General features: G+C 40.9%; 2 long non-coding RNA genes across 7 annotated transcripts; one reads left to right on the top strand and one right to left on the bottom strand.

The window, feature by feature from the left end:
- The first annotated feature begins 40,405 nt into the window (after positions 1-40,405).
- On the top strand, positions 40,406-61,893 carry LOC140843399 (uncharacterized). Its single transcript, XR_012121124.1, has 3 exons — positions 40,406-41,271; positions 42,542-42,619; positions 61,759-61,893. It is a non-coding gene; the product is annotated as an uncharacterized lncRNA (long non-coding RNA).
- On the bottom strand, positions 52,221-81,761 carry LOC140843398 (uncharacterized). Of its 6 annotated transcripts, none has more exons than XR_012121122.1 (7): positions 79,903-81,761; positions 69,641-69,780; positions 61,741-61,996; positions 59,957-60,031; positions 58,963-59,163; positions 54,355-54,417; positions 52,221-53,868 (listed from the first exon to the last, which is right to left on the bottom strand). It is a non-coding gene; the product is annotated as an uncharacterized lncRNA (long non-coding RNA). The 6 variants fall into 6 exon arrangements; XR_012121123.1 differs by lacking the exon at positions 52,221-53,868 and adding an exon at positions 77,810-77,875 and having other exon boundaries at positions 53,885-54,417; XR_012121119.1 differs by lacking the exon at positions 52,221-53,868 and having other exon boundaries at positions 53,897-54,417; positions 79,903-80,136; positions 80,391-81,758.
- Between the last annotated feature and the right edge of the window lie 62,418 nt (positions 81,762-144,179).

The following is a 144,179-nucleotide window of genomic DNA, read 5'->3' as shown; positions in this document are numbered from 1 at the left end:
GAGAACACAGAACAGCGGAGCAACTGAAGGCTATGAAGAGGGTGAAGTACTTTCAGGAAAACATTTGTATACAAAAACTAAAAACTTTGAACTTGAGCCTGTGTGTAACTTAGCGGCAGTATGTCACTTTCAGGCCCCCTTCTGCTCCCAGGCAGAATCATCCGAACTGTCCTGCTACTCAGGAGGCCTCAGTCCTTTGCACTCTCCTCACCTGCTGCCCCTGTGCATAAAGAGAGGTTTCCTGGGCCATCTGATTTTCTTGCTCCATCTGACTAGGTTTACCCCAAAAGAGTGATTTTGGTGGCATGCTGTGAACGCATCTGTGGTGCGTGATTCATGCATTATGAGGCTGTGGTGCGTATGTCCTTTGTTTTTGTTTGTACCCTCATAGATCATAGCTTTAAAGAGGAATAATAGAAAAATAACTCTAAAATATAAATAAGAATAAAGAACTTCATAGATGTGAGAAGTGACTAGTGGTTATCGGGTGGTTGCGGATAAAGGGGCACAATAATTCTCAATCATGATATAAGTTGATCACTGGGACTGTTGAACCAATGTGATGTACATTGAAAACATCATAAGGTCGTATATTAACAACACTTCAATGAAAAACAATTTAATGAAGAATAAATAACTGAATCAGAAAATACCTTTAAGAGTAGGAAGCAATTATGGGAGGTAGGGGAAGGGAGCACGACTGTGCAGGCAGCAAGGGCCTGAGAGCTTCAGATTTGGCCCAAAGCTTTGTGGTTGTCAAAGTGAGAAGAAGGAATAACCATTTACAGAATTTCATCTAAGAGAGAGAAAGGTACCTACTCATCAAAAATAGCTAAACTTTTCTTGGTAGTAAATTCTAGAATACATCTTCCCTTTGTGATTTCTTAAAAGAAGTACTAAGTAAGCTATCTTTTTAAAACAAAAATCCTATTAAAACTGTGACAAAATTTTCAGGGGCTTCCATTGGAATAATGTCCAGGATCCTTAATCAGCCAACAACTTCACACAACCCAGCCTAAAATCAGTAACAATAAAGATTATCACTTCTCGAACACCTACTATGTGGTAGGCATGGTGCTAAGCCCTGTATATATGTTATGCCATTTCATCATCAAAAACCTTGTATGATAGGGACTATTAATATTTCCACTTTATAATCGAGGAAACCAAGGAACAGAGAGGTTAAACAGTTTGCTGAAGGCATAGAGTAAATAAATAAATAAGGCTTTAAGAGTTGAAGCCTTAGTCTGACTTCAGACTAAGAGCTTTTAACAACTTCACTGTACTAACTGGTTATGTGCCTTCTTAAAGTTCTTTAAAATTAACAAGCCTTCTTCTCTTTCAGTGACTTTGCAAATGAGTGTTTCTTCTGCCTGAGGGATTCTCTGTCCTCCCCTCATCCTCTTAAACATGCCACTAAATTGAATTGAATCTTGATAGATATAATTAATTTAATACTGTGTCCATTATGGTGGATACAACTAATCTTGATAGAACTTCTTATGTCACTATAGTCCTATATATCCCTAATTTTCCCTCCTTGATGGAAGTAGGAGACATTTGAGCCCTGTCTCCAGTATTTTGGGAACTGGGCATTGAACTGCTTACCAAATCTAATCTGATGCCCACAAAGCCCACAACTAGGCTGATTTCCCTGCTGAAGATGACCATCTAAATTTCTGATACCAAATCTGCTCATGTTGCGCTGGAGCCCTAGAAAGCCCCTTGCTCTCTACATATTCAGATCTTGCCTTTTTTAAAGGCGTAGCTGAAATTCCATCTCTTGCATGAAGTCCTTCTCAATTAATTCTATCCACAATGATTTCCTCATATGAAAGCATTACAGTTCTCTTGCCTGCACAGCTCATTTTACCATCTAGCTATATACTGCCTTTCATTGTTATTTAAAATCTCTGTGTCTTCTAATCTCAACTAGATTGTAAGCTTCTGCTGAAAACTTAGCACAATACACAGCATTTTATAAACGCCTGTTGAATGAATGGTGTGATAGTCTCCTTTGGCCTTTTACAGCTTATTTACCCAGTGAAGCAGGTAGAACACTGCCAGGTTAAGTAGTCTGAGGTCCTTCTTTGTTCAATGTTTGAAAGAAGTGTTTTGTTGGGTTAGTCTTTATGAGGTAAACATGAATGAGGAAATACTAACTGAAGCAAGGGAAAATTTGGCTTCCTCTAGTGTACTGCACAGTTTTTGATCACTTACTGGTAGTTACCACCCTACAGTTACATTCTTTCTTCCCACTCCTGCATCTCCCCAAAGTAACTTTTCCAGAGTAGAATGATAAATGAGAACATATAAATTTGATCTCAGAAGTTTTTGTTTTCCAGTTCTTATATAGAAATTGGTGCTCATCTCTGAAGGATATTATTTTCTTAATCTGGCAGCAGAGAATAGACAGTGAAAATGTCGAATGAATTTGCCAAAAAGAGCCTTCAGTCATTTACAAATATAAGGTTTTGACTCTTTATCATTTTCCTTTGAAATCATAGGTGTGATTAATGAAAGTTATTCAAGATTCCTACATTCTTTAGAACTATTTCTCACATTTATCCATGTGGTCACATGCAGGAAATGGCATAAAAATTGTAGGGTAGCCACCTCATAAGACAGTTCAGGCACTGCTCAAACGATTAAACCAGCAGTCAGCAGATTCCGGCCTGGTAATTAAATTACCCAGTGCTTCTGTTTTCAGATTTCTGCTTCTTTATATGTTCTGTCTCTCCTGGCCAAGCATGTGCCCGAGGTTTACTGATTCATTTCCTGTCTTTCTGTTTCAGTGGTAAAATACTAGGATGCAGGCTGTGGTTATTAAAAAGGGGCTTTGTTTCAGCCAAAATACCTTTAGGTACTTGGTTACTCAGAGAAACTATGGGACAATTTCTGTGGCCTTGGTTAACATCTTAATAGCAAGGAGGTAATGTTAGAAAATCTGTTAATTTTCCTTTTATTATGAGTTTAAATAAAATTTGAAGACTTTGCTTACTTTATAACACCAGAGTGACTCATATTTAAGTTTTATTTCTTTAGGTTTTTAAGTAGTTACTCAGGGTCCTAGTTGCAGCACTCTTAAGTCTGTCCTCACCTGTCCAGTTTCTTCCATCCTTAGTTTGGACCATCATAATTTTTCATCTCTACTTCAGCAGCCTTATGTCTCTGCCTCCAGGGACGTCCCTCTTCTAGTCGACCTTCCATTACTATCAAAATGATCTTTGTGAAATACAGATATGATTCTTTTCAGTTTCTACTTAAAATGTATCTGTGGATTGGACTAAAGATGGCGGCATGAGAGGAGAGACAGAGGCTTCCTCCTAAAACTGGATACAATTAGAAAATACACTTGGCAAAACTAATCCTGAGACAGCAACAGGAAACAGGACGGTGCCAGACTGCACACACCTGGAGAAAAGAGCAGGCCTTACCGAATGGGGCACCAGTACTGCTCCCCTGTGATCCCCTACATTGCTTCATGGGCTGAGCAGCTCCAGAGACTACAGCTTCTGGACACTAGAGGGCACCATATACAAACATGAAACACCAAAGGAACCTCATCAAGAGTAAAATTATTAATACAACTCCTGAAAAAGATTTAAATTATATGGACCTCATGACTCTTCCTGAAAGGGAGTTCAATATAAAAATCATCAACATTCTAACAGAGGTACAGAAAGACATCTAAGAACTCAGGAATGAATTCAGGTCGGAGATCCAGTCATTGAAGAGCACGATGGAGGGTATTAAAAGGAGGTTGGATACGGTGGAGACAACAATAAATGAAATAGAAACTAGAGAAGAGGAATGCAAAGAAGCTGAGGCACAGAGAGAAGAAAGGATCTCTAAGAATGAAAGAATATTGAGAGAACTGTCTGACCAATCCAAGGACAACAATGTTCACATTATAGGGATACCAGAAGAAGAGAGAGAGAAAGGGATAGAAAGTGTCTTTGAGGAGGTAGTTGCTGAAAAATTCCCCAAGCTAGGGAAGGACATAGACTCTCAGCCCACGGAGATCCATAGATCTCCCAACACAAGGGACCCAAGGAAGACAAAACCAAGACACATAGTAATTAAAATGGGAAAGATCAAGGGTAAGGACATACTGCTAAAAGCAGCCAGAGAGAGAAATAGGATCACATACAAAGGAAAGCCCATCAGGCTAACTTCAGATTTCTCAGCAGAAACCTTACAGGCCAGAAGGGAGTGGCATGTTGCATTTAATGCCATGAAGCAGAAGGGCCTGGAACCAAGATTACTTTATCCCGCAGGATTATCATTTAAATTTGAAGGAGGGATGAAACAATTTCCAGATAAGCAAAAGCCGAGATAATTTAGCCCCCACAAACCATCTCTACAGTCAATTTTGGAGGGACTGCTATAGATGGAAGTGTTTCTAAGGTTGAATAGCTGTCACCAGAGGAAATAAAACCACAGTAAAGAAAGCAGAACAGCTAATTATGAAGGAAATGCAAAATTAAATTAACGATCCTCAAAGTCAATCAAGGGATAGACAAAAAGTACAGAATTTGATACCTAATATATAAAGAATGAAGGAGGAAGAAAAAGGAGGAGAAACAGAAAAAAAACGTTAGATTGTGTTTGTAACAGCATACTAGGTGAGTTAAGTTAGACTCTTAGATAGTAAGGAAAGTAACCTGGAAACTTTGGTAACCACGAATCTAAAGCCTGAAATGGCAGTAAGTACATACCTATCGATAATCACCCTAAATGTAAATGGACTGCACCAATCAAAAGACAAGACCCATCAATATGCTGCTTACAAGGGACTCACCTTAAACCCAAAGACATGCACAGACTAAAAGTCAAGGGATGGAAAAAGATATTTCATGCAAACAATAGGGAGAGAAAAGCAGGTGTTGCAGTACTAATGTCAGACAAAATAGACTTCAAAACAAAGAAAGTAACAAGAGATAAAGAAGGACATTACATAGTGATGAAGAGCTCAGTACAACAAGAGGATATAACCATTATAAATATATATGCACCCAACACAGGAGCACCAGCATATGTGAAACAAATACTAACAGAACTAAAGGAGGAAATAGAATGCAGTGCATTAATTTTAGGACACTTCAATACACCATTTACTCCAAAGGACAGATCCACCAGACAGAAAATAAGGAAGTACACAGAGGCACTGAACAACACCATAGAACAGATGGACCTTATAGACATCTACAGAACTCTACACTCAAAAACAACAGGATGCACATTCTTCTCAAGTGCACATGGAACATCCTCCAGAATAGACCACATACTAGGCCAGAAAAAGAGCCTCGGTAAATTCAAAAAGATTGAAATTCTACCAACCAACTTCTCAAACCACAAAGGTATAAAACTAGAAATAAATTGTACAATGAAAGCAAAAAAGGCTCACAAACACATGGAGGCCTAACAACATGTTCCTAAATAGTCAGTGCATCAACGACCAAATTAAAATGGAGATACAGCAATATATATAAATGAGTGACAACAACAACAACACAAAGCCCCAACCTCTGTGGGATGCAGTGAAAGCAGTCCTAAGAGGAAAGTATATAGCAATCCAGGCATATTTAAAGAAGGAGGAACAAACCCAAATGAATAGTCTACGGTCACAATTATCAAAAATGGAAAAAGAAGAACAAATGAGGCCTGAAGTCAGCAGAAGGAGGGACATAATAAAGATCAGAGAAGAAATAAACAAAATTGAGAAGAATAACACAAAGAAAAAATCAATGAAACCAAGAGCTGGTTCTTTGAGAAAATAAACAAAATAGATAAGCCTCTAGCCAGACTTATTAAGAGGAAAAGAGAGTCAACACAAATCAACAGAATCAGAAAGGAGAAAGGAAACATCACGACGGTCCCCACAGAAATACAAAGAATTCTTAGAGAATACTATGAAAACCTATATGCCAACAAGCTGGGAAACCTAGGGGAAATGGACAACTTCCTAGAAAAATACAGCCTTCGAAGACTAACCCAGAAAGAAACAGAAAATCTAAACAGACCAATTACGAACAAAGAAATTGAAGCAGTAATCAAAAAACTACCCAAGAAAAAAACACCCGGGCCAGATGGATTTACCTCGGAATTTTATCAGACATACAGAGAAGACATAATACCCATTCTCCTTAAAGTTTTCCAAAAAATAGAAGAGGAGGGAATACTCCCAAACTCATTCTATGAAGCCAACATCACCCTAATACCAAAACCAGGCAAAGACCCCACCAAAAAAGAAAACTACAGACCAATATCCCTGATGAACGTAGATGCAAAAATACTCAGCAAAATATTAGCAAACTGAATTCAACAAAAAAATCAAAAAGCTCATACACCATGACCAAGTGGGATTCATCCCAGGGATGCAAGGATGGTACAACATTCGAAAGTCCATCAACATTATCCACCACATCAACAAAAAGAAAGACAAAAACCACATGATCATGTCCATAGATGATGACAAAGCATTCAACAATATTCAACATCCATTCATGATAAAAACCCTCAGCAAAATGGGAATAGAGGGCAAGTACCTCAACATAATAAAGGCCATTTATGATAAACCCACAGACAACATCATACTGAACAGCGAGAAGCTGAAAGCTTTTCCTCTGCGATCCAGAACAAGACAGGGATGCCCAATCTCCCCACCATTATTCAACATAGTACTGGAGGTCCTACCCACAGCAATCAGTCAAAAAAATGAAATACAAGGAATCCAGATTGGTAAAGAAGTTAAACTGTCACTATTTGCAGATGACATGATATTGTACCTACAGACTCCACTCCAAAACTACTGGAACTGATATTGGAATACAGTAAAGTTGCAGGATACAAAATTAACACACAGAAATCTGTGGCTTTCCTGCACACTAACAATGAGTCAATAGAAAGAGAAATCAGGAAAACAATTCCATTCACAATTGCATCAAAAAGAATAAAATACCTAGGAATAAACCTAACCGAAGAAGTGAAAGACCTGTACCCTGAAAACTATAAGACACTCTTAAGAGAAATTAAAGAGGACACTAACAAATGGAAACTCATCCCATGCTCTTGGCTAGGAAGAATTAATATCGTCAAAATGGCCATCCTGCCCAAAGCAATATACAGATTTGATGCAATCCCTATCAAATTACCAACAACATTCTTCAATGAACTGGAACAAATAGTTCAAAAATTCATATGGAAACACCAAAGACCCCAAATAGCCAAAGCAACCCTGAGAAATAAGAATAAAGTGGCGGGGATCTCTCTCCCCAACTTCAAGCTCTACTACAAAGCCATAGTAATCCAGACAGTTTGGTACTGGCACAAGAACAGAGCCACAGACAAGTGGAACAGATTTAGAGACTACAGACATTAACCCAAACATACATGGTCAATTGATATTCGATAAAGGATCCATGGACATGCAATGGGGAAAGGATAGTCTCTTCAACAGATGGTGCTGGCAAAACTGGACAGCTACATGTAAGAGAATGAAACTGGATCACCGTCTAACCCCATACACAAAACTGAATTCAAAATGGATCAAAGACCTGAGTGTAAGTCATGAAACCATAAAACTCTTAGAAAAAAACATAGGCAAAAATCTCTTGGACATAAACATGAGTGACTTCTTCATGAATATATCTCCCCGGGCAAGGAAAAACAAAAGCAAAAATGAACAAGTGGGACTATATCAAGCTGAAAAAGCTTCTGTACAGCAAAGGACACCATCAGTAGAACAAAAAGGTACCCTACAGTATGGGAGAATCTATTCGTAAATGACAGATCCGATAAAGGCTTGACATCCAAAATATATAAAGAGCTCACACACCTCAACAAACAAAAAGCAAATAATCCAATTAAAAAATGGTCAGAGGAGATGAACAGACAATTCTCCAAAGAAGAAATTCAGATGGCCAACAGACACATGAAAAGATGCTCCACATCGCTAGTTATCAGAGAAATGCAAATTAAAACCACAATGAGATATCACCTCACACTAGTAAGGATGGCTACCATCCAAAAGACAAACAACAACAAATGTTGGCGAGGCTGTGGAGAAAGGGGAACCCTCCTAAACTGCTGGTGGGAATGTAAATTAGTTCAACCATTGCAGAAAGCAATATGGAGGTTCCTCAAAATGCTCAAAATAGACTTACCATTTGACCCAGGAATTCCACTTCTTGTAATTTACCCTAAGGATGTAACACTCCAGTTTGAAAAAGACAGATGCACCCCTATGTTTATCACAGCATTATTTACAGTAGCCAAGAAATGGAAGCCACCTAAGTGTCCATCAGTAGATGAATGAATAAAGAAGATGTGTTACATATACGCAATGGAATATTATTCAGCCATAAGAAGAAAACAAATCCTACCATTTGCAACAACATGGATGGAGCTAGAGGGTATTATGCTCAGTGAAATAAGCCAAGTGGAGAAAGACAAATACCAAACGATTTCACTCATCTGTGGAGTATAAGAACAAAAGAAAAACTGAAGGAACAAAACAGCAGCAGAATCACAGAACCCAAGAATGGACTAACAGGTACCAAAGGTAAAGAGACTGGGGAGAATGGGAGGGTAGGGAGGGATAAAGGTGGGGAAGAAGAAAGGGGGTATTATGATTAGCGTGTATAATGTGGGGGTGGGGGAAAGGGGAGGGCTTTGCAACACAGAGAAGACAAGTAGTGATTCTACAACATCTTACTATGCCGATGTACAGTGACTGTAATCGGGTTTGTGGGGGGGACTTGGGGTAGGGGAGAGCCTAGTAAACATAATGTTCTTCATGTAATTGTAGATCAATGATAACAAAATAACAAAATAAAAAATAAAATAAAGTAGCCACACAATTAGTTGGAAGTGAAAAGTGTTTTTGCTAGTATAGTATTAATAAAATAAAACACTGTTCAAGGACACTCACAGCACAGTAAACTAGCAACCACTACTGCTTAAAGTAGTTTAACAGTCTAAATGCTTATATTCATTTCCATTATGCTAATTTTATAAAATTAGCTACTCTAATTCAGAAACCACAAACCAATACTACAGAGCCTTTATGAAATATTAGGAAGCTGGATTCTACCACCACCTGCCTTCCCTTTTGTTTGCAGAATTTACATAGAGATCGAATAGGGGACTACTGCTTCAGTTGATTACATAATTATATTTCTTAAACAATGTTATTTGATAGACTAGACCAAACTGAAGATTTATTTTGTCTACTAATTTATTTTTCCTAAAAGACAGTCATGGATCTTCCAAGTTCTGTAGAAAATATACCATTTTTTAGTTATACAGAACAAGAAGAACCAATTAAAAACAAAAAGTTCCAATTGTTCATTGCGCAGATGTTTAAACAAAGTCCTAAAATTTGTCTCACATTTAAGTTTTTGGGGAAAAAAATCCTGTAAGTTTTAAAATACACAACTTATATTGCTGTTAAGGCATACTATACTGAGGAAACTTTCATAAGTGTGACTATAATAGTATTTTCCTGATACTGTTCCTTATAACATGGTAATTTTTTCTCATGTAATTACTGTAGTATGTTCCGCAAGAGAACCTAAAAATGTTAAGTAAAATTTTATGAAGTTCCCACATTTTATTTATAGTACTTGAGGTAATTGTATTTGTTAAAGACACAAACATTTATCCATGAATAAATGCAGATGACAAATACTGCTTTAAAAAACCTCACTAACAAATAGTTAAGAAAGAATTGTATCTGTTCAGTTACTAAATCATTACTAATGAAAATTACCACAAATGTTCACAGAACAACTGTACAAAACTTGAGATCAGCAGGAATTTTTCACTAATTACCTTGCTATTTACCTCATCCCTCTAAGTATCTCTAAAGACACCAAACAACCACACTCAGTGACCCACCTTAAATTCACACTACTTCTTTTGATATGTTAAGGTCATCTTTTTTAGGAGAGAAGGTTTCTGTGGAGTAAAAGGTTGGCTCTTATGGCTCACACACCTCAACAAACAAAAAGCAAATAATCCAATTAAAAAATGGGCAGAGGAGATGAACAGACAATTCTCTAAAGAAGAAACTCAGATGGCCTAAAGACACATGAAAAGATGCTCCACATCTCTTGTCATCAGAGAAATGAAAATTAAAACCACAATGAGGTATCACCTCACACCAGTAAGGATCGCCATCATTGAAAAGACAAACAACAAATGTTGGCGAGGTTGTGGAGAAAGGGGAACCCTCCTACACTGCTACTGGGAATGTAAATTAGTTCAACCATTGTGGAAAGCAGTATGGAGGTTCCTCAAAATGCTCAAAATAGAAATACCATTTGACCCAGGAATTCCACTTCTAGGAATTTACCCTAAGGATGCAGCACTCCAGTTTGAAAAAGACAGATGCACCCCTATGTTTATCGCTGCACTATTTACAATAGCCAAGATATGGAAGCAACCTAAATGTCCATCAGTAGATGAATGGATAAAGAAGATGTGGTACACATACACAATGGAATATTACTCAGCCATATGAAAAAAACAGATCCTACTATTTGCAACAACGTGGATGGAGCTAGAGAGTATTATGCTCAGTGAAATAAGCCAGGCAGAGAAAGACAAGTAACAAATGATTTCACTCATATGTGGAGTATAAGAACAAAGGAAAACTGAAGGAACAAAACAGTAGAATCACAGAACCCAGGAATAGACTAATAGTTACCAAAGGGAAAGGGACTGAGGAGGATGGGTGGGAAGGGAGGGATAAGGGTGGGGAAAAAGAAAGGGGGAATTACAATTAGCATGTATAGTGTCTGGGGGGGGCACAGGGAGGGCTGTGCCACACAGAGAAGACAAATAGGATTTTACAGCATCTTACTACGCAGATGGACAGTGACTGTGAAGGGGTATGTGGGGGGGGGGGACTTGGTGAATGGCGGAGCCTAGGAAACATAATGTTCTTCATGTAATTGTAGATTAATGATACCAAAAAAATTGGCCCCTAACTTCAATAATTTTGCACGCATATACTATACACACAATCCAGGTTCTGAGTGGTCTTTGACCATCTCAACCGTGCCTTCAACTGTGTAAATGCACTGATCTCACTCTAATAGCCAAACCATATTACTCCACATTGCCCCCTAAGCTCTACAAGATATATCAGTTTAAAAGGGACACCCTTTGAACTGTCAACCTCGAGAAATGTCAGTCACTATCAGCTCCACTCGGCAGTTCTTAAGTAGATACTGTATTACCAAAATTTGACCTAATAAGTAAGAGCTGACTTAATTAAATATTGCAACTTAAACTGATTAAGAGCTGATGAGAAAAAATATTGTAAATTGGTAGGTTTGGAATTCAATCACCCAACAACATAGTTCAAAAGTTCTGTAGAAGCTTTCTGTAAGATGCAATTTGTTCCATTTTTAGGTAGTCATTAAGCAGGGGCTCAAATACAAAATACATATTAAAAATGCCCTCTTTTCGTGTAATTTAAGGGGAAACAGCATGACATTGGGCCATGGTTCACTAGAGGAACGGAATTAATTTCTTCATTTTTAAAAACGCTGGATCAGATGAAGTAATCTTACCAGAGTCACATTATTTATCATTACAAACTTATTCTAAATTGCTGACACTAGTTAATTTGTGAGAATAAAGTTTCTGGCCTTGGTCCTATGCTAAAAAGAAAAAGTCATATTTGGGCTTCTTCAGGATTAGTAGGGGAGGGCGAACCAGTGAGGATGAGAGAACACACACCCCTTCTCTTTGGAAGTGGACCTCCTCACATGAAGCAAAACTTCTAAGAGCAGCTACAAAAATCACTCAAATTTTCAAATGACCCTCACCTTACACAGCCACTCTTGACAAAAAAAAGCCCTACGTTATTCCGTATTCAAATTCTAGTATACTCACACTAATAAGGGGGAAACTGAACAGGATGAAAACTGGGGGGGTGGGGATGGGGGACTGAAAAGGGATTAAAGTCCAGAATAACTACGAGACAGTCTGGAGTATGTCAATACCACAAGGGTTTTGTCCTAAAGAATGGTTTTTGTTTCCACTGTATTTCTAATCTGCAGGTATTTTAATCTGCACGTCTTAAAACAGAGACCCTGAGGAGAGCAGCTTGAGGCATTGAAAGAAAGGAGGCAGGCAGGTTAGGTAAGAAGAGAGCCTTGTGCAGTGCGTTAGAATGTGCAAGGCAGGGGGATGCTGGCTTCACCTTGGGGAAGCATTCGAGGGCTTCACGCGCGCACAGGCAGAATTGCTCGGCTTAAGCAGCTCGTATGCATGGCCACAATGCACACCTAGGAAAGGCACAACCTAGGATAGGAACGACCACCCACCAACTGTGCAGATGTGGCCAAGACCCTTTCAACCAGTTCTATTGTCTGGGGTACTCGATGGAAATGCCTCAGGCGCGAGATCAAGCGAGGCTGCCACGAGATCAGAGACACTACCGGGTACAAGGAAGGAGAGAAACGGACAATGGCCGTCCGGGCTCCCTGCCCGGGGACCCTTCCTCGCGGGGCCGCGCCATGCCCCCGTGTGGGAGGCCGAATGCAGGCGGTCCTCTCCTCGCGGCTGGCGACGTCTCTGGCTGCGCAGCCCAGGGGAACCGAGACTTCCCCTCTGCCCCTCCCCCAGCGACAGCAGAGAAGACACGGAACTTGGGGCTGCGAAGTGGAGGCCACAGACCATGTCACAGCCCGGGTGGGAGGCCCGAGGAGAAATTCGGTGGAGCCGCCAGGGCGCCAAAGCCTGGGCCGGTCGGGCTGCCAATCGGACGACACTTGGGTCCGGACCCGGGCCCGACCCCACTGGCGCACACGGGCCCCCGGCGCCTCCTGGGTCCTCAGTCCCAGGCCCTCTCGCATCCGCCAGTACCCGGCCTGTCGGGCCGCCCCGGACCCCTGCAACCGCCCCCCCCTCGGGTAACAGCTCCTCTCCCGAGCCGAGCCTCGGACGCTCCCGCGAGCCCGGGCCGCACCTCCGTCTTGGTGATCCGGTGCCGCCCCAGCTTCACCACGGCGAAATTGCCCTTGCCCAGCGTGCCCTCGATGTCGTAGAACCCCCACCCAGACCGGCCCGCGCTGCAAGTGCTTCGGGACATCCGCCATGATCATGCTGGGCCCTCTGCTAGACACGGCGGGCTGGAGCGCGCGCGGGCGGCGGGCGGGCGAGCGGCTCTGGTGGCGGCCGCTCAGCTCGCGCCGCCGCCGACGCGCACCGACGTCAGGGGCCCGGGCGGGGGGCGGGGCTGGCGCGGGCCTCCGCTGGTCACCATGGCGACCGGAGCTGCGCCGCGTCGGTGGCTGGAGGGGGGAACGGGCGGGGCCCGGACGCGCGTTCTTTCCGGGCTCAGGCGCCCTGGGCTCTTGCCGCCGTCTCGCGGCCCGCCAGAGTCCCTCGGCTCCCAGCCGAAGCGCAGGGGCAAGTCCTGGTGGCGGAGCGGAGGGGTGCAGCGGCCAGGACGGCCCTGCAGCCTCCATTCTCCCAGGCATCCATTGACCGCCCTGGCACCTTCCCGCCAAAACCTCCGGCCGGTGGCTACGTGCGCCTGTGTTGGCACCCGCAGGGACAGTGCCTCGCTCACAGGCTCCCCTGTATCTGTTTTTCGTGTTTGTGCATCAATCCCTCCACATTTTGATGTCTCTGAGGAATCAACCTGACAGCAGCACGGTCTCTTAGAGACTCACAGAGCTCAGCGTTGAAGATGGAGGTCACTTAATCTAGGGATTTGGAGCGTCAGATGGGCTTCGCAACCTCGAGCCCCTTAAATTGTACGAAAATTTTTGCTTATTTGAGCTTGTCTCTGGTGAGATGGGACTATAGCTTTTATAAGATTCCCAAATGTTTTGGAGACCCTGAAAAGGTTAAGAAATATGCATCTAATCCAATTTCTGTTTGGATGAGGAGTCAGTTCCCCAATGAAGGGAATTGCTGAGGTCACACAGGTTATGCTAGTTAGGATTGCAAATCAGACACCAGTCTTCCTTATGGTGACCCAAAGAAACAGGTACAATGTTATTTCGAATTTTGAATAACATTGCATGCCTGCAGATCTTGGCTTCTAAATGCCAGTCTCCACTTCTCTAGGGATAAAGTGGCTGATTCCAGGGCAGAGAGAAGGAAAGCATAAAATGCCCTTGAAAAACCTTGTGTCAGAAAGCAATATTCTCAAAAAAGATGAGGACATGTCAAAAGGAAATAGGAGCCCACTTGAAGGTACCTGCACTTACCAAATCTGGGACAATTCGAGCATCATTAATGCATAATGACAGAAATGGATTATAACGCAATGAATTTAAAAACAAGAATTCACAAGGGCATACTTATTCTGAAAAAAGTTAAGTAAATAAATATAAAGAGGGAAGAAATGACAGTTCTGGACAGTGGAATACCAATTGATACACCAGAGGAAATTATGACATCACCATTTTGCAACGTACTTGTATATTAGATAATAACATTTAATGTGAAGCCTATTGAATTTTGTAATTGTGTTGTGGTTATGAGAGAAAGTATCCTTCTGAAGGGTACACACTGAAGTGTGTAAGTGTGGATAAAAGGTATTGATATATGCAACTTATTCTCAAATGGTTTAGCAAAGATAGATGAGGCAAATATGGAAAAATGTTAAATCAATACATCAAGGTAAAGGGTATATAGTAGTTTACTGTGCTGATCTTGCAACCTTTCTGTAGTTTTAATTTTTTAAATGGAAACTAATATGTGCATATGCATATATTTTATTTTGACATTTATTTTATGTCATACTCTGTATGGTCAACTGGCTCTGGGGTCCTGCACTTGCTCACTGTGCTTCTGCCCCTCACTCTCCTCAAGCAATACCTTACCTCCTTTGAGTTATGTAACCTGCAACAGTGAGAAGGGGAGTGGGGGAGGCTATAAGACTGATGAGATTTCTGGATTGATGGGAATAATATATAAGCATGCATCTAACTCTACCAGGAGCCCTCATATGTACCTCATTTAAAATATAATTCCCATATACATTTTTCCAGTTAGATTAATGTATTTTAATTGCTCTGCAGGTAGGTTCCTTTGGGAATCTGATGAAAAAGTACCTACTCAAGAATGAGAAAATGCAAATAGAGACCCACTAAAGTTAACAACATCTTTTTTTTTTTAGATAATTATTTTTTATTGAAGGGTAGTTGACACACAGTATTACATTAGTTTCAGGAGTACAACACAGTGATAGAACATTTGTATACATGATAATTCTAGGTACCAGCTATCACCATACCAAGTTGTTACAATATTTTGACTGTATTCCTTATCCTATACATTACATCCCGGTTACTTATTTATTTTACAATTGGAGGTGTGTACTTTTCTTTTTTTTTTTTCTTTTTGAGGGCATCTCTCCTATTTTTTTGGATCAAATGGTTGTTAACAACAATAAAATTCTGTATAGGGGACTCAATGCTCATTGTATAATCATTAATCCACCCCAAGCCTAATTTTCGTCAGTCTCCAATCTTCTGAAGCATAATGAACAAGTTCTTACATGGAGAACAAATTCTTACATAGTGAATAAGTTACATGGTGAATAGTACAAGGGCAGTCATCACAGAAACTTTCGGTTTTGATCATGCATTATGAACTATAAACAGTTCATATGTGAATATTCGTTTGATTTTTATACTTGATTTATATGTGGATACCACATTTCTCTCTTTATTATTATTATTTTTAATAAAATGCTGAAGTGGTAGGTAGATCCAAGATAAAGATAGAGAACATAGTTTAGTGTTGTAAGAGAACAAATTTAGATGATCAGGTGTGTGCCTGTAGACTATGTGTTAATCCAAGCTAGACAAGGGCAATAAAACATCCACAGATGCAGCAGATTTCCCTCAGAACAGGGGGGGGCGGGGGAGGTTCTAAGCCTCACCTCTGTTGATCCCCAATTTCTCACCTGATGGCCCCCCTGTGACTGTGCCTGTCTTAGGTTGTTCCTCCCTTGAGGAATCTTACCCGTCTCTGGCTAACCAGTCATCTTCCGGGGCCATACAGGGAAATGTAAAGTGGATAAGTGAGAGAGAAGCCTTATTGTTTGAAAAGGTTAATTTTTTACTTCTTTGCATATTTATGCCCTGTGGCTTCTATGCCCAGCATTTGTCTTGAGATATCTTTACCACTTGGAAGAATTATGATACACGGTAAATTCGATATGAGGCACGAATTCTATTTATGGGTTGTAATTAGGAAGGAAGAAGAAAAGCTATAGAAGTAGCAGGCGGAAGAAAACATGGGAAGATTGATTATTTCTTTGACATATCTTCTTGTATAGTAACTTCAGCATGTATAGGTTTTAAACTACTAATTAAATTGCACACACACATTAACATAATAGGAATACAGTTACATAACCAAAGCATACTTATAATTACCAGCCATCTCCAGTGAAACCAAGAAAACCAGTTAGGCACCTTAGGCATTTGTGAAAACTTATCTATGATATGGTGGATATTGTCCAACTGAACTTGAACAGTCTGAGAGAAATCAGACAAATTAGAACACCCCATTCCTGGGGACTGTTCACATCCCATATGTTCTTTTAACAGTAAATAGTCTGTAGTTGTAAGATTTTGGAGCACTACAATTTGCACTTCTCCTAATTCTTGGTTGAGTTCCAACAGTGTAGATCCAGTCAAATTTGTTGTTTTACTGTGTGCACAGGCCAGCTTAGATATCTCCTTCTTCATTCCCATGGCAAGTCCAGGAACCAGTGGGATGAGTGCATCTACTCCTGTAGCAGCACGTGGATCTTTGTTGGGGTTTTTTGATGATCATCTTCTGGCATGAGTCTTCCAGAGAGTGGTGATGTTGGAAGTTCTTTTTCATATCGTATCTTAGTTCATTTTCGGGGTAGCCAAATTAGGCTTTGATCCTCTGTATAAGCAGAAACAAACCCTTTGCCTACACTTTTATATGCCCTTTATACTATTGTGTAGAACTCATGGGAGGTGACCACACAGGAACTGCTTTTTTTTTCCTTGTTATCTTAATCTACACTTACATGATGAATATTATGTTTACTAGGCTCTCCCCTATATCAGATCCCCCTATAAACCCCTTTACAGTCACTGTCCATCAGCATAGCAAAGTGTTGTAGAGTCACTACTTGTCTTCTCTGCGTTGTACAGCCCTGCCCTTTCTCCCACCCCCCATGCATGCTAATCTTAATACCCCCCTTCTTCTTCAACCCCCTTATCCCTCCCTACCCACCCATCCTCCCCAGTCCCTTTCCCTTTGGTACCTGTTAGTCCATTCATGAGCTCTGTGATTCTGCTGCTGTTTGGTTCCTTCAGTTTCTCCATTGTTCTTATACTCCACAGATGAGTGAAATCATTTGGTATTTCTCTTTCTCCGCTTGGCTTATTTCGCTGAGCACAATACCCTCCAGCTCCATCCCTGTTGCTGCAAATGGTAGGATTTGCCCTTTTCTTATGGCTGAGTAGTATTCCATTGTGTATATGTACCACATCTTCTTTATCCATTCATCTATGGATGGACATTTAGGTTGCTTCCAATTCTTGGCTATTGTAAATAGTGCTGCGATAATCATAGGGGTGCATCTGTCGTTCTCAAACTTGATTGCTGCACTCTTAGGGTAAATTCCTAGGAGTGGAATTCCTGGGTCAAATGGTAGGTCTGTTTTGAGCATTTTGATGTACCTCCATACTGCTTTCCACAATGGTTGAACTTATTTACATTCCCACCAGCAGTGTAGGAGGGTTCCCCTTTCTCCACAGCCTCGCCAACATTTGTTGTTGTTTGTCTCTTGGATGGCAGCCATCCTTACTGGTGTGAGGTGATACCTCATTGTGGTTTTAATTTGCATTTCTCTGATAATTAGCGATGTGGAGCATCTTTTCATGTGTCTGTTGGCCATCTGTATTTCTTTTTTAGAGAACTGTCTGTTCAGTTCGTCTGCCCATTTTTTAATTTTGTTATTTGTTTTTTGTTTGTTGAGGCGTGTGAGCTCTTTATATATATTCTGGACGTCAAGCCTTTATCGGATCTGTCATTTTCAAATATATTCTCCCATACTGTAGGGTTCCTTTCTGTTCTATTGATGGTGTCTTTTGCTGTACAGAAGCTTTTCAGCTTAATATACTCCCACTTGTTCATTTTTGCTGTTGTTTTCCTTGCCCGGGGAGATATGTTCAAGAAGAGGTCACTCATGTTTATGTCTAAGAGGTTTTTGCCTATGTTTTTTTCCAAGAGCTTAATGGTTTCATGACTTACATTCAGGCCTTTGATCCATTTTGAGTTTACTTTTGTATATGGGGTTAGGCAATGATCCAGTTTCATTCTCCTACATGTAGCTGTCCAGTTTTGCCAGCACCATCAGTTGAAGAGACTGTCATTTCGCCATTGTATGTCGATGGCTCCTTTATCAAATATTAATTGACCATATATGTCTGGGTTAATGTCTGGATTCTCTAGTCTGTTCCATTGGTCTGTGGCTATGTTCTTGTGTCAGTACCAAATTGTGTTGATTACTATGGCTTTAGAGTAGAGCTTGAAGTTGGGGAGTGAGATCCCCCCTACTTTATTCTTCTTTCTCAGGATTGCTTTGGCTATTCGGGGTCTTTGGTGTTTCCACATGAATTTTTGAACTATTTGTTCCAGTTCATTGAAGAATGTTGCTGGTAGTTTCATAGGGATTGCATCAAGTCTGTATATTGCTTTGGACAGGATGGCCATTTTGACGATATTAATTCTTCCTAGCCACGAGCATGGGATGAGTTTCCATCTGTTAGTGTCCCCTTTAATTTCTCTTAAGAGTGACTTGTAGTTTTCAGAGTATTAAGTCTTTCACTTCTTTGGTTAGGTTTATTCCTAGGTATTTTATTTTTTTTGATGCAATTGTGAATGGAGTTGTCTTCCTGATTTCTCTTTCTATTAGTTTATTGTTAGTGTATAGGAAAGCCACAGATTTCTGTGTGTTGATTTTTGTATCCTGCAACTTTGCTGTATTCCGATATCAGTTCTAGTAGTTTTGGGGTGGAGTCTTTAGGGTTTTTTATGTATAGTATCATGTCATCTGCAAATAGTGACAGTTTAACTTCTTCTTTACCAATCTAGATTCCTTTTATTTCTTTGTTTGGTCTAATTGCCATGGCTAGGACCTCCAGTACTATGTTAAATAACAGTGGGGAGAGTGGGCATCCCTGTCTAGTTCCCGATCTCAGAGGAAAAGCTCTCAGCTTCTCGCTGTTCAGTATGATGTTGGCTGTGGGTTTATCATAGATGGCCTTTATTATGTTGAGGTACTTGCACTCTATTCCCATTTTGCTGAGAGTTTTTATCATGAATGGATGTTGAACTTTGTCAAATGCTTTTTCAGCATCTATGGAGATGATCATGTGATTTTTGTCTTTCTTTTTGTTGATGCGGTGGATGATGTTGATGGACTTTTGAATGTTGTACCATCCTTGCATCCCTGGGATGAATCCCACTTGGTCATGGTGTACGATCCTTTTGATGTATTTTTGAATTCTGTTTGCTAATATTTTGTTGAGTATTTTTGCATCTACGTTCATCAGGGATATTGGTCTGTAGTTTTCTTTTTTGGTGGGGTCTTTGGCTGGTTTTGGTATTAGGGTGATGTTGGCTTCATAGAATGAGTTTGGGAGTATTCCCTCCTCTTCCATTTTTTTGGAAAACTTTAAGGAGAATGGGTATTATGTCTTCCCTGTATGTCTGATAAAATTCTGAGGTGAATCCATCTGGCCCGGGGGGTTTGTTCTTTGGTAGTTTTTTGATTACCGCTTCAATTTTGTTGCTGGTAATTGGTCTGTTTAGATTTTCTGTTTCTTTCTGGGTCAGTCTTGGAAGGTTGTATTTTTCTAGGAAGTTGTCCATTTCTCCTAGGTTTCCAAGCTTGTTAGCATATAGGTTTTCATAGTACTCACTAATAATTCTTTGTACTTCTGTGGGGTCTGTCGTGATTTGTTCTTTCTCGTTTCTGATACTGTTGATTTGTGTTGACTCTCTTTTCCTCTTAATAAGTCTGGCTAGAGGCTTATCTATTTTGTTTATTTTCTCGAAGAACCAGCTCTTGGTTTCATTGATTTTTGCTATTGTTTTATTCTTCTCAATTTTATTTATTTCTTCTCTGATCTTTATTATGTCCCTCCTTCTGCTGACCTTAGGCCTCATTTGTTCTTCTTTTTCCAATTTCGATAATTGTGATGTTAGACCTTTTTTTTCGGATTGTTCTTCCTTTTTTAAATATGCCTGGATTGCTATATACTTTCCTCTTAAGACTGCTTTTGCTGTGTCCCACAGTAGTTGGGGCTTAGTGTTGTTGTTGTCGTTTGTTTCCATATATTGCTGGATCTCCATTTTGATTTGGTCATTGATCCATTGATTATTTAGGAGCGTGTTCTTAAGCCTCCATGTGTTTGTGAGCCTTCTTGCTTTCTTTGTACAGTTTATTTCTAGTTTTATGCCTTTGTAGTCTGAAAAGTTGTTTGGTAGGATTTCAATCTTTAGGAATTTACTGATGCTCTTTTTGTGGCCTAGTATGTGGTCTATTCTGGAGAATGTTCCATGTGCACTTGAGAAGAATGTGTATCCTATTGCTTTTGGATGTAGAGTTCTGTAGATGTCTATTAGATCCATCTGTTCTAGTGTGTTGTTCAGTGCCTGTGTGTCCTTACTTATTTTCTGTATGGTGAATCTGTCCTTTGGAGTGAGTGGTGTGGTGAAGTCTCCTATAATGAATGCATTGCATTCTATTTCCTCCTTTAGTTCTGTTAGTATTTGTTGCAGGTATGTTGGTGCTCCTGTATTGGGTGCATATATATTTATAATGGTGATATCCTCTTATTGGACTGAGCCCTTTATCATTATATAATGTCCATCTTTGTCTTTTGTTACTTTCTTTATTTTGAAGTCTGTTTTTTCTGATACCAGAATTGCAACACCTGCTTTCTTCTCTCTGTTGTTTGCATGAAATACCTTTTTCCATCCCTTAACTTTAAGTCTATGCATGTCTTTGGGTTTGAGGTGAGTCTCTTGTAAGCAGCATATGGATGGATCTTGCATTTTTACCCATTCTATTACTCTGTGTCTTTTGCTAGGTGCATTCATTCCATTTACATTTAGGGTGATTATTGAGAGGTATGAACTTATTGCCATTGCAGGCTTTAAGTTTGTGGTTACCGAAGGTTCTGGGTTAGCTTCTTTACTATCTTACTGTCTAACCTAACTCACTTGTTGAGCTATTATAAACGCAGTCTGATGATTCTTTATTTCTCTCCCTTCTTATTCCTCCTCCTCCCTTCTTCATATGTTGAGTGTTCTGTTCTGTGCTCTTTTCAGGAGTGCTCCCATCTAGAGCAGTCCCTGTAGGATTCTCTGTAGCGGTGGTTTGTGGGAGGCAAATTCCCTCGACTTTTGCTTGTCTTGGAATTGTTTAACCCCTCCTTCATATGTAAATGATATTCATGCTGGATACAGTAGTCTTGGTTCGAGGCCCTTCTGTTTCATTGCATTAAGTGTTTCATGCCATTATCTTCTGGTCTGTAGGGTTTCTGTTGAGAAGTCTGATGATACCCTAATGGGTTTTCCTCTGTAGGTAACCTTTTATTTCTCTCTGGCTGCCTTTAATACTTTGTCCTTGTCTTTGATCTTTGCCATTTTAATTATTATGTGTCTTGGTGTTGCCCTCCCTGGATCCCTTGTAATGGGAGTTCTGTGTACCTCTGTGGTCTGAGAGGCCATTTCTTCCCCTAGTTTGGGGAAGTTTTCGGCAATCATTTCTTCAAAGACACTTTCTATCCCTTTTTTCTTTCTCTTCTTCTTCTCGTACCCCTATAATGCGAATATTGTTCCTTTTCGGTTGGTCACTCAGCTCTCTTAGAATTCTTTCATTCCTGGAGAGCCTTTTATCTCTCTCTGCATCAGCTTCTCTGCGTTCCTGTTCTCTGTTTTCTAGTCCATTAAACGTCTCTTGCATCTCATCCATTCTGTTTTGAAGTCCTTCCAGAGCTAGTTTTATTTCTGTATTCTCCTTCCTTAGTTCTTGCATATTTCTCTGCAAGTCCATCAGCATGGTTATGACTTTTGTTTTGAATTATTTTTAAGGAAGACTGGCTAAATCTATCTCCCCAGTTTCCTTCTCAGGGGAAGATGTAGCAGATGCTGAAGCTGTCTGGGTTAGTCTTGTTTGGATCATATTTTTTTGCCTTTTCATGTTGACAGGTGCTATTGACGGTCAGCTGGGAGGGCCAAACTTTTCACTTGCTACTGGCCTTTCTTTACTGGGACAACTGTGACCCCTATTGGCTTGTGTTGGGTAATTGCGTGTAGACTGGGTCTTTGTGTCTTGCCCAGCCGATATGGAGAAAACGACCCTTTCTGACGGGGTGGGGCCTCACTTAGGCTGCTTCCCTGCTTTCGCACCGCCTGGAGGGGTAATGGAATGGGGGGAGTTGTTTGGCTGTTTACCTCCGTGAGGGTTCTCAGAGCTGTTGACCACGGGGTTAGTGTGCCCGGTTTTCCCTGTAATTTCCAGCCACTAGACTGTGACCTTTGTTGTTTCCATCCAGCTGTTATGTCCCTGTCCCTTTAAGACTTTCAAAAAGCACTTGCTTTTCTTTGTCACAGGGGCATCAGCTTCAGAACCCGCTCAGAGACCTTGCTGCCCTATTTCCCTAGTTTCCAGCCCTCCATGCATGCACTGTGTCTGCGCTCTGGTGCAGGTGGCTGGGGCTGGGTGTTATCAGTCCTGGGCTCCCTCTCTCTCCTGCCGGGAGCTGGGGGGAGGTGTGCTCGGGTCCTGCTGGGCCGGGGCTTGTATCTTACCCCTTTCACCAAGCGCTGGGCTCTCGCATGAGTGGATGTAGTTTGGCTGTTGTCCTGTGTCTTCTGGTCTCTCTTTTAGGATTAGATGTATTTATTCTTTTTTCAAAAATATGTATGTTTTTGGGAGGAGATTCCCACTGTCCTACTCATGCCGCCATGTTGGGTCCGCCCCTCTAACAACATCTTTTAAACTACACTTTTTGTTGTAGTTGAAATTAACACTCATTTCTATCAGCTTATTTTAATCAGATCACTGGCCAACTACCTCCTTGCACAGTTTGGGAATAAGGCTTGATTTGGGACGGGAAAGAAGAGAAAGAGATGGCTGGGGTACCAAAAGGTTTTTGGCAGGTCAGAATTCCGTGTGAGTTCCGCTGAGTCTACAGGTTAGAGAAAGAAAGGCCAAGGATGGGGGAGAAGTAGGAGGGGCTGTGCCAAAAGCAAACCTTACCTACTTGGAAATGCAGCACGTGTGCCCCTGAAAATTACTGGTCGGTGGTAAATGTAACCCTGAAGAAATACCTGTCGACTAAAATTATTGCGAGCTTGGAAATGGTGAATGGGCTCGGGTTCCCCTTTCCAAGAGATCCGCTTCTCCTTCTCCAGTTCCAATCCTGTATGTGTCTTACGTGCTCTTGCTTCAGTAAAATGATAGCTATATACATTTTAGCAATTATTTATAGTATTAAACTCTGGCTTTCCTCTCCTTTTCCTCTCTGTTTTTTCTTCTCTCTCCTTTTCCTTTCTTCCTAGGCACACACACACACATGCACACACACACACATACACACCACTACTATCACCACTGGCAAGCCCCTCAGGAAAAAGAATAAAAGATAAGAGGGAGAAAGAGAAGATAAGAGAGGCTTCATACAATTCCCATCTTTTCCATCTCCAGTTTTAGGTTCAGTGAGGTAGAGCAATTCAGTCACCTTCCTATTTGCTTGACTTTTAAAATGTAACATGCCCACCTGATGCTGAGTCCTCTGTATTTGCCATTGAATGTGTTTAAAATGTTAAGATAACACTTCATAAGGCCAAAGGACATAGATGAACAAAGAATGAGAAAGACGATGAGAGTCTGATGAATTAGTTATATAACATTCTTAATTTAGACTAAAATGGACTTAGAATGAAAATGCAGAATGAGGGGAGTTAGCAAAGAGGTGATAAAAGAGTAATTTGAAATGTGAGGGAAAAAACTTCATGATCACATGTACATATTTTGCTGAAGCAGATAGCCCATGAACTTGAAAAGCAAGATATATACCATGTTCCCTTGATCATGAGGAACTTCTGCATTTTTACCCTTTTATCACTTAAGGACTGAATGAAAGTCAATATGCCTGTAACCTCAGGCCTGAATTTAGATTGAGTTCAAATTAAAGACTGGTGAAATCATGATTAAATAACTGCTTAGAAAATATAGATTATAAAGCTAGAATGAATCCCTTGCTTTTCATGTTACAAACAGCAGGAAGCACATGAGAAAATGCAAATCACTGCCCTATGCCAATTTCAAGAGCTGCTTATTATTATAAAAGACATGCATTTCTGAAATATACTTCAGTCTGTCAGGTTTTTGAACACGTGGGCACCACTATGTTGAAGGTACTATTATGGAAATAAACTGGATGATCAATGTTATTTAAAGAAAACTTTATTTGGCTCTTTTGATGGATGGGTTACCATGGTCCAGTTTTAATTTTTTAAGTTTAGTTTTAGCTGTGATGGATCTTCTCCAAATGAAGAATGTGTGATTCTCTCTGAACTTTGAAAATCATCTCAAAATTTTTGTGGCATCTCAGATGAGAGACTTTCTTAGGATCTTAAATGAAAGGGATCTTAGAGAGCATCATATGAGCCTATCTTCCCATGTCAGTAAAGGAATCTATAGAAAGTTGACAGATGGCATCAAGCCCTGGTTTACTGCTTCCTGCCTCAGTACATGTCTCACATGTAATCTATGTGAGACAGTTCATATCTGTTCATATCATAGAAAAACTTCCTCATATTGGCTTCCTGGCTGCTACTTTCTGACTTCTGTCCACAGTTTTAGTTCTTTTCCCTGGCACAAGATATTGCAAACAGACACTCATCTGTTATTATATTCTTTCTCCAGTTCTCCAGGCAAAACATTCCAAAGTTCACTGTCTGGCTGATTATGCTTCTAGCCCTCAACCCTCTCTTCTGCTTCTATGGACTCTGATTTGTCAATGTCTCTCTTAAAATATTGTTCCCACTAGTGAATGAAGTAGCTTAGGTGTAGTCTAAGCAGTGTAGAACACTGGCCAGTAACCAGTTTCTCCTTTATCTAGGCGGTCTATTTTACAAATTCACACCAAAATTATGCTAGTTTCCTTTTCAGCAGCCATAATCCACAGGTAAGATTATGCCAACTAAATTCTTGGTCTTTTAAAGTACAATTATTGTTACCATTTTCTTGGGAAATTGATTTTAAAAAAATAGAAATTCTGATGGTTAAAAATGCCATCTTGTTGATTTTGCTCATAGTTCCAGATAACCCATTTTCCCATCTATCATATTACCCGATGTTAGTTATCTGAGCCATCCTCAGATTTCAGCACGCCTTCTATATCTTTATTGCATTAATTATTCTCTGTATCAACACCCCTATTACAATTGTGTGGCTCATAGTGGGCTCAGGATTGGTATATAGTACACTGGTAAATAGGGCAAAGGCTGGGCCAGCATGTTAGAGTTTGTCACTAGACATCTTCCAGTTTGGATTGCAATAATTCACTGGTCATGAGTCATTGGATTTGGTTTTTCATGCAACCGTGGGTTCCAGGGAGATTCTATGTGCTACTGTGATGAGATTTTAAATAGGATCCTCAACATTCTAATACAGCCTGTCAAAGTGTAAACTGCTGAACTCTGTTTCTTTTCTTTTAGCTCATTCCTTTCCATTATTGGAATCTTATACTAATTCTCCCTAACGCTAATAGGGCACAGATTTCTTTGAGAGTAAGAATCATGTCTTAGTCATTTTTGATATTCCTAAACTTTTTAGCAGAATTCAGCAAATGCAGTTTAGTTTGACTTATATTGCATTTATGTGCTAGGTTCCCTGGTAGACACTGGGAATGCAAAGATGCATAAGGCACTGTCTCTGCCCTTGAGAATTTTGAGTCTAGAGTGGGAACGCTAAAATCTGACTGATTAGGTGTGAATTCTGGCTCTACTACTTACTAGCTGGTGACCTTGGGAAAATTGCTTGACCTTTCTCCGATTTAGTTTCTCATCTGTTACGTAGTGCTAATCATAGCACCTACTTCAGAGAATTAATGTGAGGAGAGTACAAACATAAACTAATACTTATAATTTAAAGTTGTAATGGCTAAGTATATAGTTGCTGAATCACAGTGTTGTACACCTGACACCATTTGGTATGTATTTCAATATTTCAATAAAAAATAGGCAAAAAGAAATTATGTGAGGGATGTAAGACTAACAAAATGGCAACATACTTTCTGAATTTGAAAAGAAGCCAATAGGAAAAGTAAAGAAATGAGCATGAAAGCATCTGTTATGACGGGGAAGAGGCACGGAAAGAAGAGAAGGCGACCGGAAACATGACCACGTCATCTTTGAAAGTGAGATGCAAAATTAAACCAAGTGCCCTCGTATTTTCTACTTGCAACCAGAGAAAATCTATTTTCCATAAATACATCTGATTTAGGAAATGGAGATAATGGTTTGGCTCTTCAATATTAAGGTAATTTCAGTTCTGAAACTCGTTCATTCTGCATGAATTTAAGCAGTATGCAATAAAATTGGTAATAATCCTCCCCAAATCAGCATCATCTAACCCAGATTTAGGAATTAGGTTATTCTAATCATATGACACATTAGGACTTACCCTTTATTCACTTATCTTGTTTTGAGGAGTCTTATTTTGAGACTCCCAGAGTTAATGAAACCTTCAATAGTTAGGCTTTAGAGGTATTATTTCATAGTCCCCAGTACAGTGATCATCTTTTCTTTACAGTCTTAGCTTTGGTCACTAGCTGACATAGTGTGTCTCAGGTTTCTCCACTCTGAGGTTGTTTTTTCCCATGTCCATTCTGTTTCTTTTTTTAGGAAGAAAACAGTATGTGGAGCCTGGGCTAGGAGCGGGGAGTTAGATCCAACGCCATGATGGACGCTGAGGGTCTACATCATTTGGAAATCTTCTGCATAGGACATTTCTGTTCAACCCCATTCATAAACAATATGTATAGTATTTTATTTTTACTGGTGTGGGTGCCAGGCAGTTGTGCCAGGCTTTTGGTGATGCTGCAGCACCGCGGCGTTTGGTCCTCAGGTCATGCCTGCCTAGCAGCGGTGAGCTCCTTCCACCGGCTCCTGTTCCCTCTGACATATTCCATCTTTGTGGGTCTTCGTTCTTGGTGTTACTTCCTTACTTTGTGATCCTTGAATAGTGTCCTGAGTCCTTTATTTATTGTCTCATTTTTAGTATCAGCCATTTCTTCAAAGATCCCTGGTTCCCTTCATTTGAGAATGGTATTAAAAATCTACATGTGCTCAGAGGAGAATGCAGGGAAATACATGCAACTCCTCCAACCTATGTATACATTCCTAAGCATAAAGATTTCTATGTGGAACTTTATGTATGCATATTAAGCTAAAGATGAGTTTATTCTGATGTCTCCATTATCATATGGATATTGTCACATACTCCTTGCTCATCTGTAACTGCACTGCAATATGGAGAAACCTGGCTCTCATCAGTTGCCATTTATTAAATTCAGTGATTGCCCCATTCCAGTTTACAGGTATAGTGGTTCCAGCATTCTTAGCTAATACCCCCATGAAGACAAATCAAAAACAGTGGAAACCAACAGATGTCTGAAATAAAAGGGTTTATTGAGACTTGACAGATGTTAGCCAGAAAAGGGATTCATTTCTGAGACAGGAAGTTTCTGGTTCACCAGCAGCCAGACCAGTGAGCAGAAACAACTTGTCTGCCAGACTCAAGAAACAGGGATCATTCATAAGGGGTCTGAGGGAAAGAAAGTTCTTTAAGTTTATACTGGTGTTAGATAAAGATGGTGGGCAAACGTGAAGTGAGAAAGTCCAGGGATATGTGGATAGTCCGTAAGGAAGGACCCTGGATTGGTTGTCGATGATGGTCAGACATTGTTCATGCTCAAGAGGAATGCTGTGCTTCTAGGACCTTCTAGCTAACAGCTGAAATGATTTCACCCAGTCACATGGACTTTCTGGCTAGCTATGGCCCTGGCTATTGGATGAGCACCTTCCCTTGTCTCTTCACCCGGTCCGGCAGCCCTTATAGCACCTAATTTTAGAACATCAGAATTTTTCCTTATCATGAGAAGGAATTTTCTAAACTGGAGTCCACTGTTTATTTACATTCATTAGTCTACATTGCCAAAGTTATTTAGGTGAGCATGTTTTGCCCCAACACTGACTGATTTTTTTTTCATATATATTTTTTATTAAGGTAACATTGATATGCAATCTTATGAAGGTTTCACATGAAAAACACGTGGTTACTAGATTCAAATATATTATCAAGTCCCCCCCCCCACATACCCCATTACAGTCACTGTCCATCGGTGTAGTAAGATGCCACAGAGTCACTACTTGTCTTCTCTGTGCTACACTGTCTTCCCCGTGACACCCCCCACACATCATGTGTACCAATCATAATACTTCTCAACCTCCTTCTCCCTCCCTCCCCACCCACCCTCCTCCCACCCTCCCCATTAGTCACCGCTCATCCTTTCTTGGAGTCTGTGAGTCTGCTGCTGTTTTGTTCCATCAGTTTTGCTTTGTTGTTATACTCCACAAATGAGTGATCATTTGGTTCTCTGCCTGACTTATTTCACTGAGCATAATGCCCTCGAGTAGTTCCATCCATGTTGTTGCAAATGGTAGGATTTTTTTCCTTCTTAGGGCTGAATAGTATTCCATTGTGTATATGTACCACATCTTCTTTATCCATTCATCTACTGATGGACACTTAGGTTGCTTCCATATCTTGGCTATTGTACAAAGGGCTATGATAAACATAGGGGTGCATATGTCTTTTTGAATCTGAGATCTTGTTTTCTTTGGGTAAATTCCTAGGAGTGGAATTCCCAGGTCAACTGGTATTTGGTTTCATTCTCTTAAATGTAGCTGTCCAGTTTTGCCAACAGCAGTTGTTGCACAGACTCCTTTAATGTATATTAATTGACCATAAATGCTTGGGTTTATATCTAGGCTGTCTATTCTCTCCCATTGATATATGGGTCTGTTGTTGTGCCAGTACCAAGTTGTCTTGATTACTGTTGCTTTTTAGTAGAGCTTAAAGTCAGGGAATGTAATCCCCCCAGCTTTATTATTCCTTCTCAGGATTACTTTGGCTATTCGGGGGGTCTTTTGTTGTTCCATGTGAATTTTAGAATTATTTGCTCTAATTTGTTGAAGAATGCCATTGGAATTTTGATAGGGATTTCATTCAATCTGTAGATTGCTTTAGGCAGGATGGCTGTTTTGACAATATTAATTCTTCCTATCTATGAGCACAGGATGGGTTTCCATTTATTGGTATCTTCTTTAATTTCTTTCATGAGTGTCTTGTAGTTTTCAGAGTATAGTTCTTTCACTTCCTTGGTTAGGTTTATTCCTAGGTATTTTATTCTTTTTGATGCAATTGTGAATGGAATTGTTTTCCTGATTTCTCTTTCTGTTAGTTCATTATTAGTATATAGGAATGCAACAGATTTATTTGTATAAATTTTGTATCCTGCAACTTTTCTGAATGCAGATGTTACTTCTAGTAGTTTTCGAGTGGATTATTAGGGCTTTTTATGTACAATATCATATCGTCTGCAAACAGGGACCGTTTAACTTCTTCTTTGCCAATCTGGATGCTTTTCATTTCTTTGTGTTATCTGAGTTCTGTGGCTAGGACCTCTAGAACTATGTTGCATAAAAGTGGGGAGAGTGGGCATCCTTGTCTTGTTCCCTATCTTAAAGGAAATGCTTTCAGCTTCTCCCTGTTAAGTATGATGTTGGCTGTGGGTTTGTCCTTTAATGTAGTTATATTCTTTGTCACATTTTGTTTTTCATCCTGTGATACTTTCATTGTCTACATAATAAAATTTGAATTGGTTTTTATTTCCTCTTACAATGTAAAAACCTTTGGGTTTGGAGAAATTATTAGTAGCACGTGTCATCCACTGAAGTGTCCCATGGAATTCTCCAAGCCCCACCTCATGATCTATTCACCATCTGTGTAATTTTGCCTTGTCCATAATGTTCTGGAAATGGGGTCCCACAGTGTAAAGGAAATGCGGTCCTACAGTTTAAAATTCCTTTACTTTTCAATATTCACATCAGATTCATCCACGTATCTCAATGGGCTGATGCTGATTTCTAGTGCTGGATAATATTCAATTACATGAGTGGGGAGGAAAGATAATTTTCCCTCTATCCTCCTGTTTATGTGGCTGAGACCTTTCTGGTAATAAAAGATAGATTAACATGAGAAAACAAACAGAAAGTTAATAATATGTGTCTCTCTCATTGCAGGGAAAATGGAGTTCCCACGGCCAGGCTGCTTGCCTGACCCTCACCTACTCGCCCACTTGGCATGCCCTGTGCTGTCTCCTGACTCCTCAAAATGTGTGTGCATTGTGATCTCATGACTGCCTACTGAGCTTGTGCAGGCTTGCATACTGGTTGGCAGGTCACTGATGTCTGTGCTGCTATATAAGGATCTTTGCCTGGTGCTCTGTTGCAGAGTGTGGATCAGAGACTTGCTGCATGCAGATACAGGAGGTGTAATCTCAGCACTGAACTGGCCGCCAGGAGAATAAAGCTTGGTTTGAACCGTGTAGCCGTGTCCTGTTTTGGGCTCGTGGAATCCACTGCGAACTTGCCAGGAGCTGAGCTCCTACGCTTCACCCATATATGTTAGACTCATAGTAAAACTTAGTAAGTCCCACAAAAGACACAAACCATCACTGTAAATGACATCTTCATGTAAGAACAAAAGAAAAGATGTTGGCTGTGGGGGAGGCCAGTTATGGGAGGTTTTCAGGCAAAGCACCATAAAAAGGCATCTGGTTTTTATTCACATTTATGTCTTTGCCTGTGCCAAGATTTCTAGATTCAGTCATTCACCTTTTCCTGATTCAGAGGGGAAGACACCCTTACAAATGGAGATTTCCCTTGCACACGTTAATCTCATACAAAAGGCCAACTTCTAGTGGGTTTTCAGAGTTTCTCTTGTGTTTGCAGTTTCCGAATAATAACCAGTGTAGAATAATCACTCTAACAAAGAGGTGTATCCTGGGGTGACAAAACAGGTGCCCCTTCAAGTCCTTAACCATACAGAAGTTGTGGGGATATTTGGCTCTCTTTCAGTCTGAATTTCCAAAATTTAATAGATTCAGCCTGACCGCGGCGAGGTGGCCCCGCCTGCCCTGGGCCGAGAGCACATCCAGCCTGTAGGTGTGCAGAGAGCCCTTGGGCGGCCGCTCACCCACCTGCCCCCTGAGAGCACGTCTTGGGCCTCCGCCTGGCTCCCCGCGGTCGGACAGGAGCACGGCTTTCTGTGTCCAGGGAGGCGCGGTGACCCACGGAAAGGTGAGTGGAAACCGGGAGAAGCCTCCTGGGCACCGGTTGCAGGGGGCTCAGCCTTGGGATGTCCCGGGAGGAAGGGCTTGCTGTGGAGACCGGGGTTTAGTGATTTCTGTGTGAGGTGTGAGTGGGGCCTGGTTTTCCCAGCTGTCTTCACTGGAAAGACTGTGCTTTCCCCACCATGTGTCCTTGATTCCTTGGTCCTAGACCAGTAGCCGTCTGCTCTGCGACAGCCCCGCTGCTCCACGGCTCCAGAACCCAGGTTCTAGCCGGGACTGAAGCCTCCACTCCGAGCTCCTTGGGGGTGGTCTGTTGTGCAGGGTCCCGTGTGGTTTCACACATGTGTGGAGATAAAACTGCAGACATAACTCATGCAGAAATCTGAGTTCTGTGAGATTGGGTAATACAGAGATGGACGCAGAACTCAGAATAACAACTATGCTTATATAAAGGATACACAGGGATTTTGAAAACCCTCACAGCCATCTACGTAGATGACACTGCTAAACTTTTTGTATTCAAATGCCAAAGTTAGCTGGCTTAAAAGTTGACTTACTTTTTACTAAATTTTCTAGAGCTGTGGAACTATTTGTGTTTTGATTTGTTTGGGATTTAGGTTGGTGTCTCTATTTTCCTTCCACATAGTGTTTCTGCATTCATGTATTCTTAAATCGAAGACCACATAATTTACTTATTATAAAGTCTTATGTGTAAAACCAAGACATGTATCCAGCAATAAAACATTCTGTGAATGTAGGTCACGATATCAGGGCTTTTTTTCTCCCCCAAAGTGGAATATACACTTCTATAGAGGAAAGTTAAAATATGTTAATTTTTTAAAATAAAGATTTAAATTATTTTGATATAGTCCAAATAGTAAATCAAAGTACATAATTGTATTTTAAATAATTAAATTAAAATGGCAACTTATTAAATATATTGTTTCCTCTTAAACTGCTCAATGGCTAAAGGGCAATGAATCAGCTTGCAGCTGCACAGCTTTAAAAGAAACTACAAATTACCGATTTTAAGTGTTGCCAGCTACAATAATATTTATTAACTGATATTTGTGTTTGTTCTTCTCATATAATTATTTTATTATGTTCTGTATCTCCAAAAAGTTTTCCCACATCTGTAGAAAATGTTTAGCTGGTACCGCAGGATGCTTACTACATGAAACCACTACTTCTAAGACCAGGAGCTATAGCTGATGTATCTAATACATAGAAACAAACACAGGGAACCAGACAGAGGAGGAGCCAGAGGAATATGTTCCAAGAAAAAGAACAAGGCAAAACATCACAAAAAGTGCTAAATGAAATGGAGATAGGCAATCTATCTGATAAAGAACACAAAACAATGGTCATAATGGTGCTCACTGAACTGGGGAAAAGAACAGATAATCTCAAGGAGGATTTCAACAAAGGGACAGAAAATATAAAAATGAACCAGTCAGAGCTGAAGAATACAACAGGAAATGAAAACACAATACAGGGCATAAGAAGGCTGGAGGATGCAGAGGAAAGAATCAGTGAGCTGGAAGACAGGGTGGTGGAGAGTGACCAAGCTGAGGAACAGAGAGAAAAAAAATTTCTAAAATGAGAATACATGAAAAATCTCTGTGAAACAGTCGGATATCACCTCACACCAGTTAGGATGGCCAACATAGAAAAGACTAAGAACAAAAATTGCTGGCAAGGAGGTGGACAAATGGGAACCCTCCTACACTGCTGGTGGGAATGTAAACTAGTTCAACCATTGTGGAAATCAATAAGCAGGTTCCTCAAAAAACTAAAAATAGAAATACCATTTGACCCAGGAATTCCACTCCTAGGAATAACCCAAAGAAAACAACTTCTCAGATTCAAAAAGACATATGCACGCCTATGTTTAATCTCAGCACTATTTACAACAGCCAAGATATGGAAACAACCTAAGTGTCCATCAGTAGGTGAATGGATACAGAAGATGTATATATACACAATGGAATACTATTCAACTATAAGAAAGAAACAAATCCTACCATTTGCAACAACCTGGATGGAACTAGAGGGTATTATGCTCAGTGAAATAAGTCAGGCAGAGAAAGACAAATACCACATGATTTCCCTCATTTGTGGAGTATAACAATGAAGCAAAACTGAAGGAACAAAATAGCAGCAGACTCACAGACTCCAAGAAGTGGAGGGGTAGGGGAGGGTGAGTGGGGACAGAGGGAGAACAGGATTGTGGGGTATCATGATTGGTGCACATGGTGTGTGTGGGGTCATGGGGAAGACAGTGTCACTAAGGGAAGACAAATAGGGACTCTGTGGCATCTTAGTACACTGATGGACAGTGACTGCAATGGGGTATGGGGCAGACTCGATAATAAGGGTGAATGTAGTAACCACATTGTTTTTCTTGTTAAACCTTCATAAGAGTGTATATCAATGACACCTTAGTAAAAAAAAAAAAAAAGACAGCATCTCTGTGACACCTCCAAACCAAACAATATTCTCATAATAGGGGTGGGTTCTGGAAGCACAGAGAACCCTTAACAAGATGAACCCAGGGAGGTCCACACCAAGACACATAGTAATTAAAATGGCAGAGATCAGCGATAAAGAGAGAATCTTAAGAGCAGCAAGAGAAAAGCAGACAGTTACCAGTATCTACAAGGGAAACTCCATAAGGCTATCAGATTTCTCAGCAGAAAGTTTACAGGCCATAAGGAAGGGGCATGGAATATTCAAATTACTGAGAGGAAAAAAAAACCCTACAACCGAGAATATTCTCCCAAGCAATGTTAGCATTCAGAATTGAAGGAGAGAGGAAAAAGTTTTCCATAGATATCAAGGCTAAAAGATTAATCACCAGTAGACTGACCTTACAGGATATGTTAAAGGGACTTCTTTAGATGGAATTGTTTTTAAATTGAGATGTTTTTCCTCAGTGAAATGTAGCTACACATCACTCACAAAGTGACTGTGAAGTACCAAAGGCAAAAGTAGTAAAATCAGTAATACACAAATTATTAAGTGATATGCAAATTTAAAAGATGTAGATTATGACATTGTATACATAAAACATGTAGGGTAATAATAATTAAGATGAGGGAGTTTGGTGTAGATTTAGGGCATTAGGGTTTGGTTTAACTGGCATTAAGCACAAGCAGTGCATTTCCCCTGCCCCTCTATGTCTATTGAGGCCTCCAGGATGGAAAGGACTTGCCCATGGTCATACATGAGACAGGGTTAGGCTGGACTGGTGGTTTTCTCTCCTTCCCCCATCTCAGTCCTGGGCTCTGAAAGGAGAATAATGAAACATTCACTCTGGTGCTTTCAAGTCCACCTCCCTGACATGTTTTGGTGGTCCCAGTGATCACATTTCCTCCTGCCCCACCTGGGCTGGGTGTTGATGGCCATACTCCTGGGCAGCCTGAGTGTTTGTCACACAGGGCCCTTGGTAGGCATGTGTGGATTTATACAGGGATGGGTGCAGTGACCTGCCAGCTCCCAAATGTTGCCTTCTTTAGGGCTGGCAGGGCCCTCTTGGGACTGGATGGATCCCTTTTCCTTTTCGGTGGGCAGCCACAGACAATCACATGTAGACAGGACAGTCCTTGGCTTCTGTCCACCAGGCAGGCAGCCATGATCCTCCTACTAAGGCCAGTGTGGGCCCTGTCAAGCCCCCTTGGCCAGTTACTGATCTGACCCTGCTGCTGGGCAAGTGAACGGCTACCTGGGCAGTATAGACAGCCCTTTGGGATGTTTCAGTTCCTACCACCAGTGTGGCTGACACAGGTGTCTCCTGCCTCACAGCCTTAGTCTGCCATGAGAGGTAGTAAGTTTCTGAGCATTGAATGTGGTCCTGACCACAACAGCCATACAGCAGAGTTACATACATACAGCCCTGCATTCCTTCAGCCTTCCAGCTGTAACAAGCCTTTGACATTCATACTCATTGAAAATCAGAGACCTGAGAGCAACTGTCTCCCAGAGGGCAGGGAGATGCCTGTTACATTTACCACCAGCATTAATACTGCTTTTTCTGTCAGTGGATTAGCTTCTTGTGGCCATGGCAGGGCCCCAGGTGCAGCAGATGGGCAGATGCCACCCCCGACCCTACGTGAGCTCCCTCCTTCCTTGGGCTTTGGACTCACTGCTGTGCACCGGGCCAGCAGTGATGTGGAGTGTGCTGCTTTCCCTGCCCGGCACCTGTTCTCATGTCCAAATCTGCGCCTCAGCTTTCCTTTCAGTCACCTGCCTCCATTCCAATCAGCTCCAGAAGGCAGACCCTATGTTCCACCCACCTTGAAGATGGGTGTGTGATCCCAGCCCAGCCAACCCCGCGTTCCATCCTCTGGGTGTTCTGATGGGGTCAAGGATGCAAATGCAACTGGAGCCAGGCCAAGGGCATTGAACGACATGACTTTTCATGGAACCTGAGGGAAGGAGAAACACTGCCTTAGAATGGTCGGTGAGTGGGTGTCCACCTGGAGCTGCTGGAGGCCCCAGATGCAGCGAGAGAGGGTGCCCATGAGTGGGGCCACCCCACAGGCACTCAGGTCGGAGGGATGGAGACCGACCATGCCCTACTGGGAGTGCCCCTGTATCTGGCAGGCTCAGGCACCATCTTAAAATTGCCTCTTGCAGTCACTAACTTATTTCTATCATTTATAAAGTAATTAGTTTATTTTACTTCTCTAAGTGTGTCTGATCCCCTGCAACCAGAAAAGTCCCAGCTGACACATCATTATCAATAATTCCTGAGACTCCCTCTGCCTGGGGTCTTCCCTCGGTGGGTCATGGCTGGGGGGCGGGGGTTGAGGAGTACATGGGGTCAGATCTGAGGGGCTGCAAACAGCTCTGTCCCTGTTCCTTCTCTGTTCTGGGGTAGAGAATCCCCAGCACAGTGAGAGGAGAAGTTAGGGAAGAGGTCCCTGCATGTTGTGCTTGTATTTTCCTTGTTTTAGGGCTCATTCTGTTAGTGTGTTTTTTTTACTAGGAAATCACCCAGTTCCTCTAGGCTTCCAGTTTGATGCAGCTTATTTCTAAACATGCTCTCAAGGCATCTTATTGCTGCTCACATTATCTGTGGCCACTGGTTTAGGTTGTGTTCATCGGGTCTCCCCACTGGGAAGGTACTTTCCCCCATGTCCATCCTGTGTGTCTTCTTGAGGAGGAAGACCTCCTCTGAAGAGGGGAGTTGGCCACACCTCCACGATGGATGTCTGAGTGTCAACATCAATTATTCAGAATTCTTCTGCAGTATATCTCAGTTCAACCCCATGCATAAAAATCACTTAATAACTTACTTTTACCAGTGTGAATGTCTGGATCACTGTTTTAGGCTTTTGGTGACAGTCCAGCACTAGCATCTGGTTGCTCCGGTCATGGTTGCTGTGGCTCTGGAGAACTACGTCCGTCGGCTCCTGTTCCCCTTTGACATATTCAGTCTTTTTCAGCCTTTATTTGGAGGGGGGTACTTCCCTATTTTGTGATACTTCATTATTGTCCTGGCTTCTTTATTTACTGTTTCAGTCCTGGTGTTAGCCATTTATTCAGACAGCCCTGCCACCTTAGGGAATGGTATTAAAAATTTACATGTTGCAGCTAAATGTGCTCAGTGGACCATGGAAGAAAATATATGCACCAGTTCCAATCTATGCATACATACCTAATTATAAAGATTTCTATGTGGAACTGTCTTTAGCTAAGGATGAGTTTATATAGATGTCTCCAGCCTCATCCAGTATCACATGGATATTGTCACCTTCTCTCCTTTTGTTTATCTGTAACTTCCCACTCCAACAGGAGAAGCCCGGCTTCTAAAGTCACAGGAGCAAAATGAAGTCACTTATGCTAAGTCTCCATGTCAGGGAACCAAGACTTAATGCCTAACCTAACTGCAGTTTTGCCAGGCCCCCAGTCCCTCCTCAATTGCAAAGTATAACCTTTAACCAGCCATATTGGAGTTTCCTGGTCAGCACTAGGAGGAAATCTGCTGACAGACCCCTTCTATTCCCTGTAGGAGGGTGACCTTGCCTAAAACAATGCATTCTTTGCTTTTGTGTTTCCCCTCCCTGCCTTTATAAACTTGTCCTTTCCTGCAGCTCAGTGGATTGCCCCTCTACATGCTAGATAGGGTTCCTCCCGGTTTATGACTCTTTTAAATAAAACTAATTTGAAATTTAAATTTACATTTGGTTTTTGTATTTTAAACATATGTAAGATTCATCTGTGTCTGGATGGGTTGGTGATTCATTTCTTTCTATGGCTGAATAGTACTGCATTGTATGTGTAGGGGAGGAAAAATAATTTTTCCTTTACTTTTCCAGGTTCTTGGCTGAGACCCTCCATAATAAAAGAGAGATTAATAGTGAGACAGGGATGGCAGGTGTAGTCAGAGTAGGGTGATGGCCTGTGGGGGGTGGGGAAGCAGGGTGGAATATTTACAGTAAGATCAATGTAACAATGGGCAAAGAAGTTCCTATTGAAAGTCTGTGTTAAGCATTATACAAAGTCAAGGTCACACTAATTCTCTAGGGTAAAGATATAGACATCTTCAGTGAGATCAGTTAAAGGTCAAAATGCCAGGAGCAACTTGGCCTGGAATGTTTGAGTGTTCTACAAGGGTATCATCACAACCCATGACTCTGCTGTCAGCCCTAGCAATCAGAGTATGACCCAGCCCACCTTGAGGACAGGGCAGGTGATGCAAGTCCACACCCCTAAGTTTTTTTATGTTCTCGCAAAATCCTCAGCTGCCTATAAAACCAACTTGACAATGCACCACTACAGGCTCTCTTGTCCCCTCCTGGCATGAGCCAGGAGTTCTATTCCCTCACTTTATTTCTAAATAAAAGCCTATACCTTACTCTCCAAACCTTGAGTGTTTGTGAAGCTCATTCTTCAGCTTCGTGAACAAGAACCCCAGCATCAAAGGTAGGAAAAAAGTCTAGAATTTTGATAACATGAATACTGGCTGTATACACGGGGGATTCCCAGGAAAACTAGTGAACTCCAGGAAATGGCCCAGGCCATCACCTTAAATAGGATCTTCAGGTAAAAACAAAAGGAAGTTTTCCAGGCAGAGAGCCAGTTGAGGGAAGTTATCAGGCAAAGCACAGTAAATAAGGGCTTAAGTCCAGGCCTCAGGCCTCCTCTGTTGGCATGAATTTCTAGGGATTTATTCATCCTTGTATTCTTGGTACAGAGAGGGAGACACTGTACAAATGGAGATGTCCTTTATTAATGTAGACTTCTCTCACAAAAGGGCAACTTGTAGTCACTTTTTAGTGATTCCTCTGTGTCTGCTGTTTTTTAAAATTAATCAGCCCCAAATAATCCTATGCCCAAGAGGCATATTTTAGGGTGGCATATTCTGGTCCCTTTCACATGAATGTACCACAATTTACCTATTCATTCTGAATTTATTATCTACTTATTTCAAGTGTTTAGCCATTATGAATAGAGCTACTGTGTATAATTGCATGGTGGTTTTCTCAAAGCAGTTGTCTAAATACTGGAGGCATGATTCTTGGATCCTAACGTGAGACTTGTGTTGAAAGAAACTGGCAAACTCTCTTCCGAGGGACTGTCCATGCAGTGGAGGAGGCTCCCAGTGCTCCTCGCCCCACAGAGGTCGGTGTTGTCATGTTTCTGGAGCTTGGCAGTTCTCCTAGGTGTGCAGTGCTGTGTCTCCTGATTTCCCAAATCCTTTATCAAATATATACTTTGCAGATATTTTCTCCCAGTTTGTGTCTTGTCTCTGGGTTCTCTGAACAAGGTCTTTCATATTAGAAAATTTTAATTTTATAAAGCCAAGAAATTATTTTTCTTCTGTGAACATGCTTTTGGTGTAGGATCTTAACAGTTATCAGCAAATACAAGATTGTGTAGGTTTTCATTTTTTATCTAGAACTTATAATTTTGCATTTAAAATTTGCCTATGTACAATTCTGAGTGAGCTTTGGTGTAAGCTGTAAAACTTGTGTCTGTAAGATAAATTCTAGCTGAAATAAGCAGGCAAAGAGAGACAACAAAGGGCCAGGTAATTTATACGAATGCCCCCGGGTGAGGTTCTGCGGTCTGGCTATCACACACCGGGGAAGTCACATGAAAATAGACAGGCAGCGAGTTTTTAAAGAAGGTAGGGGGTGGCAGAGCTTAAATTTACAGCGGCGCAAGGATTGGCTAGCCTAAGGCACATGTTTCAGGTTGGGTGGGGGCAGCAGCTGGGGATTTTGGCACGTCATCAGTGTCTGACGTGCTCACCCCTCACTCCAGTGCCTTCAACCTTACATTTCAGCCTTTGGTCACAATAGGCAATGACTTGATCTGGCTACTTCTGGCTGACAAGGGGTGTTGTGGGGAGGTTTCGTAGCATGTAGTTACATTGCTCTGACTGCAAATATCTTGCCTTACCTTTTCTAGAGGCTTCTACGCTACACTCCCTAAGCTCATGATCCCTGTCTCATTTTCTCTTCTATAGATAGAGGCTTTAGCTGCTGCCAGGGAAAAGGGAAGATGACACCTCTGGCTGCTTCATGCTGAGAAGGGGCACAGTAAAGGGTGCAGCTAGGTTTTTATTACTGGTCAGTTGAGAGGGCTTCGGAAGGTTGGCACTTCTATTCTGGAAGGACAAACTTGATGAGATTAAGAATTCATGGCTGAATATGAGAACTAGAAATATGAAGAGTCTAATTGAGAATCATAGCCAGGTATTATGGGGAAACTAAAATTCTGGATTGAGTTTACATCTCAATGACTAGTATTAGAATGTAGTATAGAAAAGATTGGATTATTGAAACAATACTTTTTTCTAAAATCACCCTCATTTTTATTAGAAGCAACCAGGTCAAGAAAATAGTTAACACTTGGCTTAATTATTTGCATAAGTGCAGAAAGAAGAGCAATTGATTACATGGGCTCTTTTAAATGTGCTTTGCTGGAACTTTTTGTAAGGAATTTCAGATTGAACTTTTAAAGCCTCTGGAGGCCAGAAAGCCAAGCTAGACTTGCCATCACGTTGTGCCTGCAGTCCCAGGTTTTTGCACCAAATGTTAAGATAAATTCTACCCGAAATAAGCAGGCAAAGAGAGGCAACAAAGGGCCAGGTAATTTATTTAAATGCCCCCAGGCGAGGTTCCGCGGTCTGGCTGTCACAGTCTGGAGAAGTCATGTGAAAGTAGACAGGCAGAGAGTTTTTAAAGATGGTAGGGGAAGGCAGAGCTTAAATTTACAGCAGCGGGAAGATTGGCTAGCCTAAGACACATTTTTCAGGTTGGGAGGGAGCAGCAGCCGAGAATTTTGGCAAGTCATCAGTGTCTGACGTGCTCACCCCTCCCCCCAGTGCCTTCAATTTGATTCCTTATGGTGTCCAACGAATTGCTCCTTGACTGTTCAGAGAACACGGGGAATTCCAGCCCATTGCAGTTTGATTTTCCTGTCTGCGGGAGGACACCGCCTATTCCGAGCTGTGAGCGCTCGTCCTGCACAGCCCACTAAGGCCCGCAGGGGGCGCCTCTGCTCACCGCGCGGACCCTTGGGGCGCATGCGCATCCAGTCCCCGAGCGTTGCCTCAGCATCCGGCTGCCAGGTGACGGATTTGCTCAGAACCTGCCGCCGCTCTGGGACCCCGCCCGCAGCGTCTGCAGTGACAGCTCGGTTTCCTTGGGAGCCACAGGAAGGAAAGATGAGGAGAGGCTCCCCGTGCGCCGCCTGCTGAGCGCTCCTCTTAAGGGACCGGGCGAGCAAGGGCCTGCGGCCGCGAACGGGGTGTTGGCGGAGTTTGGAGACGTGGCGGGCGCGCGTGAGTTCAGGCTGCGAGCGCGGCAGGCGGTGCTCGGAGAGTTCGGGGCGTGGCTGAGTCCGCGCCAGGGCGGGTGTGCACCGCCCACCGCGTCCTCGGGAGCCCGTGTCTCCGCGCTGTACGCCCCGGGCTCCGTGCGGCAGGTGGATTGGCCGCAGTTGCGGGACGCCCTCCGGGCTCCAGGCATCCTTCCTGAACGAGGCTCTGAAACTGGAAGCGGGGAGGAGGGGACTTGGTTGCTGAAGCGGCCTGGGAAGTGAGGCGCAGGCCTTGCTCTGTGCCGAGTGCACCGGGCGGGTTCCTGGGAAGGGTCCGCGGGGTGGGGGCCGCCTGGGAGGCCCCTGGGGTGCAGCGTGGCGCTGACCCAGCCCAGCTCCCTGAGGGTGGCGCCCACCCGCGGCCGGGGCCCAGGGCCTCGTGAGCCGCCTCCTCGGGCAAGTTTGGGGGGGGGGCGGAGGGTTCCCGGTGTCTGTTTCCACGCCTGCGTCTGCTTGGGTGCTGTGACGGGTCACGTTTGCTGCAGCCCCGCAGTGTAGTGGGAGGTCCCAGTGCGATGTCCCGGCTCTGCTTTCCCAGGACGTCTGTGGGGATAGGGGTCCCGTGCGGTTCTGTCCAACCTCTAGGGTGTTTGCTTCTGTGAGATGTGGACGAAATTTTGGTGGGGGTTGCACCTAGTCTGCACGTTGCTGTGGACGGATGGACTTGTAATAACCTAACCCTTCCCGTCCACGTCCTCAGTATCCACTGTTTTGGAGCTGAGGCCTCCCACCTCCTTGGTTACATTTGTTCTTAGGTACTTGTAACTCTGGGGGAAAATTCCGGGGCAAAATACCTTTGAACCGAAATCAGTCAAAGTGAGAAATAAAGTGGGAGAAACCTGTTTCTTGCTTACTAGCCAGTGTCTCGCACAACGCAGCTGCAGAAGGGAGGTCCCACCCAACTTCTCCAGTCCAGATATGCTCTTGCTCACCCTTGTAATTACCTGTTGATAGAGATGGACTACTTCTCTCCACCCTTTGGAAACAGCTATTGATACAGAGATGCACCAAGGCCAGGCGAGAGATTCTAGAAATACTGCAGTTTTACCCACAGCACTTTATTCTCTATGATGCAATTGTAAAGAGCATTGTTTTCGTAATTTCTGTGATGGTTATTAGTGAATACAAGCAACCAACTTTTGTACCTTACAAGTTTATTTTTAGTTCTAAAAGGTCTTTGGTGGAGTGCTGTGGGAAATTGGAATTCTAAAATCCCACTGTTGGTACCTCAGGTCGTCCCAACGCCCAAGGTCCAGTGGCTACAGGGGATCCTCCCACGTGACTTCTAGTGACCCCTGGACCCCTGCAAGGTGAGTAGCGCCCCCATCAGGTGAACTGGATGGGGAGGCCTTGGCCTCTGTTGACGGAGTGTGATGTCTGCTCTGCTTTTCTCATGGTTGTTTGGCAAAGTAATTTACTTTCCAGAAATTTCAAACATACAGAAAACTTGCAGTGTCAGTACAAATTCTCATTTTACTGAATTCCCCAGCGTCTCACTTTACCACAGTTGCCACTTCACACAAAATGCTGTAGCATCTACCCCAAACAGGGACATGATCCCAGGGAGTATTAGGGTCTCCACATGGTGATCCAATGCACAGACCCACGGTAGCTGTCACCACCCGCACCAGCTGTGTGCACACGTCTTTCTATCCTGATGCAGTTTCCTTTTTCTGGAACAGTTCCCGAGATTCTACCTCAGTTGGGCTCTCAGGGACCTTGGACAAGTGGGATCACATAATATTTGTCCTTCTTTGAGGGGCGCATTTCACTGAGCAGAACGACTTTAGGTTCCATCTGTGTAGCAGGTTCTAGGACTCCTTGTTTACTCCACTGTGTAGAGACCACATTTTTTTCATGTGTCTGTGGATACCTTCAGGCTGTTGTGAGTAATGAAGCTCTGAATATGGATGTGCAAATATCTAAGCCCCTGCTTTCATGTCATTTGGGCAAATGCCCTGAAATGGAATCACTAATCATATGTTAATTCTATACTCTAGCTTCTGGGGATCACACACACACACACACACACACAGGAATCGCTAATCATATGTTAATTCTATACTCTAGCTTCTGGGGATGCCCTACACACACACACACACACACTCTCTCTCTCTCTCTCTCTCTTCAAAGCAGCTTTGGACCACTTTATTTCTGTATTTGGCAGAATAATGCAGTTTGTGGGTCAACCCTGTTTTGTTCATCTGTTTACCCCTTAATGGGCATCAGGGTTGTTTCTGCCTTTTTGCTGTGGTCAGCAGTGCTGCCAAGAACTCTTGGGCCAGTTTCTGTTTGAACAACGTTTTCATTTCTTTGGGGTGTGTATCTAGGAGTGGGTGTTAACCCACAATTAGGTAATTGCATTATATATTATGAGGAAATGGCAAGCTGTTGTACACAGGCTGCATGTTTTACATTTCCACAAGCAAAGGTTAGGGGCTCCAATTCCTCTACATCCTTGACAGCATGTGGTTTTGAATTTTCCGGAGTATGGCCATTGCCGTGTGCTTGCAGTAGGTGGTCACTGTGATCTAATTTGCATTTCCATTATGACTAATGCTGTGTGATGCCTGGTCACGTGCTTGTTGAATGTTTGTGTGTCTTAGCTGGAGTCTTTTGTCCACTTTAAAATTTGGGTTGTTGTCTTGTTGCCCTGTATGAGTTTGTGGTGTTTTCTGGATAACAGGCTCTTGTAAGATGTACAATGTGCAGATATTTTCTTCCATCCTGTGGCTGTTTTTCACATTATGGTTGGTGACTTTTGATGCAGAAAAGTTTTTAATTTGGGAGAACTTTAATTTATGCTTTCTTTGTTGCTTGCCCTTTGGTGTCATATCTGAGAAACCATGGCTAAATCCAACATCATGAAGGTTTCTCCTCATGTTTTCTTCTAGAGTCTATAATATTACCTATTATATGTAAGTGCTTTACCTTGAGTTAATTTTTATATGTGGTATGTACTAAGGGTCCAGTTTCATTTCTCTGCACCGGGACAGCCATTTGCCCAGCACCATTTGCTGAAAAGACCATTCTTTCCCTAATTTAATGTTGTCCACCCTTGTCAGAAATTAAATGACTGTAGATGGTTGTGGTCATTTCTGGGCTTTCCTCTCAGTTCTGCTGATCTATACATGCAGTTGACCTTTGGACTACATGGGGGTTTGTGTAGCTCACATCCCACAGAGTCAGAATCCACATGAAACATCTGACTCCCCCAAAAGTAAAGTATTATCCTAAAACTGGTTGCCTATTTTGACTGGAAGCCTTACCAATAATATAGACACTCAATTAACGCATATTTTGTACACTATACATATATTTTTGTGCTGTATTCTAACAGTAAGGCAAGGTAGAAAAAAGCAAATGTTTCAAATTGTCTTAAGTCTTTAAACACTTTTTCTATATATTTGTGGAAAAAAATCCACTCAAGTGGACCTGGGCAGTTCACACCCCTGCTGTCCAAGGGCCAACTGTGTATGTTTATGCCAGTGTCACAGTGTTTTATTTACTGTTACTTTGTACTAAGATTTGATCTTGGGGGCCATGAGCCTCCAGCTTTGATTTTCTTTTTCAAGATTGTTTTCAAGGCCTCTTTGGGGTCCCTTGATACTCCATGTGTCAGGATCAGCTGGTACATTAAAGCCTGTGTGAATTTTCAAAGAAATCATGTTGACTCTGTAGGGTGTATTTGAGTCATTGCCACTTTAACAGTATTTAAGTATTTCCATCAACATGAGTTCCCTTTAAATGTATTTAGCTCTTTTTTAGTTTTTAAATTATCAATGCTTTATTATTTTCAATGTACATGATTTGCTCCTTAAGTCTATTCTTAGTATTTTATTAATGTTCACATCATTTAATATGGAATTTTAAAAAAGAGAGGCTTCCCCTCTGATCACAGGGCTCTTTCCATCACCGTGGGGGAGGGGCCTTCACTCCCCACCCAGAGCTGCAAATGGACAGTTAGAGAAACTGCCTGTCAGACCCTCACATAGCCCTGGAAGCTGATACTTGTCACTATGGCCACATTGGCCTTTTGGTTGGAATCTCAGTCCGTACATCTTGGGGTCACACATTATATATTTTGTATAACTCAACTTAGTTTCTGTTTTATATCCTCCTCCTCATGGGAATAGTGGAAAAACGAATTCCCAACCCTCTCCCTGGGATGTGCCACTATGAACACGGGAGTACAATAGAAAACATGCATATTGGTCTGGGCCTCGTTCCTGACACTGGGTTCCTAAAGCCCTGGGGATTTCCTGAGTAATAGTGGCATCTTTTGTTCTAAGTAGGTGGTTCTGGGTGGGTTCTGCTTGGTTGTCTGACAGGCAGAAAGCCCAAGCCATGATGAGAAGTTTGGGATTTTCAGCGTCACCCCTCCATTCTCCAGAGAAAGGGGAGGGGATAAAAATGGAGCCAATAATACACCATACCTGTGTCTCAAAATATGGAATTTGGAGAGCTTCCAGGTTGGCGAACACATCCATGTGGTGTACTGGGAGGGTGATGGCGCTCCAACTGCACAGGGAAGAATGAAGCCTTCTGCTGGCCCAAGGCTGATGCCTTCGTAATCCCAAAGAAGCTGTTAGAAACCATTTCTCACACCAGACCTGTAACCTCCAGTGATCAAGGCACCAAATTCACTGGGCAAATCACTGTACATTTCATTGTACAAGTTGTAGTGAAATGTTACGGATGTACCCCAGTTTGCCAAAGCATTCATCTACTGAAACACGTCCTGATTTCTTTAAGTTTTTAGCCTTTATGAATAGAGCTATTGTGTAAAATTGCATGGTGGCTTTTGTTGGGGCATAGTTTTTCAAAGCAGTTGTCTAAATACTGGCAATGTAATTCTTGGATGTTAAGGTGAGACTTTTTTTAATTGTAAAATATTTGTTATGGCTCATTTTTGTTTTATGGATTTTTGTATATCTTGAGTAGAAATCCTTTATCAAATATGTATTTTGAAAATATTTTCTTTCAGTTTGTGTCTTGTGTTTGGGTTCTCTGAACAAGGTCTCTTAGAGTAGAAATTATAATTCTATTAAGCCCATGTGATTATTTTTCTTTTGCGGATAGGCCTTTGGTGTTGGGTGGTGAAAGTCTTCAGTAAAGTTGTGTAGATTTTGCTGTTACCTACAAATTTTATAATTTTGAATAAAAAATGTGCCCATGGAGAATTTTTTAATGAGTGTACTATTAGAAAAAATTTTAATTAAGGTATTATTGATATACTCTTATGAAAGTTTTACATGAAGAAACACTGCAGTTACTACATTCACCCATATTATCGAGTCCCCTCCTTAACCCATTGCAGTCACTGTCCATCAGTGTAGTAAGATGCCACAGAGTCACTACTTGTCTTCTCTGTTCTACACTGTCTTCCCTGTGATCCCGCACACCATGTGTGCCAATCATAATACCCCTCAATCCCCTTCTCCCTCCTTCCTCACCTGCCCTCCCCCACCCTCCTCTTTGGTTAACCGCTATTACCTTCTTGGAGTCTGTGAGTCTGTTTCTGTTTCGGTCCTTCAGTTTTACTCTGCTGTTGTACTCCACAAATGAGGGGAATCATTTGGTATTTGTCTTTCTCCACCTGGCTTATTTCACTGAGCATCATATCTTCCAGCTCCATCCATGTTGTTGCAAGTGGTTGGATTTGTTTTCTTCTTATGGCTGAGTAGTATTCCATTGTGTGTATGTACCACATCTTCATTATCCATTCATCTACTGATGGATATTTAGGTTGCTTCTTGCTTCTATATCTTGGCTATTGTAAATAGTGCTGCAACAAATATAGGGGTGCATATGTCATTTTCAATCTGTGAAATTATATTCTTTGGGTAAATTCCTAAGAGTGGAATTCCTGGGTCAAATGGTATTTCTATTTTTAGTTTCCTAAGGAACATGCCTATGGGGAATTTTGAGTTAATTTTGGTGTAAGTTGTAAAGCCTGTGTCTACTTCATTTCATTCCTTTCACTCTCAAACAAAGTGGAGAAGACACAGGAAATTTGTGCCCATTGCGGCTTGAATTTCCAAAGATGTGTGGTTCATCAGTTTAGCCACAAGAGGGCACCACCTTCCCTGAGCTGTGAGCGGGGTCCTGCACCGCTCACTGTGGCCCACAGATGGCGCCTCTGCCCTCTTTGTGAACCAGCGGAGCGCATGCGCGGTCAGGTCGCAGGACTTTTCTCCCAGCTCTGACTGGTGCTGGAATTGCTCCGGCTCCCCTGCAGCTCCGTGACACCGCGGGTCGCGTCTGCAATGACAGCTCTGTTTTCTGAGGAGCTGCAGTAGGGAAAGGTAAGGAGAGGCTCTCCGTGCACTGCCTGCCGAGCGCTCTTCTTCAGGGCCTGGGAGAGGAAGGCCTGCGATGGGAACCATATTGCAGAGTCTGGGCTGAGGCAGGTGCGGGTGAGTTCGGGGTATGGCGGGTGTGACTCAGGGCGAGTTCAGGGCGCAGGCTGAGACTGGGCTGGGGCGGATGTGCAGCGTCCAGTGCGTCCCCGGGAGCCCGTGTCTCCGTGCTGCGCACCTCGGGCCCCATGCAGCGGGTGGATTGGCTGCACCTGCGGGATGCCCTCCAGACTGCAGGCGTCCTTCCTAACAAGGCTCTGAGATGGGAAAGGGGACGGAGGGGACTTGGCTGCTTAAGCGACCCGCTTACCCGGGCTGCAGCCCTTGCTGTGTGCCCTGCACATGGGGCAGTTTCCTGGGAAGGGTCCCCGAGGTGGGGTCCGCCTGGGAGGCTCCCCGGGCACAGCATGGCACACAGCCCAGCTCCCTGAGGGCGGCCCCCACCCACGGCCTGCGCCTGGGGCCTCGTTGAGCCGATTCTTCAGCCGATCAGGTTGGGGGATGAAGGGCACCTGGTGTCCTGTTTCCACACCCACTTCTACTTGGCGCCTCACAGGGTCTTGGTTGCTACAGGTCCACAGTGAAGTGGGAGATCAGGGCATGATGCCCGGGCTCTGCTTTCTCAGGACGGCTGCGGGGATGGGGTCCCATGCGGTTCCATTCAGCCTGTTGGGTGTTTGCTTCTGTGTGAAGTGCGGTGGAGTTTCGGTGGGGGTTCCCACGGAGTCTGCAGGTTGCTGTGGGTGGAGGGGACTTGTAATAACCTAACTCTCCTGTCTAGGTCTGCAGTGTCCTCAGTGTTCAGAGCTCAGGACTCAAGCCTCCCGCATCATTGGTTAGGCTTGTCCTTAAGTACTTTATTCTTTATGATGCAGTTGTAAAGGGCATTGTTTTCTTAATCTCTCTTTCTGGTGGTTGGTTATTGGTGAACAGAAGCAAACAACTTCTGTATATTGATTTTGTATCCTGCAAGATTCTTGATTTTATTTTTAGCTGTAACAGGTTTTTGGTGGAGCGGTGTGGAAATTGGAATTTAAAAATCCCACTGTTCCACTCCAGGTCGTCCCAACAACCAAGCCCAGTGTCTGCAAGGGAATTTTACCATGGGCCTTGTAGTGACCCCTGCAGGCTGAGTAGCGCTCCACTTCGGGTGAACTGAATGGGGAGGGCTTGGCCTCTGTGACCGGGTGTAATGCCTGCTCTGCTCTTCTGGTGCAGGACTGACATGGCTGTTTTGCAAAGTAATTTACTTTACAGCAATTTCAAGCATCTAGAAAACTTTCAGTGTCAGTACAGTCTTTACACTGAATTCTCCAGAATCCCACTTTACCGCACCCACCACTTCACACAAAATGCTCTTGGCCTCTACCCCAAATAGGGACAAGTTTCCAGGGAGCCACCACCTGACCCTAAATAAGAGAAGCATTAGGGTCTCCACATGATAATCCAGTGCACAGAGCCTGCACAGCTGTTCCCACCTACCCCAGCTGTGTGCAAATGTCTTTCCATTCTGATCCCATTTCCTTTCTCTGGAACTGTTCCAGAGACTTGAGCTCAGTTGGGCTCTGCCAGATCTCACATAAGTGGGATCACATAATATTCATCCTTCTGTGACTGGTGCATTTCACTGAGCAAAATGGCTTTAAGGTCCATCCATGCAGCAGGTGCCAGGACTCCCTTGTTCACTCCACTGTGTGGAGACCACACTTTGTTCATCCATTTGTCTGTGGACACGTGGGTCCTCTCCACCTTTTAACCATTGTGAGTCATGCAATTGTGAACATGGGTGTCCAAATATCTAAGTCCCTGCTTTCGTGTGGTTTGGGCAGAGACCCTGAAGCGGAATTGCTGCTCATACATTAACTGTATGTTCAAGTTTCTGGAGACGCCCTCCCCCCTTCCTACACTGTTTCAAATGAGGCTGTGGACCATTTTCCTTTGTTTCTTTATATGGCAGAAAAATGCAGTTTATGGATCAACCAGGTTTTATCCATCCATTCACCCCTTGATGGGCACTCAAGTTGTTCCTGACTTTTTGCTGTGGTGAACAATGCTGCCAAGAACTCGTGGGCCAGTTTCTGTTTCAACATCATTGTCATTTCTTTGTGGTATTATCTAGGAGTGGGTGTATAACCACAATTCAGTAATTGTATTTTATCTTTATGAGGAAACACCAAGCTGTTGTACACAGGCTGCATGTTTTACATTTCCACAATCAAAGGTTAGGGGCTCCAATTCCTCTGCATCCTTGGCAACATGTGATTTTCAGTTTTCCTGATTTTCAGCCATTCCCATGTGTGTGCAGGGAATTCTGTGTGACACCTTTCCATGTGCTTGTTGTGCGTTTGTATGTCTTGGAGTCTCTCACCCACTTAAGAAATTGGGATGTTGTCTTCTTGCAGTATACAAGTTCGTGGTGCATTCTGGATAAGAGGCTCTTGTCAGATGTACAATGTGCAGATATTTTCTATTCTGTGACTGTCTTTTCACTTCTTGGTTGGTATCTTTTGATGCAGAAAAGATTTTAATTTGAAGGAAATTAATTTATTCTTTCTCTTGTTGCTTGTACTTTGGTTTCAGATGTGAGAAACCATAGCTAAATCCAAGGTCATGAACATTTATCCCCATGTTTTACCTATTACACGTAAGCTCTTACGTATTTTGAGTTAATATTTGTATGTGATATGAGTTAGGGTTCATTTTCATTCTTCTGTATGTGGACAACTGGTTGCCAAACATCATTTACTGGAAAGACACTTTTTCTCCATAACTTAATGTTGTCCACCCTTGTCAGAAATCAACTAGCCATTGGTGGTTAGGGCCATTTCTGGGCTTTCCATTCAGATACGTTGATCTATATATACAGTCAACCCTTGAACAACATGGGGGTTAGTGGTGCTGACAACCTGCAGAGTCCCAATATACATAAAACATCTGACTCCACCAAAACTTTGTTATCCTAAAACTGATCGCCTATTTTGACTGGAAGCCTTACCAATAATATAAACACTCGATTAACAATATTTTGTATGTTATACATATTATGCGCTGTATTCTCACAGGAAAGTAAGCTATAGAAAAGGCAATGTTTCAAATTGTTGACTTAACATTTTTCCAATATATTTGTGGGGGGAAAAATGATTTAAGTGGACCTATGGAGTTCACATGCCTATGGACCAAGGGTCAACTGCGTATCTTTCTGACAGTGTCACAGTGTTTCATTTAATGTTAAGTTTGTACTAAGATTTGATTTTGGGAAGCCTGTGCCTCCAGCTCTGATTTTCTTTTTCAAGATTCTTTTCAAGGGCTCATTTGGGTCCCTTGCAATTTCATATGTGACAGGATCAGCGGGTGCATTTCTTCCCAAAAGGCTTTGGGAATTTTCACAGGAACCACGTTGAGGCTATAGGTTGCATTTGTGCCATTGCCATCTTAGAGATATTAAGTCTGCCATCACCATGGCAGGACCTTACATTTATTTAGCTTTTCTTCATTTTTCCTATTATCAATGTTTTTTAATTTTCAATGTATAATACTTGTACTTTAATTAAGTCTGTAGTCTGTTCCCAAGTATTTTAGTAATGTTGACATTTAGTAGAGAATTAAAAAATTCCTTTTGTGATTATTCATTGCTAATGTTTATAAAGAAAACACGTTCGCATAATATTCTTTTTTCCTGTAACTTCACTTAGTTAATACCGATGCTTACATTTGGAATTTAAGGGTTCAGAGCTTTGGGATTTCATAATTTAGATATTTAGGACTAAAATAATGCCTAACATTTAAGAGATGGAGGATTAGAACACAGTGAAGTGTAGGGTTTGTTATAGGGGGTTTGTTTGAAACCAGGCTATAGGAAGAGAAGGAGTGAGAACTAGGGATAGGGTACAAGAACAGGTTAGGGTTAGGGTTAGTTAGGATACGGGAATGGGTTAGGGTTAGGATATGGGAACGGGTAAGGGTACAGGAACAGGTTAGGATTAGGGTATGGGAATGGGTTAGGGATAAGGTTAGGATATGGGTTGGGGTATGGGTTAGGGTTAGGGATCGGGTTAAAGTTAGGGTACAGGTTAGAGGTCAGGGTACAGGTACAGGTTAGGGGTTAAGATTAGGGGTTAGGGTATGGGTTAGGGTTTAAGGTATGGGTACGGGTAGGTTACGGTAGAGTTAGTGTTCCCACCCCTGTGCTCACCACGTGGGACCCTCCATGTGCTAGGGCTGGAGAGAAGGGAGGATGTAGAGTTAGCCCAAAGTGTCGACTGTGACAGACAGTAGCCCCTAAACGGGAGTTGAGGAGAGCCCCTAAGGCACCCAGGGCACACACAGACAGAAAGGCGGGAAATGAAGGGGCGGCAGGAGCTATCCTGCATCCACAAGCCACAAGCTATCGGCCAGGGGGCTCAGCCAATGCCTGAGTTCTAATGGGCAGGACTGCAGAGCCAGAAGCCCGTGGCCGGCCAGGCCTGTGTCCCCCTTCCTGCTCCCCCCAGCGTCTCTGGCCCTGGTTGGTGCTCCCTGGTGCCCAGCAGCTTATGTGACGGCTGCTCTTAGTCTCCCCATGATTCAGACGTTTTCTGACATCTGCTGGCATCCACTCCCTTGGCCACTGAGCTGTGTCATGATTGCTCACACCCCAGTGTCTGGGTTCCCGCAGCCTCTTCTCAGCCGAGCCAGGTGGGCTTGTGACCCTCGCGGGCCTGCACAGCCAGGGCGCCTGACTTGGCTACCCAGTCCTGACTTGCCCCCAGATCTCCCAAAGAACTTCCTCTCTGGCACTGTCCGCATGTCTCCAGGAGCCTCCCACCCTCCTGGTGGGCCTGGGCTCGTCCCACGCCTGCTGCTTCGCCGTCACCCTGGCTCTGGTGGGGAACCTCCTGGGAGCTGTGTGAGGAAGTGGCACCTCCCAAGTGGCACATTCACCACTGCCTGTTTGGAGGAGGTGTGGTCCCCACCTGGCACCTCCTCTCAGCCACCCCAGCCTCCTGCTGCCAAGCCCGGACTTCCAACTCGATGCCTCCATGAAGCCTGCTCTTTTTCTCTCAGGCATCTAGGGTGCTCTCATGTCCCACGTGTGGGATGTCGGAGGACGGATGCGCTGGTCCTTCCCACCCGTGCTTGCCACGTGGGACCTTCCAGGCAGGAAGCGCACCCCTTGGGACTCCATGGCAGTTTCCTCCCCAGCCGGCTGCACCTGGGTAGGTCTCAGGGGGTCTGCCAACGCTGGCTCTCCAGAACTCCCCACCTACCTTCCATTCACTCTTAGAAAGGCCCCTTGGACTCCAGCATCCCACCTTCTGTTGGTATCCACGCTTTGCTCTCCTGTGTCTAACTGCTGAACTCCTGTGAGTCCCTGGGTACCCTGGCAGTGTGGCCTACCCTCTACCCTCTCTGGTCCCAGCTCTGCCACCAGTTTTATGGGGAGCCTGGCAGCTCCTGCCCTCTGCACACCTGTCTCCTCCTGGACCCTGCTTTGCTCCGTGAGCCCCTTTCATGAAGGGTCCCGATCCTTGTGGCAGTGGGAGCAGGACAGCCACCAGGAAGTGCAGCGCCCAGTGGCCTGCTGCCAACCCGGCACAGCGGTTCTGGTGGGCAGCCCAGATTCTGGCACCTTGGCCTTTCCCAGCATGTCAGTGCTCTGGGGCCAAGAGACGGGCTGGGCTCAGCCCAGTGTGTGCCTTCCACCACGCTGCTGGCAGGGCCGCATGAGACCCCAGCCTCTGCTGCACGATGGCTTGGCGGCTACGGGCTTGCAGCACATTCTCAACCATCACTTGAGTCCAGGCTGAGAGGTGCTCAGCCCTCCCTTGTGCTCGTTTGGCCTCACTCTCCTTCTCCTCAAGATGAGTTGGCGTCAGGTGCCAGGCCCCCACCATCCAACAGCCTTGGAGGCTAATTCTCTTCAGTTTTCAGGAACTTGATGGGAAATTGTGACCCTATCAGTAGCAGTGCCTGAATTCATGGCTTTTCCCATTTAACATTCACTCGAAATTTCTGCTTGATCTGCTAGCAACACCCCTGCCCATGCTGTGCAAGCCACCCCCGGTGTGAGCATCCCCACACCTGGGCACCCCTGGGACCTCACCTGTGTTGTCACCAGTTCACTTGATGCTCTTCCTTGAGGAGCTCAGGGTCATACCAGACATGTTGCAAAACTTAGGCAGCATATGACTGAATTTTGGAATAACTGTGTGATGAATCTAATAATGACATAAAATACAGATATCTCATAATACTAATGCTGAAATACTTCACTAATGCTACTGAAATTCCATTTTACAGGAGAAGTACATATATGTACAGTTTCCAGTGCAAATAAAACCTACAAATACACTAAAGAAAAATAAAACTCAGGATGCTGAAACTATTACCATGAAATCTGACTGAATTTAAAAAGTAATGAATTCCAAGAAATAAAACCAAGCATTTATTGATATATTGTATTTAAATAAAGAGCTAAAGAATATAGCTATTGATTAAGTTAGCACCATGTCTTAAGAGGCAGGCCTTTAACATTGGCAAGAAACTTTTATGGTTCAGTTGTGAGAATGTTTCTGTAGCTCCCCATTATAATTACTTACAAGAAGCTTGCTTTTATTTAGCAGTCAGAAAAAAGGAATCCCATACAACGTGGATTTTTAAAACATTGCAAAAATGATGTAAGCTGTAATCTGTAAAGTGCTTACTTTACTCAGCTTTTCAGTCTGTTTTTCTAGCTCTTCAAGACTTGCTGCTTGGTCACCTTCATCCTATACACGAAAAACTACAGTATGATTTGCTGGTTTTAAGATTTATTCAATCAATCAGTGAATATTTGATGAAGGCCTCCTATATGCAAAGCACTAGGATAGCCTCATCTCTTGGTTCTTTGTAAATTAATCATCTGGTAGGGAGACACATGCACATCACACTAAGAAAATAAAAACCACTACACAGAGGAAGCCATAGGGACCCCAAAAGAGGTAGAGTTTAAGAGTCATGGAGTTCAGGAGAAGGTGAGATTACTTTTAGTGGGAATCCTTACAAAGAGAGGCTACATGGAACAAGTTGTGTCTTAATTAGCTACCAAAGAGTGGTTCGGATTCGATGGATCAGAGGAAAGAGGGCAGGGCATTCCAGAAAGAGTCTGATGTATCTTGACATGAAAGGTACAAGAAGAGGTAAAACAGGAGATGAGGCAAGGATGAGTTCAGGGTTAAACGATCTAGAGCTATAAATGCTTGACCATGGTCAATAACATGATCTTTTGAGGGAGGTTAAACATGAGAACTATGCTTACAAAGATAATACGGCAATAGTTCTAAAATACTGGTACCATTCACTGAAGGAGTCATTTTTAGGGCAAAGAAGATGTTATATTTTGAACACATTGAGCTGTTAGAAGAAAATTAATACCTCCAATATATACTACTAATTTCCAAAGTGGTATTTTACTAGTGATTACATGAAATCTTTCATTCTAGAAAACGAATAGAGAAAAACAACCACGAAATTATATGTTTTAGAGGGAAAGCATGAAGTAAAAGGTACATGTATTTTCTTTGTATCTTAGCCACGCTACTTACTTCCTATGGGCAAACTACGTAACTCATCTAAGACTATTTCCTTATCTGTAAATTGATAAGAACATTTCCTGTAACATGGGGGCATTTGTGAGGGCTGAGAAGAACAGATGTGAAAGTAACCAGCAAACGTCCAGGCACACAGTATGCAAACTGGTTACTTTCCCTCTTTCTGAAAATTGTACCTAGAAAATGCAGGTACCTCTTAGGTTTAAAAAAATAAAATTTGTTTCTGGTGCTCACTTTCTAGAAGCATTTTTAAAAAGCCACACTGACACCAACCACTCATGACCAGATATTTCTGGATGAGTATAGTTATCTCCCCAACAAAAGGAAATGAAAAGAAAGCCTCATGAGCTTTAGTATTATCTATCATTTATCTAACTTCGCATCCAATTCAGGGGAGCAAGTTACAGAGGCATTTAGGCATATTACTTGTGCTAACAGTAACACAATTTCTACTTCAGGAAAGAAACCTGAAAAGAGAACAGGCCCAATGACCCTCAAATAGATAATTACATAATTACATGTCTGTATGATTCTAAAGTGATCTTTTGACTCGCAGGGCAAATGTTTGATAATACGCTTATACAAAAATACAATTCAAGCAACAGTAATAAAAAATACTTGCAAAAGACATCAAAGTAACTATGTATCAGTCAAATAAACTTACTGCTGTTTCTAAGACTCTCCCTAAGCTGAAAAGGAAGTAAAGTGTCTACTAAGGTTTGTTTAAAGCAAAGGAGTTTTGGCTAATAGTCCTTATAATTTTAAGAGATGTGTAGAACTTGACAGGTCAGAGAGAAAAGCAAGGAGACTAGGCACAAAGAACCTGTCCCTGCTGTGGTTCTCCATGATTTCCCAACCAAAAGAGAGGCCATTGTATGTCCCTATGTGTCAAAGTTCAGTCATCCACATAACCTGTTACCAGGCCAACTTGTGAAGTTAAAGCCTACATAGGTTTCAACACAATTCTAAGGTTTAGGTATACAGACTCCATGTGCTGAAGGAATGAGGAGTGTGGAGAAGAGGGAATCATCTTTGAGACAAAGGGGGATGACTTAGTCAAGGGCAGGACCTTCTAACTGAAAGCGAGCACATGGGTCTCAACAGAAAGAATCCCTGAAATTAATCTTCTAGGGAGTTTTAATTCCTGGCACTGTCTTGAAACTTTAATCAAGAATCTAAACCTGCTTTTTGAGGAATAATGTATCTATCTTATCATTGGGCTCATTAAATAGTTAACATTTTTTAGGCAATTGATAAGTGGCTACCAGTTCTTCATCATAACAAATAACTCTAAAATCACTTAAAATAAATGTCATTTTGACTTGTTAGGTCCTAAAATAATTATCTTAAGAAGTTTTTAAACTGTTTTCTCACATTAATAACATATACATTTGCCAGGATTTTGATCAATGAAACCCTATAATCTAACTCTGTAATTCAGTACTCATAAAAAAGTCACTTTAAATGATACATGTGGTTTAAGAAACATTAATGATGTTTAAATAATCAGTAATAAATTTTAGTAGTGTTTATCTACCATGGCCCATTATTTTCTTTATCTCTTCAACCCCCTCTCTTACTGACTCTTTCCCTTCAACCCGAAATCAAATTTAGCCTTTCACATCTGAGTAATCCTTGGTATCTGTCCCCCTTTAGCAACCAACTTTTCCTCTGAGGCACAATGCTTACAGAAGTCATCATCACCTCACCTTCTATTGCTCTTGATCCATCACTGCCCAGCTCCTGCTCGGACACATCTAACAACTGTGCTGCCTCTGGTCCCCAGTGACCTCTGCCTTGCCCGATCCAACAGACACTAGACTCCTGCTGAATTAACATTGTTTATCACTCCCTCCTTTTTTAAATGTTCAGTGTTCTTGATTTTTGCTACTACTACATGTGTAGAAAAGAGTTGACATTGCAGGTCTGACTGCTCTCCTTTGAAAGGCCCGCGTACAAGGCTGGTCCCTGGCTGGTGTCTGGGAACTTGTATTTCAGATGGTTTCCTCCCACACTGATAAGATTGGCTCACTGGAACCCAACTGTGCTAATAATGGGGTGCATACTGAACACCTGTTTTTCTCCTGGGAATTTTATACTTGTCATAACCCATTCCTAGGGGACTGAAGGCCATCCTGTGTGACTCTACTTGGAAAAGACTTAACATTGTGGGTCTGGTTTCCTCTGGGCTGTGGCTCACATGCCTTTTCTCTCTGCTGATTCTGATGTGTGAGCCTTCCTAGTGAGTCACTGACTCTGGAGATGGCCTCAGAGATCCTTGACCCATTACAGACATCTCCTACCTCTACAAGCCCTATGGGGTCTTCTTAAATACTGACATCCCCTGAGGTTCCAACTTCAGTCTACTACTCTGTTCCCTAAACCAATCCACCTGTATGAAAATCACCCACCTCATGATTTTAAACTATTGTCTGTGTGAATAACTTTCAGATCTATATTTTCATGACTGAACTCATATTTAGGCTTCATATTCTTATATCCAACTTACAGCAGAACTGCTGCATAGGCACCTCAAACTTCACATGTCCAAAATAAACCATTATTTCTTGTCTCCCGTTATCTGTTCTGCACTCCCCTCCTCCTCTATCATCTATTTACTCTGTTCCTCCTGATTTCTCTAACTCAGTTCATGGCAAGAATACCACACAGCCTCCCAAACCAGATGGTTGGGAATCAATCCTACCCTTCCATCAACCTACCAGTTCTTCCTATGTATTTACTGAAATCTTTTCCTCCTTCTTCCCAACTACCATCGGGCTCATTTTGGACCCTACAACTCACTAAACTCTTGCAACATCTCCTGACTGATCTTTCCACATCTGATCTTGCCCTACCCCAAATCTATTTCTATCTTCCATGGAGCTGCCATAGTGAGCCACTAAAAAAAGCAAGTGTGACTCTGTCATTCTGTTACTTACAAAGAGGAAGCAATGGTTTCCTCTTACCAAGAAAGTATAAATACTAGTTCATAGTTGTTGCTAGGAGGCTCTCTAATAACAATGAGGCACTTGTCAGTCACTTAAAGCGCATCGTGCTTTCAGATTTACACGTCCGTTTATGCTGTTCTTTCTGCCTGAGCACTTTTCTACTGGTTCTTCCACAGGTTAACAGTCAGCCCACCTTTTAGCCTCAGCCAATGGGCCCAGAAAGCCTTCGTGAGGACCTATTCCTCATAAGGTTCAATGCACTTCCTTTCTGCTTGCCTAGCAGAGTAAATACCACCAGGAAAACAGTTAACATGTAGTACATTACATTTTCCTATTGCAAATCTTCCTCAATGAGACTGCAAGTTGAGAGAGGACTTTCAATACCTTACTCATCTTTAATCAAAAGTGCCCAGAGCTAGGCACATAATAAACTGATGCTTGAGAAATACATCAGTTTCACTAAATGTGACAATACTTTCAAGGCATGAAGTATTGTACACATATAAGCTAGTATTTTACCAGAATTAAAGAGGATATATGAAATTAAGAATCTGCATGGTTCTTTGAAGAACTCTCAATATGTTCTATACAAAGAAAAAGTTGACTTTGTTTATTCAGTGTAAGTCCATCCTACGTGTGGGCAATTATTAAACCATCACAAAAAACTTTATGAGGTGATTGTTATAAATATTCAGTTTTCAGATGAAGAAATGGAGGCAAGTAAGCGTTCAAAATGGATTTAAAACCCAAATCCACCTAAACTTGATTACTTCACCTTCACAGACATCGATTTTCTTTCCTTTTTTGTCTTCCTTGTCTTCCTCCTCCTCCTCCTCGTCGCCGTCAGCATCACTGTCCCCGCCCTTCCTTCTTCGCTTGCATTCTGCTGTGGGGGTGGCCGACACATGCTGCTCTTCAAGATTGACACCACCTTTAGTGTCTCTCTTGCCGGCTTTCTTAGCATGAATGATTGAGCCTTTAAATGTAACAAAATTATTATGCACAAGAAACGCTTCTCTTTATATTTTGAGAGAGAATAATGTGAGTTTTAAGCAAAAATGCCTTATGGGTGAGTAATAAGTCAATGGCAATAAAATTAGAATTAAGGAAATTTAAGAAATATGTTTCCAGAAGTTACAGAATATATTGACTTTTAAGAATTATTCTGGATCTCTTTGGGATTAGAACATATTAAAAAAAAACTTAGAAAGCTGAAAAAAAATAACTCCAGCAATGACCAATGATAATTCTTGATCCCATGCTATCAGACTGAATAAATTTCTGTTCAAATTATGCAAAGAAATATCTTCTTACATAGAAATTGACTAATTTCAGCATTATATTTCCTGGCAGAAAGCTAAGTTTTAATTCTGAATACATTTGGATATTTTAGACTCTATGAAAGCAAACTTTAATTAGAAAGCAATTTTAAAAAGAGGTAGTTCTAAACAGATTCTACATATGACAAATGTAACTTGATAACAACAACAATCTAAGAAAACGTGATTGCTTGACTGTGAGATCAGAAAGGGAAACTGACTTTCTTCTAACTTTGAAGCATAAGATGTTCAAGGACTCTAATTACAACTTTTGTCCATTGCAGACTCTCACCCTGGGTTTTATTAATTTCTTAGTTCATCTTAACTAAGCTTTACCTTTTTTTATTTCTTAGACAAATAAAGTTTAAATTCTATCTTTGCAATTTATGTTTTACTGGGGAATTTGGACAATGGGAAACAATATACTAACTTTAATAAAACAGGACTTACTTGTGGAGTTTACCTTCTACCACCCGTTTATCTCTCCTCAAGTTTGACATATAATCAATGTTCTTGTCAATTTCACTGTCAATACAAAAATTTATTAGAAGACAGACATTAATCCATTATGCAATATGTTAACATGGCGAGTAAACTGTTGCCATTTCTTGCTAAGTAAAAATGATGTCAATGAGTAGCAAAAACAAATGAAAAATTATATCAATACAGTAACGCAGCTAAGAGATGTACAGAAGACTTAGTATGTCCATCAATGGTAGAAATGCATGGCTCTGAAATATATGGATTGGTCCTTTTCCTAGAAAGGTAAAGAGCTAAAAGTAACACAATTAAGATAAGTAAAACAATGAATAGCAAGAACAAGATGAATATGGATTTGTTCACCAAAACTTGAAATACTAGAGTGCAAAATTTACTTCAACTCTTAAATGTAAGTTTTTAAAAAGTACAATACATCAATAAATGAATACTATTAAATAGTTATTAGCACATAAAATAAAAAGCTGGATAATTCTATTAATGGCTGCAAAGGAAGATCAGGTAGTTATTTATCACTGAAAAATGTCAAAGAAAGAAAAAATTCCGGGTTCTTGCAAAGGTGCTACATTCCGGTGCCATAGTAAGAAAAAACTATTTTTATGTTTCCTTATATGAATAATTAACAGAATTATCAAGTAAACAAAATGGTTGCAAAGACAACATGGTCCTCAGGCTTTCAGTGAGCTCAGTCTGTCCACAACGGGCTTCCATAAAGATCTGCAAGATCTCAGAAACACTTGTCTCGATTCACACCAACATTCAGCAAATGTACTCCAAGGGCTGTTTCGGCCTACAAAAGTTTGGCATTTTTGTCAGTACTAACCCTAACCATACAGAACATAAAAACAATTAAGATTTTAAAATATTGTTATTATATTATCTATATATTACTGAAAAGGGCGTTTATTCACACTTTACATGAAGATAAAATAGGCAACAGATAATAGACAAGCATTTGAGTACTTGCATCTTTCCATTCCTTCTTTAGACCCTAGGTTTAACACGCGGGAAGGAGAGTATGTAAACAGATGAGTAGATACCATATACTTCTTCGACAACAGAAACTATCTCAAGCTTTCTAAGGCTTTATCTAGGCGTTCTATCAGTAGTGGTTGCGGGAGTTCCAGGGGCACTATTGTTGTGTTTTCCAGCTCTAGAGTGTCATGGACTTTATTGTCTGGTATACTAAATAGGAAAATGGAAGAACAAGCAACTGATGCATCTGGGAACATCTCTCTCCACCATATTATCTACAGCAAAGCTGACTGAAATGTGTATCTTAGCTGGAATTATGATAAATTTGAGTTTCTTGAGTATCCACTGAGAGGTACAGAGCCTTAACATGCTGATCTTAGAGGTGCTGCCATTAGCCTCCATTTATTCACAGTGATTGAGAGCACACAGCATAATTTCAAAAGGCATACATAAATTTTAATTCTTTATGATCTATAAATTCTCTTTTGCTGAATATCACTTTCCTTAAGTCAGCTTGGTTTTGGCCAAAAGCTAGAGGAAAATTAGAGTAATTTGGGAATATCCACATTCCCTAGGCCTTATGAACCAGGTTTTCCTAGATGTGAACCATTTGCAACTGAATGCAAATCTACACTTAACTTTGTGAGATGTGGAAAAAACTGGATCAGTGTGTATACACTCTTCTGCTAATATGCTAAAGCCAGCTATCAATGCACTGAGGGTACAAATTAAAATTAGCTTTTGTATTTTGTTTTTTTTACCTTGTATCCTGTAATTAGATCTGGATCACATACAGCAGCTGAGAGAAGCCTCACAAGCAAGTCTTGTACTTCACCTATGCTGTCCCCTATATTTAGCAATCCCTCTTGAAGAACACTCACGCATGGAACATCAATATTCACATCAAAGCCCAAAACTTTACCAAAGTTTCATAAGAACTTGCACCACCATGAGACAGTCTGAAAATGTACTTCCAGAGAGAACAAGTCCTGGAACATGAGGCAACTCTGGCAAAGGCTGAAAAATAAAATAAAATAAAAAGCTAATTAAGTAAAAAGGCTATGACTTCAGATCTTCTGAAATAGAACAGGTTGCTATCTTTCTTTGCTCTTGAGTTCTACCAGTGGTTTTCTGTCTAGACTGTGGGTTCCCCGAGGACATTTCTGCAACCCCATAGTACTAAGCACAGGATTTTGAAACCAAGCAGCCATCAATAAATTTCAGTTGAACTCAATACGAACTCAGAACTCTGAAAAGAGAACACAAATTTTAATTAACATATACTGATAGAACATGGGTTACATGACTGGAGCAACATAAGAAATGAGTATTTCAAATTACTCGGACATGGACATCTAAGTAGGGCATGTGTACTAATTTCTTCTAATGATGGAGACTGATTAATAATTCACACTTTGTTGGTAGCTTAGAAACTACCGTGCATCTATGGGCTGATGGGAGAATGGTACCAACCTTTGGCTAATTAATGCAAGATAAATTATTTGGTCCACATGACCAGAACCCATGATCCTATCAAGAACCCAGTTACACTGCAACTAATAGTCTCTAGGCTTGTAGCAAAACACTAATATTGAATTTCAATACTACAATTAGAAAGCGGCCCTCTTTTGCTACTTCTCAAGTATGCTCACATATGAACATTTTAACGACTAAACTGTAGTACCAGTTGTCATGGATATTTAAGAAGTAAATAAGGTAATAAGGTCCATGAATTAGATTTAATAATAGTATCTTAAATCTTGATTTTAAAATATGAACTTTAAAATATTTCTATTTCACTGGTCTTTGTTAAACAATGTTTCCTCCACCCTAGCACTTACTGAAACAACTAATCAATGACCTTTTCTACTAAATACTGTGTGGAAACACAGAACTATGGATAATATCTGATAACATACAAACCTTTTATATTCCATTTGATAACCATCTAAGTCTGATCATCTTTTTAAACCATATCAGACAAACACATACCATATGATTTAAAAAATTTATATAACAAAGCTAACAAAAGTAAGGCATAACTGAGGCAGTGCCACACTCACAGCAACCGTGGAGCTAAACTCCATAGTGGCCGGGCAAGAATCAGAAACCCCATCTGCACACAGCTGCCAAGCACAAGCCGCTAGAGGTCGCTGTTCTCCCAGGAGAGGAAGGCCACAAACCAAACAAGAAGGGATGTGCTCCCAGCCATCACTTGGGCCAGCTCTGCAAACTATCTCTATTGCCATGAAAAGGCAGGAAGAATTTGATAAAGACCAAAACCACAACCTCTGAGGAGATAGACCTAACCAGTCTTCCTGAAAAAGAATTCAAAATAAAAATCATCAACATGTTGATGGAGCTGCAGAGAAGTACACAAGAGCTAAGGGATGATGTCCAGAGGGAGATTTCAGAAGTGAAACAATCTCTGGAAGGATTTATAAGCAGAATGGATAAGATGCAAGATGCCATTGAAGGAATAGAAACCAGAGAGCAGGAACACATAGAAGCTGAGGCAGAGAGAGAGAGAGACAAAAGGATCTCCAGGAATGAAACAATATTAAGAGAACTGTGTGACCAATACAAAAGGAACAATATCCGCATTATAGGGGTACCAGAAGAATAAGAGAGAGAAAAAGGGATAAGAAAGGGCCTTTGAAGAAGCAATTGCTGAGAACTTCCCCAAACTGGGAGAGGAAACAGTTGCTCAGACTATGGAAGTGCACAGAACTCCCAACAGAAGGGACCCAAAGAGGACAACACCAAGACACATAATAATTAAAATGGCAAAGATCAAAGACAAGGACAGAGTATTAAAGGCAGCAGGGGAGAGAAAAAAAGGTCAGCTACAAAGGAAAACTCATCAGGACTATCATCAGACTTCCCAACAGAAACTTTACAGGCCAGAAGAGAATGGCATGATATACATAATGCAATGAAACAGAAGGGCCTTGAACCCAAGGATACTGCATCCAGCACGATTATCACTTAAATATGAAGGAGGGATTTAACAATTCCCAGACAAGCAAAAGTTGAGGGAATTTGCCTCCCCACAAAACACCTCTACAGGGTTTTTTACAGGTACTGCTCTAGATGGGAGCACCCCTAAAAAGAGCACAGAACAAAACACCAAACATGTGAAGAATTGGAGGAGGAGGGATAAGAAGGGGAGAGAAATAATCATCAGACTGTTTATAACAGCTCAATAAGCGAGTTAAGTTAGACAGTAAGGTAGTAAACAAGCCAACCTTGAACCTTTGGTAACCACAATTCTAAAGCCTGCAATGGCTATTGACAATCACCCTATATGTAAATGGACAGAATGCACCAATCAAAAGACACAGAGTACTAGAATGGATAAAAAAGCAAGGCCCATCTATACGCTGCTTACAAGAGACTCACCTCAAACCCAAAGACATGCGCAGATAAAAAGTCAAGGGATGGAAAAAGATATTTCATGCAAACAAACAGGAAGAAAAAAGCAGGTGTTGCAATACTAGAATCAGATAGAACAGACTTCAAAGCAAAGAAAGTAATGAGATAAAGAAGGACACTACATAATGATAAAGGGCTCGGTCCAACAAGAGGATATAACCATTATAAACACATATGCACCCAACACAGGAGCACCAATATATGTGAAACAATACACTACCAGAATTAAATGAAGAAATGGGAATGCAATGCATTCATTTTGGGAGACTTTAACACACCACTCACTTCCAAAGGACAGATCCACCAGACAGAAAATAAGTAAGGACACAGAGGCACTGAACAACAAACTAGAACAGATGGTCCTAATATACACATCGATACAACTCTACACCCAAAAGCAACAGGATGCACATTCTTCTCAAGTGCACATGGAACATACTCCAGAATAGAGCACATACTAGGCCACAAAAAGAACCTCAGTAAGTTCCAAAAGATTGAAATCCTACCAGCCAACTTTTCAGAACACAAAGGTATAAAACTAGAAATAAATTGTAAAAAGAAAGCAAAAAGGCTCACAAACACATGGAGGCTTGACAACATGCTCCTAAATAATCAGTGGATCAATGACCAAATTAACATGGAGATCCAGCAATATATGGAAACAAATGACAACACAACGCCCCAACCTCTGTGGGACGCAGCGAAAGCAGTCTTAAGAGGAAAGTATATAGCAATCCAGGCATATTTAAAGAAGGAAGGACAATCCCAAATGAATAGTCTAATGTCACAATTATGGAAATTTGAAAAAGAAGAACAAATGAGGCCTACAGTCAGCAGAGGGAGGGACATAATAAAGATCAGAGAAGAAATAAATAAAGCTGAGAAGAATAAAACAATAGAAAAAAATCAATGAAACCAAGAGCTGGTTTCTTCGAGAAAATAAACAAAATAGATAAGCCTCTAGCCAGACTTATTAAGAGAAAAAGAGAGTGGAACGCACATCAACAGAATCAGAAACGAGAAAGGAAAAAATCACGAGGGACCCCACAGAAATACAAAGAACTATTAGAGAATACTATGAAAACCCTTTACGCTAGCAAGCTGGAAAACCTAGGAGAAATGGACAAATTCCTAGAAAAATACAACTTTCCAAGACTGACCCAGAAAGAAACAGAAAATCTAAACAGACCAATTACCAGCAACGAAATTGAAGCAGTAATCAAAAAACTACCCAAGAACAAAACCCCCCAGGCCAGATGGATTTACCTCAGAACTTTATCAGACATACAGAGAAGACATAATACCCATTCTCCTCAAAGTTTTTCAAAAAATAGAAGAGGGGCGAATACGTCCCAAACTCATCCAATGAAGCCAACATCACCCTAATACTAAAACCAGGCAAACACCCCACCGAAAAAGAAACTTACAGACCAATATCCCTGATGAACATAGATGCAAAAATACTCAAGAAAATATTAGCAAACTGAATTCAAATATACATTGAAAGGATCACACACCATGACCAAGTGGGGATTCATCCCAGGGATGCAAGGATGGTACAACATTCGAAAATCCATCAACATCATCCACCACGTCAACAAAAAGAAAGACAAAAACCACATGATCATCTCCATAGATTGCTGAAAAAGCATTCCACAAAATTCAACATGCATTCTTGATAAAAACTCTCCACAAAATGGGCATAGGGGGCAAGAACCTCAACATAATTAAAGCCATATATGATAAACCCACACCTCACATCATACTGAACAGTGTTATTCAACATAGTACTGGAGGTCCTGGCCATGGAATTAGACAAAACAAAGAAATAAAAGAATCCAGATTGGTAAAGAAGAAGTCAAACTATCACTGTTTGCAGATGACATGTTATTATACATGAAAAACCCTAGACTACACTCCAAAACTACTAGAACTAATATCAGAATTCAGCAAAGTTGCAGGATACAAAATTAATACACAGAAATCTGTGGCTTTCCTATACACTAACAATGAAATAAAAGAAAAGGAAATCAAGAAAACAATAACATTCACAATAGCATCAAAAAGAATAAAATACCTAGGAATAAACCTAACCAAGGAAGTGAAAGACCTATACCCTGAAAACTACAAGACACTCTTAAGAGAAATTAAAGAGGTCACTAACAAATGGAAACTCATCCCATGCTCCTGGCTAGGAAGAATTAATATCATCAAAATGGCCACCCTGCCCAAAGCAATATACAGATTCGATGCAATCCCTATAAAATTACCAACAGCACTTTTCAATGAACTGGAACAAATAGTTCAAAAATTCATACGGAAACACCAAAGACCCTGAATTGCCAAAGCAATCCTGAGAAGGAAGAATAAAGTGGGACGGACTCACTCCCCAACTTCAAGCTCTACTACAAAGCCACAGTAGTCAAGACAATTTGTACTGGCAAAAGTAACAGAGCCACAGAACATTGGAACATTATAGACACCCCAAACATTAACCCAAACATATATGGCCAATTAATATATGATAAAGGAGCCATGGACATACATTGGGGAAATGACAGTCTCTTCAACAGATGATGCTGGCAAAACTGGACAGCCACATGTAAGAGAATGAAACTGGATCACTGTCTTTCACCATACACAAAAGTAAATTTGAAATGGATCAAACACCTGAATGTAAGCCATGAAACCATAAAACTCTTAGAAAAAAACATAGGCAAAAATCTCATGGACATAAACATGAGTGACTTTTTCATGAACATATCTCCCCAGGCAAGGGAAACAAAGGCAAAAATGAACAAGTGGGACTGTACCAAGCTAAAAAGCTTCTGTACAGCAAAGGACACCATCAATAGAACAAAAAGGTATCCTACAGTATGGGAGAATATATTCATTAATGACAGATCCAATAAGGGTTGACATCCAAAATATATAAAGAGCTCACACACCTCAACAAACAGAAAGCAAATAATCAAATAAAAAAATGGGCAGAGGAGCTGAATAGACAGTTCTCCAAAGAAGAAATTCAGATGGCCAAACAGACAGCTGAAAAGATGCTCCACATCGCTTGTCATCAGATAAATGAAAATTAAAACCACAATGAGGTATCACCTCACACCAGTAAGGATCGCCATGATCAAAAAGATAAACAACAAATGTTGGCGAGGTTGTGGAGAAAGGGGAACCCTCCTACACTGCTGGTGGGAATGTAGATTCGTTCAACCATTGTGGAAAGCGGTATGGTGGTTCCTCAAAATGCTCAAAATAGAAATACCATTTGATCCAGGAATTCCACTTCTAGGAACTTACCCTAAGAATGCAGCACTCCAGTTTGAAAAAGACAGATGCACCCCTATTGTTTATGGCTGCACTGCTTACAATAGCCAAGGTATGGAAGCAACCTAAATGTCCATCAGTAGATGAACGGGTAAAGAATATGGGGTACATAGACATAATGGAATAATACTCAGCCATAAGAAAAAAACAGATCCTACCATTTGCAACAACATGGATGGAGCTAGAGGGTATTATGTTCAGTGAAATAAGCCAGGCGGAGAAGGACAAGCACCAAATTATTTCACACATATGTGGATTATATATAAGAACAAAGCAAACCTGAAAGAACAAAACAGCAGCAGAATCACAGAACCCAAGAATGGACTAACAGTTACCAAAGGGAAAGGGACTGGGGAGTATGGATGGGAAGGGAGGGACAAGGGTGGGGAAAAAGAAAGGGGGTATTACGATTAGCATGTATAGTATGGGGGCACGGGGAGGGCTGTACAACACAGAGAAGACAAGTAGTGATTTTACAACATCTTACTATGCTGATGAACAGTAACTGTGAAGGGGTATGTGGGGGAGACTTGGTGAAGGGGGGAGCCTAGTAAAGACAATATTCTTCATGTAATTGTAGATTAATGATACCAAAAAAAGTCAAAGTGTACACCTAAAAACAAAAGAGATAATAAAAAAAAAAGTAAGGCTTAAGATGGACTTCCATATTTGATTTATTGCATATGGATTTAAACGGAAGTAACAAATTCAAGGAAAATAAAAGTCATTTAGGATTTTTAAAATTTCTCACTGTGAGCCTACTAAATGTGTCAACTGACCTATGTACCCTCCCTGGACTTCAGAAAACTTAAACATCCAGTTTTACTAAAACTAGTATTTATACTTTTATTTGTAGTTAAAAGCATTTGTGCTAAGTAAGAATATTATAACTAAATCCCCACTGGGATATTGTTCGCTTTATGTGCTTTAGAAAAAGCTGTAAAGAGACACTCAATTATTCTTTGTATTATCAGTTGAATGTGGCATATAATATAGATGCTATTGACTATAGTATTATTGACAGTATTACAGAAATAATATGCATTATTGATTTTCTAGAAATACCATCTTAACTGTAGTCAAACATAATTGATTTTTTCTGGTAAGTATGTAAATCATGCCAGTTAACATGATTATCTCGCTCTTTCCAAATTTTTACTTTTACGTATTTTAGCAACATCACACGTCTGTGGAAACAACAGGAGAGAAATCACATGAGGTACTCTGACTGGATGCATTTCTTGGCTTTCAAGGTGATAAACAGTATGGACCCTGGAGTTTAACAGATTGGAGTTTAGATTCAAGGTGTGTCATCTTGGGCAAGTTCCTTAACCCTTTGTGTCAAAGTTTCTCACTTGTAAATGGGCATAAATACCTGTTCTACAGGATTGTGGTGAGGATTAAATGGGAGAATTCATACATAAAAGCACTTAGCACAGTGCCTGGAAAGTAGTCAACATACTCAATGAAAGTTAGCTAACGAGTATAAAGCACTGAAGGAGGTTACAGATTATAAATCCTGATTTATTTAAATATCTAAGGGGGTTTGGGGAGAAGGTAGATCTTTATGTATCTAAACATCTGGGAAGGACCAAATGAAACACAGAAATCTTGTCTACTTTTATCATTCACCCTTGTAGATTTGTACAGTGTTTTTATTTCAATGAAAAAGATTTGAAGCACTCCACTTATATATTTAGAACTTCCATTTCCAGCTCAGGTCAAGAGACTTATTGGTGGACATCCAGGAGAAGCACACTGACGTAGACTTGGAAATCCACTGCTCAGCTGAAAGTGAAACCTTTCATCCTGGCAGCTCCGGCGGGCGAATGAGGTGAGAACACAGGAGAAATTAAATTTATTAAAGAAATGGTTTACATGATAAATTACCTTTCGGTCTGCTATGCACATGTCTTCATTAGACTTCTTTAGTTCTGTTGCCATTTCTATCTAATCTTCATTGCTCTACTTTATGCTCTTTCTTTAATCTTTTCTCATCATGTTTTTTCTTGCTTCAACCGTTCTTTTCCCTTAAAAAGAAAACCATGTCCACATAGTCTCTTTAACCATTATTACATTTGAAAAACCTTTAGTTAAATTTAAAAAGTGATCTGTGTATGTACATGAACAGAGCTGTGATAGCAGGTTTAGCAACAGACTAAGGATTGCATAGAGTTAACTTATTTTGCTTTTCAGTATTGTCACTCTTTGAGTTTCAAAATAATCTTATGTCTGTACATATTTTTGTGCAGTTGATCCTTGAACAGCACAGGCTTCAGCTGCATCAGTCCACTTATATGCAGGTTTAAAAAAATAAATACACTCAACTTTTCGGAGATCTGCAACAATTTGAAAAAACATTTTCTTTTCTCTAGCTTTATTGTGAGAATTCAGTATATAATACATATAACATACAAAATATGGTTGATGATCTGCTTATGTTATCAGAAAGGCTTCCCAGTCAGTGGTAGGCTACTGTAAGTAGTTAAGTTTCTGGGGAGTCAGGTGTTATATGCAGAGTTCTGTTTCCTTAATGTCACATTGTTTAAAGGCCAACTGTGTGTTCTGTGCGTGTGCGCATGTCTATTCTTGGGCATCATTTTTAACTAGTGATATGCAGTACTTTTTCCAATTAAAAAAAAACAGCTATAATATGGAACAGAAGGTAAGAGTGTGGTCAATTTTTAGGATAAAATGGAGATTTCCAAGAAATCTTTGAAATTAGTAGGATACTTAATACTTAGCGACAGGCATCCATTTTTGTTTACTAATACGGATACTTCAAGGGAAACATGGTGTCTCTAAATTCAGTAAATTTAGTGAACTTATTCACTAATTTAATTTATTATTTAGTCAAAGTATTCACTAACATATTTAGTGAATTTTAAAGAACTGTATTGGACTAATACAAATCCTGTTGTTCTGGTGTAAGATGACTCAAATAACCAGTTTCAAATGGCATACAAAGACAGTCACAATTTAGCCCCACACAAGGTCTGTCTCACATCTTATTCTCAGTGCATTCACCATGCCCTAGTCACACTGTTTGACACAGCTGGGTTGAGAAAAGTCTGCGTGACAGTTTGAGGCACTGCTTGGATGATGATGTGATGATGATGAAAATGGAGGAGGAGGAGAAAGAGAAGGAGAAGCAGCAACAAAGCTGAGACAGGTGGACACACAAGGTAAAAACTGACTCCCACTGCCCCTTCATCTTCCCCACCCCAAGGGGCCTACTCAGTCATCAGGCTGTACCTTTGTGTATGTCATCCCCGCCCTGCTTTGAATTCATAGCTCCTCCTCCACACATAAGTCTTTTCTTTTTTTACTCTTCCCACAACTACCTCAGGGACTTTAATATTTCTTTTTTGGGCTTCCACATAACACAGAATTTACTGCACTCTGGGACAATTATTTGTTTAAAGTTGATGTTACTCATGTCACTGTGAACTTAGGTCAGAAGAACTAATTTATTCACCCGGTTCTTTTTTTTTTTTTTTGAGAGGGCATCTCTCATATTTATTGATCAAATGGTTGTTAACAACAATAAAATTCTGTATAGGGGGGTCAATGCTGAATGCACAATCATTAATCCATCTCAAGCCTAATTCTCGTCAGTCTCCAATCTTCTGAAGCATAACGAACAAGTTCTTACATGGTGAACAAATTCTTACATAGTGAATAAGTTCTCACATGGTGAACAGTACAAGGACATTCATCACAGAAACTTTCAGTTTTGATCACGCATTATGAACTATAAACAATCAGGTCAAATATGAATATTCGTTTGATTTTTATACTTGATTTATATGTGGATCCCACATTTCTCCCTTTATTATTATTATTATTTTTAATAAAATGCTGAAGTGGTAGGTAGATGCAAGATAAAGGTAGAAAACATAGTTTAGTGTTGTAAGAGAGCAATTGTAGATGATCATGTGTGTGCCTGTAGACTATGTGCTAATCCGAGCTAGACAAGGGCAATAAAACATCCATGGGTGCAGAAGCTTTATCTCAAAAAAGCGGGGGGGGGGGGGGGTGAGGTTCTAAGCTTCACCACTGTTGTTCCCCGATTTCTCACCTGATGGCCCCCCTGTGACTGTGCCTGTCTTAGGTTGTTCCTCCCTTGAGGAATCTTACCCGTCTCTGGCTAACCAGTCATCTTCCGTTCACCTGGTTCTTTATGCACCTATTCAATTCCCAGCTGTACAATTTGCCAGGCACAGTTTTTAGTGATTTTTTATCCTTTTCCCTGACTCTCAAGTCTGTATTGTTTCAACATTCCTCACCCACTGGTATAAATATTGTTTTTATTTCTGACTATAGTAATTATCATCTGACTGTAATGGACATAGTTGGTGTGCTTTAGCATATAAAACTTATTTAAGCATGAATTAATGATTAATTCTACAAACGTCACATAAAGATACATAACACCTGTACTAGTAGTCATTGAACATATTCAATAGACAGTCTTTTCTCTACTTTTTATGTTTTATATCATGGACAAACATAATTGATGTTTTCAATTTTCATTTATACACAAACCTTGTATCCAAAAGCAGAGATTAACACATTTGTTAATAATACTCAGGTTATATTTAGGAATTTTTAAGTATCTGAAATATATTTCTCACATCTACTTCAACATTTCAACAATTTCTTAACCACTTTAATTGCATTATGATTTCATGTGCTTGCAAACAGACCTCCCCCATATCAAAATTAAACAGACTTTATACTCTCTAGAATTTTTCCAGAACTAAAGTTAAAGGTGCAGTGCTACTTTATGCCAAATTTAAAGATGAAATCTGTGTAGTAGTCTCTCTTCCAGACTTGGTATACTTCTTCAAAGAGCAATACATTTACCTTTTCTTGACAAATTAAGTTGCCATGCTTGATCCTACATCTAATTTCTATATTACATTTTGTTGCTATGCCAAGTATTAAAGATTTCACAATGGACCATTCTGATTTTTTAAGGTTAGTTCACAATAGGCCTTTGACCTACCAGAGGTAAAACTAATTAAACCTATCATGATATAAAAGGAATGTTGAGACATATTTTAAATTAATATTGGTTAATGTTAGGGCAATAACTTAGAATTCCCTCAAATGACTACAAAATATAGCTCTTGACTATTTTTATTTTTAGATTGACTGTAAATAATTACAAGCAAATAACTATGCCTCCTCCCATTTTTTTTTGGCATTCACCTCACCTCCCCCATAGTTTCTAGAGGTAGAAATTCTTGAAATACATTTGGATTTCTGAAACGAAGTCATTTGTAATAATATGCCTTTTTTATCATCTTAATTATAGTAATGGAATTTTCTGTATAAAATATTACTTTTTATTAGTTAAGAAGTCATTTGAATTTGATTTCAAAGTTGGAACATCTTTTGATAGCCAATGCTTTAAATTTAGATTATATGAAACAGCCCCAAATAGACAGAGTGAAAACTTAAAAACTAGTTTTCTACTCCCAGAAAAGGTTTATTTTAGGGACTCTAAAAGCAAAAAATGGAAGTATTTCCAGAAATCTACAGTATAATAATGAATGTATGAAGTAAACTTATTCTATTTTAGAATTATAAAAGTTTAAAAACCAAACATGAATATAGTAGAATGACCTGTTACTGTAAAGTTTTACAACTTCTATGAGATTACAAAACAGGCTATTTTTAAGAGACACTGTTGCGAAGATGCCCGTATATTTTTGCATTTCACGATTTTACCGGGTCTCTTAGGTGTCTGTTCTGGGCGTAATTAGGAGAACACATTTCTTTTGACAGCAACTTGTACTTAAATTTCAAAGACATAAATATAATTTAAGACACATGGATTTAACTCAGGGTGTAGGAAGAATGCAAGTATAAATAAGATTAATAATATAAGCCATTTATAGGAGACAAGTATAGAGAGTAAAAATGATGCTGAGTATGGGTAAAACAATCAGGGTAATATTTTTAAAAAGGCCCACTATTACATTAAAATATTATGAAAATTAACAAATGAAGAAACTAGGATTGAGAAACCCTTATATTTTACATTTTAACAAAAATTTTACTTTATAGGTATATTTAATAATATTCCAGTCATATTTTCTTAAAAATCCACCAAAGAATTACTCAAAAATCTATACTTACTTTAGATTAAATATCTTTAAAAACTTCGTAGAATAGCTACTGTTACATAAATGTTTTCTAAATTAAAATCACAATTGTTAATAATCTTGAGTCAGATACTTTAGTACCCTAAATCGGTAACAATTCTTTCCAAAATGAACTGTTACATATTTAACATTTTATTGTATAGTTAATATAAAATCACTTCACGTTTGTTTTTAAAGGCAACTGAACTTTAACACTGAGATTGAGTACATTATAAATACATTGTGTTAGTATAATATACAAGCATGTCGCATATGTACATTGTCTTCAACTGAAAAATAGGATTGCTTAAACCAAACTGTACATGTAAAATCCTACATTTATTTTTATTCTTCACTGATTCATATAAATATAGGATCATAAAATATTCTCATGACTTGAATAATTGGGAGGGGTTATACTTTTTTTCTGCTTTCCAATTATTTATTAGATGACTTCTGAAGTCTGACCTACTCTCTTCTATTTTAAGGTTTTGCGTCCTGAAGTGCTGACACAGTCATTCTGTGATAGATGCATATTTAACAACCTTTGTAGTATATTGATCCTTGGGGAGGCATACCAATGACTCTTTTACAATTACTATGGTTGATTATTTAGTTATTATGAGTAAAGTGCTTATATATTTGTGACTGGTATGGTTTGAGATTCTGTATAAATGAAACAGGAGATTAGAGGTACTTATGGTGCTTAGTCTAAATTTCCAGTCTAAAATTCCAACAATGAAAGCAGATATACTTCACACTATTATTTGAATTATACTAGGCAATAAGCCTTTTTTATTCACTAGGCTAAGGACTATTCTTTCTTACGCTTAGGAAAATATTTATGAACTATGATGATGTATCAATGACCCTTTAAAATTAATATAGTGAGTTGAAGACAGGCACTTGTTCATCTCCTAGTAGATGGATGAGATGACCGTTTCAAGGCAGGTCACACTCATCTCAGTGGTATGGTCCAGTATATTCAGACCATTGTCTCAAAGGATTCAATCATGTTCCAGGTATCAACAAGATGGAGGTTGCATTGTTTTTGTACAATGCTGTTGTTTTGTGATAAGACTGTTGTATAAGTTAACAGTCGTATCACATCAAAATTCTGAGCACGCATTTCTACAAACAGCTGCCTCTTCTCTGCCATGGTCTTCAGTCCCAGTGGCCGCAGCCTCCGCCAGCAGGAGCCAGTGGGGCTGCTGGAGTGCAAGGGCGCGAGGGCGCAGAGCTGTGCCACAGGACAGCACCGCTTGCGTGAGTGCAGCTGGGCCATGATTTTGTTTTCTTCACACTTTGCCACTCAGCTCATTCATTCATACTTTCACTCAACTCTGATTTTCTAAGCACCTATTATATACTTGGTTCTAATCCAGACACTGGTGATACCATGATAGATAAGACAGACAAGATTCCTGCCTTATAGATATTTCATTCTGGGAAGAGATAGACCACAAACAAGGAATATATGAGTAAAATGATGGAATGGAGTTTGGGAGGTAGGTCATAAGAAAAGGCAAAATCAGGTGTTCTGGGAAGACCCTTTTGACAAGTTAACATTTGTTATGACTGAACCTCTTGAGTATTTGATGGAAGAACAGCAAGGTAAAGACCCTTTGTCCAGGAATAATAAAAATACAAAATGACTGGAATATAGTAATAAGGGACGAATTGTATGAGGTAAAGACGGAGTAGAAAGCAGAAGCTGGAGCATGTGGGGCTGTTATGACATGGCGAGGAATGTGAATTTGTTACAATTGCAAAGAAGTCACTGGACAGTGTGAAGATGCAATCTGGTTTCTTTCAGAAAAGATCACCCTTGCTGTTCTATAGAGAATGCGCAGGGAAAGCTGAGAAAAATAGGAATGAAAGCAAGGAATCAGGTTCTTAAGTTATACTTTATGTATATATGCACGTATTTACTTCTTTTGCTTTTATATTTTGCATGGTTGGTTTGACATTTCTGATTACTTATGCCTGATGTGCACAGCCCTAGTAGGTACTTGTACTGCTCCAATACAGGTGGGGTAATTTTCCTTTAGTTCCCTTATCACTCTCTCTGCTACTTGGTTTACAGTTTTAAGTACTTCAGATTGAAGAATGAGTTTTCTATACTATTCATGCTTTTTTTCTGAGGACAGAGAGGCCAGGAGAGGCAGAGAGCTGTGTTGGTTTCTCATAGACCTTTCCAGGTTTTACTGGAAGCACTGTGACTGATTCACTCTTTCCGGCAAAGGGTCATATGCTTTTCCCATGAGAGGGACGCTTGGGCTTTGATGCGTTCCTTAGAGACAATTTTAATTATCTTCACTTAACCTGCGGCTGCTACCTTCTACTCAAATCAGGTCTTTCATGCCTCTCTTCAACAGTTTTTCCCCACTTTCCTCCCAGGCCACATGGTCACATATAAAAAACCAGTGGAGGAGGTCCTACCTTTTGGGTCTTTTGCATACCTCTCAAACTGGGCACTTACTCCCTCAGATGGTCTTATTCTTACTATTCTCTTTGGTCTCCCCTTCTACTTAATCCTAGCATGTCTGGATGGAGTGCTACAGGTACTATACACAATATAAGATACACAATCTTATATTGGTTTCAAATGTACAACACAGTGGTTCAACAGTTACCCTTATTAAATCCTCACCCTCTCTAGTGCGGCTACTATCTATTCATGTACAAACATGTCACAGAATCACTGACCATATTCTCCATGCTGTACTACTATCCCTGTGACCAACTTATATTGCAATGGAGAATTATTGTGCCCCTTTATCCTCCTCCTCTTCCCACTTCCCACCCCTCTAACCCCACCTCTCTGTAACCATGAGTCACTTCTCTGCGTCTGTGAGTCTACTGCTATTTTGTTCCTTCTGTTTTGCTTTGTTTTTATACTCCACAAATAAGTGAAATAATATGCCATTTGTCTTTCTTCACCTGGCTTATTTCATTGCATGTCATACCCTCTAGATCCATCCATGGTGTCACAGATTTCTTTCTTTTTTATGTCTGCATAATATTCAGTTGCTTATATGTACCACTTCTTTATGTGTTCATTAATTAATGGACACTTTGGTTGCTTCCATATCTTGGCTATTGTAAATAATGGCAATAAAACACTGGGATGCATATATCTTTTTGAATCAGAGAGATTTTGTTCTCTTCAGGTAAATTCCTAGAATATGGTATTTCTCTTTTTAGTTTTTTGAGGACCCTTCATACTGCTTTCCACAGTGGCTGCCCCAGTTCACACATTCACCAATGGTGTAGTGGGGTTTCCATTTTCTCAGCATCCTTGTCACTACTTGTTATTTCTTGTCTTTTGGATAGTGGCCATTCTGACCGGTGTCAGGTGATATCTCATTGTGGTTTTGTTTTGAATTTCCCTGATGATTAGTGATATGAAGCATCTTTTTATATGCCTGTTGGCCATTTGTATTTCTTCTTTGGACAAATGTCTATTCAGATACTCTGCCTACTTTTTAACTAGGTTATTTGTATTTTTTTGGTTCTGAGGCTTATGAGTTCTTTATATATTTGGGATGTTAGATCCTTATTGGATATATCATTTGAATCAGGACACAAAGGACTTTTCTAGGCATGCTGTAACTCTGGTTATGGTAATAAACAGGTACTTTTAGTTAATGAATGTCATTCACTACATTCAAAAAAGATGATTAAAATTTCAGCTAAAAAATTAACATTTACATTGGAATCCTTCCTATATCTTTTATGTTCTAGCAGTTATTATTTATAACCTTTGGCTTGCTTATTATCAAAGCCAGTAAATCATGAGAAACCCACACTCTGAAAAATTTCCATTTTGAAGAGCCACTGCTTGAGGAAGAAAATATTAATTTATGACAGGTTAAATAGTTTCCTAGAAATATACACTGACTTCTGCTTTTTTACGAGCTTCCAGAGCTTTCATAAACATTGTATGTTGTCTCCTTCTCTCTCGTTCCTATTAGGCCAGATAAAATTAGGAAAATAACCATAGTCAATACTTTGATTTTCAAATCTAAAAACAAAACAAAATGAAACTCAGTATATCATTTCAGCATTTATAGACGAGTCACAGTAGATACTAAATATAAGACAAGAATGGCCAGTCTGTGCATGTTTCAGTTCAGGTTTAGAAAGCAAATACAAGAACAATCAAAAGGAAAATGGTAAAACAATGAACATGGAGACAGTGTAAACAGAAGCATACAACATTTACTTATGGTCAGTTGTGATGCTCCTTCAAAAGCTGGCAGAACAAAAAGCATAATGGTTGGCTGTAACAGCTCAGTCACCTTACATCTGCTATTAGAAAAACCAAAAATACATACTAAACTAAAGGTTGTATTGCTCTTGAATTTTTAGACCAGGCAGAAACTTATTTATAATCACTTCCCTTCATGGTTTTAGAATGAGTTTTATTTATTTCAACTACACTGTCATTTTATAAATCCAATAAGTCACCACCAATTAGAAAGTTTTTTTTAAAGCTTTTACACAAATTCGGTTAAGCTAGCTATGGTTCATATACCATACCAGTGAAATGGGACACTGCTGTTTACTGATGTCTATCAAGTGATGCACCATTTAAAGCCATAAAATCTGTACCATCGGCCATAGGGGCATCTTGAAGCCACAGTACGAAAATAAGCACCAGCACCAGCTTAGTTTGATCATCTCATATCACTTCAAAATTTAAAAATCAAAGTTGTAACATCTAATCAATTCTTTTAATATGCCAAAAGGGGTATTTCTGTTTTTTTTCTTGGTATCGTTAATCTACAATTACAGAAAGAACATTATGTTTACTAGATTCCATCCTTCAAGTCCCCCTGACATACCCTTTCACAGTCACTGTCCATCTGCGTAGTAAGATACTGTAAAATCACTACCTATCTTCTCTGTGTTGCACAGCCCTCCCAGTGCCCCCACCCCACTATAAACACTAATTGTAATACCCCCTTTCTTTTTCCCCAGCCTTAGTCCTCCCTTACCACACATCACCCCAAGTCCCTTTCCCTTTGGTAACTATAAGTACATTCTTGGGATCTGTGATTCTGCTGCTGTTTTGTTCCTTCAGTTTTCCTTTGATCTTATACTCCACATATGAGTGAAATCATTTGGTACTTGTCCTTCTCCGCCTGGCTTATTTCACTGAACATAATACCCTCTAGCTCCATCCATGTTGTTGCGAATGCTAGGATCTGTTTTTTTTTTATGGCTGCATAAAATTCTATTGTGTATATGTACCACATCTTTATTAATTCATCTATTGATGGACATTTAGGTTGCTTCCATACCTTGGCTATTGTAAGCAGTGCAGTGATAAACAGAGGGGTGCATCTGTCTTTTTCAAACTGGAGTGCTGCATTCTTAGGGTAAATTCCTAGAAGTGGAATTCCTGGGTCAAATGGCATATCTATTTTGAGCATTCAGAGGAAACTCCATACAGCTTTCCACAATCGTTGAACTAATTTACATTCCCACCAGCAGTGTAGGAGGGTTCCCCTTTCTCCACAACCTTGCCAACATTTGTTGTTGTTTGTCTTATTGATGATGGTGATGCTTACAGGTGTGAGGTGATATCTCATTGTGATTTTAATTTGCAATTCTCTGACGATTAGCGATATGGAGCATCTTTTCATGTGCCTGTTGGCCATGTGGATTTCTTCTTTAGAAATGCAGCATACCAGTTAAGAAAGACATCTGCACACCTAGATTTCTGACAGCACTATTCACAATAAGCAATCTGCCGTTATATGAGCACATATATATATATATATATAGTGTGTCCGGCAGCGTGCACGGGGAAGGCAGAATAACACAGCGATGATCAGCAGCACTTCTACAGCATATTCCTGGGCTGATGGACAGCGACTCTCATGGGCTACGTGCTGAAGACTTCACAGTGGGGGAAGTCTAGGAACTGTAACGTTGGCCATCTAACTCTTCAGTAGTGACAAAAAAATAAAAAGAAACACACAGTACCTGGGCTCTGGATTCCATTTTCCCTGATACTGTCAAGTTGGTCAGCATCCACCTCACAAGAATCACAGCTGCTCCTCTCAGCATACACATTCTGTCTCTGTGACAGAGGCACCACTGTGACATCATGGAATCTCCAGGCAACCGTGCTGCTCTTGCAAACTCCACCCACAGAGGCAGGGGAACTGTTCACTGGTGGGGAAGTGCATCACCTTGGCGAACATTAGTGCTTCTTGCCTACATATATACATATAAAGAGATTTCTCTCATCATTACAGTCTCAGAATAATGAAAAAACTGAAGAAAACAGCAGCAGTCTAAAAAAACCCAACAATGGACTAAAAGTTAACAGAGGAAAAGAGACTGGAGTGAGTGGAGGGAATAAGGAGGGGGGAACTCAGGACACATGAGAAAAAGCATTTATAAACTGGGACGGGGGTCAAAGGCAGGGCTGCAAAACACAGAGAAGACAAGGAGGGATTCTACAGTACCTTACTTTGCTCACGGACAGTGACTGCAATGGGGTATCTTGGGGCACCGGCGTGATGGGAGGAGTCTAGTAAACATAATGTTACAAATCTAATTGTGCTTTAATGACAGAAAGACAGATACACAGGTAGACAGACAGACAGATAATAAATGAATGAATGAATGAATGGATGCATGGATGGATGAATACATACATACATACATACAACCATATGCAAAAAATGCAGCATACTGGCGGAAGAAAGAAATCTGCACCCCTAGATTTATGACAGCACTATTCACAGTAAGCAATCTACAATTATATAAGCAACATTAAGGTTGCTAGAGTGCCCGGATCATCAAGTCACCCCCATATACCCCAGTACACTCACTGTTCACCAGCACAGTAATATGCTACAGAATCACTGCTTGTATTCTCTGCAATACACTGCCTTCCCCAAAGAACTGCCCCCCACATTACGTGAGCTAATCGTAATGCCCCCTCACCAGACTGCTACCATGCTTCCCAGTCCCTCACCCTTTGCTACGTTGGTGACGGGGGGAGAGTACTCAACATAATGACACACATGTAAGTGTAGATTAATGCTAGATAAATAAGTGAATAAAAAAGAATGATAAATGAATGAGAAAATGCTGCCCTTAGTTTTGAAGCGACATGTGCACCCCTATGATTACCACAGCACTATTCACAAGAGCCAAGCTCAGTGTCCATCAGTAGGTCAACAATTGAATATGACTCAGCCATGTGAAAACAACTCCCACCGTTTGCAAACACATTGATATGATTGAGAGGCCATTATGCACAGTGAAATAAGGCAGGCAGGAGGAGAAACCCAGATATCAAATGATTTCACTGGCCTGTGCAGGAGGAGAACCAAGAGACATGTGAAGAAGAAAAGAAGCCCAGATTCACAGAACCCAAGAAGGGACTAAGAGCTACCAAAGGGAAAGGCATGGAGGTGGACAGGTGGGAATGGAGGAATAAGATGGGGCAATCGGGGCAGAATGTGCCTGTTACCATTGGCATGCAAAAACTGGAAGGGGGCCACGGGGAGTGCTGTACAACACAGAGAACACAACTAGGGATTCTACAGCATCTTACTATGATCATGGACAGTGAGTGCAAAGAGGTATCTGGGGGCATCTCATGGACGGGGGCTGTTTAGTAGACTAAATGTGACTCACGTGGTTGAAGACTAAGGATAAATTTATAAATAAATAACAAATAAATAAGTGACTAACCAACAAACTAACTACATACACTCATACATCCACCCATCCAAAAATAAACACTAGAATGCAGCAGCCCAGGTTAAAAAGGACCTGTGCACCCCAATGACTATCACAGCAGGATCCACGATAGCCAAGGTAAGTGTCCATCAGAGGATGAAAACTGGAATATTACTCTGCCATATGAAGAAACAAATCCTACCATGTATAACCGCATGGTTGGAGGTACAGGGTATTATGCTCAGTGAAATAAGTCACGCAGAGAAAGACAAGTGTCAACTGATTTCACTCACCCGTGGAGTGTCAGAAAAAAGAAAAGGAGTGACAGAACAAGACAGTAGCCGACTCAGCGAACCTCAAGAATGGACTATGGGTTCCCAAAGGGAATGTGAGTGAGGAGGATGGGTTAGAAGGGAGGGACGAGAGGGAAAATGGGGCACTACGAGGGGCAAACATAGTGTGTCCGGCATCGTGCATGGGGAACGCAGAATAACACAGCGATGATCAGCAGCACTTCTACAGCATATTCCTGGGCTGATGGACAGCGACTCTCACGGGCTACATGCTGAAGACTTCACCGTGGGGGAAGTCTAGAAACTGTAACGTTGCCCATCTAACTCTTCAGTAGTGACACCAAAATAAAAAGAAACACACAGTAACTGGGCTCTGGATTCCATTTTCCCTGATACTGTCAAGTTGGTCAGCATCCACCTCACCAGAATCACAGCTGCTCCTCTCAGCATACACATTCTGTCTCTGTGACAGAGGCGCCACTGTGACATCATGGAATCTCCAGGCAACCATGCTGCTCTTGCAAACTCAACCCACAGAGGCGGGGGAACTCTTCACTGCTGGGGAAGTGCATCACCTTGGCTAACATTAGTGCTTCTTGCCTACATACATATATATATGTGTACATACATATACATATGTGTATATATATATATATACACATAAATATACAAAAAGATTTCTCTCACCATTACACTCTCAGAATAATGAAAAAACTGAAGAAAACAGCAGCAGTCTCACAAAACCCAACAATGGACTAAAAGTTAACAGAGGAAAAGAGTCTGGGGTGAGTGGAGGGAATAGGGAGGGGGGAACTCAGGACACATGAGAAAAAGCATATATAAACTGCGACGGGGGTCACAGACAGGGCTGCAAAACGCAGAGAAGACAAGGAGGGATTCTACAGTACCTTACTTTGCTCATGGACAGTGACTGCAATGGGGTATCTTGGGGCACCGGCGTGATGGGAGTAGTCTAGTAAACATAATGTTACAAATCTAATTGTGCTTTAATGACAGAAAGACAGATACAAAGGTAGATAGACAGACAGATAATAAATGAATGAATGAATGCATGCATGGGTGGATGAATACATACATATATACATACATACATACAAACATATGTAAAAAATGCAGCATACCGGTGGAAGAAAGACATCTGCACCCCTAGCTTTATGACAGCACTATTCACAATAACGAATCTACAATTATATAAGCAACATTAAGGATACTAGACTGCCCGGATCATCAAGTCACCCCCATATACCCCAGTACACTAACTGTTCACCAGCACAGTAAGATGCTACAGAATCACTGTTTGAATTCTCTGCAATACACTGCCGTCCCCAAAGAACTGCCCCCCACATTACGTGAGCTAATCGTAATGCCCCCTCACCAGCCTGCTACCTTGCACCCCAGTGCCTCACCCTTTGCTACGTTGGTGACGGGGGGAGAGTACTCAACATAGTGTCACACATGTAAGAGTAGATTAATGCTAGATAAATAAGTGAATAAAAAAGAATGATAAATGAACGAGAGAACGCTGCCCTTAGTTTTGAAGCGACATGTGCACCCCTATGATTACCACAGCACTATTCACAAGAGCCAAGCTCAGTGTCCATCAGTAGGTCAACAATGGAATATGACTCAGCCGTGTGAAAACAAATCCCACCATTTGGAAACACATTGATATGAGTGAGAGGGCATTATGCACAGTGAAATAAGGCAGGCAGGAGGAGAAACCCAGATATCAAATGATTTCACTGGCCTGTGCAGGAGGAGAACCAAGAGACATCTGAAGAAGAAAAGAAGCCCAGATTCACAGAACCCAAGAGGGGACTAACAGCTACCACAGGGAAAGGCATGGAGGTGGACAGGTGGGAATGGAGGAATAAGTCGGGGGAAGCGGGGCAGAATGTGCCTCTTACCATTGGCATGCGTAAACTGGAAGGGGGCCACGGGGAGGGCTGTACAACACACAGAACATAACTAGGGATTCTACAGCATCTTACTATGATCATGGACAGTGAGGGCTAGAGGTATCTGGGGGCATCTCATTGACGGGGGCTGTTTCGTGGACTACATGTCACTCATGTGGTTGAAGACTAAGGATAAATTTATAAATAAATGACAAATAAATAAGTGACTAACCAACAAACTAACTACATACACCCATGCAAACATACATCCAAAAATAAACACTGGAATGCAGCCGCCCAGTTTAAAAAACACCTCTGCACCCCAATGAATATCACAGCGCGATCAACGATAGCAAGGTAAGTGTCCATCAGAGGATGAACGGTGGAATATTACTCTGCCATATGAAGAAACAAATCCTACCATGTGCAACCGCATGGTTGGAGGTACAGGGTATTATGCTCAGCGAAATAAGTCACGCAGAGAAATACAAGGGTCAACTGATTTCACTCACCCGTGGAGGGTCAGAAAAAAGTAAGGGAGTGACAGAACAAGACAGTAGCCGCCTCAGCGAATCCAAGAATGGACTCTCGGTTCCCAAAGGGAATGTGAGTGAGGAGGATGGGATAGGAGAGAGGGACGAAAGGGAAAATGGCACACTACGAGTGGCAAACATAGTGTGTCGGCAGCATGCATGGGTAAAGCAGAATAACACAGCGATGATCAAGAGCACTTCTACAGCATATTCCTGGGATGATGCACAGCGACTCTCACGGGCTACGTGTTGAAGTCTTCACAGTGGGGGAAGTCTAGGAAGTGTAATCTTGCCCATCTAACCCTTCAGTAGTGACACCAAAATAAAAAGAAACACACAGTAAACGGGCTCTGGATTCCATTTTCCCTGATGCTGTCAAGTTGGTCAGCATCCACCTCACCAGAATCACAGCTGCTCCTCTCAGCATACACATTCATTCTCTGTGACAGAGGCGCCACTCTGACATCATGGAATCTCCAGGCAACCATGCTGCTCTTGCAAACTCCACCCACAGAGGCAGGGGAACTGTTCACTGGTGGGGAAGTGCATCACCTTGGCGAACATTAGTGCTTCTTGCCTCCATATACATATATAATATATATATATATATATATATATATATATATATATATAAAGATTTCTCTCATAATTACAGTCCCAGAATAATGAAAAAACTGAAGAAAACAGCAGCAGTCTCACAAAACCCAACAATGGACTAAAAGTTAACAGAGGAAAAGAGACTGGGGTGAGTGGAGGGAATAGGGAGGGGGGAACTCAGGACACATGAGAAAAAGCATATATAAACTGGGACGGGGGTCACAGGCAGGGCTGCAAAACGCAAAGAAGACAGGTAGGGATTCTACAGTAGCTTACTTTCCTCACGGACAGTGACTGCAATGGGGTATCTTGGGGCACCGGCGTGATGGGAGGAGTCTAGTAAACATAATGTTACAAATCTAATTGTGCTTTAATGACTGAAAGACAAATACACAGGTAGAGAGACAGACAGATAATAAATGAATGAATAAATGAATGTATGGATGAATACATACATACATACAAACATATGTAAAAAATGCAGCATACCGGTGGAAGAAAGACATCTGGACCCCTAGCTTTATGACAGCACTATTCACAATAAACAATCTACAATTATATAAGCAACATTAAGGTTACTAGACTGCCCGGATCATCAAGTCACCCCCATATACCCCAGTACACTCACTGTTCACCAGCATAGTAAGATGCTACAGAAACACTGCTTGAATTCTCTGCAATACACTGCCTTCCCCAAAGACGTGCCCTCCACATTACGTGAGCTAATCGTAATGCCCCCTCACCAGCCTGCTACCTTGCTTCCCAGTCCCTCACCCTTTGCTACGTTGGTGACGGGGGGAGAGTACTCAACATAATGTCACACATGTAAGTGTAGATTAATTATAGATAAATAAGTGAATAAAAAAGAATGATAAATGAATGAGAGAATGCTGCCCTTAGTTTTGAAGCGACATGTGCACCCCTATGATTACCAAAGCACTATTCACAAGAGCCAAGCTCAGTGTCCATCAGTAGGTAAACAATGGAATATGACTCAGCCGTGTGAAAACAAATCCCACCGTTTGCAAACACATTGATATGAGTGAGAGGGCATTATGCACAGTGAAATAGGGCAGGCAGGCAAGAGAAATACAGATATCAAATGATTTCACTGGCCTGTGCAGGAGGAGAACCAAGAGACATGTGAAGAAGAAAAGAAGCCCAGATTCACAGAAACCAAGAGTGGACTAAGAGCTACCAAAGGGAAAGGCATGGAGGTGGACAGGTGGGAATGGAGGAATAAGTCGGGGGAAGCAGGGCAGAATGCGCCCTTACCATTGGCATGCATTAAGTGGAAGGGGGCCACGGGGAGGGCTGTACAACACAGAGAACACAACTAGGGATTCTACAGAATCTTACTATGATCATGGACAGTGACGGCAGTGAGGTATCTGGGGGCTTTTCAATGACGGGGGCAGTTTAGTAAACTACACATCACTCATTTGGTTGATGACTAAGGAGAAATGAATAAATAAATAAGAAACAAATAAGTGACTAACCAACAAACTAACTAAATACACCCATCCATCCATCCATACAAAAACAAATACTAGAATGCAGCATCCCAGTTCAAAAAAGACCTGTGCACCCCAAGGACTACCACAGCGCGATCCGCAAGAGCCAACGTAAGGGTCCATCAGTGGATGAACGGTGGAATATTACTCTGCCATATGAAGAAACAAATCCTACCATGTGCAACCGCATGGATGGAGGTACAGGGTATTATGCTCAGCGAAATAAGTCACGCAAAGACAAGTGTCAACTGATTGCACTCACCTGTGGAGTATCAGAATAAAGAAAAGGAGTGACAGAACAACACAGTAGCCGCCTCAGCGAACCCAAGAATGGACCCACGGTTACCAAAGGGAATGTGACTGAGGAAGATGGGTTAGGAGGGAGGGAAGAGAGGGAAAATGGGGCAGTACGAGGGGCACACACAGTGTGGCCGGCAGCGTGCACGGGGAAGGCAGAATAACACAGCGATGATCAGGAGCACTTCTACAGCGTATTCCTGTGCAGAGGGACAGCGACTCTCACGGGCTACGTGCTGAAGACTTCACAGTGGGGGAAGTCTGGGAACCGTAATGTTGTCCATGTAACTCTTGAGTAGTGTCACCAAAAATAAAAAGAAACACACAGTACCTGGGCTCTGGATTCCATTTTCCCTGATGCTGTCAAGTTGCTCAGCGTCCACCTCACCAGAATCACAGCTGCTCCTCTCAGCATACACATTCTGTCTCTGTGACAGAGGCACCACTGTGACATCATGGAATCTCTAGGCAAACGTGCTGCTCTTGCGAACTCCACCCACAGAGGCGGGGGAACTGCCCACTGGTGGGGAGGTGATTCACCTACGCTAACATTAGTGGTTCTTGCCTACATATATAAATATATAAAGATTTTTCTCATCATTACTGTCTCAGAATAATGAAAAAACTGAAGAAAACAGAAGCAGTCTCACAAAACCCAACTATGGACTAAAAGTGAACAGGGGGAAAGAGACTGGGGTGAGTGGAGGGATGAGGGAGGGGGGAACTCAGGACATATTAGAAAAAGCATATATAAAGTGGGAGGGGGGGGTCACAGGCAGGTCTGCAAAACACAGAGAAGAGAAGGAGGGATTCTACAGTATCTTACTATGCTCACGGATGGTGACTGCAATGGGGTATCTGGGGGAACCGGCGTGATGGGAGGAGTCTAGTCAACATAATGTTACTCATCTAATTGTGTTTTAATGACAGAAAGACAGATACACAGGTAGACAGACAGATAATAAATGAATGAATGAATGAATGGATGCATGGATGGAGGAATACATACATACATACAAACATACAATCATACGTAAAAAATGCAGCGTACCAGTGGAACAAAGACTTCTGCACCCCTAGATTTATGACAGCACTATTCACAATAACAAATCTACAATTATATAAGCAACATTAAGGTTACTAGACTGCCCGCATCATCAAGTCACCCCCATATACCCCACTACACTCACTGGTCACCAGCATAGTAAGACGCTACAGAATCACTGCTTGAATTCTCTGCAACACACTGCCTTCCCCAAAGAACCCCCCCCCACCATTGGGTGAGCTAATCGTAATGCCCCCTCACCCGCCTGCTACGTTGCTTCCCATCCAGGCTGCCTAGTCCCTCAACCTTTGCTACGTTGGTGAGGGGGGGGGTGCACTCAAAATAATGCCATACATGTAAGTGTAGATTAACGATAGATAAATGAATAAAAAAGAATGATAAATGAACGAGAGAACGCTGCCCTTAGTTTTGAAGCGCCATGTGCACCCCTTTGATTACCACAGCACTATTCACAATAGCCAAGCTCAGTGTCCATCAGTGGCCCAACAATGGAATATAATTCAGCCATGTGAAAACAAATCCCACCGTTTGCAAACACATGGATGGAGTGAGAGGGCACTATGCACAGCGAAATAAGGCAGGCAGGAGGAGAAACACACATATCAAATGATTCCTCTGGCCTTTGCAGGAGGACAACCAAGAGACATCTGAAGATTCACAGAAACCAAGAGTGGACTAAGAGCTACCAAAGGGAATGGCATGGAGGTGGACAGGTGGGAATGGAGGAATAAGTCGGGGGAAGCGGGGCAGAATGCGTCTCTTACCATTGGCATGCATAAAGTGGAAGGGGGCCACGGGGAGGGCTGTACAACACAGAGAACACAACTAGGGATTCTACAGCATCTTACTATGATCATGGACAGTGACTGCAGTGAGGTATCTGGGGGCATCTCATTGACGGGGGCAGTTTAGTAAACTACACGTCACTCACATGGTTGAAGACTAAGATTAAATGAATAAATAAATAACACACAAATAAGTGACTAACCAACAAACTAACTAAATACACCCATACATCCATCCATACAAAAACAAATACTAGAATGCAGCAGCCAAGTTCAAAAAAGACCTGTGTACCCCAATGACTATCACAGCGCGATCCACGAGAGCCAAGGTAAGTGTCCATCAGCGGATGAACGGTGGAATATTACTCTGCCATATGAAGAAACAAATTCTACCATGTGCAAGCGCATGGATGGACGTACAGGGTATTATGCTCAGCGAAGTAAGTCACACAGAGAAAGACAAGTGTCAACTGCTTTCACTCACCTGTGGAGTATCAGAAAAAAGAAAAGGACTGACAGAACAAGACAGTAGCTGCCTCAGCGTACCCAAGAATGGACCCACGGTTACCAAAGGAAATGTGACTGAGGAGGATGGGTTAGGAGGGAGGGAAGAGAGGGAAAATGGGGCACTACGAGGGGCACACACAGTGTGGCCGGCAGCGTGCATGGGGAAGGCAGAATAACATGGCGATTATCAGCAGCACTTCTGCAGCGTATTCCTGGGCTCATGGACAGCGACTCTCACGGGCTACGTGCTGAAGACTTCACAGTGGGGGAAGTCTAGGAACCGTAATGTTGCCCATGTAACTCTTCAGTAGTGACACCAAAATAAAAAGAAACACACAGGACCTGGGCTCTGGATTCCATTTTCCCTGATGCTCTCAAGTTGGTCAGCGTCCACCTCCCCAGAATCACAGCTGCTCCTCTCAGCATACACATTCTGTCTCTGTGACAGAGGCACCACTGTGACATCATGGAATCTCCAGGCAACCGTGGTGCTGTTGCAAACTCCACCCACAGCAGTGGGGAGGGGGACCGTGCCCAGTGGTGGGGAGGTGCATCTCCTTAGCAAACATTAGTGGGTCTTGCCTACATATATTTTTTTTTAATTCCGCATGAGTTATGTATTCCCACCTAACAAATTACCCCAAAACTGACTGGTTTCAAATAGTAAGCATTTGTCATCCCATAGTTACTGTGCGTCAGGTATCTTTGAGTCATTTAGCTGAGTACTTCTAGCTGAAGTTCTGTTTTGTGGGTATACATAGGATGTTGGCCAAAGTTACATTAATTAGAAGGCTTGACTGGGGTTAGAGCATCTATTTCCAAAGTGGATTTTTTGCTATATTTTGGCAAGAGGCCTCTGTTCCTCATCATATGGATGTCTCCACAGGGCTGGTTGTGTATCCTCCCAATATGACTGCTGGTTTTCTCCTGAGTGTAAGGAAGAACCTACAGTTTCTTTAGTACCTAGTCTAGGAAGTCATACACTGTCACTTCCACAATGTTGTATTCTGTAGAAATGAGCCATTAAGTCCAGTCCACATCCCAATGAAGGGAAATCTCATAATGAGAGGCGTATCAAAGAATTTGTGTCCATATTTTTAAAATGCTGCAACTGTCAATGAAGATACAGGTATCTTTCAGGCCTTGGTATAGGCCATGGATTGTTAGCACAACATAAAAAGGATTGATTCTAATTAAAGGAAAGGATGATAAACTAGACTATATTAAAAATTAGTAGCTTTTACTCTTCAACATTTAGAGCAAGTTAAAGGTAGAAAGTAGAGGGAAGCTTTTCAAAGTAGAGATGGAAAAGGATTCATATCAGGAACTTTTACCATTTTGTAAGATAAGCTCAAACAGCCTAGTAGATAAATGGCCAAAAGGAAGATAGGAGACCAATAAACCTATGCACAGACATTCAGCATCACTGTTCATCAGATAAATACAAATCAAGACTGTAATGAGAAATTACTTCACACCCAATTCATTAGTGAAACTTGAAAAATCTGATGGTAAGTATTGGAGAGGGTGTAGATTCATAGAAATGTATACTCTGCTAGTGGGGCACAGATTGGTGTGACTACTTCACAAGATAATTTCAGACAATGATAAATACTAAAAGAAAATAAAACACAGTGATGGAAGACAGTAACTAGCAAGCCAGCACAAGGTAAGGACCACATTTGCAACGTGTTGCTGGTAACGGAGGCAAGATTTAGTGGGAGACATCTGAATATCAAGAAGGAGCCAGGTGTGCATTTAGGTATGACTTACTATCTTGTTCCTCGTTTTCTAACATCTGGCTAACAGTTTCTTGGCTTTCTCTTTTCGGGAGTTTTCAATTTCTCTTTTTCATCACCCTATTTTTCATCACTCTGCTGGGCTACTTGTTTTTCCACGTAAGCTTTATAAATCCAGATCTCCTAATCAACATACTACCCAAGATACTTCCTCTTTGAATCTCTCACACTTCAGACTGAGAACTTGTTGCCCCACTAATCCCCAAAAAACATCCTTGGAAAAAGAAGGCAAGTGGTACTTGACTGTGAACACTAGGAGATGGTGGAACTTGTAGAGGGAAGATGTTTTCTTCAATTTTTCCCTTGAGGTTAGCCTACTGATTACCTTTCCTCCCATGTTGTCTTTCCAAGATTGACCTTGCCCAGTAAACACCTCTGTCAATAGATTTCAGTGGCTATAGGATAAGCTAAATAGTATGAAATAGTAAACAAAGTAGACCATTTTTCAGAATAATGCCATAGATGCTAAGCAAAGTTGGAGTCCATCAATACTTCTAGATAATCTTAAAAATGTAAGAGACTGGATCTCTGCCATTCAGATGGCTCACTACTGATAATTAGAACTCTATAGCAGCAAGTGACCTTAACTTAAGCTAACTTAAATATTACAGCAAGATTTCAAAAAAAAAAAATATGGCCTTATGGAACTAAAAATCTGAGGTTTCAGGCATGGCTGAATCCAGAAGTTTCACCAGTGTCCTCAGGGCTTCATCTCTCTCCCTTTCTCTGAATGGGCATTGCTCCTTCAAGTGGCAATATCCTGCCATTCACCTAAATCCCACGCTACCAGATTAGCAAATTCAGCACAATCAGTCTTTTCCAATAGCTACACGAGGAAAGACCAAAGAATCTGTATTGGCTGAGGTCAGCTGCCTATCCCTGTCCCATAATCAGCTGATCATGTGTCAGCAAAGTCATCCTTTAATGAAAGGCTTAAAGGCATCTTGCACCACAGATAAATATTTCAAACAGAAGTAACCAAATGGGAAAAAACTAGGCAAAGAATGAGTAAATTCTTTCTTAACCCCAGGCGTCAGAGAAAACAAAACCCCTTTCTCCTGGCAATTGCTAGAGTAATGTGCAAATATGCATTGTCTGACAATACAAGTCACTGAGTTTTTACCTGGCACCCTAAATGGAAACACCCTCCACCATCTCAAAGAGAAGCACTGCATGCATGGCTTATTCCCACACTGAGTGGCAGTGGCATTCTAGGGTCGAGTAGAATCTGGCAGTTTCTTCCCAGTAGGTGTGGCCTTAATAGGTGTTTCATTAAACCAGGCTTCGTTCTTGGCACAAGGGGAGGATAAGGTATGGGCAGCTCCCATTTACCATTGTCCTGCCACATGATAGAGCAAGAAATCCCCTTCTCTGCACTCATGAATTTGAGACTTGGAATCATGAAAGAAAAAGTATTTTCACACATTGTGATTTCAGACTCACTTAAGAAAACTTTAAAATTTTTTTCCTTTCATGCATACTTCATTATTCATCACTATGTTTTCTCTGCTGTAGCTAAGTGAAATAATGCTGAGAAAAGAGTTCAAAAGTTGTTAGGAAGGACACAAATCCCTAATAACATCTTGAAGTCCATAACTGCCCTTGTTGTTGGTTAAAGTAAAGGTAAATGTTGACTATATCATCAGGGTCACACCCAGAATACAAAATTGAGAATGAGAATTCAGAGAGTGGAGAGAACCAGCAAGAACAGTTGTTCCCAGAACGTAAAGTGAGTCAGCAAAAAAAAGTTGCCACTATGTGACATCATTCCTGTAGACGGAGATTCTGACACCTTTAGATGGTTTTATTAAAAAGATGATGATGATGGAGGGGGGAGCAGGGAAGGAAGGAAGGAAGGAAAAAGAGAAAGGAAACAAGGCTGATCCCGTAGCAGTGTAAACTTCCGACACTGAACTGCTCTTCTGTTCTACATGACTACTTCACTGCAGCCGTTGACTGTGCTTCCTTCCTTTAATTTTATAATACTGAGAAGTTTTCTAAAGACAAGCTTCAGTGGTTAAAATCACTGTCGTAAAAATTCCTTCTGCTAAGGAGCGAAACTAATGGAAGCTCTTCTGTGCAGTGAAAATAGGGAAGGAGCATTCACATGCAGTGCGGGATTGGAGCCTAGGAACAGATGTAGGGGAGGGTCAGCTGCTGTGGCTGGGCTGTCTTGATTCTCCTGCTGAATATTTACAGCTGAGACTGGCTGCAGGTGTCAGGAGTTGGCCTCCCAGTATCTTGACCATTGCAAACGAGGAGCAGCTTGCTTTGTCTCTGGAGCAGTGCACTCTTCCCTCATGATTTGACCATGGCTGAATGGCTCCCTCAGAAACAGCAGAGGGCACTGTTCCATGGTAAATGCAGGCTCTCCTCAGAAGCTGTTTCTTTACCATAGGTATATATTGTGTACCCCTGCAGAGTGCCAACCAGATGGGGGCAGGTCTGTGATAACAGCACTACTATCCCATTTTTCACAGGGTCAATGGCCAGATCTGGGTTTGAACATCGAGAGCACAGATGATATAGTCTCCTACCCCAGGTGCTGAGTCACTACCTACAATGATCATCTGCCTAGTATCTTCAGAATATGTGTTCTAAGTGGAAGGATTTCCTCACATGGTCTCTGCCCTTATATGTATGCCCACCATGGAGCAGAATTCCTCAGTTTGATAAATTCCAAAAACAGATATCGCTCCACAGTGCTATTTATATTAAGTTTTATAAATAAATAAATTTAAGATTCATGGAGACAGGAAAAGGATGTATGTTGCTATTTGCTGTACAGAAAGTGAATCACACCCCTCTTGGTCATGTTTATCGTTTCAAAATCCCCTTTCCTCCTGACTCTGGGATCCATCTGCCTTCCTCTTCCTGCACAGCTTTAAAAAAAAAATTGCTGCTAAAGCCAGTCAGCTCTCCCTCTCAGACTGTATTTTCCACTCAACAAAAACCAAAGCTTGGGAGTTGACCTGTAAAATAAGCTGAGTTCGTCTGACCACACACACTAAGATGTCTCTCTCATCAGACCCAGAAAGAGTTTGCCATGACACTTATCCAGCCCCTTCATTACGTTACATGGTGTTAATGACCATCAATTCCATTTATTGAGCACTTATTATGTGCCAGACACATCACTAAGTGTGTTTCACTTGCATTATTATTTTAAATGCTCAGAGCCTTCCAAGGTAGATACTATTATGCCAGTTTACAAACAAGGAAGCCAATTCAGAAAGCACATAAACGGAAGTCATGAGTTGAAAGAACCAGGAGCGGTGCCTGAGTCTGGCTCCAAAGCCTCACCTGTAAAAAACCTCTATTGCATCTTGACAGTAGACGTTGACCGGATAGCTGGCCAGGGAGAGGTTGGTATACAGTCCAGAATGGTGGGATGTTCACCCACCTGTGAAGGGGGGAATCCCAGCCACAGCTGCATTTATAGAATTACACACCAGAGAAACTCTCAGACAAGTCATTGAGTTGTAGGATTGACAGGGAATTTAGAGACTGTTCGGTCATTCAGACCCAGAAAGATACTTATTTACCCCACAAATCATATGACTTGCTAGTGACAGAATCAGGATAAGAACCTGGTCTCTTGAGTCTTTTTTTCAGTAGCCCTTACAAGGGCTGGCTGGCAAGTCTGCTGTAACACCTGGCATTCTGAAAGAAGTAGGGACAACTGGACTGCCACTCTTCTAAAAAAGTTTCTACAAGGATATGTTGACTGCCTGGGTTAAGGCTCTCCAGTCACCCAAGAATCCTTTCCTAAGTAACCCTTACCACAGTCCAGCCCTTCCCGAGGCTCCTTGCCACCTGCACACAGCAGGAGCCAGGGTGATGGGAGGGAGACTGGACCTTGCGACGCGGCCTGTGGTCCTAGCTCTCCAGGGGATTTGGGCTGTAATACACCAGATTACACTAGGGAGACCGAATTTCCACAAAGTTCACTTTCAATATCATGTCTAAGGAATAATTAATAAACAGATTAGGACAAACATATCCTTTTTAGGCAATAAAGATTTTAGAAAAGCTTCCAGAGACGGACTATGTAGACTTCTGTTAGCTGCTTATTAGATACAGGAATGTCCCCTTGCACACAGGCAGTACTTCCACAAAGAACCAGGTAGGCCCATTACAGGAAACAACCCAAGTCTTCCGGGAAGATACCACTAGTACTCAGGCGACAGCCATGAAAAGATGACCTGCCTTTCAAACACTGTGCATCACGACACAGGACCGGGCAGGGAACCATCGTCACCACCAGCGTCTTGCTCTCCTCTTCCCAATTTCTGACACCCTGAAAACTCTCCATTTGGGGTACAAGACACATAATTGAGTACTGAGTCCATTTCCAACCTCAGTAAGTTGTGTTCTAGGATGTGAGGAAAGGGAAGGTGTGAAGTAAGTGAAAGAACCTAACAATTAAGATAAAACATCCAAAGAAGTTAAGAGTCCAAAAATTGGCACTTTTATTAGGACTGATAAATAATCCATCACTCACATACAAGTCCCCTGTTCAATATCAGGTATAACATTTTGCAGGAGAAGCCAACAGAGAAGTATTAGTATCCCTAATAAGGCACCTAAACTATACTAATGAATATTATAGATTCATGGAGTCCCCAAATAAAGTTTGGAATAATAAAAGAGAGCCTTCTAAAAGGCTCTAGATGGCCATCAGAGAAAAGCTGTATGGCAGAAAAAGAGATCTCAGTGTACCTGAGGACAACAAAATTGACATTTCCTTCCTTCTAAAATGTAGCCTGATGTCGTGAAGAAAAAAGTCCAAACCTGCAGAAATCTTCTGAGAACTCTAGAAAAAGCTTATTAGGCAACAGATCCGGAGCTGACTCGGTAATGAAATTCAAACTTCAAATCAGTGCAAGAGAGTAAGGAGATAAAAAGAACTCTGGACAATCTAGGAAGAAAGAAGAAACATAGTAAGACAGACCTGGGAAGAGTAACAGGCAAACAAAATCATTTTTCCTCGGCTGTCAAGTTCACCCACGCTGAATGCTGTATGGGAATAGGACAGTGTTCTCAGAGCAGGCCTAGGTCACAAATACACCTTGAACACCATTCCATCCAATCTGAACAGGGTCACTGGCAGCAAGGTGTGAGGCAGCATCCTGGAATGACTCACAGAAGTGGTAGACTTGGAGAGTATGTCAGAGGCACTAATTTTAGCCCTGTCTTCTTAGTGGGCCTGGAGAAGCCTTCAAAGTGAATGAAAATGTTGTATCAATTGATAAGGGGAAGATTCTTCATATTTTCATATTAACCTTCAAGCCTATTTGGATAGCTTTTGGTTTAGGTTTTTTTTTTTTTTTACTATGCAAAAAGTCAAAGCAACCTCTAGAACAGAACCTCTCAGTAAGTGGCAATAAAGACATTAACAAGATAAAGACAAAATTATATCTACAAAAATATTAACTCCAAGTACTAAGTGAAAACGAAGACTTGGAAAGGTATTCTTCCTAGGAAAAAAAAGTATTTTCTCTAAAAAACTTATATCTGACTTTCACATATTATTAGTTCCATAAAAGTCTAAGGCATTAATAAGTCTACTAAATGTGAGTCTGCTTATGTATCAGGGATTAATTTGAATATGGGAGATTAGGTGTGTTTTTTAATCAATGCACTAAGATACTGGGAATCAAATTAGATCTAGGATTCATTTGATGCTTCCTACCATGTGACAAGTAATCTTCTAAACTGCACGATAAAAGAAAAATGGAAAGAAGAAAATGAGAAAGGACAAAGTTGGTAAGAGGTTTGACTAAAAGTTGAAATACTTTTAAAATTTGTTGAGCAGACTAGCCTTTCCTTATTGTGTATTCTTGGCATTGTTTTCAAGTTTCAGCTGACTGTATGTGTAGATTTATTTCTGGGCTCCCTATTCTGTTCCATTGGTCTATATGTCTACCTTTACGTCAGTATTAATACTATTTTGATTACTGTACCTTTGTAATACATATTGAAATCAGAAAGTACGATATCTTCACCTTTGTTCTTCTCTCTAAAGATTGATTTGCTATTTATGATCTTTTGTGGTTACGTAAGAATTTTAGCATTGTTTTTTCTATTTCCGTAAAAAATCCCATTGGGATTTTGACAGGGACTGCATGGAATCTGAACACTTTTGAGCAATACAGACATTTTAACAATATTATCTTTTAATATCCTTCCTCTTTAAGTTTTGATCCCTTTAAATTCTTTATTATCTTACCAGTAATGCCACACATTGTTCTGGCTCACACCGAATATTAGAATTTACACTTTTAAGACTCATCTTTAAAATGTGCACTGAAATACCTCATCTTCTCTCTCAGACTTTTATAAAATGCTAATGTATATGAAGTAAATAAATTAATATAAAATGACTGAAAAGAATATACTGGGAATATCTTCTAGGTAGATATAATTAAGACTTTACTTTATAATGTAAAAAGGACAACTAAAAAATAAATATCTTAAAATTGGGCAGAAAGTTACACTAATTACTTATGGAAACTTCTTTACCTATCCTCTTACAACAGATTCCTAGGGTATGAGAAATAGAAATTTGATAACCATGTTCTACAAAATATTACATATAAAACTGAGATTACATACAACCAGAAGGCTTAATTATTTAATTAAAATTCACTTTAAGAGGTGGCTCTTCATACATACAAATGTTCTCATGAATACCATACAGCTTTGTTTACTTTTAAAAATAGTGTGTGGTTTGTGCTGAAGCTAGTATTCATTCCGTCTAACCTTTCACATACTCTGTATCTATAGCACAATGAATAAAAAGTAATGCTTGATGCAGTCGCTGTTCTAAACAGTTTGACAGTCCCTCCAAAAGCTAAACATAAAATTACCACAAGACATAACAATTCCACTCTAAGGTACACACATACCCAAAATAATTGAAAGCACAGATTTGAAGAGATATTTATATGTCCAAATGTCTATCAACTGATGAATGGATAAACCAATCTGATATACGCATATGCATACATACATATATATGCACCTGACCCTTGAACAACATGAAGGTTAGGGGTGTTGACATCCCTTGCCATTGAAAACCCACATGTAACTTTGACACCTTTAAACCTTAACTACTAATGGCCTACTGTTGACTCAGAAGCCTTACCAATAACAAACAGCATGTTTTTTTTTGTTATACATATTGTTCACATTTCTCTTAACTGTGAATGGCATCCTTTATGGTCTGTGTTTGTGCATATTTTATGGTAGTAAATGATAAAAGACTATTATCTACGTATATTGTATGTATTCATGACATACCTAACTTTCTTAACTGTTTTGGTTATTTGTAGGCTATTTGCAAGTTTTTCAAATTCTTGCAAATCTCCAAAGAATTTTCTAACGTACTTACTGAAAAACATCCATGCTAAAGTGGAACCACACAGTTCAAACCTATGCTGTTCAAGGGTCAACTGTATGTCATATTTGTTGTATATATGTATATATGATGGGATATTACTGAGCGTAAAGAACAAGGAGGCTCTGACATGCTGTAACATGAAGGAACCTTGAAAGCATTATACTAAGTAAAATAAAACCTACATAAATGGACAATGTACTATATGATTCCAGTTATGGGAAATGTCTAGAATAGGCAAATCCATGGGGACAGAAATAGATTCAAGGTTACTGGGGCCTGCAGTGAGGGGGGAATGGGGAATTAGTGCTTAATGGTCACAGAGTTTCTACTTGGGATGACAAGGAAGTTTGGAAACAACAATGGTGATAGTTGCACAACACTGTAAATAAAATTAATGCCAATGAATTGTACACTCGAAACAGTTAAAATGGGAAAAATAAACATGGGAAAATAGTGGAATCTTTGGTATCTCCACCTGGGTGACAGTTACAAGAGTGTACATACACTAAAATTCATCCAGCTGTACACAAGATTTGTGCATTTTATTGTATGTACTTCAGTAAGAAAAAAACTAGAATAAAAGTAGTTAAGATGGCAACTTTTATGGTAAATATTTTACAACTGAAAAACTTTAATGTAATACACCAAAAACTGTTGCACTGTCTACTCTAAATGTATGAACTGCCTTGTATGTAAATTGTATCTTGATAAAGATGTTATAAAACTAAATGTTTGAAGTCCTTCAATGCTTGAAGCTCAGGATCCCTTTCCTTAAAGGATCCTCCACCACTCATTCTAGTGACCACCGTTCTCTTATCTCAACTCCTGGTATTATACCTTTTCATATCACTCCCTTAGCAATTAATTTTATCCCCCATATGACAAATCTCCGGTGTCTTTTAACTACCATTACACCTTTAGTATTTCATTATGCTTTGTTTACAAAACTAGTTTCATTGCTCAAATTATTAAATTAAGACCCATATTTAATTTTTGTTTGTACTGTTTCTCAAACAAGATTAATAACAGCTCACTGTTAAATCAGGATCCAGAAGCCCTCTGCCTTCTTCAAATCATCAAAAATAATTCAGTTTTATACTTGTACAAATACATGAAGAAAAAACTTCAGTTACGTTAAGAGAAAGCATTCTGGGAAAAAATAATCAGAATATTCATTCCTTGGGCACTCCAATTAATAAGGGGCGTAACAGATTTAGTTCAGCAAAATTATTTTTAAAAGACAATAAAGGTTATTTTCTACAAAAAAATTTTGATTGACTTGTCATTTTTCTTTTTCCGCAACTGAATTAAAAGACAAAAACACTACAAATAAAAAATTAAAACAAAACAGTCAAAGAAGACACAAACATTCAGCGCATGTACTGATATTTTTTGTGTGTAAGTAGAAATGTTCAGGATATATACTTCTACTCCTGGATGGAATTAACTAAAATATGAAATTACACAGATTATTTAGTTACAATAAAGAAGGGTGTTTGGGGCCAACCAAAATTTCTGTTTACTTAAAAAGTTCATTTAATGATTACAATGAACTTAAATTATACTTAAGTATTTGGGGTAAAATAATGAAAGAGTAGACTTTAAAGAAAGGAAAAAGATGGATGAATATGTATTTTTTCTTTCTTTGAAAAACAGCATAAAATGTTTTTAAATGTAAAAACCAGTACACTTGAAATAAAGCCATATATTTACAGAACAGAAACATAAAGGCTAGGTGAATTTCCTACTTCCTACCTATGCCCTAAGTATATGCTTAAAATGACCTTTCAAAATTATAGGCTTTGTGAATCCACAGCAGGGCTTTAACATTTCTTGTCTGAAGAATATCTGAAAGTACTTGCTCTTAAGTATGCCTTTCAAAACATATGAATACATACAGTATCAAGTTTCGTGAAATTTAAGACATAATTTTGACCTAAAGGAAAGGTTTAAGTTTTTAAAATATGGCATCATTACCGCAAAAGCAAACGTTTCAATGGACACCAATATTCCCATTTCCTACTGAAGTAGAAGGACTTATGTTCAATTTCACAGTGAAAATATCCATTGGCATCTCAGAGAATATTGCTTTTCCAGTCAGAAAAACAGCTCTTTATCAAACTCACCTCCCCAGAAAACAGCCAATAGAGGGAAAGAAACAAAAAATGGCTTCCGTCAGACAAAATACATGCGTTAAAACTTATGATTCATTAATTAGGAAGTCCTTAATCTCTGAGGTTTTATAATTTACACGATTCCAATAAGCTTGATTTGTTATTGCCCAGGCCACAACATGCTAGAGGGGGAGATAAAGACGATGATGACAGCAGCTGTAGTTAGAAAATTCTAAGTACATATTAAGCACTACACGTGGGAATGGAGGCTGGGGTAAAAGGAGCTTCTGTAAGAGCCAACTGTACTGACAGCTGCAGTTCAAAAAATACTTACCAATGATAGGACTCCACTTCCTTGCAACATTAAACAAAAGTTTAAAAATTCATAAAGTTATAAAAAGACATTTAAAAAATAAGGAACATGGGCAATAGGACCTAAAGACCTAGATCTTAATCCACACTGATTGCTTAATATATCACTGACCTTTGGCAATGTTAATCTCTCTCAGACTCAGTTTCTCCAAATGTAAAATAGGAGTAATGTTTTGTTAAGGAACTATGGTAAGAATCAATATATGTAAAAGCACCCAGTACAACTTAGGGATACAGTAGCCACTGAAATACTCTGAAAACTTGACCCAGAATAATTTGTTGAGATAAAAAACATCTTATTACTTTTTAAATAATACTCTTTAGATGTTTAGATATTACTATGTAGTAGTAAAGCAGAAAATGTGTAAAGTAGATAATGCCAAGATTCATTTAAGTGTATAAAGAATGCTTTCAAATCTCATCATAAATCACCTCTTTGGTATGTACAATTTAATCTTCAACCTCGATTTAGATGGTATTCCTCTGGAAAGTTTTCAACAATCTCCACTTGTGTATCTACTAGACACTTAAACACCTACTATATCCAAAACCAAACTCCTGAATTCCCCATTCCTATTCCAATCCTGCTCCATCTGACAAACTTCCACATCTCACAGTTGATGATGACACCATCTTGCCAGTTGCTCAGCCAGAAAGTCAAATTGGGATTCATCGTCTTCTCGTTTTCTCATATCACATATCCACCCAATCAAAGACACTTTCCTGTACCTTATAAACATTCAGGATTTGACTGCTACCACTCTTATACAAGCCACTATCTTCAAATACCGACTCTTCATTCCTTATGCAGACGTCCATGTCACACAAAACTTGTACTACATAAATCTGTATGCTTTCCTCCTGTTGATCTGTCTTATGTCAGTTTAACCCCCAGGCCCAGGCAAAAGAACTCTAAAAAGGTACAAGTTTACCTCTCTTACAACAGAATTAGCCCAGTTATTTGCGCATATTAGGTATCCAATATATGACATTGTTATAAATTAAATAGAGGCACTACATAGGCACTACTGTTAAGTCTCACTTCATTGATCTCACTAAGCTAGAATATTTGCTAAACATAATCTTAGAATCTCTTTAGGAAGCACCAATAATTTATATAAAAAATTCCTGAGTTACCAAATAACTCTGATAAGCATTTTGTAAAATAAGGTACCTGTAACTCTCTCAACAAAAGTAGGATTCTATTTACATCATCAGAGAATATACCTGTATAATATAGTAAGAGCATTAAATATCAGCTATTTGAATGAATTAATAAACGCAGGTAATCTAGTCTGGCTGTGTATAGGCCATATGCAGAAAATAGTGGTTGAAAAGGTAGTTTAGGACCTTATAATAGGTAACCCTGAATACCACATTAAGTGTTTAGACTTAACACTGCAAACAATGGTAAACTACTTACATGAGAAATACTGATCTAGCACTTTTAAGCAGGATGGATTGGAGCAGGAAGAGATTTCCAATAGAGAGATTTCAATATTCACTATGGTGCAATAGTTAAGGCAACAAGTAAGGGTCTCATCTAAGCTTGTAGCAGGTAGAGTCAAAACTACGGAGATGATTATGAATACGAGATAAAATGAATCAAAAATTTTTCTTACTTCGTGGCTGGGCAAAGAAGAGCCAGAAATAAGAGATTGTTGAAGTAAAATCTACTGGACTTCATAGCAAGTTCTATACAGAGAAAGTGGGAAGGCAAAAAACAAGGAAATCCCAAAGACTGGCAAAAATGTAGAGCAGGAAATCTCTTACGCCCTGGTGGTACCAACGGGTATAAGCACTGTATAAAAATACTAAGCAGTACATACTAAAATCAAAGCTGAATGCCATTTCCATCACAGCAATTCCACTTCCAGATATAGAATCCAGAAAAGTTCTCATCCATGCGCACAAGACGGCATTTACAAAAATGTACATTTCAGCACTATTTGTATACTGAAATATTGGAAAAATAAATTAAAAGGCTGTGGTATGTTTACAAAGCAAATTAGTATATACCAGTTAAAAATGAATGAACTAGAGCTACACATATTAACATGGATATATATATTTTAGTATATAAACACAACCACCCGAGGAAAGAAAAAGTTATGTTTATTTACTTCTATTCATCATTTTTAAGACAGCAATCCTAATAAACCAGTGAAAAAAGGAAATGGGGATGTCTTATGAGTGACCGACGAAACACGTCTCTGGAGAACATAGAAGAGGATGAAAATCAAAAAGCAGGAATAGTCTCAGATTTAGTGGGGGGATGAAACAGTTTTTTGTTCGTTTTTACAAATGTTAAGACTTGGAACAATAAAACTCTGGAGAGAAAGAATAGGTAGTAAGCGCTTGGATGTCGTTTTCAGCAACATTTTTCTGCTTATGTCTCCCCAGGCAAGGGAAACAAAATCAAAAGTAAACAAGTGTGGCTACATCAAACTAAATGGCTTCTGGGCAGGAAATGAAACCCTCTAAAAGGCAAAAAGGAAACTACTTGTTAGGCAGGAAAATAGCTGTAGCGAGGTGGAAAGAGAAAAAAGGCCAGAAAGTCCACTAAAAAGACCCAAACTTAATCAATCAAAGCTCAAAACGCCAAGAGCAACTTAGTTACTTCTGGGCAAATAGTGAGTCTGTGGCATCTTACTACACTGATGGACAGTGACTGCAGTGGGGGTAATGGGGGGGCATCTAGATAATATGGGTGAATGTAGTAACCACATTGTTTTTTCATGTGAAACTCTCATAGGGGTTATATCATAATACCTTAATAATAATAAAAAAAAGAATCTTACTTCTCAACTGCCTGGGTGTCAAAATGCAATCTCATCTTTAAGATGGGATGCTTCCTGCCTTTTACTATGTTGTCTGTGGCTGGGCTTACTTGCCATATTAATTGTCCAGGTTATACATTGCTTGATTAGGGGCTGGAGGAGGAAAAGCAGCATCTGGGCAAAGTTAAAGATAAACTGGGCCTTTTACCAGGCTAAAGTAAATTTCACAACAGCCTCATGTAATTGACACAATGAAGACATGGTCTATTTAACTTGCTGGGTGTAAAAATGCAATCTTATCCTTAAGATGGGGTGCTTCCTGCCTTTTAGTATGTTGTCTGTGGCTGAGCTTACTTGCCATATTAATTGCCCAGTTTATATAGTACGTGATTGGGGCTGGGGGAGGAAAAGCAGCATCTGGGCAAAGTTAAAGATAAGCTGGACCTTTTAGCGGCTAAAGTAAATGTCACAACAGCCTCATTTAATTGGCACAATGAAGTCATGGGCTATGTGGAGGTATTTTCTTATCTGGGGGATGTTTAAACAAACATTCCAGGACGGGTTACGGGTTACTCCTGGCTTTTTAGTTTTAACTGATCTTCACTGAAGAATGCTTACACTCATAATTTGGCATTTTGCTTTAGAGAATTAGTGTGACTCGGACTTAGCTGAATTGTTTAACATGGAATTTTGGCAGGCATATTTTTCCAGAGGCCCCCACTCTACTGTGACTACACCCACGGTCCCTGTCTCAGAATCTTTGTGGCTACTTATAAATTACCCAGCTGAGGATTAAAAACAGAAAAGACAGAAAGACAGGAATTTCTAAATACAAGGAAAATGCACTGTCAGTTCCCAGACCAAAGTAAAGAAACTTCATTCAAAAAAAAAAATACGGGAGGTGCCTCACGAAAGACTTCTAATCCTACAGCTGCTGCCTCCGTGGGCATCTCGCCCGCCGCCCTGCCACGGGTCACACTTGAACCTCAGCCCACCCGGCCTGCGCCCTCGAGGCCCCCGCCGAGAAAATCCACACACGGCAGGGCGTCCGCCAGCCTCCCCATCTGCCCCGCCCAGCCTGTCCCCTCTGCCTGGGGCCCCGGCCCGGGCGGCAGCGCGACACGGGACCGGGCAGACGCGCGCCACGAGGCGGATAGCAGCCGCTCTCACCATCCGGGCCCGGACGGAAGATCAGCGGCTCCAGCGGGCCCCTTTACCCACGCCCCGGCAGACTTCGCAGGCCGGTGGGACGTCTGCCCCGGGCCCTCCTACACCGCTACCTCCCTTCCTGGGCGGCCCCTACGGCGCGCTCCGCCGACTCCCAACCACAGGCCGGGCCCCGCGAGTCCCCCACCCGTGGCGGCCGCCCCCCCTCCCGACCCCGCGGGCCACGCGCCGCCCGCCGACCTCGCAGGGCCTCCCACTCCGGGAACCGCGGCCACGTACCTTAGGCTTCCAGAGCCGTGGCTGTCGCCTTCACCCCTGAAGCGGGGCCCTATCTAGACGCTCCGCCGTAGGTCGGACGGCGCCAGGCTGGAGGCGGCATAGATGGACGAGCGCAGGTCAGGCCGGGGCGGCGGCTCAGACTCTGGGCCGGTCACCGCCCTCCGTCCGCCGCGGGAGAGTCGCGAAGGGGCGAGTGCGGCCCTGGGAGCCCAGCCGGCGCAGGGAGGAGATCCGAGGCTGGGGGCGAGGTCGGTGCGGCCGGCGCCTGCGCGCCAGTATGACGGCGCGAGTCCGCCATCTGGGCTCCGCCCGTCTCGCTGCGCGGATGGGGCGGCGGGCCGGAGACGCCCGGACAGGGATGGCGGACAGCAGGACGGATTGAGCCACGGGAACAGCTCCTCCCTACGGCGCTCGCAACGCTTCGGACTCTTTAACATGGCGGCGGCGGCGCCTGCGGCTACTACGCAGACGCCGCAGTTACATGTTCTGCGCGCGCGCCCAATGGATGCCGGCTCCACGGCGTCGCTCCCTCATTGGTCGCGAGTGCCGCTAGTCAGGGGCGGGCCCGAGCGCGGCGCCGCAAACTCATTGGCCGCGAGGGCTGTCAGGCAGGTGCTTGCATTTTGTTCAAAGCAGTTTCCAATTTTTCATGAGATGACCCACTTGTTATTTTTACTTACTTATTTTATTTAATTTTGCTGTCGTTAATCCACAATCACATGAGCAACAATGTGGTTACTAGAGTATCCCCGTCATCAAGTCCTCCCAACACACCCCATTACAGTCACTGTCCTTCCACGTAGTGAGATGCTGTAGAGTCACTACTTGTCATCTCCGTGTTGTACTGCCCTCCCCGCGCCCCCCACCCCCCTGTATTATGTGTGCTGATCTTGATGCCCTCATTTCCTTTCTCCCTCCCTTCCTACCCACCTCCCCAGTCCCTTTCCCTTTGGTAACTGTCAGTCCATTCTTGAGTTCTGCGAGTCTGGTGCTGTTTTTTTCCTTCAGGTTTTTCTTTGTTCTTATACTCCACAGATGAGTGAAATAATTTGCTGCTTGTCTTTCTCCACCTGGCTTATTTCACTGAGCATAATACCCTCTAGCTCCATCCATGTTGTTGCAAGTGGCTGGATTGGTTTTCTTCCTATGGCTGAATAATATTCTATTGTGTATATGCACCACCTCTTCTTTATCCATTCATCTACTGATGGACACTTAGGTTGCTTCCATTTCTTGGCTATTGTAAGTAACTCATGTGTTATTAAGTTACTTAATTTTCAAGTGACTGGAATTTTCTAGATATCTTTCTGAAGGAACAAAACAGCAGCAGAGTCACAGAACCCAAGAATGGAGTGACAGTTACCAAAAGGAAAAGGACTGGGGAGGGTGGGTGGGAAGGGGGGGATAAGGTGGAAAAGTGGCATTACGATTAGCACACATAATGTAGCGGGGGGACACGAGAAAGGCAGTAAATACAGAGAAGACAAGTAATGACTCTATAGCATCTTACTACGTTGATGGACAGTGACTGTAGTGGGGTATGTGGGGGGGGATGATATCAGGGGGAGTCTAGTAAACATAATGTTATTTAAGTAATTGTACATTAACGATACCAAAATAATAATAATAAAAATAAGCAAATTCATTTAAGCACTACTGTTGTTTTGGTGTCTGTTCTTTGGATCTTCCCTTAAAGTACTAGTGACATCTTACTGGTTCCCTTGCTAATTAATGAATTAAATAGAATCTTTACAAATGTTCATTTTATGTTTGTATGAAAGTCATGATCGTACCTTTTTAAAACAATTATCCCCTAGCAGCATTTCAAATACTAAACTATGATAGGATTCTAGTAAATGGAAGTGCAGAGAAATCAGAGTGAAGCTTAGAATTACTTTCTGCATGGCCAGCACTATGCCAGAGGCTGGAATAAGTGAAGCTCAAGACCTGGCATCTGGCCCTGGGAGCTTAGATGCTATCATGCACGGCCAATGTATGTGGCTCTTATCCCATCAGTGTTCCTCAGGGATTGGTTAGTTTTTCTCATCCATGCTCCCCTCTCCTGTGCTCTCAGCTATGTCTTAGTTGTCGCTCCCATCTGCACATGATCCCCTCTTCCATTGCTTCTCCACCATCCACTTCTTGCCCCCCCACCAGAGCCCTGTAACCAACCACCTGCTTGTACTATTTCACTTTGACGCCCCACCAAGTGCCTCAAGCTCAGCGTGTTCAAAGCATTTGCACGGTCCATCCAAGAGTACCAGCCTCCTTCAACCTGCTGTACTTTCTGTATGGCTGAGGCCATGCCTGGAACTGCTGGGACTATGGGCGGTACACACTTTAGCTAAGCTTGAATAGTCTCTATGTGCCATCCATCTTTGCACAGGCCACACAGGACCTACTGTACAGCAAATATGTGGACACCAGCGCTCCAGCTTCCAGCATGTCACTCCTAAGAATGGTGATATGTTTGTCAAGTTCCAGCCATTCCCAATTTAGCATGTCCGACTAAACAGGCCTGAGGGCAGGCTTACATGCCTTCTGTTTTACTGTATTAGGCAGAGGAAGCCAACCCCAGTCAGACTTAGTATCCATCCCAATAATACTTTCAGGTAAAGGGGATGCAACCGCCTCAAGCAAAACCTGATCAAACACCCAATTTTCACCCAAACTTCCACCTCAATACCACCACCCGCTGCATCTCCATACCTTCTCAATCTAACCTTAGCCCCTGCTAGGGCTTCACCAACAGCTTTTGGTATCACAGAGCATTGGGCTCCTGTACCAAGGAGTCCCAGGGCCATTTTCCTCCTCTCCTGGCATTTTTCTCACACATCCAACTAAAATGCTCTGTACTGCGAAGGACACCGTCAACCATACAGAAGAATAATGTACTGAATGGTAGAAGATGATCGCACAGGACATATTCAATTTGGGGTTAACGTACAAAACATACAAAGTACTCCTACAACTACTATTGAAAAGACAATCCAATTAAAAAAACGGTCAGAGGACCTAGACAGGCATTTTTCCAACGACGACATGTAGATGGTCAACTGACAGGAAACAAGTCTCAGTATCACTAACCGTCAGGGAAATGCAAATCAAAACCACAATGAGATCTCAATTCAAATCTGTTAGAACGGAAGTTAGAACTGAAGACAAAAAGTAAGTAGACAAGGATGTGGAGAAAAAGCAACCCTTGATTTTTGGGAATGGGAATTGGCATATCCAATGCAAAGAACAGTATGGAGGCTCCTCAAAAAATTTCAAAATAAAACTCCCATATATCCCAGCAATTTTGCTTTAGTATTTACCCCAAGAAAGTGAAAATACTAATTTGAAAAGATATATGCACGTCTATGTTCACTACAGCATTATTTACAATAGACAAGATAAGGAAGCAGCCTAAATGTCTGTAGATACATGAATGGATAAACATATGAGACACACACACACACACACACACACACACACACACACAGTGGCATATTACTCAGCTTTAAGAAAGAAAAAAATCCCTGCCATTTGGGACAACATCAACAATATCAATCTCCTTCAGAGCACTTGCCCTTGACATGAAGTGCTGTGAGAACTGTACTTGCCCTCTGTGATCTTCTTCCCCATAAAACACAACTCCAAGTAATCACAAGAGAAATGTCATGTGAAGTGCCATTGAAGAAAAATTCTACAGTATTAATGGCAAAGAATCTTGAAATGGAAAACATCATCCAAAACAAAGAATGTCTCAGAAATGCCAACAACAAAGAGTGTCCTAAGGAGACGAGGTAACTGGACGTACTGAGGTTTCCTGCACTGGATCTTCGAGAAAGGGTCCAACTACGGAAATCTGAGGGAAAGAATGGACGGTGGATGGTGACAGTGCAGCATCACTGTTTGTAACTGTAACAACGAACTGCAATGATGGTAGGAAGAGGCGAGGTGATCTGAGCAAACTGCAAAACCCTGTCCTGTCTTTGCAAATTTTCTGTAAATCTGAAACCATCTTAAAACAAAAATGTACTAAAACACTTTTCATAGTTCAACACTTATTACCTTTAAACTATCTGCTAGAAATTACTATTATTTTTGATTGTCAACTAATTCTGTTTTGTTTTTTAAAGATACTATTGATGTCACAGAGAAATAATTAACCCAGGAAGATAATTTCCAAACTATGTTGCAGTTTTCACATTAAATGGAGAATGCATGTGTGTATTTACTTACTATATGTAAGTTTATTTGGCAGGGTCTTTTTCAAGTCATTGTTTCACTGGTATGGCTGTGTCCTGGGGTCCCGCTGAAAAAGTGTCATCATAAACATATGTAGAGATTCAGATACTATGGGTGTGTATTTCACTTCATGGCTGAACATATTCAAAAGACTGCTTATAAGAACATAAAATAAAGTGGTCCAGTGTGACTGGCTCACAAACTCCAAGAATATCTCTATATTTCAGTAGTAATGAAACAAAGTCAACTGTCTGTGACTCAAATCCTCAGATTACAATAACGAGAACAGACATGTGACCATGAAGAGATTCAATGTTTCATCTCAATATTTTATAATCAGAAAATGTCTAAAACATATTCAGACATCAGTTCCTAGGTGAAAGTGAGCAAACAGTGAAAAAAATCAAAGAATTAGAACTGGCAGACATTCCTGCAAATGATAGTAGGTGTTGATACACTGTGTGCCAGACATTAAGTGATTCTTAAGCGATCACACAGAATTATTCAAAGCTAGAACACTGGTATGCTCCACAATTTGATAAAACTTACATGTTGATGTAATTCTTTATACCTGATGATGTAGGTTAACACAAAAAGTGTGATCCATTGCTTTATGCTTACAATTCAAAAGGAACATATAATGTGCCTAAGAAACTGGGTTAGATGTGAAATACAACTGAGAACATAAAAATCTAATCGTTTTCCTACACTTTTGATTGCATAAGATAAGTAACCCTGCATGAATATCTCAGAGGACAAGCTATGTTTAAGGTAAGAGGGCTGCCATCACCACAGAAGCATGCACGGCCCCTCAACAGTCACAAAGGCGCATATAGCAGAGATGCACACCACTGCCCCTCTCAGTCTACAATCACAGGAAATGCAAAAATAGGAAAGGAACGTGGGACAGAGAGAACAACTGGCAAACAGTGATCAGAAGGAGTAATTTTTCCACTAGCCTCTGGGGATATCCTGCCAAGTGTTTCTATGCAGTTTTAGAACGATTTTGCTTGAAATGTGGTAGGGACCACTCTGAACCATGAATTTAGTTAATGTAATAAACCAGGAGATCAAAGAGAACCAGTGGTGTGTCTCCTGTGTATTAGGCCAAGGTGTAGGGGCTTTATTTCTACTACATCACTTCATCTCGACATGATTGATGTGACTTTACTCATCACTTTCATACATGTGTAAAAAATTACTTCACAATCATTTCCCTAAACAGAAATGCAAGGACATAAATATTCTTAGAATTCCTGCCACCTTCACCCAACTCTTTAGGCTCAGCACCTTTTTCATAATGAACAAAAATAAACATAGCTCTAAAAGCTACAATTCCATTTCAAATAGAACTCACTCAAATGTAAATGCCTAAATGTAGTGAAACACCACCTCCACCTTGACAGCAGAGAGGGGAGCAATTTCCCAGCAAGCTAGCCTGCCTGCCACCTCAGCAAGCCCAAGGGCCATTAATCCACACTAGGCCTGGGTATCCCCAAAAGGTGACTCCCTTACCTGTGACTACCCATACTCTCTGGAGATGGGCTACCAGGCAGGGCCATGGGGGTGACATCAGTGCACAGGCACAAAGACCTACTGGCCCTGCACCTGCCTCGGCCCCCACAGGCAAGCCAGGGTGCTCCCTGTGTGGGGCCTCACATCCAGCACCAGGTCAGCCTCTCTCTCCGTGAGGGCGTCCCCTCGCCTTGGAGCCTGGGTGACAGTGGTCAATCACCTCCTCTGCCAGGCCTACTGGGTTTCACCACTGCTAACCACCATGGCCTGCACCTTGCCTTGATTTCCCTCTTGCCTTCCTACAAAGCAAGAGTCACCTCAGAGCTCTGGACTTTTAGTGCGACCTTACCAGTGTGCTCCTACTTTACCCCTTTGGGGAGTTCTAATCTAGATAACTGTTTCCTCTGCACAAGCTCTAGCATAGTACACTCTGGATCATTCCTTGAGAGCCTCCTGCCTGTCCGATAAGTGCAGGGACTGTGTGACCTCTCACTGCCAGAGCCTTGGTCAGAGGCACAAGCCTGTTTTGCTTCCCTGGGGCTGCAGGTAAGGAAATGCCATAGCCCCAGGATGGCTGCCTCTAAGGAAGGGAGGTCAACAGAATAGAGCCATTTACATGTTGGACTCAGGTTCCAGCTTGACTACTGCACAGACTTCATTTACATTATACAGGAGAAAGCGGCACAGTCCTAAGAGGACTGCTTTGAAAGAGGAGCAGGGGAACTTTTTCCAAAGCCAGAGATAAAATTCAGAGTCTGCCACAGACATTTATGGTGGGGTCTATACTATTAAAACACCAGTTTCTGCCACAGCCTAGGAATCATCCTGGTAGACGAGAGGTCAGGGGTCATCTGCGACTCTCGCATAGGCAGCAGCCTGGATGAGGTTCACGCAGCGCCACTGGATCCATGAGCCGGAGCTGAGACATGAGGACCACCGGCTACTAGTCTGGTCTGCCCTCGCAGTCTGCAGATCAGGAGAGGAAAGGAAGAGATTTGCTCTGCCACTCCCTCACATACCTGTCCATCCAGAGGCAGGGGATCAAGGAGTGGCAGACACTGGGAAACCTTTCACACGAGACTTAAGACTGGTAGACGATGATGATTGTCTTTTAAGTGGCTAACTGGTGCCCACACACACTTTTAGGTCATGAACAAAAGAGCATTTAGTCAGGAATAAAAGTGAAACGGAGATCTCCTACCTTGCGGTGGTGAGCATCGGGTTCTGTGACATTGATGAAGTTAGAAGAGAGTTAGGGATGCCCCCTGCCTCACTCAGAGGCCAGGGCAGCCTGAAGAACCAGACTGGAAGTGAAAGAGAGCCACTCCTCATGGGTACCCAGTTGGGCTGTTGGGGTCTGATTCCAGACACGTGGGCCTTTAAGGAGCTGCAGAAGTATACCCTCAGCCTAGACTCTGGCAGTTTCCCATGGCCTTCCTCACTCCCTCGCATCCAAGGAGATGATGCCTCTGAAGGGGAATCCTGGCCTCCACTCAGGTGACTTTCCCAGCTCCCAAGGGAGATGGGGGATCCACTGAGGGAGACGCAGGGGAACCTGTCACTCGAGACTTTGAGATCGGCAACCGGGCTAGTCCCATTTAAGTGGCTGATGAGTGCCCGATGTTGTGTGCCAAAGACGGATTCCTTCTATAAGGACAGTGAAAGAAATGGCAGGCTGGGATGCTGCTACTCACCTCCGAAGTCATCCCAGACGAGCCCTCAAAAATGATGCAGCTTCTCACACCACACGGGTATGAAACTAGAAATAACTTGCACGAATAAAACGAAAAAGCATACCATCACATGGAGGCTTAACAACATGCTCCTAAATAACCAACGCATCAATGACCAAATAAAAACAGAAATCAAGCAATATATGGAGACAAATGACACCAATAATTCTATGATGCAAAAATCTGTGGGACACAGACAAAGTGGTGCTATGAGGGAAGTATACTGCAATACAGGCCTACCTAAGGAAAGAACAACCCCATATGAACAGTCTAAATTCACAATGATCACAACTAAAAAAAGAAGAACAAATGAGGCCCAAAGTCAGCAGAAGGAGGAACATAGTAAAGATTAGAGCAGAAATAAAAAATATCGAGAAGAAAAAGCCATGCAAAGAAGTAATGAAAGCAGGAGCTGTTTCTTTGAGAAAATAAGCAAAACAGACAAACCCCTTGCCAGACTAATCAAGAGAAAAAGAGAGCCTGTACACATAAACAGAATCAGAAATGAGAAAGAAAAAAGCACTACAGAAACCACAAAAATACAAAGAATTATTAGAGAATACTATGAAAATTCATATGCTAACAAACTGGATAACCTACAAGAAATGAACAACTTTCTAAAAAGTGAAACCCTCCAAGGCTCACCCAGAAAGAACAGAAAATCTGAACAGACCAATTACTAGCAACAAAAGTGTACTGGTAATCAAAAAACTACCTAAGAACCAAACACCGGAACCAGATGGCTTAGCCGATGACTTTAATCAAACATGCAGTGTAGATATAATACTTATCCCCCTTAAACTTTCCCAAAATGTAGAAGAGGAAGGAATACTTCCAAACTCATTCTACAAAGCCAGCATCACCTTAATACCAATACCAGCCAAAGCCTGGAAAAAATAAAATTACAGACCAATATTGCTGACACATACACATGCAAAAATACTCAACAATCTACTTCTAGCAATTTACCCTAAGAATGTAGCAGCCCAGTTTGAAAAAGACAGATGCACCCCTATGTTTATCACAGCACTATTTACAATAGGCAAGAAATGGAAGCAACCTAAGTGTGTATCAGTAGATGAATGGATAAAGATGCGGTACATATACACAATGGAATATTATTCAGTCATAAGAAGAAAACAAATCCTACCATTTGCAACAACATGGATGGAGCTAGAGGATATTATGCTCAGTGAAATAAGCCAGGTGGAGAAAGACAAGCACCAAATGATTTCACTCACATGTGGAATGTAAGAACAAAGAAAAACTGAAGAAACAAAACAGCAGCAGAATCACACGAACCCAAGAATGGACTAACAGTTACCAAAGGAAAAGGGACTGGGGAAGATGGGTGGGAAGGGAGGGATAAGGGTGGGGGAAAAAGAAAGGGGGCATTATGATAAGCATGTATAATTTGGGTGGGGAGCATTGGGAGGGCAGTGCAACATAGAGAAGACGAGTAGTGATTCTACAACATCTTACTACGCTGATGGACAGTGACTGTAATGGGGTTTGTAGGGGTGACTTGGTGAAGAGGGGAGCCTAGTAAACATAATTTTCTTCATGTAATTGTAGATTAATGGTAACAAAATTTAAAAATTATTAGATAAATAAATAAAAGAAGAGCATCAGAGTAAATATTGTTACCTTTGTGGTAAGACAGAGCTAAACTTAACATAGTGCTCCACTTATTGTTATAAGGCCATAGAATAACTGTTGAATAGCCTTCGTTTCTTCACTTTTAAAATAGGGAAGGATAACAGAGCCAACTTCATAGTATATAATTTAACATGATTAGCACAATTCCCATTGCACAGCAAAAACACAATAAGTATTAGAACATATCTATTATAAGTTCTTCCTATCAGACATGAACTCATGGAGGTAAATTTTTGATGGAGATTATAGGACCAACCTTAAATAGGCTGAAGACCAGACTCTATTCAACACCCTGGAGATGTTACTTTTGCAAAGGCAATGTGCTATAAATAATTTTTTCCTTCTCTTTATTTTTCCAGTCAACTCACACAACACACTTCTTGTTACTGAGAGCCACCAGTAGGGAATCTCACTGTAATTAAAAGATTGATCTTCTGGAAACAATGCTGAATAACAGGCACAAAATAGTGTGAGTAATTCTGCATTTTCAAACACTGTCCTCAAGTTAATTTAACCTGAGTTGTTTGTGAACCACCTAGAAAGTCTAGAATCAGTACGTCCAGGCTAAAATCAATGGACCAGAGAGAATAGGAGACAAACTCCAATTGGCCAGTTCATTTGGATCACGGGAGCCTTGTTAAAAAAAAAAAAAAAAAAAGGAGGTGAACACACATTTTATATGCTCCAGATGCCAACAGTTCAAATTGGCAATGGTAATTTTTTTTGTATTTTCTGTGTTCTCTAAAGGAAAAAAATCTATCCTTATGCATATATGTGTGTGTGTGTGTGTGTGTGTGTGCGCGCGCGCATGCGCGCTGCAGCTATAGTAGGAAAATCACTTTGTATATTGAAAAGACAAAAAATAAAAGTGGCTCTGAAGAAAAAAAAATACTCAACAAAATATTAGCACACCAAATTCAAAATTACATCAAAAAGATCATCCATCATGAACAAGTAGGACTCATTCCAGGGATGCAAGGGTGGTACAGTATTACAATATCCATCAACATCATCTACCACATCAAAAAAAGTACGACAAAAACCACATGATCATGTCCACAGATGCTGAAAAAACATTTGACAAAATTCAACATCCATTCATGATAAAAACTCTCAGCAAAATGGGTACAGAGGGCAAGTACCTCAACATAATAAAGGCTGTATAAGACAAGCCCACAGCCAACATCATACTTAACAGCAAGAAGCTGAAAGCTTTTCCTCTAAGATCAGGAACAAGACAGGGATTCCCACTCTCCCAACTGTTATTCAACATAGTACTGGAGGTCCTAGCCATGGCAATCCAACAAAACAAAGAAATACAAGGCATCCAGATTGGTAAAGAAAATCTCAAACTGTCACTATCTGCAGATGACATGACATTGTACATAAAAAACCCTAAAGACTCCACTCCAAAACTACTACAACTAAGATCTGAATTCAGCAAAGTTACGGGATACAAAGTATACAAAAATCTGTTGCTTTCCTAGACTCTAACGATGAACTAGCAGAAAGAGAAATCAGGAGAACAATTCCATTCACAATTGCATCAACAAGAATAAAATACCTAGGAATAAACCTAACCAAGGAAATGAAAGACCTACTATACCCTGAAAACTACAAGACACTCTTAAGAGAAATTAAAGAGGACACTACCAACTGGAAACTCATCCCATGCTCTTGGCTATGAAGAATTAGTATTGTCAAAATGTCCATACTGCCTAAAGCAAACTACAGATTCAATGCAATCCCAATCAAAATACCAACAGCATTCTTTAACGAACCAGACACATTTTTATGAGATATAAAGTACAGCATTTTGTCAAGAATAAGAGTGAAACGTAGATCTCCTACCTTGCAGTGCTGAGCATCGGGTTCTGTGATGTTGATGAACTTAGAAGAGAGTTACGGACACCCTCTGCCTCACTGAGGCTAGGGTGGCCTGAAGAACCAGGCTGGAAGTGAAAGAGCGACAGAAAGCGAGACACTCCTCATGGATTCCCAGTTGGGCTGTCGGGGTCTGATTCCAGACATGCAGGCCTTTGAGAAGCCGCTGAAGTGTAGCCTCAGCCTAGACTCTCGCAGTTGCCCACGGCCTGCCTCAGTCGCTCGCATCCAGGGAGATGCCTCTGAAGCGGGATCCTGGCCTCCACTCAGCTGACTGTCCCGGCTCCCTTGGGAGCTGGGAGATACACTGAGGGAGACACAGGGAAACCTGTCACTCGAGACTTTGAGATCGGTAGCCAGGCTAGTCCCATTTAAGCGGCTGACGAGCACCCGATACTGTGTGCCATGGACAGCTTCCGTCTATAAGGTCAGTGAAAGAAAAGGCAGGTTTGGAAGCTGATAACTCACCTCTGAAGTTATCCCAGACGAGCCCCACAAAATGATTCTCAAGTTCTTCTTGTCTGCGGAGTCAAAGAATGAACTTAGCAAACACCCAAGGTAGGAGAGGCTTTCAGTGGGACATACAGTAAGAGGACAGAGCTCCTGGCTTGCGACGGCAGGAGGGGGAAAAGAGAACCCATAGTTGTGCATCGTCTTAGGGGTTTAATAGGCAGTTGAGGATTTGGGGGAACTGGATAAAGGCTTCACGGTGTGGACTTTTTAAGTGGTCCCTGAATATTTAACATTAACTTAACACACGAAATTTACTGCTCTGGCTTCTCCCTGGGATACCAGCATCTTGGTCAGGGAGTATATCAGACAAGGCCACCTGCCCAGCCCGCAAGGTGGGCTGAGTTGTCTGTCTGCCTGCTAAAGAATAACTTAAGAATCTTACCACTTCTTCATTCAGAAATGGAAAGGTAAATCCCAGATATCACAGTAGCTTCTCTCCTGACAGTAAATTAACTGCACCCAACAAAGCCATACAGATTTGATAAGTCAGATCTCCAAGTGCTGGGCAGAGAATCAAAACAACAGAGACTGGATTAAAGACAGCGGCATGAGAGGTGAGACAGACAACTCCTCGTAAAACCACATATATTATGAAAATATAATTAACACAACTAATTCTGAAAGAGCACCAGGAAAGAAGCTGCACCAGACTGCATACACCTGGAGAAAACAGCAGACCTCACAGAAGAGGGCACCTGCACCACTCCCCTGCCACCCCGGACATCCCTCCAGGCATTGAGCAGCTCCAGGGAGGAGAGCTTCTGGGCCCTAGAGGGCGCCACATACAAATATGAAATGTCAAAGAAACCTGGTTCAAAGCAAAATCTCAACAACGGAGAAAGGACTGAGACTGAATTAATAAATCTTCCTGAAAGAGACTTCAAAATAAAAATCATAAACATGATCATAGAGGTACACAAACATATTCAGGAACTCAGGAAAGAATGTAGGACTGAGATCTAATCATTGAAGAGCACAATGCAGGGTATTAAAATCAGATTAGATTTGGTGGAGAAGATGATAAATGAAAATAGAAACTAGGGAAGAGGAATACCAAGAAGCTGAGGCACAGAGAGAACAAAGGATCTCTAGGAATGAAAGAATGCTGAGAGAACTGTGTGGCCAATTCAGACGAAACAATATTCGTATTAAGTGGTGCCAGATGAAAAAGGGGAGAGAGAGAGAAAGGGATAGAAAGTGTCTTTGAGGAAGTAATTGCTAAACACCTCCCCAATCTGGGAAAGGAGATAGTCTCTCAGGCCATGGAGGTGCACAGATCTCCCAACACAAGGGACACAAGGAGGACAACACCAAGACATATAATAAGTAAAATGGCAAAGATCACAGATAAGGACAGACTATTAAAAGCAGCCAGAGAGAGAAATAAGACCACAAAGAAAAACCCAACAGGCTATCATCAGACTTCTCAGCAGAAACCTTACAGGCCAGAAGAGAATGGCATGATATACTCAGTGCAATGAAACAGAAGGGCCTTGACCCAAGAATACTGTATCCAGCATGACTATCATTTAAATTTGAAGCAGGGATTAAACAATTCCCAGACGAGCAAAAGTTGAAGGAATTTGCCTCCCACAAACCACCCCTACAGGATATTTTAAAGGGACTGCTCTAGATGGAAGCACTCCTAAGATTAAATAGATGTCACCAGAGTAAATAAAATCACAGCAAGGAAAGCAGACCAACTAAATACTAACTAAAGGCAAAAAAATAACATCAACTATCCACAAAAGCAGTCAAAGGAAACACAAAGGAGTACAGAATAGAACACCTAACATGTAAAGAATGGAGGAGGAAGAATAAGAAGGGAGAGAAATAAAGAATCATCAGACTGTGTTTATAATAGCCCAATACGAGAGGTAAGTTAGACAGTCAGACAATAAAGAAGCTACCCTTGAACCTTTGGTAACCACGAATCCAAAGCCTGCAACGGCAATAAGCACGTATCTGTTGATAACCACCCTAAATCTAAATGGACTGAATGCACCAACCAGAAGACACAGAGTAACAGAATGGATAAAAAAGCAAGAACCATCTACATGCTGCTTACAAGAGACTCACCTCAAACACAAAGACATACACAGACTAAAAGTGAAGGGATGGAAAAAGATATTTCATGGAAACAACAGGGAGAAAAACGCAGGTCTTGCAGTACTTGTATCAGACAAAATACTTCAAAACTAAGAAAGTAACAAGAGATAAAGAAGTACATTACAGAATGGTAACCACAGCAGTCCAACAAGAGGATATAACCATTATAAATATATATGCACCCAACACAGGAGCACCAACATATGTGAAACAAATACTAACAGAGTTAAAGGAGGAAATAGAATGCAATGCATTCATTCTAGGAGACTTCAACACACTACTCACTCCAAAGGATAGATTAACCAGACAGAAAATAAGTAAGGACACAGAGGCACTGAACAACACACTGGGAACAGATGGACATAACAGACATCTACAGAACTCTACACCCAAAAGCAGCAGGATACACATTCTTCTCAAGTGCACCCCAAACATTTTCCAGAATAGACCACGTTACTAGGTCACAAAAGGAGCCTCAGTAAATTCAAAAAGACTGAAATTCTACCAACCAACTAATCAGATCACAAAGGTATAAAACTAGAAATAAATTGTACAAAGAGAACAAAAAGGTCCACAAACACATGGAGGCTTAGCTACATCGTAGCTACACTTACTATGAGAAAAAGAGAATCTACACACATAAACAGAATCAGAAATGAGAAAAGAAAAATTACAAAGGACCCCGTAGAAATGCAAAGCATTATTAGAGAATACTATGAAAATCTACATGCTAACAAACTGGATAACCAAGAAGAAGTAGACAACTTCCTAAAAAAATACAATCTTCCACGTCTGACCCAGGAAGAAATAGAAAACCTAAATAGACCAATTACCAGCAAACAAAATTGAATCCGTAATCAAAAAACTACCCAAGAACAAAACCCCTGGCCCAGAGAGATTGACCACTGAAGTCTAACAGACATATAGACAAGACATAACATTCATTCTCCTTAAAGTTTTCCAAAAAAACAGAAGAGGACGGAATACTTCCAAATCACCCTCATAACAAAAACCAGGTAAAGACCCCACAAAAAAAGAAAATTACAGACCAATATCGCTGATGAACATAGATGCAAAAATACTCAAGAATATGTTAGCAAATCGAATTCAAAAATACATCAACAGGATCATACACTATGATCAAGTGGGATTCATCTCAGGGATGCAAGGATGGTACAACATTTGAAAATCTATCAACATCATTCACCGCATCAACAAAAAAGAAGGACAAAAACCCCCACGATCATCTCCATAGATGCAGAGAAAGCATTCAACAAAATTCAACAACCATTCATGATAAAACTCTCAACAAAATGGGTATAGAGGGCAAGTACATCAACATAATAAAGGCCATATATGACAAGCCCACAGCCAACATCATACTTAACAGTGAAAAATACTTAAAGCTAAAAGCTTTTCCTCTAAGATCAGGAACAAGACAGGGATGCCCACTCTCCCCGCTGTTATTCAACATAGTATACTGAAGGTCCTAACCATGGCAGTTACACAAAACAAAGAAATACAAGGGATCCAGAATGGTAAAGAACAAGTCAAACTGTCATTTGCATATGACATGATATTGTATATTTAAAAACCCTAAGGACTCCAATCCAAAACTACTAGAACTAATATCTGAATTCAGCAAAGTTGCAGGAGACAAAATTAATACACAGAAATCTGTTGCTTTCCTAGACACTAATGATGAACTAGCAGAATGAGAAATCAGGAAAACGATTCTCTTCACAACTGCATCAACAACAATAAAATACCTAGGTATAAACATAACCAAGGAAGTGAAAGACCTACTATACCCTAGAAAACTACAAGACACTCTTCAGAGAAATTAAAGAGGACACTAACAAATGGAAACTCATCCCACGCTCTTGGCTAGGAAGAATTAATATTGTCAAAATGGCCATCTTGCCTACAGCAATCTACAGATTCAATGTAATCCCCATCAAAACAACCAACAGCATTCTTCAAAGAACCAGACACATTTTTATAAGATAAAAAGTACAGCATTTCGTCACGAATAAGAGCAAAGCGTACATCTCCTACCTTGCGGTGGTGAGCATCGGGTTCCGTGATGTTGATGAAGTTAGAAGAGAGTCAGGGACGCCCCCTGCCTCACTCAGAGGCCAGGGCGGCCTGAAGAAGCATGCTAGAATTCAAAGAGAGACAGAAAGAGAGAAACTCCTCATGGATACCAAGCCGGGCTGTTGGGGTCTGATTCCAGACATGCAGGCCTTTGAGAAGCCGCTGAAGTGTAGCCTCAGCCTAGACTCTCACAGTTTCCCATGGCCTTCCTCAGTCCCCCACATCCAGGAAGATGCCTCTGAAGGGGAATCCTGGCCTCCACTCAGGTGACTTTTCCGGCTCCCAAGGGAGAAGGGGGATTCACTGAGGGAGACACAGGGGAACCTGTCACTCGAGACTTTGAGATTGGGAGCCGGGCTAGTCCCATTTAAGTGGCTGACGAGCGCCTGATGTTGTGTGCCACAGACGGCTTCCTTCTATAAGGACAGTGAAAGAAAAGGCAGGCTTGGATGCTGATACTCATCACCGAAGCTCTCCCGGACGAGCCCCCAAAAATTATGCAGTTTCTCACACCACAAGGGTATGAAACTAGAAATAAATCATGCAGATAAAATGAAAAAGCCTACCATAACATGGAGGCTTAACAACATGATCCTAAATAACCAACAGATCAATGACCGAATAAAAACAGAGATATATATCGAGACAAATGACAACAATAATTCAACAACGCAAAATCTGTGGGACACAGACAAGGCGCTGCTAAGAGAGAAGTACACTGCAATACAGGCCTACCTCAGGAAAGAACAACAATCCCATATGAACAGTCTAAACTCACAATTATCACAACTAGAAAAAGAACAAATGAGGCCCACAATCAGCAGAAGGAGGAACATAATAAAGATTAGAGCAGAAATAAATAAAATCAAGAAGAATGAAACAGTACGAAGAATCAACTGAAGCAGGAGATTGTTCTTAAAGAAAATAAAGTAGATAAACCCCTTAGCCAGACCAATCAAGAGAAAAAAAAGACCCTGCACACATAAACAGAATCAGAAATGAGAAAGGAAAAATCACTACAGAAACCACAGAAATACAAAGAATTATTAGAGAATACTATAGAAAATTATATGCTAACAAACTGGATAACCTAGAAGTAATGGACAACTTTCTAGACAAATGCAACCTTCCAAAGCTAACCCAGAAAAAACAGAAAATCTGAACAGACCAATTACTAGCAACCAAATTGAACTAGTAATCAAAAAATTACCTAAGAACAAAAGACCTGAACCACATGGCTTCAATGCTGACTTTAGTCAAACATTTAGTGAAAATCTAATACCCGTCCTCCTGAAACTTTTCCACGAAGTAGAAGAGGAAAGAATACTTCCAAACTCATTCTATGAGGCCAGCATCACCCTAATACCAAAAACCAGGCGAAGACACCACAAAGAAAGAAAATTACAGACCAACATCCCTGATGAACACAGATGCAGAAACACTCAACAAAAGATTAGCAAACCGAACTGAAAAACACATCAAAAAGATTGTCCATCATGAACAAGTAGGATTTAATCCAGGGATGCGAGGATAGCACAGTATTAGAAAATCCATCAACATCATTCACCACATCAACAAAAAGGAGGACAAAAACCACATGATCATGTCCATAGATGCTTTAAAAACATTCGACAAAATTCAACATCCATTCATGATAAAAACTCTCAACAAAATGGGTATAGAGGGCAAGTACCTCAACATAATGAAGGCCATTTAGGAAAAACCCACAACCAACATCGTACTTAACAGTGAGAAGCTGAAAGCATTTCCTCTAAGATTGGGAACAAGACAAGGAAGCCCACTCTCCCCACTTTTATTCCACATAGTTATGGAGGTCCTAGCCACGGCAATCAGACAACACAAAGGAATAAAAGGCATCCAGATTGGCAAGGAAGAAGTCAAACTCGCCCTGTTTACAGATGACATGCTTTTGTACATAAAAAACCCTGAAGTATCCACTCCCAAACTACTAGAACTAGTGTCTGAATTCCGCAAAGTTGCAGGAGACAAAATTAGTACACAGAAATCTGTTGCTTTCCTATACACTAACGATGAACTAGTAGAAAGAGAAATCAGGAAAACAATTCTGTTCACGATTGCATGAAAAATAATAAAATACCTATGAATAAACCTATCCAAGGAAGTGTAAGACCCATTCCCTGAAAAATATAAGACAGTCTTCAGAGAAATTAAAGAGGACAATAATAAATAGAAACTCATCCCATACTTTTGGGTAGGAAGAATTAATACTGTCATAATGGCCATCCTATCTGAAACAATCTACAGATTCAATGCAATCGCATTCAAAATACCAACAGCATTCCTCAACGAACTGCAACAAATAGTTCAACAATTCATATGGAACCACAAACACCAAAACTAGCCAAAGCAATCCTGAGAAGGAAGAAAAAAGCAGGGGGGATCTTCCTTCCCAACTTCAAGCTCTACTACAAAGCCACAGTAATCAAGACAATTTAGTACTGGCACAAGAACAGACTCACAGACCAGGGGAATAGAATTGACATTCCAGATATTAAGCCAAGCATATATCGTCAATTAATATATGATAAAGGAGCCATGGATACACAATGGGGAAATGACAGCCTCTTCAACAGCTGGTGTTGGCAAAACTGGACAGCTACATGTAAGAGAATGAAACCGGATTATTGTCTAACCCCATATACAAAAGTAAACTCAAATGGATTAAAAAAAGACCTGAATGTAAGTCATGAAACCATAAAACTCTTAGGAAAAAAAACACAGGCTAAAACCTCTTAGACATAAACATGAGCAATTTCTTCAGGAACATATCTCCCCAGGCAAGGGAAACAAAAGCAAAAATGAACAAGTGGGACTATATCAAACTAAGAAGCTTCTGTACAGCAAAGGACGCCATCAGAAGAACAAAAAGACATCCTACACTATGGGAGAATATACTTATAAGTGACATATCCGATAAGGGGTTGACATCCAAAACATATGAAGAACTCATGCACCTCAACAAACAGAAAGCAAATAATCCAATTAAAAATTGGGCACAGTATCTGTATACAGACACTTCTCCAAAGAAGAAATTCAGATGGTCAACGGCATGTGAAAAGATGCTCCACCTCGCTAAATATCAGGGAAATTCAAGTTAAAACCACAATAAGGTATCATCTCACACCAGTTAGGATTATCAACATCAAAAAGGCTAGGAACAACAAATGCTGGCGAGGATGCGGAGAAAAGGGAACCCTCCTACACTGCTGGAGGGAATGTAAAGTAGTTCCACTACTGTGTGAAGCAGTATGGAGGTTCCTCAAAAAACTCAAAATAGAAATACGATTTCACCCAGGAATTCCACTCCCAGGAATCCGCCCAAAGAAAACCACCTCTCAGATTCAAAAAGACGTGCACCCCTATGAGTACTGCAGCACTATTTACAGGAGCCGAGATATGGAAGCAACCAGTGTCCATCAGTAGATGAATGGATAAAGAGGTGGTACATATACACAATGGAATACTATTCAGTCATAAGAAATAAACAAATCCTATCATTTGCAACAACATGGATGTAGCTAGAGGGTATTATACTCAGTGAAATAAGTCAGGCAGAGAAAGACAAGTACCGAATGATTTCCCTCATTTGTGAAGTGTAACAGCAAAGAAAAACTGAAGGAACAAAACAGCAGCAGAGTCACAGAACCCGCCGCCTGGGGGCCACATCCCACTAAACACACAGCCCACCTGCCTGCACCTCAGGGGGCCCCGCGCCCACGTCCCGCCTACCTTGAACCAGCGCCTGGAGCAAGTGTAGCTGGAGCGTCACGAGCCGCCACCACCTGCGCCGCCAGGCTGCCCTCAACTTTGGAGTCGGCCGCCCGCGGCGCCGCCCCACGTCCTGCCGGGGCTCTCGGGCACCGCGCGGTCTCCGCAGTGCAGCTGCAGCTGCCGCTCGGGGCGGGGCAGAGACCCCTGTGGGCCATACTGAGGGGCCGCCACCTACCCACGGCCTAGGGCCCTCACGCGCTCGCAGAACGGCCCGTTAACGGGGGGCGGCGGGCTTCGAGGGACACGGCGGCGGCGGTGGCGAAGTTGTCAGCATGGCAATTCCCGTCAGACCGCCTTCAGCGGGCCCAACATCTGGTCTCCGCCGGGCCCGCTGTGCGGATGTGTCGGCTGGCCAGGGGCGCCGGGTCGCTCCTGCGGGACACGGCCGGCGGAACGAAGAACGGAGGGAGCCGTTAGAAACCCCTCTCCTGGCGGCGCTCGCAACGCTACCTAGTACTGAATACGGAGGCGGCGGAGCCTCCAGCTACTGCGCACCCGCCGAACTCATGTGTTCCGCATTCGCGCCCATTGGCTGCCTGCCAATGACTGATGGCGCTGCCCGCCAATGAGTGCGCGGAGTCACTCGCAGACCCGCCCCAGACAGGCGTCCCTCGCGGCCAATGAGTGAGCGCTGACGCTGCGCAGGCCGCCAGAGGGTGTGCCCGCAAAATACGTGTTTCTGGCCGGTCTCTGCAATATTTATTCCTTTTGTCCATTAAAAATTTTCTAACGTAAAATGTTTCATCATTTTCATCTGTACAGGAGCACACCAAAACTTCACCATTTCCAGGTTTATTGGGCATATCTAACTAACACTGTAGGAAATTCCGGCCTGTGGAAGTGAAATTGGAGATATTCACCGCTCAGTCACCACCCATCATCCCCCACCTCCAAACACTGAAGCCCACTAATATCACTTCTTCATGATTTCTCAGGATGCCAGACAAAACAGGTACTTCAGGAAAGGATGACAGGGCTGTGGAAATCCAACCAGACCAAGGCCGGTTGTCTACCTGTTTGAATTATTTCCCAAATCCTAAACGGACTCACAATTAACTGAGATACCAGTTTTCCTCATAGTCCTGTTTAAAGCACTTCCCTAGGGTTCTGGTGCCGTGATATCAAAACACACTTGGGGAGGCTGGGGGGAACTTGGCAAATAAGATGCATGATGGTAACAGGTACTTTAACAGCAGAAACAAGTCTATGAAACTAAACATTTTGTGTTTACAAAGTGGCTGAAAATTGTTTTATATTTTCTCCAGAGTGAAGGGTGTTTTCCATCAAAATGGTTATTAGTGCCTCCTGAAGCTAACTGCTGCAGTTATCAGCATCTGATAACTGCCTGGAGCTTGGCAAGTGGCCATGGAGAATCCGGCCTAAAGAAAAACCCCTACTTCTTCAAGTGTAATAGCGTCCGGGGACACCTAGTGCTCCTCCACTAAGAAGCAGGACTCCAGTGAGCTCATCCCAGCTCTGACACGATCTGCTTGTGTGGCCGCATTGGGTCTGACCCTCTAGTAAATACAACTTGACTCCACTTTTCACTGTTATCTTTCCAAATCAGGCCCATTCGAATACCAATCTAATCAGCCTGCTTCCCGAAACGGCTGCCCACCCGCCCAGCACCCCACTCCAGGCCCACTGTCCAAATACCCACCTCTCTGACTTTCAGCCTAGTTTACAGAGACTCTTTTCTCTCAGACTCATGCCTAACCAAGAGAACCCGCTCCTTGGGTTCTGTGTGGGAATGAACATTGTCTTCCCAGGACATCCACACCCACCTGGCAGTTCTCACCTCCAGGGTCCCTCAGCTTAGCGCAGTCTGGCTATTCAGGTGGGAGTGGACAGCCAGAATGAAGTGGGCCTCTCAAGAGCATGATCAGAATCCACTGAACCGAAAAATCAGCAACAAAGGGGCCACGGGGTAAAGCCGGAACTTGTATCATCCCAAACCACACTCTTCTGAGGAGTGACAAGAACACGAAAATAAGGAAGGGCTTTGAAGGGGACGGCTCCAGAATGTCTTATGGGAGGGTTTAGGGGTGGGAATCTGATCAGAAAAGAAGACTAAATGATTTATTTGGAAGATTATTGCTATTATCATAGCAAGCACACTATTTTTACTTAGGTGAGTTTTTTTTGTTTTCCTTTTTGCTGCTGTTTTTCAGAGTAGTTGGTATTAGAAAGCTCAATTTTTAATGCAGGATGTGTGTATCTTGGAGGTAGAGTAGCGTGGATGGTAGCAAGACTCCTTTGTCCCTACATCACCCACTAGTTCAAAGAGGCAATATAATTGCTATGGAAAGTTTTGAGCGAATTTGATCAAGTCAAAATAGCCTGTTAAAAGTAAAACGTAGTGGCTCAACCACACTCCATGACAGATTTTAAATAGGCCTACTTATCATAAGAAGTGTAAGGAAAGGAAATTGTAGCAGACAGGCCTCCTAGTCCTGCTCCTGCCCACTAGGATCCTGATTATATTCAAGATCCACCTTCCTCCACACTTCAGGAAAAGTGAGCCCTATCTGCAACCCTGGGAGTAAATCTTGATTGATCTAAAGCCATTGACAAGTGTCCTTTCACCTAGCTTCCTGCTCTTCTGGCCAGTGTTTGGTATAAGCATGGACAATAGACCAAAATCTGGCCAATGAAATGTGAGGAGAAGTCTTGTGGGGCAAAGGTTTCCTAGCTCTTAAAATGAGTCACAAGGAAGAAACAGTATCTCTGTGCTTCTTAGTGTTGTGGTGTGCAACTTTTTGGGTTGTCTGGCAGGAAGTCATCTAGGCTAAAGGCAGGGCAGGAGAATGCAGAAAATCAGACCTCACTGTGATTGGATGTGATTGGACTTCTCTACCTTTGTACTTGATAAGAAATAAATTAAGAAATCACATTATTTAAGTTACTTTGACTTGCCTTAGGATTCTTTTATTACAGCCAAAGATATCTTACATGATAGATAACTGAATGGAAGAGAAGGGACTTTTCTTGACGTAACATCCTAATAATGTTTTGGCAGGAAAGTACTATGAAGGATGTAGAGATTAAAGACATGCTGACAAAAGTGTCCATCAACAAATGAATGGATAAAGAAGATGTGGTATGTATACACAATGGGAAGAAAGCCATAAAAAAGAAAGAACTCTTGCCATTTACAACAACATGAATGGACCCAGAGGGTATTTTGCTAAGTGAAATAAGCCAGGCAGAGAAAGAGAAATACCATATTGAGGTAGGGCAGGAAAACGGAACAAGGGTCAAGCCATTATAAAATCTGCTTAGCCTGTAAGAAAAGGCCCTTCTGATTCTTTAACTTGATCTATAGGCTTTTCTTCCTCTTCTTCCAGTCCCCTACTCAACTTAGTAACTTTCTAACCAGGACAGGAGATAGACCCCTGAAGTGTAAATGAACCTATGTGGATAAAGAATGCCAAGATCTGGGTCAACACAGTCACCTAAATAACCCTATTTTGAAGACAAAACTTCAAAGGAATTATGAATCACTTGTATACATCATGCTTTATATTGACCCCTACCAAAAGGCCCTATAAAACCCCTAACCACAAACCCTTAAGTGTGTCTCTTCTCTGAGGTTGCCCACACTCCTCTTTCTTCGAGTGTGTACTTTATGCCTTCAAAACCTCTCGCTGCTACTGCATTTTGTCTCTGCATTCTTCCAGTGGTTAAGTGTCTGTTACTTTGTTATTTCACTCTATTTTCTACACTTACACACAAGTCTTCACTCTCTCTGTCCTACTTCGCACAAGTAAGGAGGGGCTACTGAGATATTTGATTTTGGGCTTGCAAGTTCCCATCACCTGGGTGACCCAGACACGACTGCAGCAGTATGATCATGCTCTTTAGTAGTCTGCCTGAAAATCTCCTTTATTTGCCTTTGGAAAGTTCTCAGAATATAATTCTTACTCCTTCCAGTGCTCTGCAGCATCACCAAATCCTGGGGTGGGAGGGACTTAGTTTCCATGATGTGCAGATTCAAGCAGACACTGGATGCCAGGTGACCCTGGCTTTAGAAGTTGGCAAGGGATTTGCCAAATGCCATGCAGGAGTTCAATGAATTTCCCTTTCCTCCCTCTGCTCTTTTTTGCTCTCTGCTGCCTGCAAAACTGATGCCATCCCCTGCTGGTCTCACTCTAATGAATTCCTTCCTTACCTACACTCATCTAACCGGCTTGAGAATTCTTTCTCATTCAGAGTCAAGAACCCTCCCCCGCCCAGGTTGAGGTTTCACCTGGTGCACAAGGAAAGACCTCACCAGGTGCAGCTGCCCAGCAACAAAATGATTCCACTTACATGTGGAATCTAAAAACAAAACAAAACAAATGAAAAAAAAAACCGAAATAGACTGATAGAAGTGACTGTTGGTTACTATGCAGAGGGTTTGGGGTGGAAGAAATAGGTGAAGGGGATAAAGAAGTAAGTACAAAGTGTCAAACACAGTATAAATTAAGTCACAGGGATGAATGTACAGAATGGAGATTATAGTCAGTAATGCTTGGGGTGAGCATATAATAATGTAGATGACTGTCAAATCACTAGGTTGCATACTTGAAACCAACATAGTATTATGAATCAACTATACTTCAATTTAAAAAATAATAAAAAGAATAAAGAGATGCAGACACAATGTGGTCAGAGATCAGCATCTACAACAGTCCTCAACTGACTGGGAAAAGACAAGTATTCAGCAGAAAGGGCCTCTCTTTTAAGCCAAGAAAAAAAAGGAAAAACTAAACAAAACCAGCCCAAACACACATGAACAAAATCAGTAAAGAGAAGTCCATGTATAAACACATTATTTCATCTCATGTTTAAAGATTCTTCTATTAAGTCCAAATCTGTTTTCTAGTTACCATTTTATTCTTCACTTTGGGGGAACAAGAACATTTTTAAGTTCAATAAAGTTGAAGTGAATAAAGTTAGTCTTAGATACTATGACTCAATCTTCCAGTTTCAAAAGTAAGATTAATAAAATTGGCCTACTTCTTTGGGGTGACATGAGGAAAAATTAGTTAATCATCATGAGAGCTTCTAAAATTTAAATGCCACATGATAATGCTATAATATCACCTCAAACCAGCTACCAGTAACCATTAAAAAATTACAAGAATGGATTAGCACAGTGATGGTTCTTTCTCAGTTTGCTATTTTTAGGCACTAGCAATGTTCAACTTAATATAATACTCTTTTATAAGGCACTAATATGGCAAATAAACATGGACCTGTGAGTGTGGTGATTTTAATGTCTGACATTCCTGATTTTCCCATAACCTGTTCTAATGATGTGGTTTCCTCAAAGGATTATATTTACCCAAAGTTGGACTTCAAGGTATAAGGAGTAGGAAAAACTTGTTATAAACAATTGAGTTGACATATAAAATAGGTGTTAGAATTGAGCAGTCACGTAACGTGGCTTTCAGTTCAAGAGTAATAAAGTAATAAAGTATTTTCAGTGATGTGTTTAAGAGAAAACTCTTCAATATACATGACATTATATGAAATCACAGTCTACAGCCATTACCTTCCCACAAAAAATCTGCATTCCTGAGTCAGGTTGGACAATCCACATAGGAATGTGCCAGGAGGAAATGGGAACTGCAGTGCCCTAGTATGGTGCTTGAGAGATTCATGTAACCAGGGTGACTAAGAGACAGTACACATCACATTTAAAAAATTGTGCTCCTGCTTCTGACTACTTCTCACCTTATTAACCACCCTTGACATACAATGAGCTAGACCAGAAATGTAGAACCTGAGACTGGACGTCCGCAGCCACTGAAACATCCCAAAAGTTCCAAAACCATATTCTCAGAGAAAAATGCCACCTGGTAGTTAAGGCTCCAGTGTTTTCCTTTGTGACTTCATCAGGTAAGCAAATGTCAGCTACTTTTTATTCTCTTTTCCCTCTCTTTCTTCTATCTTATATTCATCGAGCAATAGCCACACGTGTAAGCATTTATTTCTTCAAATGCTTTTTGACGAAAATTATGGGAGGCCACTCACTGTTCCTTGAGTGCTGGCTTCTAATGCTGGCTTTTAGGCAATCCATCTTTTTTTATCTTTTTCATCTTTTTGCCAATTCTGTGGCCAACACTTTCATATAAGGACAGTGACAGAGCTATGCTGTACAGATAAATATTGACAAAGAAAGAGAAAGGGAATATGAATAGCATACTGGTGAAATTCAAACGTGATAGCAGTAATCAATGCCCTGATCAGCAAGTCCAACAGATGAACTAGGTAACAGAAATTCTGTTGGTGAAAGTATAACTTGTCTCTATTTTTCTGGAAGGCAATATGGCAATATTTTAGGATTTTTCATGGTCTTTGATTCAGCAAGTCCAATTCTAGGAATTTGTTTTGAGGGAAAAATCATGGGATTACTAAAATTTAGAAACAAAGTTGTTTGTTTGAAGGTTTTTAAGCAAATATCAAAATATATAATAAATAACTGTTCAAAACAAGGAAATGGGTTGAATTTATATGGTACAAACATAAATCGTAATACTATGCATGTATTAAAAAGTATGTTGTAAGAGACTGTTTAATACAGTGACCTAAAACATAGAAGTTTGATAAATATTTATTGAAAACATGAATAATATTGGGTCTCATTCATGAATAGGAAGAACAATGGATATGTGTAGAAGTATTATTTCATTTTTATACACAGCATGCATTTTAAATATATAAAATGTTACTGGAACATATCCCGAGTATTCAGAACTTAGGTTAACTTTTAGTTTCTTCTTTATGTTTGCCTCACTTTTTAAAAAATTTTCTCTGATAAATGTAATTATTTCTGTATTAAGAAAAAAATGTATATATAAGGAAAAATCCATAGGCTACTATATAGTTATCTTGAAAGTTGCTAATAAGTAGGGCAAATTGAAATAATTTGGATGAAGAATATGAAACTATGGGCTTTGGCAATGTTCATACAGAGTGGCTTTTAAACAGCATTCAGATTCAGAGCTCATGAAAGAATAGAATAATTGTGAATCAACAACATTTAAAATTTAATATCTCTATCAAACAATAAAGTAAAAATTACTTTTTATCACTCAATAGCCTTTGCCACATATTTGCTTAAGATCATAGCTAAATGGAGCACCAGACAATTATGTCTAATCTATATGATTAATTCATCCAATTGTTAGGAAATTAAAACCACAATCTCATCTGAGTCTAAAACAAATAATTAAACTTGTCCTCATGTTACTAATGAAATACTGCCCAAATAGAATCTCAGTAGCTTCCCAAACTCATGAATAAAGAAGTAGGCTCAATTGAAGTCATACATTTTTTTAAGAACATTTTGGCGAAAGAGAACATCTCATAGAGCTGTGCTGGCCAAGATAGTAGCCATGTGGCTGTTCAGCACTGGAAATGTGGCTAGTCCAAATGAAGATGAGCTGTTAGTGTCAAATGCAGACCATATTTCAAATATTTTGTATGAAAAAAACTTACGTATCTCATCAAAAATTTTAAAATATTTATTATACATTGAAATTATAGTTTAGAACTAATGAGTTAAATAAAACATTAATCAAACAAATTTTATCTTTAAAAATTTTTTTACTATGGCTACTTAAAAATTTAAAGTTTTACGTCTGGCTCGTATCATTCATCTATTAAACAACAGTCAACCCAATTGGCCAACATACTGGCACACGTAAATGCTTGAAGTGCTGTGGTATGAGGGAAAAAGCTTTCCATTCAGACAGGCAGAAGGAACACATTCATTCTTTCTCAGCTACCTAGGAGCTCAGAAACTTTGGGGAAATTGCTCACTTTCCACCGAGCTGCAGTTTCTTCAGATGTAAAATAGAGCTTTTTCAATGGGATGTACTGAGGATTAAAATGACATGTACTTGTCATGTCAGGTAATAGGCACTCATTAAGTATCAATGGTCTCCTCTTTACTCTTTTCACTTTTCAAGTTAGATTTTTAAAAATCTGTATTTTTGCTTTGCAAAATAGAGCATGTGTACCAACCTAATTTGTAACTAACCCCTGGGGATAACTATTGTTACTGTTTATTTCGGTGGATAACCTTCTAGTCTTTTTTTCTGTGGCTATATAGATATAAATGCAGCACTTACAGTGGGAAAGAAAAAAAGTGAATCGATATTAGACAAACTTTGTTGGCTACTTGGTCATTTTGAAGATTTTGCTGTCACTAAAGAAATACATACCGATATTGAACCACCCTTGGAGCCAACGGTTTACTTCACTTCTATAATTATTTCCTTTACGATTATTTCTAAAGAAACAAAAATTATTTACATTTATAAAGATTTTTCGATGACATTGCCAGTTTGCCTTCAAGAAGTGTTCATTTACCAATCATGAATAAAAATGTCCATTTATTTTATATTTTTAACCTTGGATAAATCTCTTTCATGTTCTACCATTTTAGAGGTGAAAATCTGAGTGTTCCTAAAATTTGCTTTGCTTTGATGAGTAGAGAGGTTTCTGTAAATCTGTCATTTGCATTTAGAATCACCACCTGGAGTTCCACAGATCCTGGCCCCGCTGCATCTCTTCACCCTGCAGCATGTGCGTCCTATGCTCTGCACCCCAGCTGTTACTCTAGCACATAAACCATCCGTACTTATTCCCCCACTTGTGTACTAAATCCCATTACTGCATTGTTCTCATCAGCATCAAACATACTGATATTTCTCCTATTTTATGACAAAACAAAACAATAACAACAAAACAAGAAAAGTCTGGCCCTGCGCTCTTGCTCCCCTTGCAAAAGAACTTCAAAGAGCTGTCTGTAACTCACTGTTTTCAATTCTCTCCTCCCATTTACTCAAAGTCAACCTAATTGGGCATCTGTCCCCACGTCTTCAATAAGATGGTCACCAGTGACTTCCATTTAGAGCCCACAGTCTATTATCAGTCCTATTTGATCTGACTTAGCAGCCTTTATTCAGAGGGCCACCCCTCCTCGGCTCCCGCAGCTGACCACTCCCCCTTCACTTGCCTTCCAGGACAGCACACTCTCTTGGTTTTCTCTGTATCCCCCAGACCTTTGCTCAGTGCCTTTCTGTAAGTTAGTCCTCTTCTCGCTGACGCTGCACTGCCACACACCCTAGGGATCAGTCTTTCGTCTTCTCCTTTGTTTCTGCGCTCTCTCTTTCGGTGCATCCCACCCAGTTCATGCTGTCGTCTCACAAGCATCTGCTGCTCAGAACTCTCTCCTGAACTCCAAACTCACATAACTGACTGCCTTCAGAAAATCTGTACTTGGATATCCAATAACCTCTCCAACACAGCACTTCCAAACGTGAAGGCCTGATCTTCCCCACAGCCAAACCTTGCTTGGCTAGTCTTCCCCATCTCAGCTGACAGTAATGCACTCCATATTCCTGGTTGCTCAACCCCCAGTCTTCCAACTATTCTGTTGCTCTCTTTTTTTCACAGTGCACACTGTATGTTGTTTTCTTTGCTTAAATGTATGCACCCTACCCTGTGGAGACTGTTCCTTGTGAGTAAACGTAAGTTTGGTTCTATTTACATTTTTATATCCACCAATCTTACTAAATTATCTTATTACTTGTACAGATTTTTCTGGGAATGCCTTGGATTTTCCAAATAAAAGCGCATAATCTGCAGAAATTTTTATCTATTTCTTTCTATGTTCTATAATTCTAATACCTTCCCCTTGCCTAATTTTGTTGTCTAGTATTTACTGAATTACATGAAATAATGGTGGTTGCGATGCTTGTCACTTATAAAAGTGCTTCTATTGTTTTCCCATTAATTTTTGAAGGTTTTATATACTTTGTAATGGTAAAAAGCATTCATCTGTTAATTTTAACATTCTTATATTTTTAAAGACTAGATGCTGAGAATTCTGATGGCATTTTCGCATGCATAAAGATGAGCCACAGTGGATCTCCTCAGTTTCATCATTGTAATGTGATGTGATGGATCTTCACTGCAAATATTTCATTAAGGACTTCTGTATCAATAGGGATAAGTGAAAACGGGCTATACATTTCATTTCTGTGCAAAACTTTTCAAGTTTTTCTATCACTGCTATGCCTGCTTCATAAACATAACTTAGAAGATTTCCTCTTTCTATACTCTGGAACAGTTAAATAGCAATGAAATTATTTATTCTTTTTAATTTATTTTTTAAATTTTTAAACTTTAGTGGTTAGAGTAGTCTTAGGTGCACAACAAATTTGGGCAGAAAGTACAGAGTTCCCATATGTCCCCACACATGTGTAACTTCCCAGCACTATCAACATTCCACCCCAGAGAGGTGCATTTGTTACAATCAGTGAACCTACACTGACATGTTATCATCCAAATTCCACAGTTACATTATATTCGCTCTTGGTGTTGTAAATTCTATGGGTTTGGACAAATACATGACATCTATCCGCCACTATAGCATCATACGGACAGTTTCACCATCCTCCAAGTCACCTGTGCTCTGCCTGTCCATCCCTACCTCCTCTAACCCCTGACAGCCAATGATCGTTTTACCATCTTTGTAGTTTTGCTTTTCCCAGAATGTCATAGAATTGAACTCATGCAAGTATGTAGCCTTTTCAGATTAGCTCTTCTGTTTTATAATTTGTATTTAAATTTCTTCCATGTCTTTTCAGTGTGAATATACCAGTTTATTTATCTGTACACCTAGTGAAGGACACCTCGGTTGCTTGTAAGTTTTGGTAACAACTAATTAAAGCTTCTATAAACATTCATGTGCAGGGTTTTTTTTGTGGACATACGTTTTCAACTACTTTGGGTAAATATCTAAGAGTGCAGTTGCTGAAGCCTGAGTGTGTTTGCCTAGATGTATTTTTTTTTATATTTATCTTTCTTGTGTTCTCTGGGCTTACTTGATCTGTGGTTTGCTGTCTGACATTAATTTGCATAAATTCTAAGTTCCTGTTGCTTCATGTATTTATTGTTCTACTTTCTTCCTTCTTGTATTCCTATTATACATATGCCACAACTTTTGTAGTTGTCCCATAGCTTTTGATATTATTTTGTGTTTTTTTCTCTTTGTTTTTCAGTTTTGGAAATTTCCTTTGTCATATACTGAAGGCACAGAGGCTCTTTCCTCCTTCAGTCTACTAGTAAGCCCACAGAAGCCATTCTTCATTTCTGGTAGAGTGTGTTTGACCTCTAACTTTTCTTTTAGTTTATTTCTTAGAATTCCTAACCCTTGCTACCATTATCCATCTGTTCTTACATGTTATCTAATTCTTCCACTAAAGCCCTTAGCATATTAATAATTTTTAAAAATTACTGGTCTGGTAATTTCAACATTCCTGCCATAACTGACTATGGCTTTGATGCTTTCTCAGTCTCTTCAAATTGTTATTTTTTGCCTTTTAGTATGTCTTGTAATTTTTGTTGTTGTTCAAAGGTAGGCATGTGTTGGGTAAAAGGAACTGGGTTAAGGAGGCCTTTAGTAATGTAGGGGAAAGTTGTGGGGGGAGGAGAGGTATCTACAGTCCTGTCCTATGACTAGGTGATCTCAGTCTGTGGTAGCCTCTGCCCCTGAACAGGGAAAAATTTCACCAATCCTCAGTTTTCTTTCCCCCTTATGTGGGACAGGGTAGGTGGAGAGGGCTGGAGTTGGGTGTCATCCTGACCTCACGTAAGCTAGGCTTTGATGAAACACCAGCAGTTTAGGACCTAATAAAATAGTTTCTCCTGAGGTCAGCCCTTATTAAGAATAGAATACTCTGGAATACTTCAAAATGTTTCCCTTCCCTCCCTCTAGAGGAGAAGGACTTTTTCTTCACACAGTACCTGTGAGTACCTGGTAGAACCTCTGGAGGTAAAATTCACAGAAGTGTGAGGTGTCCTCTGTGACTAAGGTTACATAGAGTTTCTAACTCGAAGTTGTCCACACTGAGCTTTCAGCAATTTGTCAAGTATGGTCCAGTTTTCCTACCCCAACACTGGTGTCCACTGAGGTTTCTTCTCAGGTAAGTTGCGATTCTCTGTTATCGCCTGCATCTCCAATTTTGGGGGCACCAGTTCACCACTGTGATCTTACTTCTCTGGTGTATCTAAGAAGAGCTGTTGATTTTTCAGTTTGCTCAGCTTTTGACTTGTCAGAGCCAAGTGGCAAATTCTAAGCTCCTTTCGCTTTGGACTGGAAACTGCAAGTCTCTATCAATTCTTTAGAGATTTAACTTGCCTGAGAAACCATCCAGTGAAATTTTTTAACGTTTATGTTATTGCATTTATTTAAACTTTTTATTATGATTTTCACTGCAAGTAACATATTTTAATAGCCCTTCCCCACTCCAACATTAGTGAAAATTTGCTTTTATTTTTATCTAATTTATGATTCTTTTCTTCTTTGACATTTTAATGCACCTGGGGTTTATTGAGTCATATGGAACAAAGAAGAGACCTAAGTTTGTTTTCCAGTTGCCTTTTATTTTGTTCTCTCATAAATAATCCAATCTTTCATCCACAGTTTTGAAATTTCCCCTTAATAACAAATTACATTATTATAATTTTTGCGTCTGCCCTTCTATTTTGGTCCAGTGATCAGCAACATATTCCACATACATATGAAACTTTCTAATTGATTTTCATATTAAAATATATGTTTGTATTTTTCTCTGCAAGTTTCATCTCCCCAACCCCACCACACACACACACACACACACACACACACACACACACACATACAAACACACACACAGACACACACACACACACACACAGAGTTATTCATTTTGAATTTTTGGCTGATTTTACAAGCTTAATCTTCTGATTAACTTTTGGAATAATTTTTAACAATTCTTCAATAGCAGTTGTATTAAACTGAAAGATTAAGTTCATGAGTCATGGGTATTTTGAAATCAAATTAACTATTGTATAAAGCTTGGGATGTTTTTAATTGCAAGCAACTAAAAACCAAATTCACACTGGCTTAAGACATTAATGAGGACTGAATGCCCTTGACAATTCAGTGGTGCAGTTGGCTGCCAGCGCAGTGCAAACAGGGCACCAGGTCAATTTCCCCTTGATTAGCTGGACTCTTTCCTCACCTTGGGTGCTGTCTCCTTCATTCATATGATGGCTGCCAGCTGCGACCTCTGCTATGTACTTCCCAGTACATCCACAGAAAAGCAAAGGCATGACTCCTCACAAGTATCCAGCAAAAGTTCTGAGCTTTGCACACATTTGGACACCCCTGAGCCAGTCGCTGTGGCCTGGGACAATGACGTTACTGCTTGCTACCTGTTCCCAACCAGGGTCTCCCTTTGGATCTGGAGACAGAGTCATTCTGACCCATATCAGCAAGCTGCCACAAAATAGGGGGAATTAACATAAGTGTTGGGATGAGCTGTGGTGCCCACTGCCTTTAGCCCAGTGAAAATGGCTCATAACAAAGATGTCTCCCACATAGCTCACCTTTTTATGCTATAGCAGTACACATCTATTTAAAATATGCACACACTCACTTGTACAGGTGTGCAGACATGTACCAATCTATGTGAATTCTCACAAGACCTAATATCTAGAACTAAAAGGGGAAATGGTCATATTAAAATAATGGCAGATACTGGAAAATTGAAAGCCCAATTCATATTACAGGTGAACTTAGGATTCATTGTGCAGCTGTCCGAGCACATTCACATGCCTTGTTGCCACCAGCGACAGGCTGCTGAGGCCCACCACCTCAGTGTTTATTCAAAATAGCCCATGTATTCTATTTCTCCTCAGTGAAACTACTCCCGAAACCTCATTCTGGTTTATTGATGCTTCATCATTCACCACCAGCTTGTTAATAAAATAGTCTTTTCAGTTGATACTTGCACGTAATTTTCATTTGGTCAGGACACATGCGTATGTGTTGCTTCCCCCAAATATTTCAAGCATTCTCAAAGGCAAAGACATATTCTAATGTAGTCTGCTGAAACACCTCCCAAGGCATTTAGCAGAGACCACTTATATTAAGGATTACCCAATATATTCATCAAATAAAACATATCATTAATTATGTAAAATTTACTCTGGATAATTTTATGTGGCAAGCAAACTATTCAATTAGAATTTATGAGCCTATATTCCTCCCAAGCCAATTCCTACTGCTCTCACAGCACGTCTTGCACTCTCACCTTCATGTTTTCACATTTAATTCAACTCAGTTGGACAATCATTTACTTAAAGGCTGGTATGTGCCAGGATGTGATAGGTACTAAGGATATAAATATTTAATTCATTACCTTGTCTTCAAGGGGTTTACAGTTTATCCATTTATATCCCTTCTCAGACTGTCCACTTTACCCCCTTTCTGCCTTATTCTCATCCTACCCATTCTTCAAACTCCCTAGTGAATTTTACTTCCTCTATCAAGCCTTCCTAAGCTGTTTTTTCCTCAGTGTTTCTTCCCTCTTGCAGAAATCTTTATCATGTGATATATAGTCATGTAATTCCCTACTTAGTCATCAGCAATGACAATGGAGCTGTGAATCTTAACTTTTTCTGAGTGCTACAGGGTTGCACAAATGAAGAGCAGAAATTGAGTTCAGATTAAAAGGAAGGTAAGAAAATGGGCTATGAAGGATAGGTCTTAGTGGAATTTCCAATCTTTAAGGAACCATTCTTTCTAAAAGAGGACAATAGCCTTTCTTAATGGAAACTTTTGACAGACATTTTCACGATTGAAAAGGTAAGGCTCAGCTATTTTCAGTGAGTTCACGAACATCATAAGACCATGGCAGTGACTTCAAGTCCTGTCTCTGGTTCTAGTCTCTTGCCTATATGACATTACCAAGCCTGCTCCCGTATTTAGATTCGGCTCTATAATCTCCTGCAGTTTAATGTCAAATTTTCCCCTTCTAATTGTCACTATCATTTAAAAATTTTTCATTTGGTTTTTGAAACAATGCTCTTGCACTCCCTCTGCTGGCCTAGCTGATTAAAAGAGCCAGTGCCCAAGCAGGCCTGGTGTGTACCCGGGGGTCATCCGTAGCTAGCTGATCCACTGGGCTCTGCTTTTGGGTTGGAACCCAGTAGGAGAGTCGTGTTGGTTGGTCTTCATATGAAACAAAGAAGCCAAAAGAAAATGTGTTTGTAGATGGTGAAAACAAAAAGCATGATTATTTTAATACTCTTAAGAAAGACTTTAATGCAATGGACAAATTCAGAAATCTTAAAAATGTGTCTATCTTTTCAAAACAACAAACCTGTTATCTATATTCTATTAAAATGTATATGCATTTACTGAAAGGCATATTTTACTACAGGGTGTATCACTTTTGTATCTCTGTGTTTACACACTGGAGGATTAAATGAAAGGTTGCCTGGCTCTGTTGGTAGGACTCGGAACCCCACATCCTAGAGTTCCATTATGGAGGTACAGAGAATGACAGCGCTTGGTAAATCCCAGGCCTAATCACAGCATACAGAAGTGACTTTTGGAAGGTACATTACCAAGCAATTAGGACCCATTTAATAAATCACCCCTTATGGAACACTTTGAACCCTAATGCACATCTCACAACTGAGTGCTACTCACCTTCCAGGGGTAACTTCAAGGCCACAGTTAATCCAAACCTTCTTCTCGTCAATGGCCTCTTACTCTTGAGCCACTTCTGTAGTCTGGCATCAGTGAGTCCCACACACTTGCATTTCCCCCTGCGCATTTTACATGCTTTCATTTTCTTGCAGCTGAATCTGCTGGGTGGAGTGTTCATGTGGCCAGAGGACCCGATGCTGCACATTAACTACCTTTGGCTTCCATGCTTCCTATTTGGAGTCTTTCTGTTTTCCTTAATTACAGAGAGTTTTAACTTCTGGGTTTAGTGTAAACATTACACCTAATGTAATAAACCCTTCCCTCCAAAATTGTTGAGTAGCAACCACATTTTAAATGAATCCAATACACAAAATTAGGCTTTAGGATATTATTAAATTTGGAAAAAAAAAACCATAGTTGACATGTATTTGTAAACTGGAATCTTAACTATGGATAGACACTAAAAAATATTTAAGATTTAACTCTAAGGGAGAAAAAGACTGATGGTACAATATAGTTAGACCTTTTAGATTATATTTTAATTTTTGAAAATTCAACTTGAGTTTTTGGAATAAAAATGCTGAGGAAACTTTAAGTAGTTTTTATTTAAAAAGATATCCAAGGAATGGAACTGGAATAGATAGAAATATAAAAATGTTACTGTGCATCCGTAATGGCTGACACTGCTGTCACGTGTCCCTGGTCTGCTGAATGACACTCCTGTAAGTCATGATCAAAATCATAACAATCTCTAGCACATGTACAGAATGTTTTTTTCTATCCAAGCTCTGTTGAGAGCTCCAAGAGATGAGCAAGAGATGGCTTATGCCTTCAAGAAGTTTACAATTGTATTGTAGAGCTTGGATATACAGGCATGCAGAAAAAGAACTCACACCCTTAATTAGGATTTTGATAGGAAAGCTGAAAATTAGAAAAGGAAAGGAAATGTTCCAACACTGAGAAGTCATTAAAGTTGCCTTCAGATGTGTCTATGAACATATTTTGCAGGATATACTGGGGAGGCAGCTTTTCAACATGAGAGTAGACAACAGTAAATTTTTTGGAATATTCTACTTTACCTTTATTACATACAGACAAACAAATAAGACACAACATTTTCAATCTAATAAGGTGATATAATATGGCAAGTATTGTCTGTTGTCAACCCGATAATCAGGATATATTTTCAAGTTTTTTTTTTAAAGCCAGTATAACTATAAAATGGCAAATTACCCTTTCCTAGGGTTTTCAATGATTCACTGGATGAGTCATACCTTTTAAAATCCCTTCTCCACTCATTGTAATGTGAAAAAAATTTCCATATTGTAAATTGCGTTCTCTTACACGCCTGTAGAAACAAAGACTATGTTTGGAAATCCAGCTTCCACCAATATAGCATTATTGCAACAGGGGTTTATATGATCTGAAAGTCTTTTGTATTTGTGCTGTACAATTTGGTTCTTACTGAATTTTTAAAAATTACAAGGCCAGAGATGTGGCAAATTCTTTACTATGCCACAGTTTCAAAGGTTTGTAGAAAGACCTGAGTATTGTGTAGCACACTAGATGTGGTACGCCAGTGGGTGTGATTTATCTGGTTGTACCTTGAAAGCAACCTCTACTTCTATTAACAGAGTTGCACATCGGAAGTGAACTAGTATTTTTTTTATCACTGGTAAGTAAACAGTTAAAAATCTGGAACCCCACGTTAGGTGTAATGGTGAGATTGTATTGCTCTTCATTTATACCTAGAAGAACCTTACTCTGATTGGTTACCCCATAAGCAAAGCATTACTTGTGCAATACTCCCTCTTGTTTTTGCCTCTTACATTATTCACACTAATGCCAGTACAGATTTAATAATACCAGTCTGCAAATGGCATTAATCCACAAACTCCAATAATTTGCCTTCTGGAATTAGCAACATTTATAGAGTGATTAAAGTAGTACCAGTGGATAGAAATCACACTGTCTGCTGCATTTTTCCTTCTAGGATTTCTAAATGTACCCAGACTGTTGATCAGCAAACCCTGACTTAAAGACCACTGCATTTGGGCACTGCATCCCAGAGGTACAGAACTCTAAGAAGAGTTCCCTACTTCAAAGAACCTAGAGACTAGCCTGGAATGGATTGACATTTAGGAAACACCAGCAAACACAATGATGCTCTATAATTACATATTAAGTAGTATGGTACAGACTATTCATGTTATAGACATGCATGAGCCATATGGCAGCTACTAGATACATGTGGCTACTGGGTATCTGAAATATAGTTATTCTGACTTGAACGAGCTCTATGTGCAAAATATATGCTGGGTTTCAAAGACATGATATGACAGAGGGAATATAAAGTATCTCACTAATCATTAAAAATAGAGATACGCTGAAATAATATTTTGGATATATTGGGTTAAATAAAAATATTATTGAAATTAATTTAATTCAATTTTAATATTTTTAGTTTCTTAACCTGGCCATATAAAATATAAAATCACAGATGTGGCCCACTTTATATTTCTATTGGACAGTGCTATACTAACCTTCAAAGAACAGATTCAGCAACAAGTTGAAAAATCTGAAAAACTAGGGAGAACAGGTGAGATCTCAAGCTGGGTTTGAAGAGATACATGGTCTCTGAATGGAAAATGAAAGCCAGAGAAGGGTTAGGCGGCCTCAGGGACTTGGTGGAGGTCACACAGCTAGGTAGGGATTGAAACCTTGGTGGGCCTGCCCCCTAATCTTGTACTTTTAACTACTGTAGCTGAGGCAGATTCCTCATGAAGTTCATGAAGGTTACAATCTCAGGTCCCACACTTGTGTGTACCCTTTCCATGGGAGGCACACAAGGGATATGTTCCTATGGTTATATACTTTTGGAAATTTTGCCATATTAAGCTATTTTAACCAAAATCAATTATGATTCTCTTTGTTTCCACTCTGATGTTCCACTAGTCATAAATTCTTTCACTTCAGGCAAAGATTGGCATTGGATTGGCATTTGGGGAGATCTGGCTAAAGGGAGAGTTCAGGAGGCTATATACTTGATTTGGGTTTACTGGGTTATTTATGTGTTTCACAGTTGCTTTTATGTATAGTTAACTATTTCTCTAGCCCCCCCACCCCCAGGGTAGGAATGGCTACGTTGAGTACTCTTACTTTCACTCTACCAACTCACCTGGGTTCTTGACCAAAGATACAGAGCAAGTCGTCAAATTGTACTATTAACTTGTCCTATGGTATCAGAAGGATGTAGATCACTGAAGAAAGAGAGAAAGACACTAAATGCAAACAGCCAGAACTAGTTTGTGAAATATCCTTCCAATCCTCAGGTGTGTAAAATTAGAAGTGGAAAATTCAATTATCTTGAAATTTAGTCAAAATGAAATACTTGATTTAGGGGCTTATACAATCATGAAATAAGGCATATTAATTTTCTATTTTTATTTGACTTATGCAAAATAGAATGTAAGAATCGTGTGTTTGTAGACACAGACCTGTAACATGACTCTGAACAGTGAATGTGGCCATGTGAAGTCATAATATATGGGATTTTGTTTTAGTCCATCCAGCAGGCCTTGTTCTGACAGAGTGTGGTGGTTCCAGATATTGCAACACATCAAAATTGCTGTCAACAGAGCAAAACAGACTGAAGCTTTTCTAAACTATTAGTAATAAAAACAGTTTTTGATAACCATGCTAGATGAAAGAATGAACTTCCTCTTCTATTATAAAATTATTGTCATATGTAGTACGCAGCCAAAAAGTAGTAGAGATGTCAGATAGTTAATGAAGAGAAACATTATATTATTTTTCTGAACTTTATGGTGTTTCTGGTACTTCTCATTCCTTAATATTTGTATTTTATTGTGATTTATTTCTTATCCTATAGAAATATTCACTTTTAGACCTAAGTTACCATTGGCAGCTTTTTCTTACATACAGCTTTCCAAATTGTATATGCATCAGGTGTTACAGGACATGGACTCATCCTTGAACTAAACTCTATAACTTCACAGGCATTATTGTGGATT

Source organism: Manis javanica, chromosome 9 (genome assembly GCF_040802235.1).
Source record: "Manis javanica isolate MJ-LG chromosome 9, MJ_LKY, whole genome shotgun sequence".
Taxonomy (NCBI): Eukaryota; Metazoa; Chordata; class Mammalia; order Pholidota; family Manidae; genus Manis; species Manis javanica.
The sequence above is the reverse complement of the archived record's forward strand: the minus strand, read 5'-3'. Positions and strand labels throughout refer to the sequence as shown.